The sequence below is a fragment of the Salvelinus fontinalis genome, unplaced genomic scaffold (genome assembly GCF_029448725.1).
Source record: "Salvelinus fontinalis isolate EN_2023a unplaced genomic scaffold, ASM2944872v1 scaffold_0064, whole genome shotgun sequence".
In the NCBI taxonomy this organism is placed as follows: domain Eukaryota; kingdom Metazoa; phylum Chordata; class Actinopteri; order Salmoniformes; family Salmonidae; genus Salvelinus; species Salvelinus fontinalis.
The window spans coordinates 109,728-253,906 of record NW_026600273.1 but is presented as its reverse complement, the minus strand read 5'-3'; the positions used below and the strand labels follow the sequence as shown (position 1 = coordinate 253,906).

At 44.4% G+C, this 144,179-nt stretch overlaps 5 protein-coding genes and 1 pseudogene across 10 annotated transcripts in view; all 6 read right to left on the bottom strand.

Moving 5' to 3' along the window:
• LOC129842747 (zinc finger protein 660-like) overlaps positions 1 to 5,019 on the bottom strand; it is a 35,010-nt gene extending 29,991 nt beyond the window's left edge. Inside the window, exon 1 of one of the 2 annotated variants that reach the window (XM_055911377.1) lies at positions 4,269 to 5,019. In XM_055911377.1, the coding sequence (XP_055767352.1) occupies positions 4,269 to 4,614 (346 nt within the window). In that variant the 5' untranslated portion in view covers positions 4,615 to 5,019. The remainder of the gene's footprint in view (positions 1 to 4,268) is intronic. The other variant, XM_055911378.1, reaches the window with a different exon arrangement.
• Positions 5,020 to 8,022: 3,003 nt separating this feature from the next.
• Positions 8,023 to 25,325, bottom strand: LOC129842753 (zinc finger protein ZFP2-like). The gene is made up of 2 exons (XM_055911386.1): positions 24,870 to 25,325; positions 8,023 to 11,767 (listed from the first exon to the last, which is right to left on the bottom strand). Exon 2 carries the CDS (start codon positions 11,448 to 11,450, stop codon positions 10,386 to 10,388), a length of 1,065 nt encoding a protein of 354 aa, XP_055767361.1. The 5' UTR covers positions 11,451 to 11,767; positions 24,870 to 25,325; the 3' UTR covers positions 8,023 to 10,385.
• A 32,384-nt stretch (positions 25,326 to 57,709) lies between these two features.
• Positions 57,710 to 68,927, bottom strand: LOC129842745 (zinc finger protein ZFP2-like; annotated as a pseudogene).
• A 330-nt stretch (positions 68,928 to 69,257) lies between these two features.
• Positions 69,258 to 123,614, bottom strand: LOC129842755 (zinc finger protein 239-like). 4 transcript variants are annotated; one of them, XM_055911393.1, is made up of 3 exons: positions 73,986 to 75,149; positions 72,991 to 73,090; positions 69,258 to 71,790 (listed from the first exon to the last, which is right to left on the bottom strand). In XM_055911393.1, exons 1-3 carry the CDS (start codon positions 74,302 to 74,304, stop codon positions 71,718 to 71,720), a joined length of 492 nt encoding a protein of 163 aa, XP_055767368.1. In that variant the 5' UTR covers positions 74,305 to 75,149; the 3' UTR covers positions 69,258 to 71,717. The 4 variants fall into 4 exon arrangements, with proteins under 4 accessions (XP_055767368.1, XP_055767367.1, XP_055767366.1 ...); XM_055911392.1 differs by lacking the exons at positions 72,991 to 73,090; positions 73,986 to 75,149 and adding exons at positions 71,991 to 72,157; positions 122,165 to 123,614 and having other exon boundaries at positions 69,262 to 71,790; XM_055911391.1 differs by lacking the exon at positions 69,258 to 71,790 and having other exon boundaries at positions 72,164 to 73,090; positions 73,986 to 75,141.
• LOC129842750 (zinc finger protein 239-like) lies at positions 91,116 to 114,411 on the bottom strand. 2 transcript variants are annotated; one of them, XM_055911384.1, is made up of 2 exons: positions 113,864 to 114,410; positions 91,116 to 91,235 (listed from the first exon to the last, which is right to left on the bottom strand). In XM_055911384.1, exons 1-2 carry the CDS (start codon positions 114,162 to 114,164, stop codon positions 91,222 to 91,224), a joined length of 315 nt encoding a protein of 104 aa, XP_055767359.1. In that variant the 5' UTR covers positions 114,165 to 114,410; the 3' UTR covers positions 91,116 to 91,221. The 2 variants fall into 2 exon arrangements, with proteins under 2 accessions (XP_055767359.1, XP_055767358.1); XM_055911383.1 differs by lacking the exon at positions 91,116 to 91,235 and adding an exon at positions 101,042 to 102,713 and having other exon boundaries at positions 113,864 to 114,411.
• Positions 123,615 to 141,221: 17,607 nt separating the features above from the next.
• LOC129842758 (cilia- and flagella-associated protein 251-like) lies at positions 141,222 to 143,609 on the bottom strand. The gene is made up of 2 exons (XM_055911398.1): positions 142,867 to 143,609; positions 141,222 to 141,568 (listed from the first exon to the last, which is right to left on the bottom strand). The coding sequence occupies exons 1-2, from the start codon at positions 143,330 to 143,332 to the stop codon at positions 141,429 to 141,431; spliced, it is 606 nt and encodes a 201-aa protein (XP_055767373.1). The 5' UTR covers positions 143,333 to 143,609; the 3' UTR covers positions 141,222 to 141,428.
• Between the last annotated feature and the right edge of the window lie 570 nt (positions 143,610 to 144,179).

The window sequence follows — 144,179 nt, the reverse complement described above, 5'->3', positions numbered from 1 at the left end:
TGCAGCTACCATCACAGCTACCGTCGGAAATAGCACCGAAGCAGCCAGAGTAATTACAGACACCAACGTCAAATACCTAAATACTCATCATAAAACATTTCTGAAAAATATATGGTGTACAGCAAATGAAAGACCGGCATCTTGTGATTCCAGCCAATATTTCCGATTTATTAATTGTTTTACAGCGAAAACACAATATAGCATTATATTAGCTTACCACAATAGCCAGAAACACAAGCCATTCCCCAGGAGCGAAAGTTAGCGATCGTAACAAACCAGCAAAAGATATATAATTTGACTAACCTTGATAAGCTTCATCAGATGACAGTCCTATAACATCAGGTTATACATACACTTATGTTTTGTTCGAAAATGTGCATATTTAGAGCTGAAATCAGTGGTTACACATTGTGCTAACGTAGCATATTTTTCCCAGAACGTCCGGATATTTTTCTGACTCTCACATATTCTGACCAAATAACTATTTATAAACATGACTAAAAAATACATGTTGTATAGGAAATGATAGATACACTAGTTCTTAATGCAATCGCAGTGTTAGAATTCTAAAAATAACTTCATTATGACATAAGGCTTACGTTATGGCGAGACAGTGCCCAAAACCTGGGCGCAAAACGAATAGTACACAGTTCGACAGATATATGAAATAGCATCATAAAATGGGTCCTACTTTTGATGAGCTTCCATCAGAATGTTGTACAAGAGGTCCTTTGTCAAGAACAATCGTTGTTTGGATTTAGAACGTCCTTTTTCCCTCTTGAACTAGCAAGCACACTAGCCAAGCGGCGCGAATCTCTCCATGTCAACAAACGGAAGAGAACGGAACACGGCAAAACTCCCGAAAAAAAATCAATAATCTAATAAAACTATATTGAAAAAACATACTTCACGATGATATTGTGACATGTATCAAATAAAATCAAAGCCGGAGATAGTAGTCGCCTATAACGACAGCTTTCAAGAAGACAATTCCAGGTCCATCCTCTCGCTTTCCAGAAAACAGGAAATGGGTCACACGTCATTCCAAGAGGATTTATTCCACCTCAGACCAAGATAATCACCCCATTTCTTCTCTCACTGCCTCTTGACATCTAGTGGAAGGTGTATGACGTGCATGTATACTAATACGTATCATGCCCATTTATAGGCAGGACCTAGAACAGAGACCTCGATTTCAGAAATCTCACTTCCTGACAGGAAGTGTGCTGCAGAATGAGTTCTGTTTCACTCAGAGAAATAATTCAAATGGTTTTAGAAACTAGAGTGTTTTCTATCCATAGTAATAATAATATGCATATTGTACGAGCAAGAATTGAGTACGAGGCCGTTTGAAATGGGCACCTTTATCCAAGTTACTCAATACTGCCCCTGCAGCCATGAAGTTAATACCGCTCTTCACCGACCCAGGAAGGGGTGGGGCCAATCAGGTGTTGTACCTCGTTTCCCTCCTTCAAGAAACAGTAATTATAGTCAAAGTTACACTTCCTTTCAGTCGGTCAACTTTGGTACAACATACTATGGAGAAATAGATTCATTTCCCATGCCGACCCAAACGGATACTAAATTAAACGACCCCTGGCAGACCACCCAGACCTGACCCTGCAAGATGCGTCAGTTGTCAATTTATTCATTTTTTTTGTTTGAAACACTCCTGTCAATGTTGAGTAAGGACGCACACCTGATTACACATATAGATGTAGGACTAGTTTACCTGGCCTGAGTGCAAATGAAGGCCTATAAATGTGCCCATTTGGGGATGTCTGATAGTATTTCTGATTGTCTTAACGCTGCACCACTAATGAGTTGTGGAGCTTCTCCAACTAATTTTTTCTTCACCTCAAACAGCAGGTAAACAAAGTCTTATTAGAATCCACTACAAATGACAATAGTTGCTCAAAGTATTTGTAAATTATTTCCAGCTCTCGCCCTTTCGATAACCACCCAGCATTAAAGGGTAAAATGTAATGCTCTGATCCAGTGGAAATGTTATAAAATACCTGATTACTTCTTATTCTTTGCACAAATAGACGACAGCTGTGTCTGTCCAGAACTCACTGGCGCGGGAAACTGAGGGCCCAGAATATTTTGTACAATGTTGCAAGTTTTGGAGGACCCAGTTGATAGTTGATAGAATGTTTCAAGTTCGTTGTTGACAGGCCATGTGCAGCCAATGGGATTTATAGGATATTTATTTTTAAAATCGGGATATTTTCTACCTGCAGGCTGCAAATGTTTTTGTTTGTTGGTTTCATGTAGGCTATTTTTACATAGTTGGCAATGGCAATAAAAGTTACTTTTAGATTTGTATAATTTTCATTTAGATAGAATGTAGATTAATCACAGATAATGATGTTGAGATAAAGACTATTATAATTATTATTACTATTATAAATTAAATGAAACTGTTCCAGTAAAATGTGAATATGAAAATCCTAACTGGCACCAGATCAGTAGAAATGGTCAGATAAATTGGCACTCCAAATGGAAAAGGTTGCTGACTGCTGGTGTAGCCTATTACCAGAAACTATAGGAGCATAACGACTGCTGGTGTAGCCTATTACCAGAAAATATAGGAGCATAACATCAGAATTTACGAAGGCAAGCAGCAGCGGGAGGAGTAGGCTAAGGAAGAGGTTTTTCTGATGGTTATCTTGTTTCAGAGGGGTGTCATCAATAGCCCATAATGACAAAGTGAAAACAGGTCAAAAACAGAAATAACTTATTTACATAAGTATTCAGACCCTTTGCTATGAGACTCAAAATTGCTTTCAGGTGCATCTTGTTTCCATTAATCATCCTTGAGATGTATCTACAACTTGTTCAGAGTCCACCCGTGGTAAATTAAATTGATTGGATATGATTTGAAAGGCACACACCTGTCTATATAAGGTCCCACAGTTGACAGTGCGTGTCAGAGAAAAAACCAAGCAATGAGGTCTAAGGAATTGTCCGTAGAGCTCCAAGACAGGATTATGTCGAGACAGAGATCTGGGGAAGGGTACCACAAAAATTCTGCAGCATTGAAGGTCCCCAAGAACACAGTGACCTCCATCATTTTTAAATGGAATACGCTTCCTAGAGCTCGTCACCTGGCCAAACTGAGCGATTGGGGGAGAAGGGCCTTGGTCACTGAGCGATTGGGGGAGAAGGGCCTTGGTCAGGGAGGTGACCAAAAACCTGATGGTCACTCTGACAGCGCTCTAGAGTTCCTCTGTGGAGATGGGAGAACTTTTCAGAAGGACAACCATCTCTGCAGCACTCCAACAATCAGGCCTTTATGGTAGATTGGCCAGACGGAAACCACTCCTCAGGAAAAGACACATGACAGCATGCTTGTAGTTTGACAAAAGGAACCCAAAGTATGGATGGAATGGAAAAGGTTGCCGACTGCTGGTGTAGCTTATTACCAGAAACTATAGGAGCATAACATCAGAATTTACGAAGGCCAGCAGCAGCGGGAGGAGGAAGAGTTTCTTTCTGATGGTTAGGCTATCTTGATCTCTGGCTCCCGAGTCATTTGTGTGTCTTAATTATTTAATCAAACATCGTGCTTAAAGCATCAGACCAGTTCAGTACATATAGTTGTGTCTATATATGGAAAAATACACGTTATAACATTTCTACCAATCGGTTGGTAGAAAGAAAAGACGACTCTTGGTTGACCCAAGATTTTTTTAGTTGGGGTCCTAGTGCATTCATTAAGTTCAGACCGCTTCCCTTTTAGACATTTTGTTAAGTTACTTATTATAACTTAGATTTTTTTTAAAGAATTAAATGAGAATGTTAAATGTTTTAGAAATTCTTGAGACTGAATTAAATCAATAAATCATGTTGAGGATATAGTGTTAGTTTATATTTACTGATAAACATCGGAATAAAAAAATGCTTATATTTTGGGTTCTGATGGGGTACGACAGTTGAACTAAGCTCATGAGACATTTGTAAGTGATTTCTTCAAGAAACAATGGGTACATATCATTAATGTATAAGTCCCAAAATGGATGTAACAACTGCTGATTGCCCCTTTAAGACTACATATTGGGCTAATCTAATAGGAGATATTGAGGACTACAGTATTTCAGGCATTGTCATTGGATGCATTTGATCAATTGTTAACGTTTTGTTGATGGTCCACTCTTGATGTTCTACACGTTACAGTGTAGCTTCAGCCATTCCTACAGAACAACATTACAGTGTAGAACCCCTTTACTGCATATTGTTTCAACGACTACAGAGACGGTACTTACTGGGGTTAAACGGATCTCCAACCTCCTCTTCTTCCTCCAATGTGACAGTAATCTCCTCCTCCTCTTTCACACCAAAAACTACATCCTCCTCTTTCACATCCATCTCATCTTCTTTTACTGTAACATCCTCCTCCTCTTTCACTCTGAACGCGTCTTCCTCCTCTTTCACTGAAACGTCTTTCTCTTCTTCTTTCACTGTAACACCCTCATCCTCTACTTCTTGTTTTACTGTGATATCCTTCTCTTCCTTCTCCTCTTTCACGACAATGTTCAGCCCCAGAGCTTCTTTCTCCGTCCAGCAGACCACCTCTTCTTTAACAAGAGTGGAGTAGTTTAGGGAGCACATGGTCGGGGGTGTTAGCTAGCTAGCTATCATTAGCGACTAGGCTAGTGCTAACTTAACCAGCGAACTACTATAGCTGACTAATACAAAATAACGTAATATTCAATTAAATAGGTTAACAAGTAGATACGACCTAAGTGTGTCGAAAACACAGTAGCTAATATACACCGAAAGCGTATAAATAGCTTGAATCTTTCGGCTATCTTGGCTAGCTAACTACCGAGGTGGTTGACGAGCTGTTTATGAAGAACCGTCCCCTAGATTATACGTCACGCTGGCAGCGTCGCCTGAAAGACGCACATCGCCGTCTGCTGACTGGAGGGGAAACGCAGTTGAGGATCATATTTTATTTTCAGACAAAGATTATTTTAAATGGATTTAATTAAATAATACCATTATATTGAGACATACAAAGACTGCTCCTACATGGTGTAATAATAAATCATGTAGACATAGCTATTATATTGAGACATACAAATACAGGAATGTGTTGATATATTAGTGCGAATAAAAAATGGTTACTACAGCACATTTAAGGCAGTTTCGTTAAGTTATACTAAATCTAAATAATTAGCTAGCTACTTTAGGTCTATACTGCTCCTACATGGTGTAACAATACATCGTGTAGATGTATATAATGAACAGACTAGGTCTATACTGCTCCTACATGGTGCAACAATACATCATGTAGATGTATATAATGAACAGACTAGGTCTATACTGCTCCTACATGGTGTAACAATACATCATATAGATGTATATAATGAACAGACTAGGTCTATACTGCTCCTACATGGTGTAACAATACATCATGTAGATGTATATAATGAACAGACTATGTCTATACTGCTGCTACATTTTTGTATTATTATGTGTTATTTATTTCTCCTTTATTTAACCAGGTCGGCCAGTTGAGAACAAGTTCTCATTTTACAACTGCAACCTGGCCAAGATAAAACAAAGCAGTTCGACACATACAACAACACAAAGTTACACATGGAGTAAAACAAACATACAGTCAATAATACAGTAGAAAAATAAGTCTATATACAATGTGAGCAAGTGAGGTGAGATAAGGGAGGTAAAGGCAAATAAAAGGCCATGGTGGCGAATATAAATACAATATAGCAAGTAAAACACTGGAATGGTAGATTTGCAGTGGAAGAATGTGCAAAGTAGAGATAGAAATAATGGAGTGCAAAGGAGCTAAATAAATAAATAAATACAGTAGGGAAAGAGATAGTTGTTTGGGCTAAATTATAGATGGGCTATGTACAGGTGCAGTAATCTGTGAGCTGCTCTGACAGCTGGTGCTTAAAGCTAGTGAGGGAGATAAGTGTTTCCAGTTTCAGAGATTTTTGTAGCTCGTTCGTATTAATGCAGATATTATGGACATTTTATTTAAAACATGTAATTAAACTATAATTGTAGCTCCTTTAATTTAGACCCAAAATGTATTTGCTATGTGTGCTATTGCCCGGCTATTAAAAGTAACAGGCAACTTTTTGAGACTCAGCCTCAGAAATGTTTTGGTCACATGGAGTCAAGTGGTCACTAGATGTCTACGGTGCCAAAGAGAATTATAGTTGAATTATAGTTAACACTGCATCACAGTGTTAGAGGTGTCACTATAGACCCGAGTGGTGCAGCAGTCTAAGGTACTGCATGGCAGTGTTAGAGGTGTCACTATAGACCCGAGTGGTGCAGCAGTCTAAGGTACTGCATCGCAGTGTTAGAGGCGTTACTATAGACCCGAGTGGTGCAGCAGTCTAAGGTACTAGATCACAGTGTTAGAGGCGTCACTATAGACCCGAGTGGTGCAGCGGTCTAAGGTACTGCATGGCAGTGCTAGAGGCGTCACTAGAGGCGTCACCCGGGTTCGATCCCGGGCTGTACCACAACCTGCCGTGATCGGGAGTTCCATAGGGCGGCACACAATTGGCCAAGCGTCGCCCGGTGTTTCCAACTACACATTGGTGCAGCTGGCTTCCGGGTTAAGCGGGCGGGTGTTAAGAAGCGCGGTTTGACGGGTCATGTTTCAGAGGACGCATGACTCAACCTTCGCCTCCTGAGCCCATTGGGGAGTTGCAGCGATGAGACAAGATCCACATTGGGGAGTTGCAGCGATGAGACAAGATCCACATTGGGGAGAAAAAACGGGGGTAAAATGATAAAAAATGTTTAAAAAATGACAACAAACAAAGGTTGCATTCCAACGTGGCAATAAACAGCAGGCAAAGTGACCAGGACAAAATGAACTCAAACGTTTTACCATTTTACCCTCCATTTACAACAACGTCACCGAGCACCATCACTGTCTTTCCTTCGTGGATCTCCTGCATGTTTACATATCTGGCATTACTCATCTCATATGTATATACTGTATTCTATCCTATTCTACTGTATCTTAGTCTATGCATTACTCATCTCATATGTATATACTGTATTCTATCCTATTCTACTGTATCTTAGTCTATGCCCCTCTGACATCACTCGTCCATATTTTTATATATTCTTATTCCTTTACTTAGATTTGTGTGTATTAGGTATTTGTTGTGAGCTAGGAACACAAGCATTGAGTTAGATATTACTGCACTGTTGGAGCTAGAAACACAAGCATTAATTTAGATATTACTGCACTGTTGGAGCTAGGAACACAAGCATTAAGTTAGATACTACAGCACTGTTGGAGCTATGAACACAAGCATTTAGTTAGATATTACTGCACTGTCAGAACTAGAAACACAAGTATTTGGTTAGATATTACTGCACTGTTGGAGCTATGAACACAAACATTTAGTTAGATATTACTGCACTGTCAGAACTAGAAACACAAGTATTTGGTTAGATATTACTGCACTGTTGGAGCTATGAACACAAACATTTAGTTAGATATAACTGTTGGAAACACCCCATCTCTTTACATTTACTCTCTCTACATTGCTTATTTATATTCAGTGGCCTGACTGCATCCAGACTATGTCAAAGGCCCATCCTGGTAGATCTGAACCTAATGCAGCTTGGAGTGATCAGATGACAGAAGTCACATTTAGGTGCCAGGTGTAACTGAGGCCATAGATGCTCCATATCCATTGCTTTGAGTGTTTTATATAATATGACTAAATATGTTAATTTCTGTGTTGCAGGGGCAGTCAAGAAATGGAACGGCAAGGCCACAGAACATGACCACTCCACCATCAGAGCTGTGGGAGAACACCTCCAGCCCCTGGTAGAGCCGGGGGTAGTGTTTACCACTCCACCATAAGAGCTGTGGGAGACCACCTCAAGCCCCTGGTAGAGCCGGGGGTAGTGTCTACCACTCCACCACAGCTTCAGCAGGCTGGAAAAGTGATACTGTTTTTCATACTAAGATGGACCATCAGTCTGTTGATTGGTCAGTCATTGGATTCATTTGTTGAAATCAAATCAAGCTTTATTTATACAGCACATTTCAGACATGCAACACAATGGCTTCTCAGGAGAAAACAATGAAAATAAACAGGAATATTTAGTACACAAACATAACAGGATAAAAAACAATAATACCAACTTAAAGACTAATGAGCATCCTAAGGAAATGCTATTGATTAAAATATTAAAATATCCAATCCCAAAATATAAGGTTGTTTTTTAGGATGGGCTCTGAAAGTCACTATGGGGGTGTCCACTGAAAGTTGACTAGTAACAACAACTGGGACCTAAAAGACACCCACCATAAGACCCACTAAATCTGCCCAAGAAGAGGCAAACAAAAGAAAAACCCACACCAAACTTAAAGACAGGAAGCAAACCAAAAAGGTGGAGCAACTAAAGGTGTTGACTCTCCACATCTATCAAGACAACTGGAGCACTGGGCCAGACACTCTTAAATAGAACCTGGACCAGCTCAGGTGAAACACCTTCCCACTAACGAGATGGACAAGCCAGCACAGGTGTAACACATACTGACTAACGAGGTGACACCAATCAGTGCGTCCTACGAGCTAATGAGCTATACGTGCTGAAATCCAACCTCAAAACATAAATGGAAAACCAAAGACTGTAACACCTTAAGAGAAAAAATATATCCTATATTTTTGTTGGACAACAGAAAACAATTTCCATTTCACATTATCAACTACAATGCTTCATGAGCCCAAACAAAACTCATCTCCAATACGGAAAAACGTGCAGTCAAAATAAATTGTGATCCATGGCAACGCACTGGCTAAACGCAAAACACAAATCTTTTTAACTCTTGAGACAATCAGCAACCAAGTTGTCCTTACAACAGACATGTCTGATTTCAAGAGGAAACTCCTGCAATATCCGTAGTAACTTTCCACCTCACTGCGAAGCTTCTCTCTCTTTACAGGGATCACTCGATAGGCATGTTGTTGGATCGGGGTCCAGTCCCCAATGTCATGCTCTAGTACATTTGGTTTGGCACATCTGAGAATGAACCCTGATATTCTAAAAGAAGGGCAACAATGTCAATATATTTATACCCGAAAATTGTCAGTTGATTGCATAAATAATTATGATTACTAAAAGTTACATGAATGTACACCCCTTTGATAATATGTATTGTCAATAATTCACTTAATGGTAAGGCATGGTATAATAAAACATAAAATAAAAATGTGTTGTTGATTGCAGTCTTATTTTCAATGTCTTTTCAATTACATTTTGCTAGGTGGGATAGCCTCAATGTCAAAACACAGTTTTAACGTGTCCAAATCAATAACCAATATGCAGAAACAGTTTGGGATAAATTGAAAACCTAAACATAACATGTGCTATTTACACAAACATCTGCCACAATAATCATATTTCTTGTATTTTTTTAAACAAGCTCCTTATAAAAACTGCACAAGCACCAAAAACGCTGTTTTGACAAGTAGCAATAAATCACTGATATCGATTAGGGGGGAAATCAGGTTGTACGTGATGTTGGAATGCATTTAAATGTAGGGGTCGCTAAACAAAGGAACGCAACACTTATTTGTCATAACTCATCGATATCATGCTAAAATCATTTATGCGACAGGAGGGAGATGAGGTTGCACGTCCTGTTAAAACTAGCAGCTCAAACACCCACACGGAATCTGGGAATAATGTGTACTTACTAAATCACATAAATAGTACTCTTCCAATTCAGAGCCTGGATTTTCCCCCTGAGGCTAATATCCATATCATGTTGAAATCAATAGAACAGGGGACAAACATTTAGGGTTCTACATTGTGACATCATTAAAATACTCCTACTACAATGTTAAAACATTCTACATTGTGACATTATTAAAATAATCCCACTACAATTTGGGGCGGCAGCGTAGCCTAGTAGTGGTTAGAGCGTTGGACTAGTAACCGGAAGGTTGCAAGTTCAAATCCCCGAGCTGACAAGGTACAAATCTGTCGTTCTGCCCCTGAACAGGCAGTTAACCCACTGTTCCTAGCCCGTCATTCAAAATAAGAATTTGTTCTTAACTGACTTGCCTAGTTAAATAAAGATTAAAAAAAATGTTAAAACATTCTACATTGTGACATCATTAAAATATTCCTACTACAATGTTAAAACATTCTACATTGTGACAATATTAAAATACTCCTACTACAATGTTAAATTAATTGATATCATGAAACAACTGCTTCATGTATTTTCTGATGTTTAGTCAAAGATCTTTTATCAGCTTACCTCTGGTCACAGCTAAGTGGTTTCTCTCCTGTGTGTGTTCTCTGGTGTTGTTTGACTGAGTAAAACTCTTCCCACATTGATCACAGCTATAAGATTTCTATTGTGTGTGTTTTCTCTGGTGTACATTCAGCTGCCCAGATGTAACAAACCTCTGCACACATATATTACAGCTATAAGGTTTCTCTCCTGTGTGTGTTCTCTGGTGTATAGTCAGATAGCTAGATGTAACAAAACTCTTCCCACATTGATTACAGCTATACGGTTTCTCTCCTGTGTGTGTTCTCTGGTGCACTGTCAGTTCACTAGATTGACAAAAACTCTTCCTACATTGACCACAGCTATAAGGTTTCTCTCCTGTGTGTGTTCTCTGGTGTAAAGTCAGAGAGCCAGATGTAGTAAAACTCTTCCCACATTGATCACAGCTATACGATTTCTCTCCTGTGTGTGTTCTCTGGTGCACTGTCAGATCACTAGATTGACAAAAACTCTTCCCACATTGACCACAGCTATAAGGTTTATCTCCTGTGTGTCTTCTCTGGTGCACTGTCAGATAGCCAGAAGTAGTAAAACTCTTCCCACATTCATCACAGCTATACAATTTCTCTCCTGTGTGTGTTCTGTGGTGTATAGTCAGATGTCGAGATGTAACAAAACTCTTCCCACATTGATCACAGCTATAAGGTTTCTCTCCTGTGTGTGTTCTCTGGTGTGTAGTCAGATTGCTAGATGCAGTAAAACTCTTCCCACATTGAACACAGCAATAAGGTTTATCTCCTGTGTGTAGTATCTGATGTACTGTCAGATAGCTGGATGTGGTAAAACTCTTCCCACATTGATCACAGCTATAAGGTTTCTCTCCTGTGTGTGTTCTCTGGTGTGTAGTCAGATTGCTGGATGCAGTAAAACTCTTCCCACATTGATCACAGCTATAAGATTTCTCTCCTGTGTGTATTTTCTGGTGTACTGTCAGAGAGTCAAATGTAGTAAAACTCTTCCCACATTGATCACAGCTATAAGGTTTCTCTCCTGTGTGTGTTCTCTGGTGTAGAGTCAGATTGATAGATGTAGTAAAACTCTTCCCACATTGAACACAGCTATAAGGTTTCTCTCCTGTGTGTATTCTCTGGTGTGTAGTCAGATTGCTAGATGCAGTAAAACTCATCCCACATTGAACACAGCTATAAGGTTTCTCTCCTGTGTGTATTTTCTGGTGTACTGTCAGAGAGTCAAATGTAGTAAAACTCTTCCCACATTGATCACAGCTATAAGGTTTCTCTCCTGTGTGGGTCCTTTGATGAATTTTAATGCCTGATGAGGTGAATCTCTTCCCACAGTCAGAGCAGCAGTGAGTTCTCTTCCCTGTGGATCTCTGCAGGTGTTTATTGAGGTGTTCTGATCTGGAGAGACTCTTCTCTGCCTCTACAGCATCATGAGGTTGTTGAGGCTCCCCAAAGGATCCACGATAGTCCCGTATCTCTCCTGTGTGAACAACAAAGTCAGATGATTAAAGGCCCACAACAGTGGAAATCCACTGTAAAAGGTGATGCCAACAGTGTAGCCATGATGTTGTACAACAATTGATGTCTGTAATGAATGTTAAAATTATTTGACAATTGTCTTAAAATGAGCAAGAATAGTCATATTTTAGTAGTAACATCGATGATTGTAGACTTGAAATAAGTTATTCATGTTGTTGAAACTCTAAGCAGTGTGCCAGACGACTTTTGGTCTCCAATATAGGCCCCTTTCTGAGTTTAATAAAATTGCAGCACGAGGGCGATGCACATGCAATTTGGTTGTAGAAACTCCTCCCTGCTAATGAGGAAACCACTAGTTATGGATGTAGTATATCTGGTAATGAGGAAACCACTAGTTATGGATGTAGTATATCTGGTAATGAGGAAACCACTAGTTATGGATGTAGTATATCTGGTAATGAGGAAACCACTAGTTATGGATGTAGTATATCTGGTAATGAGGAAACCACTAGTTAAGGATGTAGTATATCTGGTAATGAGGAAACCACTAGTTATGGATGTAGTATATCTGGTAATGAGGAAACCACTAGTTATGGATGTAGTATATCTGGTAATGAGGAAACCACTAGTTATGGATGTAGTATATCTGGTAATGAGGAAACCACTAGTTATGGATGTAGTATATCTGGTAATGAGGAAACCACTAGTTATGGATGTAGTATATCTGGTAATGAGGAAACCACTAGTTATGGATATAGTATATCTGGTAATGAGGAAACCACTAGTTATGGATGTAGTGTATCTGGTAATGAGGAAACCACTAGTTATGGATGTAGTATATCTGCTAATGAGGAAACCGATAGTTATGGATGTAGTATATCTGGTAATGAGGAAACCACTAGTTATGGATGTAGTACACTGCTCAAAAAAATAAAGGGAACACTTAAACAACACAATGTAACTCCAAATCAATCACACTTCTGTGAAATCAAACTGTCCACTTAGGAAGCAACACTGATTGACAATACATTTCACATGCTGTTGTGCAAATGGAATAGACAAAAGGTGGAAATTATAGGCAATTAGCCAGACACTCAATAAAGGAGTGATTCTGCAGGTGGTGACCACAGACCACTTCTCAGTTCCTATGCTTCCTGGCTGATGTTTTGGTCACTTTTGAATGCTGCCGGTGCTCTCACTCTAGTGGTAGCATGAGACGGAGTCTACAACCCACACAAGTGGCTCAGGTAGTGCAGCTCATCCAGGATGGCACATCAATGCGAGCTGTGGCAAGAAGGTTTGCTGTGTCTGTCAGCGTAGTGTCCAGTGCATGGAGGCGCTACCAGGAGACAGGCCAGTACATCAGGAGACGTGGAGGAGGCCGTAGGAGGGCAACAACCCAGCAGCAGGACCGCTACCTCCGCCTTTGTGCAAGGAGTAGCACTGCCAGAGCCCTGCAAAATGACCTCCAGCAGGCCACAAATGTGCATGGGGGAAAACTCAGGGGAGTAACCTCCATTTCCAGGTTGCTTATGAGTACATTTCACACTACTTTGGATTATAATTGTAAGGCTCGTTTGAACGTCCTGCTTAATATAATGTTTGTGTCATCACAAATCAACCGCTTTGTATTTAAAAAACACTTCAACCAGTAAAATGCTCTTTGTCTAGCTTTTCCATCAACCTGACAATGTGGGTTTGTACACCGTTTGCCAAATTGTCCCATAACTTCACCTAACAACAAATATACCTGTAATGAACGAAGAAGCACTTTGGTTGTTGTTGCATGACATACATAGTGTACTCTAGGACCCATAACAACAACATAGACCTACTGTAGGACCCATAACATTACCTAACAACAACAACATAGACCTACTGTAGGACCCAGAACTTCACCTAACAACAACATAGACCTACTGTAGGACCCATAACTTCACCTAACAACTTCACCTAACAACATAGACCTACTGTAGGACCCATAACATTACCTAACAACAACAACATAGACCTACTGTAGGACCCAGAACTTCACCTAACAACATAGACCCACTGTAGGACCCATAACTTTACCTAACAATAACATAGACCTACTGTAGGACACATAACTTCACCTAACAACATAGACCTACTGTAGGACCCAAAACTTCACCTAACATAGACCTACTGTAGGACCCATAACTTCACCTAACAACAACATAGACCTACTCTAGGACCCATAACAACAACATAGACCTACTGTAGGACCCATAACTTCACCTAACAACAACATAGACCTACTCTAGGACCCATAACAACAACATAGACCTACTGTAGGACCCATAACTTCACCTAACAACATAGACCTACTGTAGGACCCATAACAACAACATAGACCTACTTTAGGACCCATAACAATAACATAGACCTACTCTAGGACCCATAACAATAACATAGACCTACTGTAGGACCCATAACTTCACCTAACAACAACATAGACCTACTGTAGGACCCATAACTTCACCTAACAATAACATAGACCTACTGTAGGACCCATAACTTCACCTAACAACAACATAGACCTACTGTAGGACCCATAACTTCACCTAACAATAACATAGACCTACTGTAGGACCTAAAACTTCACCTAACATAGACCTACTGTAGGACCCATAACTTCACCTAACAACAACATAGACCTACTGTAGGACCCATAACTTCACCTAATAACAACATAGACCTACTGTAGGACCCATAACTTCACCTAACAACATAGACCTACTGTAGGACCCATAACTTCACCTAACAATAACATAGACCTACTGTAGGACCCATAACTTCACCTAACAACAACATATACCTACTGTAGGACCCATAACTTCACCTAACAATAACATAGACCTACTGTAGGACCTAAAACTTCACCTAACAACATAGACCTACTGTAGGACCTAAAACTTCACCTAACAACATAGACCTACTGTAGGACCCAAAACAATAACAGACCTACTGTAGAACCCATAACTTCACCTAACAATAACATAGACCTACTGTAGGACCCATAACTATAACATAGACCTACTGTAGGACCCATAACAATAACAGAGACCTACTGTAGGACCCATAACAATAACATAGACCTACTGTAGGACCCATAACAATAACAGACCTACTGTAGGACCCATAACAACAACATAGACCTACTGTAGGACCCAAAACTTCCCCTAACAATATAGACCTACTGTAGAACCCATAACTATAACATAGACCTACTGTAGGACCCATAACAATAGCATAGACCTACTGTAGGACCCATAACAATAACATAGACCTACTGTAGGACCCATAACAATAACATAGACCTACTGTAGGACCCATAACAATAACATAGACCTACTGTAGGACCATAACAATAACAGACCTACTGTAGGACCCATAACAACAACATAGACCTACTGTAGGACCCAAAACTTCACCTAACAATATAGACCTACTGTAGAACCCATAACAATAACATAGACCTACTGTAGGACCCATAACAATAACATAGACCTACTGTAGGACCCATAACAACAACATAGACCTACTGTAGGACCCATAACTTCACCTAACAACAACATAGACCTACTAGGACCCATAACAACAACATAGACCTACTGTAGGACCCATAACTTCACCTAACAACATAGACCTACTGTAGGACCCATATCTTCACCTAACAACATAGACCTACTGTAGGACCCATAACTATAACATAGACCTACTGTAGGACCCATAACAATAACAGACCTACTGTAGGACCCATAACAACAACATAGACCTACTGTAGGACCCATAACTTCACCTAACAACAACATAGACCTACTAGGACCCATAACAACAACATAGACCTACTGTAGGACCCATAACTTCACCTAACAACATAGACCTACTGTAGGACCCATAACTTCACCTAACAACAACATAGACCTACTGTAAGACCCAAAACTTCACCTAACAATATAGACCTACTGTAGGACCCATAACTTCACCTAACAACAACATAGACCTACTAGGACCCATAACAACAACATAGACCTACTGTAGGACCCATAACAACAACATAGACCTACTGTAGGACCCATAACTTCACCTAACAACATAGACCTACTGTAGGACCCATAACTTCACCTAACAACATAGACCTACTGTAGGACCCATAACTATAACAGACCTACTGTAGGACCCATAACAACAACATAGACCTACTGTAGGACCCAAAACTTCACCTAACAATATAGACCTACTGTAGGACCCAAAACTTCACCTAACAATAACATAGACCTACTGTAGGACCCATAACTTCACCTAACAATAACATAGACCTACTGTAGGACCCATAACTTCACCTAACAACAACATAGACCTACTGTAGGACCCAAAACTTCACCTAACAACATAGACCTACTGTAGGACCCATAACTTCACCTAACAATAACATAGACCTACTGTAGGACCCATAACTTCACCTAACAACAACATAGACCTACTGTAGGACCCATAACTTCACCTAACAACAAATCAAGGAAAATAGCTCTGTGTGTTGTATAATAGCCTATCCATCAAGGAACAGTTCTCTACACATTATGAGCCAAGTATCTCTGTGTCCAAACAGACTAACGAGGCCCTACAGTAAATCAAGCAGACAATAACACATTATAAACATCAATTTGTTAGGGATGTTAGATCCAACGTGGAGCATGGCATAACTGTCTTTACCAGAGTAATGAATGAAGAAGCACTTTGGTTGTTGTTGCATGTCGTGATGTTTGTCATGTGACTGTCATTCAGAAAATGATTTCCTGGATCAGCTGATGATCGATGAACATGTGACTGTAACTAAACAGCTACAGTATTAAGAATGATGTGTAATTACTGAAGAACCACGTTAATGACAGTATCCATTTGGGTGTTGTCAATAAAGTTACGATTATTATTAAAAAAAAATATTTTTACCTTTATAATGTTTATACTTTACTGTATTTATATATCACTTTTCAACAGGAAAAGTTAAAATCACCGGAGGACATCATGAACAATTCCTAAATTTTTTATTTTTCAACTTTATTTAACCAGGTCGGCCAGTTGAGAACAAGTTCTCATTTACAACTGCGACCTGACCAAGAAAAATCAAAGCAGTGCGACAAAAACAACACAGAGTTACATGTGGGATAAACAAACGTACAGTCAATAACACAATAGAAAAATCTATATACAGTGTGTGCAAATGGAGGACGGAGTTAAGGCAATAAATAGGCCAAAGTAGCGAAGTAATTACAATTTAGCAAATTAACACTGGATGTGCAGATGATGATGTGCAAGTAGAAATACTGGTGTGTGCAAAAGAGCAAAAAAAGTAAATAAAAACATGGGGATGAGGTAGGCAGTTGGATGAGCTATTTACAGATGGGCTGTGTACAGCTGCAGCGATCGGTAAGCTGCTCAGATAGCTGATACTTAAAGTTAGTGAGGGAGATATATGTCTCCAACTTCAGCGATTTTTGCAATTCGATCCGGTCATTGGCAGCAGAGAATTGGAAGGAAAGGCGGCAAAAGGAGGAATTGGCTTTGGGGGTGACCAGTGAGATATACCTCCTGGAGCGCGTGCTACGGGTGGGTGTTGCTATGGTGACCAGTGAGCTGAGATAAGGTGGAGCTTTACCTAGCAAAGACTTATAGATGACCTGGAGCCAATTGTTTTGGCATTGAATATTTAGCGAGGGCCAGCCAACAAGAGCATACAGGTCGCAGTGGTGGGTGGTATATAGGGCTTTAGTGACAAAACGGATGGCACTGTGATAGACTGCTGGAGGCTATTTTGTAAATGACATCGCCGATCCGTTTTACGAGGGTGTGGTGCAGCATGAGTGAAGGAGGCTTTGTTGCGAAATAGGAAACCAATTCTAGATTAAATTTAGGATTGGGGATGCTTACTGTGAGTCTGGAAGGAGAGTTTACAGTCTAGCCAGACACCTAGGTATTTGTAGTTGTTCACATATTCTAAGTCACAACCGTCCAGAGTAGTGATGCTAGTCGGGTGGGCGGGTGCGGGCAGCGATCGGTTGAAGAGCATGCATTTAGTTTTACTTGCTTTTAAGAGCAGTTGGAGGCCACAGAAGGAGTGTTGTATGGCATTGAAGCTCGTTTGGAGGTTTGTTAGTTTGTTAGTTGGTGAACCAGGCGAGTCAGTCTTTTGAGAAACCAAGGCTGTTGAGTATGCCGATAAGATTACGGTGATTGACAGAGTCGAAAGCCTTGGCCAGGTCGATGAAGACGGCTGCACAGTACATAACTGGCGGTTATGATATCTTTTAGTACCTTGAGCATGGCTGAGGTGCACCCATGACCAGCTCTGAAACCAGATTGCATAGCGGAGAAGGTACGGTGGGATTCGAAATGGTCGGTAATCTGTTTATTAATTTGGCTTTCGAAGACCTTAGAAAGGCAGGGTAGAATAGATATAGGTCTGTAGCAGTTTGGGTCAGGAGTGTCTCCCCCCTTGAAGAGGGGGATGACCGCGGCAGCTTTCCAATCTTTGGGAATCTCAGACGATACGAAAGAGAGGTTGAACAGACTAGTAATAGGCGTTGGAACAATTTCGGCAGATAATTTTAGAAAGAAAGGGTCCAGATTGTCTAGCCCGGCTGATTCGTAGGGGTCCAGATGTTGCAGCTCTTTCAGAACATCAGCTATCTAGATTTGGGTGAAGGAGAAGCTGGGGAGGCTTGGGCAAGTAGCTGCAGGGGGTGCGGAGCTGTTGGCAGGGGTTGGGGTAGCCAGGAGGAAAGCATGGCCAGCCGTAGAGAAATGCTTATTGAAACTCGATTATCGTGGCCTCAGTGCAGTGGGCAGCTGGGATGAGGTGCTCTTATTCTCCATGGACTTTACAGTGTCCCAAAACGTTTTGGAGTTAGAGCTACAGGATGCAAATTTCTTTCTGAAAAAGCTAGCCTTTGCTTTCTTAACTGACTGTGTGTATTGGTTCCTGACTTCTCTGAAAAGTTGCATATCGCGGGGACTATTCGATGCTAGTGCAGTACGCCACAGGATGTTTTTGTGCTGGTCGAGGGCACTCAGGTCTGGAGTGAACCAACGGCAATATCTGTTTACATTTAAGTCATTTAGCAGACGCTCTTATCCAGAGCGACTTACAAATTGGAAAGTTCATACATATTCATCCTGGTCCCCCAGTGGGAATTGAACCCACAACCCTGGCGTTGCAAGCGCCATGCTCTACCAACTGAGCCACACGGGACCGTGTGTTCTTAGTTACACATTTTTTGAAAGGGGCATGCTCATTTAAGGTGGTGAGGAAGTTACTTTTAAAGAACAACCAGATATCCTCAACTGACGGGATGAGGTCAATATCCTTCCAGGATACCCGGGCCAGGTCGATTAGAAAGGCCTGCATGCAGAAGTGTTTGAGGGAGAGTTTGACAGTGATGAGGGGTGTTCGATGAAACGAAGCTTCAGACGTCAGCGGACCCATAACGGATGCAGGCAATGATCGCTGAGATCCTGATTGAAAACAGCAGAGGTTTATTTGGAGGGCAAGTTGGTCAGGATAATATCTATGAGGATGCCCATGTTTACGGATTTAGGGTTGAACCTGGTGGGTTCCTTGATAGTTTGTGTGAGATTGAGGGCATCTAGCTTGGATTGTAGGACGGCCGGGGTGTTAAGCATATCTCAGTTTAGGTCACCTAATAGAACGGACTCTGAAGAATGATGGGGGAGGGGCAATCAATTCACATATGGTGTCCAGGGCACAGCTGGGAGCTGAGGGGGGTCTATAACAGGTGGCAACAGTGAGAGACATATTTCTGGAAAGATTCCTTTTTAAAATTAGAAGCTCGAACTGTTTGGGCATGGACTGTAAAGAATGACAGAACTCTTTGCAGGCCATCTCTGCAGTATATTGCAACTCCCTTTTTGACAGTTCTATCTTGACGGAAAATGTTGTAGTTGGGGATGGAAATTTCAGAATTTTTGGTGGCCTTCCTAAGCCAGGATTCAGACATGGCAAGGACATTAAAGTTGGCGGAGTGTGCAAAAGCAGTGAGTAAAACAAACTTAGGGAGGAGGCTTCTGATGTTAACCTCTTGAGAATATAGGGGGTGCTGTTTTGACTTAGCGGAAATTCGTCTCAAAATTAAACTGCCTAGTACTCAATTCTTGCTCGTACAATATGCATGTTATTGTTATTATTGGATAGAAAACACTCTCTAGTTTCTAAAACCGTTGGAATTATGTCTCTGAGTGAAACAGAACTCATTCTACAGCACTTTTCCTGCGGGTGAGTGAGATTTCAGAAATCTTGGCCTCTGGTCCCAGTTCAGTTTTTAAGACCCTGTGAATCCTATGGGGCTACAAACACTGCCTACGCCTTCCTCTAGATGTCAGTAAGTGGTGACAATTTGAATGGAGTCGATTGCGCAATCAGGGCCTGTATAAAAGGCCAAAGACCGGAAGGACTTTTCTTTTCTTCAATGCGCTTGACGCACGATGGACGTCGGACTGGCCTCCTTCCAAGCTTTGGTTTAGCCAGTAATATATCGCCGGTCAAGTTTTTACTCGTTATAGGTGTTAAAAACATCATAAGGTAGTTAATTTAAACCGTTTTATAGCAATTTATGTCAGTTTATTGCGATTTTCTGGCATTTCTTTGTGACGCACTTTGAAGAGTTGGGCACTTTTCCTGTACATACCGAACGTTAGTGGCCATTTCGTCATGACAAGAGGACATCTTTCGACCAAAAGACGATTAGACCGGAGAAAGGATACATTGCCCAAGATTCTGATGGAAGATCAGCTCATAGTAAGAACTATTTATGATGATAAATCGTTGTTCTGTAGAAAAATGTTAAACGCATATATCGCCATTTTGTTTTGTGTAGCTTCGCTTTGGCGCACCCTGTATTGCACAGTAAGGATAATTTTAGAAATGTAATTCAGCGATTGCATTAAGAACTAAATTTGTCTTTCAATTGCTGTCCAACTTGTATTTTTTTAGTCAAGTTTATGAATAGTTTTCGATAAAAATCGGTGTCTTTCCAAGATGGCGCGGGGCAGATTGCTTGAGTAGTTGGACACTATTTCCATTATGTAAGCACGATTTGTGCCGCTAAATATGCACATTTTCGATCAAACTCTATATGGATTGTGTAATATGATGTTACAGGAGTGTCATCGGAAGAATTCTGAGAAGGTTAGTGAAAAAATTAATATATTTTGGTGATGATAACGCTATCGCTCTTTTTGCCTTGAATCAATGCTCGGGTAACGTTTGCACATGTGGTATGCTAATATAACGATTTATTGTGTTTTCGCTGTAAAACACTTAGAAAATCTGAAATATTGTCTGAATTCACAAGATCTGTGTCTTTCATTTTCATTTGCTGTGCGCTGTGTATTTTTAAGAAATGTTTTATGATGAGTAAATTGGTAATACACGATGGTCTCTGTAGTAATTCTAGTCGCTTTGGGGAGATTTGTGATGGTGGCTGCAATGGCAAACTATGATTTATACCTGAAATATGCACATTTTTCTAACAAAACCTATGCTATACAATAAATATGTTATCAGACTGTCATCTGATGAGGTTTTTTTCTTGGTTAGTGGCTATCAATATCTTTATTTGGTCGAATTGGTGATAGCTACTGATGGAGAGAAAATGGTGGACAAAGAAAAATGGTGTCTTTTGCTAACGTGGTTAGCTAATAGATTTACATATTGTGTCTTCCCTGTAAAACATTTTAAAAATCAGAAATGATTGCTGGATTCACAAGAAGTGTATCTTTCATCTGGTGTCTTGGACTTGTGATTGAATGATATTTAGATGCTAGTATTTACTTGTGACACTATGCTAGCTATGTTAGTCAGCTTTTTTACTGGTGGGGGGGGTGGGGGGTGCTCCCGGATCTGGGTTTCTGAGGCAGTAAAAGTTAACATGCATGAAACCAAGGCTTTTTCGATTACAGAAGTCAACAAATGAGTGCCTGGGGACACACAGGGCCTGGATTAACCTCTACATCACCCGAGGAACAGAGGAGTAGGATGAGAGTACGGCTAAAGGCTATCAGAACTGGTCGTCTAGTGCGTTGTGAACAGAGAATAAAGGGAGCAGATTTCTGGGCGTGGTAAGATAGATTCGAGGCATAATGTACAGACAGGGGTATGGTAGTGTGCGGGTACAGTGGAGGTAAACCTAGGCATTGAGTGACGATAAGAGAGGTTGCATCTCTGGGGTTATGCTAGGTGAGGTCACCGCAAGTGCGGAAGTGGGACAAAAGAGCTCTCTGATGCATGTTGAGTGGGACTAGGGGCTCCGCAGTAAAATAAAACAATGATACCTAAACAACAGTATACAAGGCATATTGACATTAGAGAGACATAAAGCGAGGCATAAAGCAATCACAGGTGTTGATTGGGAGAGCTAGCTAAGACAACAACGGGTAAGAAACAGTTAATCAGCTAAGACAACAACAGGTAAAATGGCAATGAATGGGCAGAGAGGGTCAGTTAAATACACACTGGGCCTGAGTTCGAGGCTGGGGCTGACAGATAAACAAAATGGAGAACCGTGATAAATGAACAGTCCAGCAGGCATCAGCTATGTAGCCAAGTGATCAAAGGGTCCAGTGAACAGCAATATATGAACCAGGGAAGCCGTTAGGTAGTCGTTACTATGCTAGCCGGGAGCCGGCCCTGGGTCGAGGCTAACTAGTGCTAGCTTCGAGACAAGGGTGTCACCGACGTCTGGCAAAGGCCGGTTGAGGGCACATCTGACGGAATTGAGTCGGCAGACCAGTCGTGATGGATCGGCGGGGCTCTGTGTCGACAAAGGGTCCAGGCCAATTGGCAAAATAGGTATTGTAGCTGGAGTTATTTGTTTGCTAGCCGGGAGATGCACCTGGATCGAGGCTAACTGGTGCTAGCTTCGGGACAAGGGCGTTAGCCACTATAGCCAATCCGGTGCAAAGGTCCAGAGCTTACGGCAGGAATCCGGTGATGTAGTGGCTTCTAGTCGTCTTAGTGAAGAGTCTGGGAGACGTCAGCTGTGTAGCCGAGTGATCATAGGGTCCACTGAGCAGGCTGGGAGATGGGCCTGGCTCAAGGCTAGCTTCGGGGCTGGGCCACTCGGTAGCAGCTAGCCAGCTGCGATTATCCGGTGTAATGGTCCAGAGCTTACGGCAGGAATACGGTGATGTAGTGGAGAAAAACAGTCCGATATGCTCAGGGTTGATATCGCGCTGTGCAGACTGGCAGGTATTACAATACAACAATATTTTCTATGTAGGCTATTTTTTTTTACATAGTTGGCAATGGCAATAAAAGTTACTCTTAGATTTGTATCATTTTCATTTAGATTTAGATAGAATGTAGATTAATCACAGACAATAATTTTGAGATACTATTATAAATTAAATGAAACTGTTCCACGAAAATGTGCATATGAAAATCATAACTGGCACACAGATTGGTAGAAATCACACAGCAGAGGGGGGCTCCCTCTGGTCGGGTAGTGTTGACGACCGGCTCCCTCTGGTCGGGTTGTGTTGACGACCGGCTCCCTCTGGTCGGGTTGTGTTGACGACCGGCTCCCTCTGGTCGGGTTGTGTTGACGACCGGCTCCCTCTGGTCGGGTTGTGTTGACGACCGGCTCCCTCTGGTCGGGTTGTGTTGACGACCGGCTCCCTCTGGTCGGGTTGTGTTGACGACCGGCTCCCTCTGGTCGGGTTGTGTTGACGACCGGCTCCCTCTGGTCGGGTTGTGTTGACGACCGGCTCCCTCTGGTCGGGTTGTGTTGACGACCGGCTCCCTCTCGTCATTTGTGTCTTATTTATTTAATCAAACAGCGTGCTTAAAGCATCAGACAAGTTCAGTACATACAGATTTTATAAAAACACATGGGGAGATTGGTAGAAAGAACAGATGACTCTTGGTTGACCAAGATGTATTTTAGTTGGGGACAGCACTAGAACATGATTTTATGGCTCCCGAGTGGCGCAGCGGACACTGCATCTCAGTGCTTGAGGCGTCACTAAAGAAACCCTGGATCAAATCCGGGCTGTATCACAACCGGACAAAGGTTACATTTAAATAAATAAAGGTTACATTTAAATAAATAAGTGTTTCATGACAAACCATTTTTTACAAATCCGACAAGGCACCAAATTGAGAAGGGTTTATGGTTTCAAACCAATTCATGAATGTAATTGAATCTAGGTATGTCTTGCCTTTAATGGTTAAACTATCACTATGACATCATGGATGAATTCTAGAATATACTATATATCCTAGAAACCTGGTTACACTATCATTATGACATCATGGATTAATTCTAGAATATACTATATATCCTAGAAACCTGGTTAAACTATTATTATGACATCATGGATGGCCAGTCCTTGTATTCATAGTGTAGTGAATTCAGGGGGTAGCCCTGAGCTGGACTCAAACCTGGGTCCAGCGACTCTCAAGCCAACACCTTATAACTGTTACGCCAAGATGTCTGAAATTCTTGACTAGGTCCCTAGGTGTTGGGTTACGGTTGCTACAATAGCTTTCTCTATGAATTTGAGAGTGGTTACATTTCTCCAGCCCCATCCCTCAACTGTTTACCAAACCAAGTCTCTTGCCAGCCATTTTGTTGCTGTTTAAATACTAGGTTGTCCCTTTAAAAAAGCCACACATCAATCAACCAATCTGCAGTTCAACCAATAACAAAACTGTAATTCCACCACTGTTTTGGTAATAAGATGATGGGGCTGGAGAAATGCAACTACTCTCAAATTCATAGACAGACCTATGGATGCAAGGACTGACCATCCATGATATCAACATGATAGTTTTAACCATGTTGAGGCTGTTGATTTACATTGTTTCTAAACATTGGAGTAAAAAAAGCTTATTTTGGGATCTGATGGGGTACAACAGTTGAACTAAGCTCATGAGGCATGTGTTATATTCTTCAAGAATCAATGGCTATAAATAAATAATTTAAAAGTCAAAATATGGATGTAGCAATTGTCGATTTCCCCTTTAACACCAAACATCAGTTCAACAACTGCAGAGTTTGTACCTCTGTAACGTCTCCCTCTTCTTTCACTGTAACGTCTTTATCTTCTTCTTTCAGGGTTACAACCTCATCCTCTACTTGTTTTTGTATTGTAACATCCTTCTCTTCCTCCTCCTCTTTGATGAGAGCTTCTTTCTCCGTCCAGCAGACCGTCTCTTCTTCAGCAGGAAGAGAGTAATTTAGTGAACTCATGGTCGGAGATGTTAGCTAGCTAGGCTAATGCTAACTTAACCAGCCCGCCAGCTGAATAATAACAACACCGTAAATATGAAATGAAATAGGATAACTAACTAACTAGACGACAGACGAGGGTTTAAAATACAGTGGCTAATATACACTAAAGCGTCTAAAGAGCTTTATGGGTTCGGCTATTTAGGCTAGCAAGCTACCGAGGTGGCGGACTAACTATTGCTGCTGCTGAAAGAAGCGTTCCGTCCACTAGATTATACGTCACACTAACAGCATTGCGTTCCGTCCACTAGATTATACGTCACACTAACAGCATTGCCTTAAAATCGCACACCGCCATCTGCTGACTGGAGTGGGTAACGCTCAGTCTGAACCTCTGACTGCGATGGAGATGTGCAACTTTAAGACAATGACGCTAGTGTGACGTAAAATATATATTATAATGTTCAGACCAAAAGTTAGTGTAGGAAGAATGAGTTTTTACTCACCAGTGTAACAATACAGTGTGGTTAAAGACTTAGTAACTTAGTTGTGTTCACGATCTGGTTCCCTACAAGCACAACCAGTTATGTTTTTTGAATGATCACATATGTATTCATTTATTTCGGGATTCTGGGTAATCCACAGCAGATTTATGGAGAATTGCTGTGGGTGAGTTCAAAATTGAATAGTCCCGGGATAGAAATATATAAAGTTGACATTACATCATAAAATCCACCTTTTAAATCATACATTAGCAATTTATGTTTTAGTAACTACTGTTGTTGGTTTGGCGTCAAATAAGCCTCTCTTTATATGTTATTTGCCAAATCTCAGTTTTCCATGTGGGTTTTATGCTTAAGTTCCCTCTTTCAAGTTGGTATCTAACTGGAAAATGCATCTTCTTTAGGAGTGCTATTTTTACCCTGTCGACTACTGATCATTCATCCACACCGTGTGTCTCATCAATGCAGGTCATTTATGACAAATGTATAGAGTATATGTTTTTTAAATTCATGAACACCAGCCAGTTTATCAGCCCGGTTTTGTTAGTTTAGGTGTATTATACTTCTTCGCCACCAGAGGGGGACATTGAGTAAATCTTCAGGTTAATTTGATATATTTTGATAGTAAAATGGATGACAGTTTATTCTGATGTAGTGAATATGAGACACATGGAAACAATGTATATATTTATTTTAGTAAATTAGGAATTAGTAGGAATTGTTAAATCCACTATACGATCACAATGACTTTGATTGACATTTCAATAGTTTTTTTGTTAGTATATTATAGGGCAGATTAATGTAGACTTGCTGTGGGAGTGCTATTTATATCCCGTCACTACTGATCATTCATCCATACTGTGTGTGTGTCCCATCATTGCAGCTTTGGAAATAAATGAACTATCCATCCATTGCTCCTTCCTGTGTTGACTCACTGACTTGAGAGACCAGGAAGGTCACACCAGCTCGATAGGTTGATATCTAGCTCAAGCTTCACCTCATGCTTTTCATTAACTGTGTGGTTGTGTTATCTAGTGGGAACCTGTTAGCACGGTGGGCTCTGGTGACTTCTTGCCGTGGGCTCAAAATGACAGAGGAAATCAACCTGCTTGCTCCTTTTTGTATTGTCAACTTTTCGGTGGGGATGTTATGTTTGAAACCGGAGGTACGAGGCCTTGAAAGCATTAAACTTCAAAGCAGTGTGCTGATGGCTGTATCACTTTATCAGCAGCACGTCATCAATGACGTCTGAAGCTTCGTTTCATCGAACAACCACCTGATTGGTTTGGTTTGGTTCGACACTGCAGCCGACAGCCAACTGACTGCTCTACAAATCACCTTACATCATAAATAACTACTCATTATTATTTAAGCAGTGTGTCACTTTATCAGCATTGATCAATGACTTCTGAAGGTTAATTTCCTCCCATCATTCTGTTTGTCTCTGATCTTTTGATCTGCAAACACGTTTAGGTTTTGTTAGTTTGGTTCTAAATGGTCTCGGTGCTGGTTGGCTACACTGGTTAGGCTAATAGCTAGTTGGCTAAATAGCTAACGTTAGCTGGTTGGCTACGCTGGTTAGGCTAATAGCTAGTTAGCTAAATAGCTAACGTTAGCTGGTTGGCTACGCTGGTTAGGCTAATAGCTAGTCGGCTAAATAGCTAACATTAGCTGGTTGGCTACGCTGGTTAGGCTAATAGCTAGTTGGCTAAATAGTTAACGTTAGCTGGTTGGCTACGCTGGTTAGGCTAATAGCTAGTTGGCTAAATAGCTAACGTTAGCTGGCCGGCTAAGATTACTGCATATAGCTAACGTTAGCTGGCCGGCTAAGATAACTGCATATAGTTAACGTTAGCTGGCTGGCTAAGATAACTGCATTTAGCTAATGTTAGCTGGCTGGCTAAGATAACATACTTTGATATTTGGTTAGATGGCGTTTTGTATTTCCAAAACGTTGGTTTACTTTAAATCACTCAAGTCATGAGTGCAAACGATTGGCTTAATTTGAAGTTCTACATTTTGTTAGGATTTATGTTTATGCACTATAGCCTGTTGGCATATTGAATCAAGGGGAGACACAAGACGGAGCTACTCTACCCAGCAACCAGATGTGGACAAAGAAAAGCGCCAAGGGGCTTGGACAAGTTCGGGTGCCCCCAAAAGCGGAGCAAGAGTATTAACCATGCTAAGCCTCTACTATGATAGGCCAACGGGAAGAGTTGGAACTAAAACTGTCATAGTATAAAAACTACTATTTGAGTACATTCCACAGTTCTCTGATCTACCCTGCGTGGTGATACAGTGAACCCGTATATACGAGAATTGCATTTACCGTTTGAGTTTAATTAAAATACTTAAAATATTTTCGGTGACTCTGAATCACATTTTTGTCCTGATGCCAGAAATCTCTATACATTTGAAGTTATTTCTGTTGTAGTTTACATCATAGGGAATAGGCTGGTCCTCCATTTTACTTTACACCTAACTTTGGCATTCTTCTAAATTCTGATTGGTTTAATGTAATAAGTCCAAAAATAGAACAGTGAGGTGTAACTTTGCATTGGGAAAAATATTTCATTTTATCTTTTTATAAACAATACAAAAACATACAAACGACAACATCATACAAACATTAACTACATCACACCTGTCCAGACCCACTAGAACACACCTCCATCTCCATTAACTACATCACACCTGCCCAGACCCACTAGAACACACCTCCATCTCCATTAACTACATCACACCTGCCCAGACCCACTAGAACACACCTCCATCTTCATTAACTACTTCACACCTGCCCAGACCCACTAGAACACTCCTCCATCTCCATTAACTACATCACACCTGCCCAGACCCACTAGAACACACCCCCATCTCCATTAACTACATCACACCTGCCCAGACCCACTAGAACACACCTCCATTAACTACATCACACCTGCCCAGACCCACTAGAACACACCTCCATCTCCATTAACTACATCACACCTTCCCAGACCCACTAGAACACACCTCCATCTCCATTAACTACATCACACCTTCCCAGACCCACTAGAACACTCCTCCATCTCCATTAACTACATCACACCTGCCCAGACCCACTAGAACACACCCCATCTCCATTAACTACATCACACCTGCCCAGACCCACTAGAACACACCTCCATTAACTACATCACACCTGCCCAGACCCACTAGAACACACCTCCATCTCCATTAACTACATCACACCTTCCCAGACCCACTAGAACACACCTCCATCTCCATTAACTACATCACACCTGCCCAGACCCACTAGAACACACCTCCACATCTCCATTAACTTCATTCCATCACCTTTTTTCTGTCAGATGCCAACTCACTTTCAACTTTTGGATAATAAAGCATTTGACCTTTCTATTGAATTAACAACAGAGGATTGGTTGATTTCCAGGTTTAATTAAGTATAATATTTAAGATGATTTATGAGAAAAGTATCGTCCAACTCTGGGGTATCTCACTGCACCCTCAAATGTCCTGTTTTGAAATATACAGACAGACGGATTAAAAGTAATTTTACATTGTATAACTGTACTTCTGACAGCCAACTTTCTAACTCCTCCCATAACTTTATGACATCATAACATTCCCAGAAGGATTATTGAGTCATTGTTAGTTTTACACTGAAGACATGACTCTGCCGTTGTGCTGTAGAATTTGTGAATTTTGTCTCTTGTATAATAAGGGACTATCATTTGTCCCAACATCACAGGCCACAGACTTTGATGCAGTTAAAGACTTCCAAAATGTTTTCTGCAGTTTAAGATCAACTGAGTTTTTTAAATGAGGTTTCTCCCTGTTCACCTGCCAATGTTAATCTTTTGAACGAGACAAGTTACCAGACAGGACATATTGCTAATGTTCTTCCCATTAATAACCTGAATGACAATTAACTTGTGGGCGGTTGTGGTGATGACGGGCCTATTGGATGACGTCGTCCATCGGGATTCCCCCAAAAAAGAAGGCGCTTTGGATTGATCACTGGAGTCAGATGTGAAGGAGGAGGTTGATCATCAGGAGTCAGATGTGAAGGAGGAGGTTGAGCATCAGGAGTCAGATGTGGAGGAGGAGGTTGATCATCAGGAGTCAGATGTGAAGGAGGAGGTTGATCATCAGGAGTCAGATGTGAAGGAGGAGGTTGATCATCAGGAGTCAGATGTGAATGAGGAGGTTGATCATCAGGAGTCAGATGTGAAGGAGGAGGTTGATCATCAGTGAACCTCTAGGATTGTGGCTGGGCTGGCGTTTCCACTTCCAGCTTGGTCATATATTTTGATACATTGAATGTTGATATTGTGAATCTATGTTATATATTTGTATCTCCTGTTTCATGAAGTGATATCACTAAGTACTGCCCCTATATATACAATGCATTCGGAAAGCATTCAGACCCCTTCACTTTTTCCACATTTTGTTACGTTACAGCCTTATTCTAAAATTGATTCAATCATTTTTTTTCCATTTTTCCCCCTCATCAATCTACACAATACCCAATAATGAAATCACAATACCCCATAATGACATCACAATACCCCACAATGACAAAGCAAAAACAGGTAAATAAATGAAAAAATTAGATTTTCTTTCAAAAACAAGGACATTTCTAAGTGACCCCAAACTTTTGAATGGTAGTGTACATCTACATGATGTATTATTACACCATGTAGGAGCAGTATAGACCTAGTCTGTTCATTATATACATCTATATAATGTATTGTTGCACCATGTTGGAGCAGTATAGACCTAGTCTGTTCATTATATACATCTACATGATGTATTGTTACACCATGTAGGAGCAGTATAGACCTAGTCTGTTCATTATATACATCTACATGATGTATTGTTACACCATGTAGGAGCATTATAGACCTAGTCTGTTCATTATATATATCTGCATGATGTATTGTTACACCATGTAGGAGCAGTATGGACCTAGTCTGTTCATTGTGTACATCTACATGATGTATTGTTACACCGGTGGTTCTAATGACCTGGTGGTTCTAATGACCTGGTGGTTATAATGACCTGGTGGTTCTAATGACCTGGTGGTTCTAATGACCTGGTGGTTCTAATGACCTGGTGGTAATAATGACCTGGTGGTGATAATGACCTGGTGGTAATAATGACCTGGTGGTTATAATGACCTGGTGGTTATAATGACCTGGTGGTTATAATGACCTGGTGGTAATAATGACCTGGTGGTAATAATGACCTGGTGGTAATAATGACCTGGTGGTAATAATGACCTGGTGGTTCTAATGACCTGGTGGTTCTAATGACCTGGTGGTTCTAATGACCTGGTGGTTCTAATGACCTGGTGGTAATAATGACCTGGTGGTAATAATGACCTGGTGGTTCTAATGACCTGGTGGTTCTAATGACCTGGTGGTAATAATGACCTGGTGGTTATAATGACCTGGTGGTTATAATGACCTGGTGGTTATAATGACCTGGTGGTTGGCATAACACAAGCAGAACCCGAGAACAGGATGGCCTCCACCATCACAGCCTGATGACACTGCACCAGTCTCCCAGTCTGCTCCAGCCCAGGTCAGAATACCAGCCTCTCAGTCTGCTCCAACCCAGGTCAGAATACCAGCCTCCCAGTCTGCTCCAGCCCAGGTCAGCCAACCAGCCTCCCAGTCTGCTCCAGCCCAGGTCAGAATACCAGCCTCTCAGTCTGCTCCAGCACAGGTCAGAATACCAGCCTCCCAGTCTGCTCCAACACAGTGTGCTCCAGCCCAGGTCAGAAAACCAGCCTCCCAGTCTGCTCCAGCCCAGGTCAGAATACCAGCCTCCCAGTCTGCTCCAGCCCAGGTCAGAATACCAGCCTCTCAGTCTGCTCCAGCACAGGTCAGAATACCAGCCTCCCAGTCTGCTCCAACACAGTGTGCTCCAGCCCAGGTCAGAAAACCAGCCTCCCAGTCTGCTCCAGCCCAGGTCAGAATACCAGCCTCCCAGTCTGCTCCAACACAGGTCAGAATACCAGCCTCCCAGTCTGCTCCAGCCGAGGTCAGAATACCAGCCTCCCAGTCTGTCCAGCACAGGTCAGAATACCAGCCTCTCAGTCTGCTCCAGCACAGGTCAGAATACCAGCCTCCCAGTCTGCTCCAGCACAGGTCAGAATACCAGCCTCCCAGTCTGCTCCAACACAGGTCAGAATACCAGTCTCCCAGTCTGCTCCAACACAGGTCAGAATACCAGTCTCCCAGTCTGCTCCAACACAGGTCAGAATACCAGCCTCCCAGTCTGCTCCAGCACAGGTCAGAATACCAGTCTCCCAGTCTGCTCCAACACAGTGTGCTCCAGCCCAGTTCAGAATACCAGCCTCCCAGTCTGCTCCAGCACAGGTCAGAATACCAGCCTCTCAGTCTGCTCCAGCCCAGGTCAGAATACCAGCCTCCCAGTCTGCTCCACCCAGATAGTCACCCACAACTGCAATCCTTATTGATTCAAATGGGAAGTTCTTAGAAAGGGAGAGGGAGTGAAAAGGTAGAGAGGCGGAGAGAGGGAGTGAAAAGGGAGAGAGGCGGAGAGAGGGAGTGAAAAGGGAGAGAGGCGGAGAGAGGGGAGTGAAAAGGGAGAGAGAGGGAGTGAAAAGGGAGAGAGGCGGAGAGGGGGAGTGAAAAGGGAGAGAGGCGGAGAGGGGGAGTGAAAAGGGAGAGAGGCGGAGAGAGAGGGAGTGAAAAGGGAGAGAGAGGGAGTGAAAAGGGAGAGAGAGGCGGAGAGAGGGAGTGAAAAGGGAGAGAGGCGGAGAGAGGGAGTGAAAAGGGAGAGAGGCGGAGAGAGGGGGTGAAAAGGGAGAGAGGCGGAGAGAGGGAGTGAAAAGGGAGAGAGGCGGAGAGGGGGAGTGAAAAGGGAGAGAGGCGGAGAGGGGGAGTGAAAAGTGAGAGAGAGGCGGAGAGAGGGAGTGAAAAGGGAGAGAGAGGCGGAGAGAGGGGAGTGAAAAGGGAGAGAGAGGCGGAGAGAGGGAGTGAAAAGGGAGAGAGGCGGAGAGAGGGAGTGAAAAGGGAGAGAGGCGGAGAGAGGGAGTGAAAAGGGAGAGAGGCGGAGAGGGGGAGTGAAAAGGGAGAGAGGCGGAGAGGGGGAGTGAAAAGGGAGAGAGAGGCGGAGAGAGGGAGTGAAAAGGGAGAGAGAGGCGGAGAGAGGGAGTGAAAAGGGAGAGAGGCGGAGAGAGGGAGTGAAAAGGGAGAGAGGCGGAGAGGGGGAGTGAAAAGGGAGAGAGGCGGAGAGGGGGAGTGAAAAGGGAGAGAGGCGGAGAGGGGGAGTGAAAAGGGAGAGAGAGGCGGAGAGAGGGAGTGAAAAGGGAGAGAGGCGGAGAGAGGGAGTGAAAAGGGAGAGAGGCGGAGAGAGGGAGTGAAAAGGGAGAGAGGCGGAGAGAGGGGGTGAAAAGGGAGAGAGGCGGAGAGAGGGGGTGAAAAGGGAGAGAGGTGGAGAGAGGGGGTGAAAAGGGAGAGAGGTGGAGAGAGGGAGTGAAAAGGGAGAGAGGGAGTGAAAAGGGAGAGAGGCGGAGGGGAGTGAAAAGGGAGAGAGGCGGAGAGAGGGAGTGAAAAGGGAGAGAGGCGGAGAGAGGGAGTGAAAAGGGAGAGAGGCGGAGAGAGGGGAGTGAAAAGGGAGAGAGGCGGAGAGAGGGGAGTGAAAAGGGAAAGGGGAGGAGAGAGGGAGTGAAAAGGGAGAGAGGCGGAGAAAGGGCAGAATACCTGACCACTGTGACTGACCCAAACTTAAGGAAAGCTTTGACTATGTACAGACTCAGTGAGCATAAAGGTCAAATGTGTGATTTCATGAACTGGTACATACAAGAAAACCAGGTTTTAAAGTTCTGTTCAATTACCATCCCATCATTACAAAACATTTGAAAGGCTAAGTCTATCATCTCCTGAGAAGTGGTAACTATTCACATGAACTTTTCAAAGAGGTTTGGTGCCCCCTGGTGGCTGAACCCGAGATCAATGAGAGATCTTGTCAGAAACAATGACACAGTCCCACTTCTCAGCTATCTTTATTTACATCAAACTAAACTAACTGCTATCTTGAATTGTTGAAAAAGTGTTTTTAAATAGCTCAGGCTGATACCCTACCTGAGCGACAAGGTGAGTCTTTTCTCCCTGACCTGGTGGTTCTAATGACCTGGTGGTTCTAATGACCTGGTGGTTCTAATGACCTGGTGGTTCTAATGACCTGGTGGTAATAATGACCTGGTGGTTATAATGACCTGGTGGTTATAATGACCTGGTGGTTGGCATAACACAAGCAGAACCCGAGAACAGGATGGCCTCCACCACACAGCCTGATGACACTGCACCAGCCTACCAGTCTGCTCCAGCCCAGGTCAGAATACCAGCCTCTCAGTCTGCTCCGGCACAGGTCAGAATACCAGTCTCCCAGTCTTATCCAGCACAGTGTGCTCCAGCCCAGGTCAGAATACCAGCCTCCCAGTCTGCTCCAGCCCAGGTCAGAATACCAGTCTCCCAGTCTGCTCCAGCCAAGGTCAGAACACCAGTCTCCCAGTCTGCTCCAGCCCAGGTCAGAATACCAGCCTCCTAGTCTGCTCCAGCCCAGGTCAGAATACCAGCCTCCCAGTCTGCTCCAGCACAGTGTGCTCCAGCCCAGGTCAGAATACCAGCCTCCCAGTCTGCTCCAGCCCAGGTCAGAATACCAGCCTCTCAGTCTGCTCCAGCCCAGGTCAGAATACCAGCCTCCCAGTCTGCTCCACCCAGATAGTCACCCACAACTGCAATCCTTATTGATTCAAATGGGAAGTTCTTAGAGAGGGAGAGGGAGTGAAAAGGTAGAGAGGCAGAGAAAGGGGAGTAAAAAGGGAGAGAGGCGGAGAGAGGGGAGTGAAAAGGGAGAGAGGCGGAGAAAGGGGAGTGAAAAGGGAGAGAGGCGGAGAGAGGGGAGTGAAAAGGGAGAGAGGCGGAGAGAGGGAGTGAAAAGGGAGAGAGGCGGAGAGAGGGGAGTGAAAAGGGAGAGAGGCGGAGAAAGGGGAGTGAAAAGGGAGAGAGGCGGAGAGAGGGAGTGAAAAGGGAGAGAGGCGGAGAGAGGGGAGTGAAAAGGGAGAGACGGGAGTGAAAAGGGAGAGAGGCGGAGAAAGGGGAGTGAAAATGGAGAGAGGCGGAGAGAGGGAGTGAAAAGGGAGAGAGGCGGAGAGAGGGAGCGAAAAGGGAGAAAGGCGGAGAGAGGGAGTGAAAAGGGAGAGAGGCGGAGGGGAGTGAAAAGGGAGAGAGGCGGAGAGAGGGAGTGAAAAGGGAGAGAGGCGGAGAGAGGGAGTGAAAAGGGAGAGAGGCGGAGAGAGGGGAGTGATAAGGGAAAGAGGCGGAGAGAGGGAGTGAAAAGGGAGAGAGGCGGAGAAAGGGCAGAATACCTGACCACTGTGACTGACCCAAACTTAACCTGTCTAGGATCAGCGTGGCGCTAGCGGCACACCCCCCCCCCCCCACTGAAAAACCAGTGCCGCGAAATTCAAAAAAAATATTTTTTTAAAATATTTAACTTTCACACATTAAAGTCCAATACAGCTAATGAAAGACACAGATCTTATGAATCCAGTCAACATATCCGCTTTTTAAAATGTTTTACAGGGAAGACACAATATGTAAAGATGTACATCTATTACCTAAAAACACATTAGCATAATCCACCATCTTTTATTTGTCCACCAACACCAGTAGCCATCACCAATTCGGCTAAACTAAGATATTTATAGCCCCTAACCAACAAAAAAACTCATTAGATGACAGTCTGATAACATATTTATGGTATGGGATAGGTTTTGTTAGAAAAAAGTGTATATTTCAGGTATATGGCATAGTTTACAATTGCACCCACCATCACAAATGGACTAGAATAATTACAATGAGCAACGTGTTTACCTAACTACTAATCATCAAACATTTCGTAAAAATACACAGCATACACGAATCGAAAGACACAGATCCTGTGAATACAGACAATATTTCAGATTTTCTAAGTGTCTTACAGCGAAAACACAATAAATCATTATATTAGCTTAGCACATAGCAATTAGCAGCCCAGCATTGATTCTAGCCAAAGTGAGCGATAAAAGTCAACATCGCCAAAAGATATTAATTTTTTCACTAACCTTCTCAGAATTCTTCCGATGACACTCCTGTAACATCACATTACAACATGCATATACAGTTTGATCGAAAATGTTTATATTTAGCCACCAAAATCATGGTTAGACAATGTGAAATGTAGCTCAGCTGGTCAGAAAATGTCCTTGCGCCACTTAGACAGTGATCTACTCTTATACATAAATACTCATAAACGTGACTAAAAAATATAGGGTGGACAGGGATTGATAGACAATTTAATTCTTAATACAATTGCGTTATTACATTTTTTAATTTATCCTTACTTTTCAATACAGTTTGCGCCAAGCGAAGCTACGTCAAAAAACATGGCGTCCTAAGCCACTAAAATGTTTCGACAGAAACACGATTTATCATAATAAAAATGTCCTACCTTGAGCTGTTTTTCCATCAGTATCTTGGGCAAAGGATCCTTTCTTGGGAGAAATCGTCTTTTGGTGGAAAGCTGTCCTCTTGCCATGTGGAAATGTCAACTGCGTTCGGGATGAACTGAAAAGCGTGCCCAACTTTTCACATCGTTGCAAAAATAAATGTCCCAAAATCGCACTAAACGGATATAAATTGCTATAAAACGCTTTAAATTAACTACTTTATGATGTTTGTAACTCCTATAACGAGTGAAAAGATGACCGGAGAAATATAACAGGCTAAACTAACGCTTGGAACAGGAGAGGGTCGGTGTCTTCCACGCGCGTTACGCAGCTCCCAAAGAATGACTAGCTTCAGTGTTCTCATTTGTAGGGCCTGTGAACGCGCAATCGAGCCCGTTGGAATCGTCATCACGTAAAGGCATCCAGGGGAAGACGTAAGAAGTGTCCGTATAGTCATAGCAACGACAGTGCCCTTTTAACTGACTTCAGAAAAGTGGCCAACATTTCTCAAATCTGACTCCATGTCAGGGAAATTGCTGTAGAATGGGCTCTGTTCCACTTAGAGACAAAATTTCAACTCCTATAGAAACTATAGACTGTTTTCTATCCAATAATAATAATAATATGCATATTGTACGATCAAGGATTTTGTGGGAAGCCGTTTAAAAAATTAGCCACATTAGCATAAATAGTCTAAACAGCGCCCCCATCCCCAACAGGTTTTAAGGAAAGCTTTGACTATGTACAGACTCAGTGAGCGTAAAGGTCAAATGTGTGATTTCATGAACTGGTACATACAAGAAAACCAGGTTTTAAAGTTCTGTTCAATAGCCATCCCATCATTACAAAACATTTGAAAGGCTAAGTCTATCATCTCCTGAGAAGTGGTAACTATTCACATGAACTTTTCAAAGAGGTTTGGTGCCCCCTGGTGGCTGAACCCGAGATCAATGAGAGATCTTGTCAGAAACAATGACACAGTCCCACTTCTCAGCTATCTTTATTTACATCTAACTAAACTAACTGCTATCTTGAAATGTTGAAAACGTGTTTTTAAATAGCTCAGGCTGATACCCTACCTGAGCGACAAGGTGAGTCTTTTCTCCCTGACCTGGTGGATCTAATGACCTGGTGGTTCTAATGACCTGGTGGTTCTAATGACCTGGTGGTAATAATGACCTGGTGGTAATAATGACCTGGTGGTAATAATGACCTGGTGGTAATAATGACCTGGTGGTTATAATGACCTGGTGGTAATAATGACCTGGTGGTTCTAATGACCTGGTGGTTCTAATGACCTGGTGGTTCTAATGACCTGGTGGTTCTAATGACCTGGTGGTTCTAATGACCTGGTGGTAATAATGACCTGGTGGTAATAATGACCTGGTGGTAATAATGACCTGGTGGTAATAATGACCTGGTGGTTATAATGACCTGGTGGTAATAATAACCTGGTGGTTATAATGACCTGGTGGTAATAATGACCTGGTGGTAATAATGACCTGGTGGTTATAATGACCTGGTGGTAATAATGACCTGGTGGTAATAATGACCTGGTGGTAATAATGACCTGGTGGTTATAATGACCTGGTGGTTATAATGACCTGGTGGTTATAATGACCTGGTGGTTATAATGACCTGGTGGTAATAATGACCTGGTGGTTGGCATAACACAAGCAGAACCCGAGAACAGGATGGCCTCCACCACACAGCCTGATTACACTGCACCAGCCTACCAGTCTGCTCCAGCCCAGGTCAGAATACCAGTCTCCCAGTCTGCTCCAGCCCAGGTCAGAATACCAGTCTCCCAGTCTGCTCCAGCACAGTGTGCTCCAGCCCAGGTCAGAATACCAGCCTCCCAGTCTGCTCCAGCCCAGGTCAGAATACCAGTCTCCCAGTCTGCTCCAGCCCAGGTCAGAATACCAGCCTCCCAGTCTGCTCCACCCAGATAGTCACCCACAACTGCAATCCTTATTGATTCAAATGGGAAGTTCTTAGAGAGGGAGAGGGAGTGAAAAGGGAGAGAGGCGGAGAGAGGGGAGTGAAAAGGTAGAAAGGCGGAGAGAGGGAGTGAAAAGGGAGAGAGGCGGAGAGATTGAGTGAAAAGGGAGAGAGGCGGAGAGATTGAGTGAAAAGGGAGAGAGGCGGAGAGAGGGGAGTGAAAAGGGAGAGAGTCGGAAAGAGGGGAGTGAAAAGGGAGAGAGGCGGAGAGAGGGGAGTGAAAAGGGAGAGAGGCGGAGAGAGGGAGTGAAAAGGGAGAGAGAGGGAGTGAAAAGGGAGAGAGAGGGAGTGAAAAGGGAGAGAGGCGGAGAGGGAGGGAGTGAAAAGGGAGAGAGGCGGAGAGAGGGAGTGAAAAGGGAGAGAGGCGGAGAGAGGGAGTGAAAAGGGAGAGAGGCGGAGAGAGGGAGTGAAAAGGGAGAGAGGCGGAGAGAGGGAGTGAAAAGGGAGAGAGGCGGAGAGAGGGAGTGAAAAGGGAGAGAGGCGGAGAGAGGGAGTGAAAAGGGAGAGAGGGGAGTGAAAAGGGAGAGAGGGGAGTGAAAAGGGAGAGAGGCGGAGAGAGGTTGACAGTTTATGACAAATAGTTAAACAATTTTGCATGTAATGGCTTATGCAAGGAACTAATGCCTAGATGTTTTGAGGGGTAAGACTATTCAACAGAGAACCATCTACTATATTTTGATCAACATGACGTGAGCAATTGATAATGTGGAAAAAAGCTGACACTTGTACATTATCAATTGCAATTTGTTCAAAGGAATAAGAAATTGCTTTAATGATGTGCACAAGTGACTAGATGATTTGGAATTTGTACAAGTCATATCAAGAATTGCACTTTTGATCTAAGAAATGCACCAAAGCGACTGAGGAAAACTGTAATCACTTTCCCAGTGGAATACAACCTAACAGACAAGAAGCCATTCTTTACAAAACAGTATGAATACAAACAATGGCAGGGCTGATTGGTGATGGGGAGGGTATGGGGCATTAAGTGAGCTAGATCCTTTGATTGCCTTTGGGAGCCTGTCAGATATGGTCAAAATATCTGTAAGATAATTTGTGATACTGTGGCAAACCTCTTCAAGATTATGAGCATTTGTCACAAATTAAGTGGGAAACTGTCACCAAATTACCCCAGAATGAGAGTTCTTTCGAACAGGACAGTACCTGTGTGTTTGTCTCTCCGTCCTGGTCCACCCAGGTCGTAGGCAAGGTCAAGGATAGCAGGGTTCGGTACACGAATCGGGTTCTCAGTAGGTCCAGGTCCAAACGCCAACAGGTAAGTCCAAAACAGTCCAGCTCATACACAGTAAATCCAGCCAATATCTATTGTCTCTTTCTCTATGGTTCACAGATCCTTCCAGCCCTCACTTCCTCTTCCTGGTTTTCCTTGACCCTTTATCTGTGTGTCGGCTCCACCTTCTGTGGGTTCCCCTTGCTTCTGGGACTTGTAGTTTTGGCAGTCGGCCATTTTGTGATCTGTAGTTCTGATCGGGGTGGCCATTTTAGTGATCGGGCAGAGCCCATTTATTAGTTCTGCTCTCACATATCTGCCATTTATCACTCGACCCCCTTCTTTGCCACAATACAAACATGTTCTATTTGGAGATGCTTTTTTTACCATTCAGGGATCTCATTCCCTTTTGTACTTTAACCATTTGTACATTGTTACAACACTGTATATTTATATATTATGACATTTGTAATGTCTTTATTGTTTTGAAACTTCTGCATGTGTAATGTTTACTGTTCATTTTTATTGTTTATTTCACTGTTGTATATTATCTACCTCACTCGCTTTGGTAATGTAAACACATGTTTCCCATGCCAATAAAGCCCCTTGAATTGAATTGAATTGAGAGAGAGAGAGAGAGAGAGAGAGAGAGAGAGAGAAGCCCCTTGAATTGAATAAAGCCCCTTGAATTGAATTGAATTGAGAGAGAGAATCTATTTCCTAAAGTTATCCAAAAGAGAGAAAGAGATAGGGAGAGACTTTACATTCTAATCGTAGAGAAAGAGAGAGAGAGAGAATGTGAGAGAGATACAGACAGACAGACAGACAGACAGACAGACAGACAGAGACACAGACAGAGACCGACAGACACAGACAGAGACAGACAGACAGACAGACAGACAGACAGCTCTGGGTCCGTCTTGTTGTCACTGTGGCTGCGCTCAGACCGAGTGAGCTACGGTCAAGCGGGGCATCTCGTTGAACTCGGCACGGCCTGGAGATAATAGTAATGCCATTGCAGGCTTTGTGTGTCTTTAAGCATCGTACTTTTTCACTCCATCCCTGCTGTGTGTGTGTGTGAGAGCTTTTCTTTGACATCTGTTGGGAGAAATGACTGACTTACAGTTCACGAGGGTTGTCTAATCACATATATGAAGTTTTGAAAAGTTCTGACCTTTTACCCCTTCAAAACAGCATCTATGACACCATCTTAAGGCACTTCTGGTTGTCACAGTAAACACATATCTTGAATGGAGTATGCTGTTACAGAATCCTGAGTTTTAAGTCTGTATATTAAAAATTGACTGATCTACACAGGTTTGAATGCAGTGATTGTCACAATTGCAGGCTATGTAAATCAAAACTTCATTCCTTCATGAGTGAGGGTCAATTTCACCTGCACGATTCATCAGTTTACGTTTTTGTACAAAAGGTCTTATAGAAATGTGTAAAACTATGCTTGACAGTTTATGACAAATAGTTCAACAATTTTGCATGTAATGGCTTATGCAAGGAACTAATGCCTAGATGTTTTGAGGGGTAAGACTATTCAACAGAGAACCATATACTATATTTTGATCAACATGACGTGAGCAATTGATAATGTGGAAAAAAGCTGACACTTGTACATTATCAATTGCAATTTGTTCAAAGGAATAAGAAATTGCTTTAATGATGTGCACAAGTGACTAGATGATTTGGAATTTGTACAAGTCGTATCAAGAATTGCACTTTTGATCTAAGAAATGCACCAAAGCGACTGAGGAAAACTGTAATCACTTTCCCAGTGGAAGACAACCTAACAGACAAGAAGCCATTCTTTACAAAACAGTATGAATACAAACAATGGCAGGGCTGATTGGTGATGGGGAGGGTATGGGCCATTAACAAAGCCATCCCCTACAGAGAGATGAACCTGGAGAAGAGTCCCCTAAGCAAGCTGGTCATTGTGCTCTGTTCACAAACATAAACACACCCCACAGAGCCCCTGGACAACAGCACAATTAGACCCAACCAAATCCTGAGAAACCAAAAAGATAATTACTTGACACATTGGAAAGAATTAACAAAAAAACAGAGAAAACTAGAATGCTATTTGGCCCTAAACAGAGAGTACACAGTGGCAGAATACCTGACCACTCTCCCAGTCTGCTCCAGCACAGGTCAGAATACCAGCCTCCCAGTCTGCTCCAGCACAGGTCAGAATACCAGCCTCCTAGTCTGCTCCAGCCCAGGTCAGAATACCAGCCTCCCAGTCTGCTCCAGCCCAGGTCAGAATACCAGCCTCCCAGTCTGCTCCAGCCCAGGTCAGAATACCAGTCTCCCAGTCTGCTCCAGCCCATGTCAGAATACCAGCCTCCCAGTCTGCTCCAGCAAAGGTCAGAATACCAGCCTCCCAGTGTGCTCCAGCCCAGGTCAGAATACCAGCCTCCCAGTCTGCTCCAGCCCAGGTCAGAATACCAGTCTCCCAGTCTGCTCCAGCCCAGGTCAGAATACCAGTCTCCCAGTCTGCTCCTGCACAGGTCAGAATACCAGTCTCCCAGTGGGCTCCAGCCCAGGTCAGCCAACCAGCCTCTCAGTCTGCTCCAACACAGTGTGCTCCAGCCCAGGTCAGAATACCAGTCTCCCAGTCTGCTCCAGCACAGGTCAGAATACCAGGCTCCCAGTCTGCTCCAGCACAGTGTGCTCCAGCCCAGGTCAGAATACCAGTCTCCCAGTCTGCTCCAGCACAGTGTGCTCCAGCCCAGGTCAGAATACCAGCCTCCCAGTCTGCTCCAGCCCAGGTCAGAATACCAGCCTCCCAGTCTGCTCCACACAGATAGTCACCCACAACTGCAATCCTTATTGATTCAAATGGGAAGTTCTTAGAGAGGGAGAGGGAGTGAAAAGGTAGAGAGGCGGAGAGAGGGGAGTAAAAAGAAGGAGAGAGGCGGAGAGAAGGGAGTAAAAAGGGAGAGAAGCGGAGAGAGGGGAGTGAAAAGGGAGAGAGGCGGAGAGAGGGGAGGGAAAAGGGTGAGAGGCGGAGAGAGGGGAGTGAAAATGGAAAGAGGCGGAGAGAGGGAGTGAAAAGGGAGAGAGGCGGAGAAAGGGGAGTGAAAAGGGAGAGAGGGGAGTGAAAAGGGAGAGAGGCGGAGAGAGGGAGTGAAAAGGGAGAGAGGCGGGGAGAAGGGAGTGAAAAGGGAGAGAGGCGAGAGAGGGGAGTGAAAAGGGAGAGAGGCGGAGAGAGGGGAGTGAAAAGGGAGAGAGGCGGAGAGAGGGAGTGAAAAGGGAGAGAGGCGGAGAGAGGGTGTGAAAAGGGAGAGAGAGAGTGAAAAGGGAGAGAGAGGGAGTGAAAAGGGAAGAGAGGGAGTGAAAAAGGAGAGAGGCGGAGAGAGGGAGTGAAAAGGGAGAGAGGCGGAGAGAGGGAGTGAAAAGGGAGAGAGGCGGAGAGAGGGAGTGAAAAGGGAGAGAGGCGGAGAGAGGGAGTGAAAAGGGAGAGAGGCGGAGAGAGGGAGTGAAAAGGGAGAGAAGCGGAGAGAGGAGTGAAAAAGGGAGAGAGGCGGAGAGAGGGGAGTGAAAAGGGAGAGAGGGGAGTGAAAAGGGAGAGAGGGGAGTGAAAAGGGAGAGAGGCGGAGAGAGGGGAGTGAAAAGGGAGAGAGGCGGAGAGAGGGGAGTGAAAAGGGAGAGAGGCGGAGAGAGGGAGTGAAAATGGAGAGAGGAGGAGAGAGGGAGTGAAAAGGGAGAGAGGGGAGTGAAAAGGGAGAGAGGGGAGTGAAAAGGGAGAGAGGGGAGTGAAAAGGGAGAGAGGCGGAGAGAGGTTGACAGTTTATGACAAATAGTTAAACAATTTTGCATGTAATGGCTTATGCAAGGAACTAATGCCTAGATGTTTTGAGGGGTAAGACTATTCAACAGAGAACCATCTACTATATTTTTATCAACATGACGTGAGCAATTGATAATGTGGAAAAAAGCTGACACTTGTACATTATCAATTGCAATTTGTTCAAAGGAATAAGAAATTGCTTTAATGATGTGCACAAGTGACTAGATGATTTGGAATTTGTACAAGTCGTATTAAGAATTGCACTTTTGATCTAAGAAATGCACCAAAGCGACTGAGGAAAACTGTAATCACTTTCCCAGTGGAATACAACCTAACAGACAAGAAGACATTCTTTACAAAACAGTATGAATACAAACAATGGCAGGGCTGATTGGTGATGGGGAGGGTATGGGGCATTAAGTGAGCTAGATCCTTTGATTGCCTTTGGGAGCCTGTCAGATATGGTCAAAATATCTGTAAGATAATTTGTGATACAAACATATTCTATTTGGAGATGTTTTTTTACCATTCAGGGATCTCATTCCCTTTTGTACTTTAACCATTTGTACATTGTTACAACACTGTATATATATATAATATGACATTTGTAATGTCTTTATTGTTTTGAAACTTCTGCATGTGTAATGTTTACTGTTCATTTTTATTGTTTATTTCACTGTTGTATATTATCTACCTCACTCGCTTGGTAATGTAAACACATGTTTCCCATGCCAATAAAGCCCCTTGAATTGAATTGAATTGAATTGAGAGAGAGAGAGAGAAGCCCCTTGAATTGAATAAAGCCCCTTGAATTGAATTGAATTGAGAGAGACTCTATTTCCTAAAGTTATCCAAAAGAGAGAGAGAGATAGGGAGAGACTTTACATTCTAATCGTAGAGAAAGAGAGAGAGAGAGAATGTGAGAGAGATACAGACAGACAGACAGACAGACAGACAGACAGACACAGACAGAGACCGACAGACACAGACAGAGACAGACAGACAGACAGACAGACAGACAAACAGACAGACAGACAGACAGACAGACAGAGACAGACAGAGACAGACAGAGACAGACAGAGACAGACAGAGACAGACAGACAGACAGACAGCTCTGGGTCCGTCTTGTTGTCACTGTGGCTGCGCTCAGACCGAGTGAGCTACGGTCAAGCGGGGCATCTCGTTGAACTCGGCACGGCCTGGAGATAATAGTAATGCCATTGCAGGCTTTGTGTGTCTTTAAGCATCGCACTTTTTCACTCCATCCCTGCTGTGTGTGTGTGTGAGAGCTTTTCTTTGACATCTGTTGGGAGAAATGACTGATTTACAGTTCACGAGGGTTGTCTAATCACATATATGAAGTTTTGAAAAGTTCTGACCTTTTACCCCTTCAAAACAGCATCTATGACACCATCTTAAGGCACTTCTGGTTGTCACAGTAAACACATATCTTGAATGGAGTATGCTGTTACAGAATCCTGAGTTTTAAGTCTGTATATTAAAAATTGACTGATCTACACAGGTTTGAATGCAGTGATTGTCACAATTGCAGGCTATGTAAATCAAAACTTCATTCCTTCATGAGTGAGGGTCAATTTCACCTGCACGATTCATCAGTTTACGTTTTTGTACAAAAGGTCTTATAGAAATGTGTAAAACTATGCTTGACAGTTTATGACAAATAGTTAAACAATTTTGCATGTAATGGCTTATGCAAGGAACTAATGCCTAGATGTTTTGAGGGGTAAGACTATTCAACAGAGAACCATCTACTATATTTTGATCAACATGACGTGAGCAATTGATAATGTGGAAAAAAGCTGACACTTGTACATTATCAATTGCAATTTGTTCAAAGGAATAAGAAATTGCTTTAATGATGTGCACAAGTGACTAGATGATTTGGAATTTGTACAAGTCGTATCAAGAATTGCACTTTTGATCTAAGAAATGCACCAAAGCGACTGAGGAAAACTGTAATCACTTTCCCAGTGGAATACAACCTAACAGACAAGAAGCCATTCTTTACAAAACAGTATGAATACAAACAATGGCAGGGCTGATTGCTGATGGGGAGGGTATGGGGCATTAAGTGAGCTAGATCCTTTGATTGCCTTTGGGAGCCTGTCAGATATGGTCAAAATATCTGTAAGATATATCTGTAAGATAATTTGTGATACAAACATATTCTATTTGGAGATGCTTTTTTTACCATTCAGGGATCTCATTCCCTTTTGTACTTTAACCATTTGTACATCGTTACAACACTGTATATATATATATATAATATGACATTTGTAATGTCTTTATTGTTTTGAAACTTCTGCATGTGTAATGTTTACTGTTCATTTTTATTGTTTATTTCACTGTTGTATATTATCTACCTCAGTTGCTTTGGCAATGTAAACACATGTTTCCCATGCCAATAAAGACCCTTGAATTGAATTTAACTTAATTGAGAGAGAGAGAAAGAGAGAGAGAGAGTATCTATTTCATAAAGTTATCCAAAAGAGATAGGGAGAGACTTTACATTCTAATCGTAGAGAAAGAGAGAGAGAGAGAATGTGAGAGAGAGAGATAGAGAGACAGACAGAGACAGACAGACAGACAGACAGACAGACAGACAGCTCTGGGTCCGTCTTGTTGTCACTGTGGCTGCGCTCAGACCGAGTGAGCTACGGTCAAGCGGGGCATCTCGTTGAACTCGGCACGGCTTGTAGATAATAGTAATGCCATTGCAGGCTTTGTGTGTCTTTAAGCACCGTACCTTTTCACTCCATCCCTGCAGTGTGTGTGTGTGAGAGCTTTTCTTTGACATCTGTTGGGAGAAATGACTGATTTACAGTTCACGAGGGTTGTCTAATCACATATATGAAGTTTTGAAAAGTTCTGACCTTTTACCCCTTCAAAACAGCATCTATGACACCATCTTAAGGCACTTCTGGTTGTCACAGTAAACACATATCTTGAATGGAGTATGCTGTTACAGAATCCTGAGTTTTAAGTCTGTATATTAAAAATTGACTGATCTACACAGGTTTGAATGCAGTGATTGTCACAATTGCAGGCTATGTAAATCAAAACTTCATTCCTTCATGAGTGAGGGTCAATTTCACCTGCACGATTCATCAGTTTACGTTTTTGTACAAAAGGTCTTATAGAAATGTGTAAAACTATGCTTGACAGTTTGTGACAAATAGTTCAACAATTTTGCATGTAATGGCTTATGCAAGGAACTAATGCCTAAATGTTTTGAGGGGTAAGACTATTCAACAGAGAACCATCTACTATATTTTGATCAACATGACGTGAGCAATTGATAATGTGGAAAAAAGCTGACACTTGTACATTATCAATTGCAATTTGTTCAAAGGAATAAGAAATTGCTTTAATGATGTGCACAAGTGACTAGATGATTTGGAATTTGTACAAGTCGTATCAAGAATTGCACTTTTGATCTAAGAAATGCACCAAAGCGACTGAGGAAAACTGTAATCACTTTCCCAGTGGAATACAACCTAACAGACAAGAAGCCATTCTTTACAAAACAGTATGAATACAAACAATGGCAGGGCTGATTGCTGATGGGGAGGGTATGGGGCATTAAGTGAGCTAGATCCTTTGATTGCCTTTGGGAGCCTGTCAGATATGGTCAAAATATCTGTAAGATAAGCTGTAAGATAATTTGTAAAACAAACATATTCTATTTGGAGATGCTTTTTTTACCATTCAGGGATCTCATTCCCTTTTGTACTTTAACCATTTGTACATTGTTACAACACTGTATAAATATATAATATGACATTTGTAATGTCTTTATTGTTTTGAAACTTCTGCATGTGTAATGTTTACTGTTCATTTTTATTGTTTATTTCACTGTTGTATATTATCTACCTCACTTGCTTTGGCAATGTAAACACATGTTTCCCATGCCAATAAAGCCCCTTGAATTGAATTTAATTTAATTGAGAGAGAGAGAAAGAGAGAGAGAGAGTATCTATTTCATCATGTTATTCAAAAGAGATAGGGAGAGACTTTACATTCTAATCGTAGAGAAAGAGAGAGAGAATGTGAGAGAGAGAGATAGAGAGAGACAGACAGACAGACAGACAGCTCTGGGTCCATCTTGTTGTCACTGTGGCTGCGCTCAGACCGAGTGAGCTACGGTCAAGCGGGGCATCTTGTTGAACTCGGCACGGCTTGGAGATAATAGTAATGCCATTGCAGGCTTTGTGTGTCTTTAAGCACCGTACTTTTTCACTCCATCCCTGCTGTGTGTGTGTGTGAGAGCTTTTCTTTGACATCTGTTGGGAGAAATTACTGATTTACAGTTCACGAGGGTTGTCTAATCACATATATGAAGTTTTGAAAAGTTCTGACCTTTTACCCCTTCAAAACAGCATCTATGACACCATCTTAAGGCACTTCTGGTTGTCACAGTAAACACATATCTTGAATGGAGTATGCTGTTACAGAATCCTGAGTTTTAAGTCTGTATATTAAAAATTGACTGATCTACACAGGTTTGAATGCAGTGATTGTCACAATTGCAGGCTATGTAAATCAAAACTTCATTCCTTCATGAGTGAGGGTCAATTTCACCTGCACGATTCATCAGTTTACGTTTTTGTACAAAAGGTCTTATAGAAATGTGTAAAACTATGCTTGACAGTTTATGACAAATAGTTAAACAATTTTGCATGTAATGGCTTATGCAAGGAACTAATGCCTAGATGTTTTGAGGGGTAAGACTATTCAACAGAGAACCATATACTATATTTTGATCAACATGACGTGAGCAATTGATAATGTGGAAAAAAGCTGACACTTGTACATTATCAATTGCAATTTGTTCAAAGGAATAAGAAATTGCTTTAATGATGTGCACAAGTGACTAGATGATTTGGAATTTGTACAAGTCGTATCAAGAATTGCACTTTTGATCTAAGAAATGCACCAAAGCGACTGAGGAAAACTGTAATCACTTTCCCAGTGGAATACAACCTAACAGACAAGAAGCCATTCTTTACAAAACAGTATGAATACAAACAATGGCAGGGCTGATTGCTGATGGGGAGGGTATGGGCCATTAAGTGAGCTAGATCCTTTGATTGCCTTTGGGAGCCTGTCAGATATGGTCAAAATATCTGTAAGATAAGCTGTAAGATAATTTGTAAAACAAACATATTCTATTTGGAGATGCTTTTTTTACCATTCAGGGATCTCATTCCCTTTTGTACTTTAACCATTTGTACATTGTTACAACACTGTATAAATATATAATATGACATTTGTAATGTCTTTATTGTTTTGAAACTTCTGCATGTGTAATGTTTACTGTTCATTTTTATTGTTTATTTCACTGTTGTATATTATCTACCTCACTTGCTTTGGCAATGTAAACACATGTTTCCCATGCCAATAAAGCCCCTTGAATTGAATTTAATTTAATTGAGAGAGAGAGAAAGAGAGAGAGAGAGTATCTATTTCATCATGTTATTCAAAAGAGATAGGGAGAGACTTTACATTCTAATCGTAGAGAAAGAGAGAGAGAATGTGAGAGAGAGAGATAGAGAGAGACAGACAGACAGACAGACAGCTCTGGGTCCATCTTGTTGTCACTGTGGCTGCGCTCAGACCGAGTGAGCTACGGTCAAGCGGGGCATCGCGTTGAACTCGGCACGGCCTGGAGATAATAGTAATGCCATTGCAGGCTTTGTGTGTCTTTAAGCACCGTACTTTTTCACTCCATCCCTGCTGTGTGTGTGTGTGAGAGCTTTTCTTTGACATCTGTTGGGAGAAATTACTGATTTACAGTTCACGAGGGTTGTCTAATCACATATATGAAGTTTTGAAAAGTTCTGACCTTTTACCCCTTCAAAACAGCATCTATGACACCATCTTAAGGCACTTCTGGTTGTCACAGTAAACACATATCTTGAATGGAGTATGCTGTTACAGAATCCTGAGTTTTAAGTCTGTATATTAAAAATTGACTGATCTACACAGGTTTGAATGCAGTGATTGTCACAATTGCAGGCTATGTAAATCAAAACTTCATTCCTTCATGAGTGAGGGTCAATTTCACCTGCACGATTCATCAGTTCACGTTTTTGTACAAAAGGTCTTATAGAAATGTGTAAAACTATGCTTGACAGTTTATGACAAATAGTTAAACAATTTTGCATGTAATGGCTTATGCAAGGAACTAATGCCTAGATGTTTTGAGGGGTAAGACTATTCAACAGAGAACCATATACTATATTTTGATCAACATGACGTGAGCAATTGATAACGTGGAAAAAAGCTGACACTTGTACATTATCAATTGCAATTTGTTCAAAGGAAAAAGAAATTGCTTTAATGATGTGCACAAGTGACTAGATGATTTGGAATTTGTACAAGTCGTATCAAGAATTGCACTTTTGATCTAAGAAATGCACCAAAGCGACTGAGGAAAACTGTAATCACTTTCCCAGTGGAATACAACCTAACAGACAAGAAGCCATTCTTTACAAAACAGTATGAATACAAACAATGACAGGGCTGATTGGTGATGGGGAGGGTATGGGCCATTAACAAAGCCATCACCTACAGAGAGATGAACGTGGAGAAGAGTCCCCTAAGCAAGCTGGTCATTGTGCTCTGTTCACAAACATAAACACACCCCACAGAGCCCCTGGACAACAGCACAATTAGACCCAACCAAATCATGAGAAAACAAAAAGATAATTACTTGACACATTGGAAAGAATTAACAAAAAACAGAGAAAACTAGAATGCTATTTGGCCCTAAACAGAGAGTACACAGTGGCAGAATACCTGACCACTGTGAATGACCCAAACTTAAGGAAAGCTTTGACTATGTACAGACTCAGTGAGCATAAATGTCAAATGTGTGATTTACCAGTCTCCCAGTCTGATCCAGCCCAGGTCAGAATACCAGTCTCCCGGTCTGCTCCAGCACAGGTCAGAATACCAGCCTCCCAGTCTGCTCCAGCACAGTGTGCTCCAGCACAGGTCAGAATACCAGCCTCCCAGTCTGCTCCAGCCCAGGTCAGAATACCAGCCTCCCAGTCTGCTCCAGCCCAGGTCAGAATACCAGCCTCCCAGTCTGCTCCAGCACAGTGTGCTCCAGCACAGGTCAGAATACCAGTCTCCCAGTCTGCTCCAGCCCAGGTCAGAATACCAGTCTCCCAGTCTGCTCCAGCCCAGGTCAGAATACCAGCCTCTCAGTCTGCTCCAGCCCAGGTCAGCCAACCAGCCTCTCAGTCTGCTCCAACACAGTGTGCTCCAGCCCAGGTCAGAATACCAGCCTCCCAGTCTGCTCCAGCCCAGGTCAGAATACCAGCCTCTCAGTCTGCTCCAGCCCAGGTCAGCCAACCAGCCTCTCAGTCTGCTCCAACACAGTGTGCTCCAGCCGAGGTCAGAATACCAGCCTCCCAGTCTGCTCCAGCCCAGGTCAGAATACCAGCCTCCCAGTCTGCTCCAGCCGAGGTCAGAATACCAGCCTCCCAGTCTGCTCCAGCACAGGTCAGAATACCAGCCTCTCAGTCTGCTCCAGCCCAGGTCAGAATACCAGCCTCTCAGTCTGCTCCAGCACAGGTCAACTTACCAGCCTCTCAGTCTGCTCCAGCACAGTGAGCTCCAGCCCATGTCAGAATACCAGCCTCCCAGTCTGCTCCAGCCCAGGTCAGAATACCAGCCTCCCAGTCTGCTCCAGCCCAGGTCAGAATACCAGCCTCCCAGTCTGCTCCAGCCAGATAGTCACCCACAACTGCAATCCTTATTGATTCAAATGAGAAGTTCTTAGGGAGGGAGAGGGAGTGAAAAGGGAGAGAGGCGGAGAGAGGGGAGTGAAAAGGGAGAGAGGAGGAGAGAGGGGAGTGAAAAGGGAGAGAGGCGGAGTGAAAAGGGAGAGAGAGGGAGTGAAAAGGGAGAGAGAGGGAGTGAAAAGGGAGAGAGGCGGAGAGAGGGAGTGAAAAGGGAGAGAGGCGGAGAGGGAGAGAAAAGGGAGAGAGGCGGAGAGAGGGAGTGAAAAGGGAGAGAGGCGGAGAGAGGGAGTGAAAAGGGAGAGAGGCGGAGAGAGGGAGTGAAAAGGGAGAGAGGCGGAGAGAGGGAGTGAAAAGGGAGAGAGGCGGAGAGAGGGAGTGAAAAGGGAGAGAGGCGGAGAGAGGGAGTGAAAAGGGAGAGAGGCGGAGAGAGGGGAGTGAAAAGGGAGAGAGGGAGTGAAAAGGGAGAGAGGCGGAGAGAGGGAGTGAAAAGGGAGAGAGGCGGAGAGAGGGAGTGAAAAGGGATAGAGGCGGAGGGGAGTGAAAAGGGAGAGAGGCGGAGAGAGGGAGTGAAAAGGGAGAGAGGCGGAGAAAGGGCAGAATACCTGACCACTGTGACTGACCCAAACTTAAGGAAAGCTTTGACTATGTACAGACTCAGTGAGCATACATGTCAAATGTGTGATTTCATGAACTGGTACATACAAGAAAACCAGGTTTTAAAGTTCTGTTCAATAGCCATCCCATCATTACAAAACATTTGAAAGGCTAAGTCTATCATCTCCTGAGAAGTGGTAACTATTCACATGAACTTTTCAAAGAGGTTTGGTGCCCCCTGGTGGCTGAACCCGAGATCAATGAGAGATCTTGTCAGAAACAATGACACAGTCCCACTTCTCAGCTATCTTTATTTACATCAAACTAAACTAACTGCTATCTTGAAATGTTGAAAAAGTGTTTTTAAATAGCTCAGGCTGATACCCTACCTGAGCGACAAGGTGAGTCTTTTCTCCCTGACCTGGTGGTTCTAATGACCTGGTGGTAAAAATGACCTGGTGGTTCTAATGACCTGGTGGTTCTAATGACCTGGTGGTTCTAATGACCCGGTGGTTCTAATGACCCGGTGGTTCTAATGACCCGGTGGTTCTAATGACCTGGTGGTAATAATGACCTGGTGGTTCTAATGACCTGGTGGTAATAATGACCTGGTGGTTCTAATGACCTGGTGGTTCTAATGACCTGGTGGTTCTAATGACCTGGTGGTAATAATGACCTGGTGGTTGGCATAACACAAGCAGAACCCGAGAACAGGATGGCCTCCACCACACAGCCTGATGACACTGCACCAGCCTACCAGTCTGCTCCAGCCCAGGTCAGAATACCAGTCTCCCAGTCTGCTCCAGCCCAGGTCAGAATACCAGTCTGCTCCAACACAGTGTGCTCCAGCCCAGGTCAGAATACCAGCATCACAGTCTGCTCCAACACAGGTCAGAATACCAGCCTCCCAGTCTGCTCCAGCACAGTGTGCTCCAGCCCAGGTCAGAATACCAGTCTCCCAGTCTGCTCCAGCCCAGGTCAGAATACCAGTCTCCCAGTCTGCTCCAGCACAGGTCAGAATACCAGTCTCCCAGTCTGCTCCAGCAAAGTCTGCTCTAGCCCGGGTCAGAATACCAGCCTCCCAGTCTGCTCCAGCCCAGGTCAGAATACCAGTCTCCCATTCTGCTCCAGCCTACCAGTCTGCTCCAGCCCAGGTCAGAATACCAGCCTCCCAGTCTGCTCCAGCACAGTGTGCTCCAGCCCAGGTCAGAATACCAGCCTCCCAGTCTGCTCCAGCCCAGGTCAGAATACCAGTCTCCCAGTCTGCTCCAGCCCAGGTCAGAATACCAGTCTCCCAGTCTGCTCCAGCCCAGGTCAGAATACCAGTCTCCCAGTCTGCTCCAGCACAGTGTGCTCCAGCCCAGGTCAGAATACCAGCCTCCCAGTCTGCTCCAGCCCAGGTCAGCCAACCAGCCTCTCAGTCTGCTCCAGCACAGTGTGCTCCAGCCCAGGTCAGAATACCAGCCTCCCAGTCTGCTCCAGCCCAGGTCAGAATACCAGTCTCCCTGTCTGCTCCAGCCCAGGTCAGAATACCAGTCTCCCAGTCTGCTCCAGCCAGATAGTCACCCACAACTGCAATCCTTATTGATTCAAATGGGAAGTTCTTAGAGAAGGAGAGGGAGTGAAAAGGGAGAGAGGTGGAGAGAGGGGAGTGAAAAGGGAGAGAGGCGGAGAGATGGGGGTGAAAAGGGAGAGAGGCGGAGTGAAAAGGGAGAGAGAGGGAGTGAAAAGGGAGAGAGGCGGAGAGGGGGAGTGAAAAGGGAGAGAGGCGGAGAGGGGGAGTGAAAAGGGAGAGAGGCGGAGAGAGAGAGTGAAAAGGGAGAGAGGTGGAGAGAGGGAGTGAAAAGGGAGAGAGGCGGAGAGAGGGAGTGAAAAGGGAGAGAGGCGGAGAGAGGGAGTGAAAAGGGAGAGAGGCGGAAAGAGGGAGTGAAAAGGGAGAGAGGCGGAGAGAGGGAGTGAAAAGGGAGAGAGGCGGAGAGAGGGAGTGAAAAGGGAGAGAGTCGGAGAGAGGGAGTGAATAGGGAGAGAGGCGGAGAGAGGGAGTGAAAAGGGAGAGATGCAGAGAGAGGGAGTGAAAAGGGAGAGAGGCGGAGAGAGGGAGTGAAAAGGGAGAGAGGCGGAGAGAGGGAGTGAAAAGGGAGAGAGGGGAGTAAAAAGGGAGAGAGGCGGAGAAAGGGCAGAATACCTGACCACTGTGACTGACCCAAACTTAAGGAAAGCTTTGACAGAGAGGCAGAGAGGGAGTGAAAAGAGAGAGAGGCGGAGAGGGGGAGTGAAAAGGGAGAGAGGCGGAGAGAGGGAGTGAAAAGGGAGAGAGGCGGAGAGAGGGATTGAAAAGGGAGAGACAGACTCAGTGAGCATAAATGTCAAATGTGTGATTTCATGAACTGGTACATACAAGAAAACCAGGTTTTAAAGTTCTGTTCAATAGCCATCCCATCATTACAAAACAATTGAAAGGCTAAGTCTGTCATCTCCTGAGAAGTGGTAACTATTCACATGAACTTTTCAAAGAGGTTTGGTGCCCCCTGGTGGCTGAACCCGAGATCAATGAGAGATCTTGTCAGAAACAATGACAGAGTCCCACTTCGCAGCTATCTTTATTTACATCAAACTAAACTAACTGCTATCTTGAAATGTTGAAAACGTGTTTTTAAATAGCTCAGGCTGATACCCTGAGCGACAAGGTGAGTCTTTTCTCCCTGACCTGGTGGTTCTAATGACCTGGTGGTAATAATGACCTGGTGGTTCGAATGACCTGGTGGTAAAAATGACCTGGTGGTTCTAATGACCTGGTGGTTCTAATGACCTGGTGGTTCTAATGACCTGGTGGTTCTAATGACCTGGTGGTTCTAATGACCTGGTGGTAATAATGACCTGGTGGTTGGCATAACAAAAGCAGAACCCGAGAACAGGATGGCCTCCACCACACAGCCTGATGACACTGCACCAGCCTACCAGTCTGCTCCAGCCCAGGTCAGAATACCAGTCTCCCAGTCTGCTCCAGCCCAGGTCAGAATACCAGTCTGCTCCAACACAGTGTGCTCCAGCCCAGGTCAGAATACCAGCATCCCAGTCTGCTCCAACACAGGTCAGAATACCAGCCTCCCAGTCTGCTCCAGCACAGTGTGCTCCAGCCCAGGTCAGAATACCAGTCTCCCAGTCTGCTCCAGCCCAGGTCAGAATACCAGTCTCCCAGTCTGCTCCAGCACAGGTCAGAATACCAGTCTCCCAGTCTGCTCCAGCAAAGTCTGCTCTAGCCCGGGTCAGAATACCAGCCTCCCAGTCTGCTCCAGCCCAGGTCAGAATACCAGTCTCCCATTCTGCTCCAGCCTACCAGTCTGCTCCAGCCCAGGTCAGAATACCAGCCTCCCAGTCTGCTCCAGCACAGTGTGCTCCAGCCCAGGTCAGAATACCAGCCTCCCAGTCTGCTCCAGCACAGGTCAGAATACCAGTCTCCCAGTCTGCTCCAGCCCAGGTCAGAATACCAGTCTCCCAGTCTGCTCCAGCCCAGGTTAAAATACCAGTCTCCCAGTCTGCTCCAGCACAGTGTGCTCCAGCCCAGGTCAGAATACCAGCCTCCCAGTCTGCTCCAGCCCAGGTCAGCCAACCAGCCTCTCAGTCTGCTCCAGCACAGTGTGCTCCAGCCCAGGTCAGAATACCAGCCTCCCAGTCTGCTCCAGCCCAGGTCAGAATACCAGTCTCCCTGTCTGCTCCAGCCCAGGTCAGAATACCAGTCTCCCAGTCTGCTCCAGCCAGATAGTCACCCACAACTGCAATCCTTATTGATTCAAATGGGAAGTTCTTAGAGAAGGAGAGGGAGTGAAAAGGGAGAGAGGTGGAGAGAGGGGAGTGAAAAGGGAGAGAGGCGGAGAGATGGGGGTGAAAAGGGAGAGAGGCGGAGTGAAAAGGGAGAGAGAGGGAGTGAAAAGGGAGAGAGGCGGAGAGGGGGAGTGAAAAGGGAGAGAGGCGGAGAGAGAGAGTGAAAAGGGAGAGAGGTGGAGAGAGGGAGTGAAAAGGGAGAGAGGCGGAGAGAGGGAGTGAAAAGGGAGAGAGGCGGAGAGAGGGAGTGAAAAGGGAGAGAGGCGGAAAGAGGGAGTGAAAAGGGAGAGAGGAAGAGAGAGGGAGTGAAAAGGGAGAGAGGCGGAGAGAGGGAGAGAAAAGGGAGAGAGGCGGAGAGAGGGAGAGAAAAGGGAGAGAGGCGGAGAGAGGGAGTGAAAAGGGAGAGAGGCGGAGAGAGGGAGTGAAAAGGGAGAGAGGGGAGTGAAAAGGGAGAGAGGCAGAGAGAGGGAGTGAAAAGGGAGAGAGGTGGAGAGAGGGAGTGAAAAGGGAGAGAGGCGGAGAGAGGGAGTGAAAAGGGAGAGAGGCGGAGAGAGGGAGTGAAAAGGGAGAGAGGGGAGTGAAAAGGGAGAGAGGCGGAGAGAGGGAGTGAAAAGGGAGAGAGGGGAGTGAAAAGGGAGAGAGGCGGAGAAAGGGCAGAATACCTGACCACTGTGACTGACCCAAACTTAAGGAAAGCTTTGACAGAGAGGCAGAGAGGGAGTGAAAAGAGAGAGAGGCGGAGAGGGGGAGTGAAAAGGGAGAGAGGCGGAGAGAGGGAGTGAAAAGGGAGAGAGGCGGAGAGAGGGAGTGAAAAGGGAGAGAGGCGGAGAGAGGGATTGAAAAGGGAGAGACAGACTCAGTGAGCATAAATGTCAAATGTGTGATTTCATGAACTGGTACATACAAGAAAACCAGGTTTTAAAGTTCTGTTCAATAGCCATCCCATCATTACAAAACAATTGAAAGGCTAAGTCTGTCATCTCCTGAGAAGTGGTAACTATTCACATGAACTTTTCAAAGAGGTTTGGTGCCCCCTGGTGGCTGAACCCGAGATCAATGAGAGATCTTGTCAGAAACAATGACAGAGTCCCACTTCGCAGCTATCTTTATTTACATCAAACTAAACTAACTGCTATCTTGAAATGTTGAAAACGCGTTTTTAAATAGCTCAGGCTGATACCCTGAGCGACAAGGTGAGTCTTTTCTCCCTGACCTGCTAAACGTGCTAACGAGCTATACGTGCTAAATGTGCTAACGAGCTATACGTGCTAAACGTGCTAACGAGCTATACGTGCTAAATGTGCTAACGAGCTAGACGTGCTAAATGTGCTAACGAGCTATACGTGCTAACGAGCTAGACGTGCTAAATGTGCTAACGAGCTATACGTGCTAAACGTGCTAAATGTGCTAACGAGCTATACGTGCTAAACGTGCTAAATGTGCTAACGAGCTAGAAGTGCTAAACGTGCTAAATGTGCTAACGAGCTATACGTGATAAAGTCCAACCTCAAAACATAAATGGAAAAACCAAAGCCTGTAACACTTTTCCCCTTAAGAAAACAAATATATATTATGTTTTTGTTGGACAAGTTTGCTCACCACTAACAGAAAACAACTTCCATTTCACATTATAATCAACTACAATGCTTCACCAATATAAACATGCAGTCTACTGGCTGTCAACAATTAAAAACACATCCTTCTAAATAATAATATAGAATGTATAATAATATCGTATCTTTTCTCCTTTTTCTTTCTATAGATTCCTAAACTATTATTTTTTCCCTTCTAGAACTCTCGTCTTCCTAAAACTCACTAGCTTCTAGAACTCTCGTCTTCCTAAAACTCACAAGCTTCTAGAACTCTCGTCTTCCCAAAACTCACTAGCTTCTAGAACTCTCGTCCCCTTGGAACGAGCCCAAACAAAACTCATCTCCAATACGGAAAAACGTGCAGTCAAAATAAATTGTGATCCATGGCAATGCACTGGCTAAACGCAAAACACAAATCTTTTTGACTGCCCACCTTTGAGAAAATCAGCAACCAAGTTGTCCTTACCACGGACATGTCTGATTTCAAGAGGAAACTCCTGCAATATCAGTAGTAACTTTCCACCTCACTGCAGAGCTTCTCCTTCTTTTCAGGGTTCACTAGATAGGCATGTTGTTGGATCGGGGCCCAGTCCCCAATGTCATGCTCTAGTACATTTGGGTTGGCACATCTGAGAATTAACCCTGCTATTCTAAAAGAAGGGCAACAATGTCAATATATTTATACCCGAAAATTGTCAGTTGATTGCATAAATAATTATGATTACTAAAAGTTACATGAATTGTAAACATGAATTACCAAAACCAAATGTACACCCCTTTGATCATATGTATTGTCAATAATTCACTTAATGGTAAGGCATGGTATAATAAAAAATGTTTAAAAAAATATTTGATTGCATACTCTTATTTTCAACGACTTTTCAATTACATTTTGCTAGGTGGGATAGCCTGGGATGTCCAAATCAATAACCAATATGTAGAAACAGTTTGGGATAAATTGAAAACCTAAACATAACATGTGCTATTTACACAAACATCTGCCACAATAATCATATTACTTGTATTTAAAAAAAAAATGACTTTTTAATCTGCACAAGCACCAGAAACAGTGTTGTTTTGACAAGTAGCAATAAATCACTGATATCGATTAGGGGGGAAATTAGGTTGTACGTGATGTTGGAATGCATTTAAATGTAGGGGTCGCTAAACAAAGGAACGCAACACTTATTTGTCATAACTAATCAATTTCATGCTAAAATCATTTGTGCGACAGGAGGGAGATGAGGTTGCACGTCCTGTTAAAACTAGCAGCTCAAAAACCACACTGAATCTGGGAATAATGTGTACTTACTAAATCTCATAAATAGTACTCTTCCAATTCAGAGCCTGGATTTCCCCCTGAGGCTAATATCCATATCATGTTGAAATCAATAGAACAGGGGACAAACATTTAGGGTTCTACATTGTGACATCACTAAAATACTCCTACTACAATGTTAAAACATTCTACATTGTGACATCATTAAAATACTCCTACTACAATGTTTAAACATTCTACATTGTGACATCATTAAAATACTCCTACTACAATGTTTAAACATTCTACATTGTGACATCATTTCATTGATATCATGAAACAACTGCTTCATGTATTTTCTGATGATTAGTCAGAGATCTTTTATCAGATTATCTCTGGTCACAGCTATAAGGTTAATCTCCTGTGTGTGTTCTCTTGTGCACTGTCAGATAACTAGATTGAACAAAACTCTTCCCACATTGATCACAGCTATAAGGTTTCTCTCCTGTGTGTGTTCTCTGGTGCACTGTCAGTTCACTAGATTGACAAAAACTCTTCCCACATTGACCACAGCTATAAGGTTTCTCTCCTGTGTGTGTTCTCTGGTGTAAAGTCAGAGAGCCAGATGTAGTAAAACTCTTCCCACATTGATCACAGCTATAAGGTTTCTCTCCTGTGTGTGTTCTCTGGTGCACTGTCAGATCACTAGATTGACAAAAACTCTTCCCACATTGACCACAGCTATAAGGTTTATCTCCTGTGTGTCTTCTCTGGTGCACTGTCAGATAGCCAGAAGTAGTAAAACTCTTCCCACATTCATCACAGATAAATAGTTTCTCTCCTGTGTGTGTTCTCTGGTGTACTGTCAGCTGGCTAGCTTGACCAAAACTCTTCCCACATTGACCACAGCTATAAGATTTCTCTCCTGTGTGTGTTCTCTGGTGTGTAGTCAGATTGCTAGATGCAGTAAAACTCTTCCCACATTGAACACAGCTATAAGGTTTCTCTCCTGTGTGTAGTCTCTGGTGTACTGTCAGATAGCTAGATGTAGTAAAACTCTTCCCACATTGATCACAGCTATAAGATTTCTCTCCTGTGTGTGTTCTCTGGTGTGTAGTCAGATTGCTAGATGCAGTAAAACTCTTCCCACATTGAACACAGCTATAAGGTTTCTCTCCTGTGTGTATTTTCTGGTGTACTGTCAGAGAGTCAAATGTAGTAAAACTCTTCCCACATTGATTACAGCTATAAGGTTTCTCTCCTGTGTGTGTTCTCTGGTGTGTAGTCAGATTGCTAGATGCTTTAAAACTCATCCCACATTGAACACATCTATAAGGTTTCTCTCCTTTGTGTATTTTCTGGTGTACTGTCAGAGAGTCAAATGTAGTAAAACTCTATAATGTTTCTCTCCTGTGTGGGTCCTTTGATGAATTTTAATGCCTGATGAGGTGAATCTCTTCCCACAGTCAGAGCAGCAGTGAGTTCTCTTCCCTGTGGATCTCTGCAGGTGTTTATTGAGGTGTTCTGATCTGGAGAGACTCTTCTCTGCCTCGTCAGCATCATGAGGTTGTTGAGCCTCCCCAAAGGATCCACGATAGTCCCGTATCTCTCCTGTGTGAACAACAAAGTTAAATGGTTCAAGGCCCACAACAGTGGAAATTCACTGTAAAAGGTGATGCCAACAGCGTAGCCATGATGTTGTACAACAATTGACATCTGTAATGAATGTTAAAATTATTTGACAATTGTCTTAAAAAAGCAAGAATAGTCATATTTTAGTAGTAAGATCGATGATTGTAGACTAGAAATAAGTTATTCGTGTTGTTGAAACTCTAAGCAGTGTGTCAGACAACTTTTGGTCTCCAATATTGGCCCCTTTCTGTGTTTAATAAAATTGGCAATGCGCACACAATTTGATTGCAGAAACACCTCCCTGCTAATGAGGAAAACGATAGTAATGGATGTAGTATATCTGCTAATGAGGAAACCACAAGTTATGGATGTAGTATATCTGCCTGGAGCAAAAATGGTGAGCAAAGCTTTTAGTTTTTCACAATGTATTCTGAATGTGAATGGGGGAAAACTCCGGGGAGTAACCTCTATTTCCAGGTTGATTATGAGTACATTTCACACTTCTTTGGATTATAATTGTAAGGCTCGTTTGAATGTCCTGTTTAATATGTTTGAAGAATTATAAGTAATTATTGAAGAACCACGTTAATGACAGTATCCATTTGGGTGTTGTCAATAAAGTAAAGATTTTATTTGTATATTTCTCATATATATAGCAAAGCAGACCGACAAAAAAACAACAGAGTTACATACACTTGGGATAAACAAAAGTACAGTCAATAACACAATAGAAAAATCTATATACAGTGTGCGCAAATGGAGTAAGGAGGTAAGGCAATAAATAGGCCATAGTAGTGAAGTAATTACAATTTAGCAAATTAACACTGGAGTGATAGATGTGCAGATGATGATGTGCAAGTAGAATTACTGGTGTGCAAAAGAGCAAAAAAAGTAAATGAAAACATGGGGATGAGGTAGGCAGTTGTATGAGCTGTTTACAGATGGGCTGTGTACAGCTGCAACGATCGGTAAGCTGCTCAGATAGCTGATGCTTAAAGTTAGTGAGGGAGATATAAGTCTCCTACTTCAGCGAATTTTGCAATTCGTTCCAGTTATTGGCAGCAGAGAACTGTAAGGAAGGGCGGCCAAAGTAGATGTTGGCTTTGGGGGTGACCAGTGAGATATACTTCCTGGAGCGCGTGCTATGGGTGGGTGTTGCTATGGTGACCAGTGTGCTGAGTGAAGACTTATAGATGACCTGGAGCCAGTGGGTTTGGCGACGAATATGTAGTGAGGGCCAGCCGACGAGAGCATACAGGTCGCAGTGGTGGGTTGTATATGGGGTTTGGTGACAAAACAAATGGCACTGTGATAGACTGCATCCAGTTTGCTGAGTAGAGTGTTGGAGGCTATTTTGTAAATAAGTGTTTGGCAGCGTGAGTGAAGGACGCTTTGTTGCAAAATAGGAAGCCGATTCTAGATTTAATTTTGGATTGAGATGCTTAATGTGAGTCTGGAAGGAGAGTTTACAGTCTAGCCAGACACATAGGTATTTATAGTTATCCACATATTCTAAGTCAGAATCGTAGTGATGCTGGACGGGGGGAGCCAGCGATAGGTTGAAGAGCATACATTTAGTTTTACTAGCTTTTAAGAGCAGTTGGAGGCCACGGATGGAGTGTTGTATGGCATTGAAGCACGTTTGGAGGTTTGTTAACACAGTGTCCAAAGAAGGGCCAGATGTATACAGAATGGTGTCGTCTGCGTAGAGGTGGATCAAGGAATCACCCGCAGCAAGAGCAATATCGTTGGTATTTACAGAGAAAGGAGTCGGTCCGAGAATTGAACCCTGTGGTACCCCCATAGAGACTGCCAGAGGTACAGACAACAGGTCCTCCGATTTGACACACTGAACTCTGTCTGAGAAGTAGTTGGTGAACCAGGCGAGTCAGTCATTTTAGAAACCAAGGCTATTGAGGCTGCCGATAAGAATACGGTGATTGACAGAGTCGAAAGCCTTGGCCAGGTCAATGAAGACGGCTGCACAGTACTGCCTTTTATCAATGGCGGTTATGATATCGTTTAGTAACTTGAGCGAGGCTGAGGTGCACCCGTGACCAGCTCGGAAACTGGATTGCACAGCGGAGAAGGTACAGTGGGATTCAAAATGGTCAATGATCTGTTTGTTAACTTGACTTTCGAAGACTTTAGAATGGCAGGGCAGGATGGATATAGGTCTGTAATAGTTTGGGTCTAGAGTGTCACCCCCTTTGAAGAGGGGGATGACAGCGGCAGCTTTCCAATCTTTAGGAATCTTGTTCTCCATGGACTTTACAGTGTCCCAAAACTTTTTGGAGTTAGAGCTACAGGATGCAAATTTCTGTTTGAAAAAGCTAGCCTTTGCTTTCCTAACTGACTGTGTGTATTGGTTCCTGACTTCTCTGAAAAGTTGCATATCGCGGGGGCTATTCGATGTTAGTGCAGTACGCCACAGGATGTTTTTGTGCTGGTCGAGGGCAGTCAGGTCTGGAGTGAACCAAGGGCTATATCTGTTCTTAGTTCTACATTTTTTGAAGGGGCATGCTTATTTAAGGTGGTGAAGAAATTACAATTAAAAAACAACCAGGCATCTCCTACTGACTGGATGAGGTCAATATCCTTCCAGGATATCCGGGCCAGGTCGATTAGAAATGCCTGCTTGCACAAGTGTTTTAGGGAGCGTTTGACAGTGATGAGGGCTGGTCGTTTGACCGCGGACCCATAACGGATGCAGGCAATGAGTCGGTGATCGCTGAGATCCTGATTGAAAACAGCAGAGGTGTATTTGGAGGGCAAGTTGGTCAGGATAATATCTATGAGGGTGCCCATGTTAACGGATTTAGGGTTGTACCTGGTGGGTTCCTTTATCATTTGTGTGAGATTGAGGGCATCTAGCTTGGATTGTAGGACGGCGGGGGTGTTAACCTCACTAGGGTAGGGGGCACTATTTTCACCTCCGGATGAAAAGCGTGCCCAAAGTAAACTTGGTAGATTTAGATAGAAAACACTCTAAAGTTTCCAAAACTGTTAAAATAATGTCTGTGAGTATAACAGAACTGATATGACAGACGAAAACCTGAGAAACATCCATCCAGGAAGTGGGATTTTTATATTTTTGTAGTTTTCCCATTGACTGCCTATACAGATTCCATTGACTTAGGACTCAAATTGCTTCCACTAGATGTCAACGGTCTTTAAAAATTGTTTCAGGCTTGTATTCTGAAAATTGAGAGAGTAAGACCACTCCGAATGAGTGAACCATTCAGTGTCCCAGAATGCGCCGTTCTTGTTTACCTTTGAAATGTTATCTATTATTTAGGCTAAAAACAACCTGAGGATTGATTATAAACATCGTTTGACATGTTTCTACAAACTTTACTGATACTATTCGGATTTTGTGTCTGGATGTTGTGATTGCCTTTGAGCCTGTGGATTACTGAACAAAACTGAGGTTTTTGGATATAAAGAGAGACTTTATCGAACAAAACTAACATTTATTGAGTAAATGGGAGTCTTGTGAGTGGAACGATATGAAGATCATCAAAGGTAAGTGATTAGTTTTATTGCTATTTCTGACTTGTGTAACTCCTCTACTTGGCTGGTAACTGTTAATCTTTAAACTGATGTATAACACTTGTATGTTTTATGAATTTTTATAATGAGTATTTCTGTTTTTGAATTTGGCGCTCTGCAATTTCACTGGATGTTGGCCAGGTGGGACGGTAGCGTCCCTCACCTCCTAGAGAGGTTAAGCATATCCCAGTTTAGGTCACCTAACAGAACAAACTGAAGATAGATGGGGCCAACCAATTCACATATGGTGTCCAGGGCACAGCTGGGAACTGAGGGGGGTCTATAACAGGCGGCAACATTGAGAGACTTATTTATGGAGAGATTCGTTTTTAAAATTAGAAGCTCGAACTGTTTGGGTTTAGACCTGGAAAGGTTTCTAGGATATATAGTATATTCTAGAATTCATCCATGATGTCATAATGATAGTTTAACCAGGTTTCTAGGATATATAGTATATTCTAGAATTCATCCATGATGTCATAATGATAGTTTAACCAGGTTTCTAGGATATATAGTATATTCTAGAATTCATCCATGATGTCATAATGATAGTTGAACCGGGTTTAGACCTGGAAAGGTTTCTAGGATATATAGTATATTCTAGAATTCATCCATGACGTCATAATGATAGTTTAACCAGGTTTCTAGGATATATAGTATATTCTAGAATTCATCCATGATGTCATAATGATAGTTGAACCGGGTTTAGACCTGGAAAGCATAATACAACTTTGCATCTCTGCAGTAGATTGCAACTCCTCCCCCTTTGGCAGTTCTATCTTGACGGAAAATGTTGTAGATGGGGCTGGAAATTTCTGAATTTTTGGTGGCCTTCCAAAGCCAGGATTCAGACACGGCAAGGACATCAAGGTTGGAGTGTGCTAAAGCAGTGAGTAAAACAAACTTAGGGAGGAAGCTTCTGATGTTAACATGCATGAAACCAAGGCTTTTATGGTCACAGAAAGTCAACAAATGAAAGTGCCTGGGGACACACAGGGCCTGGGTTCACCTCTACATGACCCGAGGAACAGAGGAGTAGGATGAGGGTACGGCTAAAGGCTATCAGTACTGGTCGTCTAGTGCTTTGGGAACAGAGAATAAAAGGAGCAGATTTCTGGGTGTGGTAGGATAGATTCAAGGCATAATGTACAGACAGGGGTATGGTAGTGTGCGGGTACAGTAGAGGTAAACCTAGGCACTGAGTGACGATAAGAGGTTGCATCTCTGGAGGCACAAGTTATGCTAGGTGAGGTCACCGCATGTGTGGGAAGTGGGACAAAGTAGTTCTCTGAGGCAAAATGAGTGGGACTAGGGGCTCCGCAGTAAAATAAAACAATGATAACTACCCTAAACAACAGTATACAAGGCATATTGACATTAGAGGGACATAAAGCGAGGCATAAATCAATCACAGGTGTTGATTGGGAGAGCTAGATAAGACAACAACGGGTAAGACAACAGTTAATCAGCTAAGACAACAAAAACACGTAAAATGGCGATGAATGGGCTGAGAGGGTCAGTTAACTACACACAGGGCCTGAGTTCGAGGCTGGGGCCAACAGAAACAAAATAAACAAAATGGAGAACCGTGATAAATGAACAGTCCAGCAGGCATCAGCTATGTAGCCAAGTGATCATAGGGTCCAGTGGACAGCAATATATGAACCAGGGAAGCCGCTAGGTAGTCATTACTACGCTAGCCGGGAGATGCGCCTGGCTCGAGGCTAACTGGTGCTAGCTTCGGGACAAGGGCGTCACCGACGTCTGGCAAAGGCCGGTTGAGGGCACATCGGACGGAATTGCGTCGGCAGACCAGTCGTGATGGATCGGCTGTGCTCCGTGTCGACAAAGGGTCCAGGCCAACTGGCAAAAGAGGTATTGTAGCTGGAGTAATTTTGTTTGCTAGCCGGAGGATGCACCTGGCTCGAGGCTAACTGCTGCTAGCTTCGGGACAAGGGCGTTAGCCACTGTAGCCAATCCGGTGCAAAGGTACAGAGCTTACGGCAGGAATCCGTTGATGTAGTGGCTTCTAGTCGTCTTAGTGAAGAGTCTGGGAGGCATCAGCTGTGTAGCCGAGTGATCATAGGGTCCACTGAGCAGGCCGGGAGATGGGCCTGGCTCAAGGCTAGCTTCGGGGCTGGGCCACTCGGTAGCAGCTAGCCAGCTGTGATTATCTGGTGTAATGGTCCAGAGCTTACGGCAGGAATACAGTGATGTAATGGAGAAAAACAGTCCGATATGCTCAGGGTTGATATCGCGTTGTGCAGACTGGCAGGTATTATCCAGGCTAAAAGCGGCTGGTGTCTGAGCTAAAAAGGTAAAGGCCGCTAGCAGTGGCTAACAATGACTCAATAGCTAGTAGCTAATTAGCTGGTTAGCTTCTATAGGCTAGCTTCTGATGGAGGTTCTAGCTATAAGGTCTATAAAAAAAAAACAGATCCGTATCACATTGGGTGAGGCGGGTTGCCGGGAGGTGTATATAATAAAAAAATGGAAAAAGATATTGCAATATATTTCAATATATACAAAAAAAGGTAACATTTTCAACAAACGTCTTACTGCTACGCCATCTGATTACAAGATGACTCTCAGTTAAAAAGCAAACTCTGAAATTATTTAGTGTTTCTGTTCCACAATCTGTTTTCCTAGCGTAACATAAGGAGCCACTAAATGATAAGTGGGTGGAGTGCATTTCAGAATACAAAAAAATTGTCCGACAGCAAGATCCTGTATTTAAGTTGAAGTTCATCATATCACAACCGTAACGTTATGACTATAACTACTGTTCTCTGAAGGAGGGAAACTAGGTAAAACGTACTATTAAATTCACGCCTCGCTGGAAGCTCCGCCTTCCACTGTTGATTAGTGTGAGGCTCGGATTTATTCCTTAAATTTAACACCACTCTTCACCGACCCAGGAAGGGGTGTGGCCAAACAGGCGTTGCCCCTCGTTTCCCTTCTTCAGGGAAAACTAGGTATAGTGTTAGGTTCTAATTTTTCAGAATAAATAACTCACGGACACTAGAGAAGTTTAACCAAGTTTAATTATTCCCAAAGAGTTGTTACAGCTATAATTCAAACAAAAACATGTTCTCACCATCACAAGTATATATACCCCACTTTTTTAACTACTGTTCCCTGAAGGTCGGGTTGTGTTGACGACCGGCTCCCTCCGGTCGGGTTGTGTTGACGACCGGCTCCCTCCTGTCGGGTTGTGTTGACGACCGGCTCCCTCTGGTCGGGTTGTGTTGACGACCGGCTCCCTCCTGTCGGGTTGTGTTGACGACCGGCTCCCTCCGGTCGGGTTGTGTTGACGACCGGCTCCCTCCGGTCGGGTTGTGTTGACGACCGGCTCCCTCTGGTCAGGTTGTGTTGACGAGCGGCTCCCTCTGGTCGGGTTGTGTTGACGAGCGGCTCCCTCTGGTCGGGTTATGTTGACGAGCGGCTCCCTCTGGTCGGGTTATGTTGACGAGCGGCTCCCTCTAGTTATGACTTTGAGTCATTTGTATGTCTTGATTGATTTTATAAAAACACATGGGGCGATTGGTAGAAAGAACAGATGACTCTTGGTTGACCAAGATGTATTTTAGTTGGGGACAGCACTAGAACATGATTTTGGGGCTCCCGAGTGGTGCAGCGGACACTGCATCTCAGTGCTTGAGGCGCCACTACAGACACCCTGGATCAAATCCAGACTGTATCACAACCGGCCGTGATTGGGAGTCCCATAGGGCGGCGCACAATTGGCCCAGCATCGTCCGGTGTAGGCAGTCATTGTAAATAAGAATTTGTTCTTAACTAACTTAACTGAAATAAGGGTTACATTTAAATAAATTTAAAAAACAGTGTTTCATGATAAACCATTTTTTACAAATCCATCAAGGCACCAACTTTAAGAAGGGGTTAAAACAAAGGTTTCAAACCAATTCATGAATGTAATTGCTTCTAGGTATGTCTTGCCTTTAATGTAAAGGCATGACAAAAAATTGGCTGAATATTATACAATGACTTATCAACAGCTCTAATAATTTGCCTTCACAGGAATTCCTCACTGGCAATTCTAGAATGTACAATATAGCCTAGAAACCTGGTTAAACTATCACTATGACATCATGGATGAATTCTAGAATATAATATATAGCCTAGAAATCTGGTTAAACTATCATTATGACATCATGGATGAATTCTAGAATATACTATATAGCCTAGAAACCTGGTTAAACTACCACTATGACATCATGGATGAATTCTAGAATATACTATATATCCTAGAAACCTGGTTAAACTATCATTATGACATCATGGATGGCCAGTCCTTGTATTCATAGTGTATTGAATTCAGGGGGTCGCCCTGAGCTGAACTCAAACCTGGGTCCAGTGACTCTCAAGTTAACACCTTATAACTGTTACACCAAGATGTCTGAACTTCTTGACGAGGTCCCTAGGTTTTGGGTTAAGGTTGATACAATAGCTTTCTCTATGAATTTGAGAGTGGTTATATTTCTCCAACCCCCATCCCTCAGCTGTTAACCAAACCAAGTCTCTGGGCAGCCATTTTGTTTCTGTTTAAATCCTAGGTTGTCTCTTTAAAAATGCCACACAACAAACAACCAATCTGCAGTTGAAACAATAACAAAGCTGTAATTCTACTACTGTTTTGCTAATAAGATGATGATGGGGTTGGAGAAATGTAACTACTCTCAAATTCATAGACAGACCAATGGATGCAAGGACTGACCATCCATGATATCAACATTATAGTTTTAACCATGTTGAGGCTATACAGTGTTGATTTACATTGTTTCTAAACATTGGAGTAAAAAAAGCTTATTTGGGGTTCTGATGGGGTACAACAGTTGAACTAAGCTCATGAGGCATGTGTTATATTCTTCAAGAATCAATGGCTATAAATAAATAATACACAGTCCATACTGCTATAACCCATAGTACCACATTGGATAACATTCACAACATGGAACAACAGTCCATACTGATTTCCCCAGTTCAACAACTGCAGAGTTTGTGCCTCTGTTTTTAAGACAGTACTTACGAGTGTTAATCAGGGAACGGTTTCTCAAAACCATCTTATGGCTAAGTTCACCGTTAGAACCATCGGACACCTTAAGATGCGTTTGGGAAACCGGGACCAGATATCCAGTTTCCTCCTCCTCTTCTTCCTCCTCCGTTTTCAATGTAACAGTCATCTCTTCCTCCTCCTCTTTCACTCCATAAACTGCATCCTCATCCTCTTTCACTCTGAACGCTTCTTCCCCTTCTTTCACAGTAACGGCCTCATCCTCTACTTCTTGTTTTACTGTGATACCCGCTTCTTCTATAGCAGGGGAGTAGCTTAGTGACCGCATGGTCGGGGATGTTAGCTAGCTAGGCTAATGCTAACTTAACCAGCCCGCTAACGGAATAATAACAACACCGTAAATATGAAATTAAAACGGATAACTAACTAGGCGACAGAAGTGGGTTTAAAATACAGTGGCTAATATACACTAATACGTCTAAAGAGCTTTATTGGTTCGTCTATTTTGGCTAGCAAGCTACCGAAGTGACTGACGAACTGTTGCTGCTGCTGAAAGAAGCGTTCCGTCCACTAGATTATACGTCACAGTAGCATCATTGCCTTAAAGTCGCAGACCGCAATCTGCTGACTGGAGTGGGTAACGCAGTTGAGTAAAATGTAAATACAAATTTCAGACAAAAGGTAGGTAGGAATCAGGAACATAGCTAGTCCTAAAATATTAATTAGCCCCTCCCTAAATAATTTAATATCAATATCAATATATTTTCTCTGTGATTTCTGTTAGTGAAACGTTTACTGTTGACAGGAGAACAAGAGGAGACAATAGGACGAGGTGATTATTGTATAATAAGGCAGATTTATTCAAGTGTAAAGATATTAGGCAAAGCGTGCGGCACGGCTCTTTCTGTCTGATTTGTATAAAATCGTCCGGAACGAGAAAGTTTCAAGACTCGTACAGTATTATACATACAACAAGCAAAGTAGGTAGATCTGCGAGCCTGGCCTTCCGATTGGTCGATCTGGGTCTTGGGTAGTCCTGAACAGGCCTGGTGTCCACGTTCCATTGGTTCCTGAGACAGTTCTTTGTCCTGAGCTCCAAGCATGTGTTGTGTGTGTTCTGTGGTTATCATGGGGGAGGGGAATTATGTGTGTCTGTAGTCGGTGTCTTAATAAGTCCAGCATATGTCCAAGAGAAATGAGGAGTATGTGTATTTTTGTATAAAATATGGCTTATGTTGAAATGTAGTTATTGCTAGTTTCCAGTCTCTATTACAATTTCTTACATTACTTATTTTCGTCAACCGTTCCATCGCATCTTAAACTTCTTACCGGGCCGGCACTAGGACCGGGGGAGGCTGCTGCTGCACTAGTGATAGTTAGACTTTCTTCAACATAGATGGCGGACAGAAATACTAGGAGAGAGGGGTAACCCTACACAGAACTGAACTGAATCAAAGATGGCAGACAGAAATACTAGAAGAGAGGGGTACCCCTACACAGAACTGAACTGAATCAAAGATGTCGGACAGAAATACTTGGAGAGAGGGGTACCCCTACACAGAACTGAACTCAATCAAAGATGGCGGACAGAAATACTAGAAGAGAGGGATAGAAATACTAGGATGGAAGCAAATGTAAGGGATTATAACGTAATAACTAATCATGCAAAAAACATGTACAGTTGACAGGAATGTTAGTTCATGTATAGACAAACGATTATGCATTTTTTTAACATAAAATTATTTTACGAAAATCGCGATTTAGCCAGCTAGCTGGCTAGCTTTATGGGTGTTGTGACATGAGTATGACATTGAACCAGTAGAGAATGTGAAACGCTTTATTGAAAAGCTCAATTTCCAAGTGTTATAAATACAAGTTCAATCTGTACTTCAATGCACATCTGTTGTGCATTATAAAAACAGAGGAAGAAAGAGGAGGTGGAGAGAGAGGTGTAAAAGACAGAAAGGGAAAGAGGTAAGCACATAGGAGCAGGGAAGGCAGCACATGATTAATGAATCACAGTGCTACCTAAATATTCTCTCAGTTCATCACAATTACATAACAGTGTCTCTAGTCGGCCTAAAGGTTATCTTAAAAGAAGGTGAGATGGTGATGATGGGACTGGGGGTTGGCATCCTCGCACATCAAAACATATCTGCGATGAGAGACAGATGGAGAGAGAGAGAGCATGTTTAAGCCTTGTGTTTTTATTTTTTATTCTAACATTGTTAGTCATCAATCAGGAGGTGAAATGCAAAACTGACCTGGGATCATTAACTCTGGGACTACTGCATCTCTCTGTATTTCAATGTTAAGCATCTCTTTAATAATACTTCCTGTATAATATAAACTGACCTGGGATCATTAACTCTGGGACTACTGCATCTCTCTGTATTTCAATGTTAAGCATCTCTTTAATAATACTTCCTGTATAATATAAACTGACCTGGGATCATTAACTCTGGGACTACTGCATCTCTCTGTATTTCAATGGAAAGCATATCTTTAATAATACTTCCTGTATAATATAAACTGACCTGGGATCATTAACTCTGAAGAACAGTACCCTCTTAAAAGAGCCTTTGGTTGTGCATAGTGTAGTATATGGTGTTTCCAGGGAACAGCACCCTCTTAAAAGAGCCTTTGGTTGTGCATAGTGTAGTCTATGGTGTTGCCAGGGAACAGCACCCTCTTAAAAGAACCTTTGGTTGTGCATAGTGTAGTCTATGGTGTTGCCAGGGAACAGCACCCTCTTAAAAGAGCCTTTGGTTGTGCATAGTGTAGTCTATGGTGTTGCCAGGGAACAGCACCCTCTTAAAAGAGCCTTTGGTTGAGCATAGTGTAGTCTATGGTGTTGCCAGGGAACAGTACCCTCTTAAAAGAGCCTTTGGTTGTGCATAGTGTAGTCCATGGTGTTGCCAGGGAACAGCACCCTCTTTGAAGAGCCTTTGGTTGTGCATAGTGTAGTCTATGGTGTTGCCAGGGAACAGCACCCTCTTAAAAGAGCCTTTGGTTGTGCATAGTGTAGTCCATGGTGTTGCCAGGGAACAGCACCCTCTTTGAAGAGCATTTGGTTGTGCATAGTGTAGTCTATGGTGTTGCCAGGGAACAGCATCCTCTTTGAAGAAGTAGGAGGTGAAGATCTCCTGCACACGGATTGCCTCTCTTGCTGCGTTGTTGGACCCCGTCCTTGAAACATCCTGCAGAGCAGCAGACTCCTCCTCTGGGACACGGCGGCGAGCTGCAGATCCCCTCCTGGTCCTCGTGTCCATCCTCATGAAGTTACGCAGGACACAGGTAGCCTTCACACATCTGAATTCCTCCAGGAGGCAGTCCCAGATGACCCTGGTCACCCAACCTTGCAGTGCCCTACACGGCTACTGTAGGCAATCGTTTTGAAGGAATCTCCAGTTACAAGGTATCTGTAGGAATATGGAAGACAATGTAATTATTAGACTTTTACATCAACAGGTCATTGTGGATTACTAAAGTATAATATTCCTGATAACAAATCATGATAACATTGGATTGATAGATGCATGGGCACACATATGTACATGTGTAGCATGTGACAATAACAGGATCATATCAAGGATGGCATCACAAATGAATACATAAATACCACTTGAAGCTTGATAATGAGTTGATCATTTGAATCAGCTGTGCAGTGCTGAGGCAAAAACAACAATGTGCCTCTGAGTCCCCAGGACTGAGAACCACTGCTCTTCATTGGGATCTCTTCATATGTAGACTGGCTTTCATAGCGCTCTTTATCTGAGGACAGAAAACCTCACAAGAAACACACTTCATTATAGTCAAATTACACCACACTGTATATTATGTTACTATTATCTCCGTCCTCACTTCTAGGGACAGGAACTACACAAAAGTACCTGCCCTATCCAGAATAGCCTCCTCTCTCACTGACAGTTGGGGCTGCTATCCTTTCACCCTCCTCCATGGCTGGTAGCTAGCTACCTACAAATGCATTTGGAGTTAGTTTTTTACAGTGATAAATACATCAAGATAGCTAATATGAAGTTAGGTAGCTGGTGATATTTAATTCACTTAGCTATCTATCTATACAGACTGGTTACCTATTTAGATGTGATATGAAAGTATTGTGTGAAATTATTTTGATGTGATATGAAAGTATTGTGTGAAATAATTGTTATGTGATATGAAAGTATTATGTGAAATTATTTTGAGGAGTAACGGGGGCAGAGAATCAGGAGTAGAAACAATAACAAAGCGTACTCCCTGCCCGTTGAGAATCGATTCACATTTAGATGGAATATTTGACTATTTTAGCTGCCAGAGCCAGTCTACCTCTGAAAATAACATACAGTCCTTGGACCTTGAGGAGTAACGGGGACAGCAATCAGCAGTAGAAACAATAACAAAGCGTACTCCCTGCCCGTTTCGGTAAAAAGCTGAGGGATGGGGCTGGAGAAATGCAACCATCCATGATACCAACATTATAGTTTTAACCATGTTTTGAGGATATACAGTGTTCGTTTATATTTACTGATAAACATTGGAGATAATATAAGCTTATATTTTGGGTTCTGATGGGGGTACCTGTGTGTTTTCTCTCATGTGTTTTCAGACTCCCTGACCACCTAAAACTCTTTCCACAGTGGGAGCAGTGGTGTTGGTTAGGCGTCTCTGGGTCTGTTTCCTCTGAGGAACTCTTCCCGCTGTCAGAGTCTGGTCTCTCTCCTGCCAAAAGACAAACAGATTATTTACTTAAACAGAGAGACCTGAATGAAGCCTGTATTAAATAAAATTGTCTTCCTATGAGGTTTAATCTAGACTAGATCCCTCAATAACCTGAGATCAGTCTTCACAACATTACATCATTAAAAATATACTTCGTGATGGTGAGATTTAAAAACAAATGATGTAGAGCTCCAAATCTAATCTCTCAGGGAATGTCATGATGTCATAATAAGAGCTCTATAATAATAGATAATGTCATGGTTACAGGCTGAGCAGAGCTCTATAATAATAGATAATGTCATGGTTACAGGCTGAGCAGAGCTCTATAATAATAGATAATGTCATGGTTACAGGCTGAGCAGAACTCTATAATAATAGATAATGTCATGGTTACAGGCTGAGCAGAGCTCTATAATAATAGATAATGTCATGGTTATAGGCTGAACAGAGATGGTTGTTTGCCATTGTGTGGGACAATTAAGTTGTGATTTTGTGGGGGGGGGGGGGGGGGGGGGGGCTCTGATGGTATACACGTTACAGTTAAGCAATACGACCCGAGGAAGTGTGGTATATGGCCAATATAGCATGGTTAAAGACTGTCCTTAAGCACGACGCAACGCAGAGTGCCTGGATACAGCCCTTAGCCGTGGTATATTGGCCATATATCACAAACCCCTGGGGTGGATTATTGCATATTATAAACTGGTTACCAACGTAATTAGAGCAGTAAAAATACCAATCAGCATTCAGGGCTTTAACATTATATTATCACATTAATTCCTATAGTACAGAACAACATTTTCAAGTATAGAATTTCAGTAGCATGCTGATTAAAAAGCACACATTCATTCAAAACCTTTAGAGAGTTAGAGCCCGTTTTTAAGACAGTACTTACTGGTGGTAATCAGATCTCCTGACTCCTCTGTCAATATGACCGTTATCTCTCCCTCTTTCTCCTTCTTCACTCCAAAAACTGCATCCTCCTCTTTCTCTTCCTCCTCCTCTTCTTTGACTGTAACATCCTCCTCCTCTTTCACTCTGAACGCGTCTTCCTCTTCTTTCACTGTAACAGCCCCATTCTCTACTTCTTGTTTTACTGTAACATCCTCCTCTTCCTCCTCCTCTTTCACGACAATGTTCAACCCCAGAGCTTCTTTCTCCGTCCAGCAGACCTCATCTTCTTTAACAAGAGTGGAGAAGTTTAGGGAGCTCATGGTCGGAGATGTTAGCTAGCTAGTTAGCATTAGCGACTAGGCTAGCGCTAGGCAAATTTAAGACGTCTGCCTGACTAAGCAACAGAGTCTCACATTCAATTCGCGCATATATGTACAAAATGTATTTCAGCAGATTTCGTGCGTTTTTGTGCATTTTTGGGGTGTTTTGGGGTGGTTCAATTCGTTTGAAAATACACGAATTTCTGTGCTACTTAATTCGTGCGAAAAGACACAAATTTAACCAGTAGGCGACACACAAGCCGTTGCAACAACCATGTAGACGCGATAATTTGTATTTCATTTTTGTTCTTCTTAATGGCTAATTCAACGTCATGAATATACAGAAATGTTGTCTTTGTTTAACCATGTTTTAAAATGTGTCGTTGTATGCCTATATGTACTGTTTTAGACTTGCTGAATAGAATTTTTGAGAAAAGACGCACATTTACCTGTGACTTAATTTGTGGGAAATATTGTTTTATTAATGCCAATGCTGTTTTCTGTGCTTGATTTCGCTTAATACTTTGGATACTGGTGCACTTGTAATCAGAACGCCTTTTTGTCATGTAGGCAACCATACACGATCTTCTTCATAACCCATTTCATATTTCGTGGAGCCTAAATTACACCATTTTCTTCATAATGCATGTATTACATGTTAATGTAAAATAATGAATTATGTTGGCTTACACTTATGGCCTTTCCAAGGCCTTTCCATACCTTAAGGGAACATTTTAGCACTCGCCATATGGTTTGTGAGAAACGCCACATTGCAAATGTAAGGTCCCTTACTAGACGTCCTGCAACGTTTCTAAAATTCGCGGACGGCGTCGGGCCGTGCGCGGGGGAGAGATCTTTCAGGAAGTCAAACTAAATCTCTCGGACGTTCGGTTTCCGTTTTATAAAAATAACACATTTTGGTCATTTTTCCGCAGTCTAGGAAATTCCCACCAGAGGGAAAATAAATAATATTGCAAATGCACAAGCACATTGCAAATGCATGTGGCCTTTTCTCCTAAACGGAAAATATTTCGAAGACGTAATGGACAGTTGGCCCCGAACAAGATGGCGTCGAGGCCTCAACGCTTTTTGAGTTATGGCCATTTTTCTGGGATTAAAGGTCAAAAACGTAAAGTAGGGTGCTAATTTGATCGCTTCACGTCAAAGTACATAAGCATACGGTGTCAGGAAAAAAAGAACCAGCCATTTATCTATCGTAATTTAAGAGAAATCGTACATTGACAAATTGGTCATGTTCACAAAAAGGAGTAAAAAAAATAAAAAATTACAGATCCAGTTGCAGTGTCTTCAGACGAACATTTTTTAAGTGGGTCTCGAAGCTCTGCCACTGCATCACAGTGCTAGCTGCGCCACCAGAGTCTCTGGGTTCGCGCCCAGGCTCTGCCGCAGCCGGCCGCGACCGGGAGGTCCGTTGGCCTAGCGTCGTCCGGGTTAGGGAGGGTTTGGCCGGTAGGGATATCCTTGTCTCATCGCGCTCCAGCGACTCCTGTGGCGGGCCGGGGGCAGTGCGCGCTAGCCAAGGGGGCCATGTGCACGGTGTTTCCTCCGACACATTGGTGCGGCTGGCTTCCGGGTTGGAGGCGCGCTGTGTTAAGAAGCAGTGCGGCTTGGTTGGGTTGTGCTTCGGAGGACGCGTGGCTTTCGACCTTCGTCTCTCCTGAGCCCATACAGGAGTTGTAGCGATGAGACAAGATAGTAATTACTAGCGATTGGATACCACGAAGAAAAGGGGATAAAAGGATGGAGTGAAAAAGTACGGTGCTTAAAGACACACAAAGCCTGCAATGGCATTGCCATTATCTCCAGGCCGTGCCGAGTTCAACGAGATGCCCTGCTTGACCGTAGCTAGCTCGGTCTGAGTGCAGCGACAGGGACAAGAAGAAGGACCCAAATGACCATTTGACCTCAATTTCATAGTTTTTTGCTTTTGGGAGACAGAGAGAGAACCGTTAAGGTTACAAGCACAATTTGACCTCAGGAACGTTCCTAAGGTCCTCCCGATCTGTGCAAGCCTAACATTGACCATGTGGCATTAACCCTTAATAGTTAAAAGAAGGTGTTTACATCAAACAGTTTACAATGACATGTCTCCCCATAGGAATACATTGCCTGCTCCCCTAAATTCAACCTGAAGCCTATGTGGGTTAATAATGCCTTATGAACCTGTCTTCGATGGCAATCCATCAGGCCACTATGAGATCTACCTGTGTCGATTCTAAGCTCCCTGGAGCAACCGGAAGTGGTTAAATCACCCTAAAAGTGTTTGCCATACCCAACCTGTAGTTTGAGAGAAATAGTGCATTCAACCCTATGTAAATCAGTGAGTTCTTAACGTATAGACTTAAAACTCGGGATTCTGTAAAAGCCCACTCCAATGAGGATATGTGTTTACTTTCAGCTTCCTGTGCCAACCGGACGTGCCATAATTGGTGTCAAAAGGGCTGTTTCGAAGGGTTAAAAAAGTCAAATCTTTCCAAAACTTAATATATGTGAATAGGCAACCCTCATGAACTGTAAATCAGTCATTCATCCCATCAGATTTCAAGGAAAAATGTACACACCCGCACAGAAAGGATGGAGTGACACACTGAGGGGCTTAGAGGCAGACAGTGCCTGCAATAGTTACTTTTGTTTGAACTTTTAAAGAACCGTCAGACCTAGAGTTCTGAAACTTTACAAACCTGTTCTAGAGCTCAGGTCGATTAAGCATGGTGAGTTATATGGCTCTAGAAGGTTCTCGGACCGATAAAAAGCCTCGGTGCATTTGCATTGACTTCAATTCATTTTGAGCATTACAAAATGGTGACATTTAGAAAAGTCTCAGAGTTGCAAGACTAGGTGCATTGAAACCGGCTCGGCCCATAGAGACGGACCCCGACATTTCTGTTCGATAGCTCATTCAAGGACCCCGTAGCAAGGCATGGAAAAAAGTGGAATTTCAGCACCAATTAAGGTTTTGCTCGGGCACCGAATGACCTATCGAGCCGAAACTTGGGATTCGAGGTCGCCTCACATAGGGCTAAACATAATGTGAAAACTGGACCCGCAGCTAGAACATAACTACGTATTATTTGTTTTATTATGGTTTAAATGGAAGGCGCTGTGAATTTTGGGCCTGCTCTGAAATATGTGATAGTTGGCTTCTAAACGAGTTGGAAAAAGTGAGTTTGGAGTCAGATGGTATCAGCTTGGTGTCTGAAAATATCTAATTGGCTGATGGACACTGACTTGCTAGTTGACTTTAGTGCATTTGCAATATGTTTCAACAGTGAAAAACCACCAAAATAGCATTCTGAAATCACCACTAAAAATGACATCACCATAGCCGTGCCGAGTTCAACGAGATGCCCCGCTTGACCGTAGCTTGCTCGGTCTGAGCGCAGCGACAGTGACAAGAAGATGACCCTTGACCTACATTGGTGGTAATAATGACCTGGTGGTTATAATGACCTGGTGGTAATAATGACCTGGTGGTAATAATGACCTGGTGGTAATAATGACCTGGTGGTAATAATGACCTGGTGGTTCTAATGACCTGGTGGTTCTAATGGCCTGGTGGTTCTAATGACCTGGTGGTTCTAATGACCTGGTGGTTCTAATGGCCTGGTGGTAATAATGACCTGGTGGTAATAATGACCTGGTGGTTCTAATGACCTGGTGGTTCTAATGACCTGGTGGTTCTAATGGCCTGGTGGTTCTAATGACCTGGTGGTTCTAATGACCTGGTGGTTCTAATGACCTGGTGGTTCTAATGGCCTGGTGGTAATAATGACCTGGTGGTAATAATGACCTGGTGGTAATAATGACCTGGTGGTTATAATGACCTGGTGGTTATAATGACCTGGTGGTTCTAATGACCTGGTGGTTCTAATGACCTGGTGGTAATAATGACCTGGTGGTTCTAATGACCTGGTGGTTATAATGACCTGGTGGTTCTAATGACCTGGTGGTAATAATGACCTGGTGGTTCTAATGACATGGTGGTAATAATGACCTGGTGGTTCTAATGACCTGGTGGTTCTAATGACCTGGTGGTTCTAATGACCTGGTGGTTATAATGACCTGGTGGTTATAATGACCTGGTGGTTATAATGACCTGGTGGTTATAATGACCTGGTGGTTATAATGACCTGGTGGTAATAATGACCTGGTGGTTATAATGACCTGGTGGTAATAATGACCTGGTGGTTCTAATGACCTGGTGGATCTAATGACCTGGTGGTTCTAATGACCTGGTGGTAATAATGACCTGGTGGTTCTAATGACCTGGTGGTTCTAATGACCTGGTGGTTCTAATGACCTGGTGGTTCTAATGACCTGGTGGTTCTTATGACCTGGTGGTTATAATGACCTGGTGGTAATAATGACCTGGTGGTTGGCATAACACAAGCAGAACCCGAGAACAGGATGGCCTCCACCACACAGCCTGATGACACTGCACCAGCCTACCAGTCTGCTCCAGCCCAGGTCAGAATACCAGTCTCCCAGTCTGCTCCAGCCCAGGTCAGAATACCAGTCTCCCAGTGTGCTCCAGCCCAGGTCAGAATACCAGTCTCCCAGTCTGCTCCAGCACAGGTCAGAATACCAGTCTCCCGGGCTGCTCCAGCACAGGTCAGAATACCAGTCTCCCAGTCTGCTCCAGCACAGGTCAGAATACCAGCCTCCCAGTCTGCTCCAGCACAGTGTGCTCCAGCCCAGGTCAGAATACCAGCCTCTCAGTCTGCTCCATCACAGTGTGCTCCAGCCCATGTCAGAATACCAGTCTCCCAGTCTGCTCCAGCCCAGGTCAGCCAACCAGCCTCTCAGTCTGCTCCAGCCCAGGTCAGAATACCAGCCTCTCAGTCTGCTCCAGCCCAGGTCAGCCAACCAGCCTCTCAGTCTGCTCCAACACAGTGTGCTCCAGCCCAGGTCAGAATACCAGCCTCCCAGTCTGCTCCAGCCCAGGTCAGAATACCAGCCTCCCAGTCTGCTCCAGCCCAGGTCAGAATACCAGCCTCTCAGTCTGCTCCAGCCCAGGTCAGCCAACCAGCCTCTCAGTCTGCTCCAACACAGTGTGCTCCAGCCCAGGTCAGAATACCAGCCTCCCAGTCTGCTCCAGCCCAGGTCAGAATACCAGCCTCCCAGTCTGCTCCAGCCCAGGTCAGAATACCAGCCTCCCAGTCTGCTCCAGCACAGGTCAGAATACCAGCCTCTCAGTCTGCTCCAGCACAGTGTGCTCCAGCCGAGGTCAGAATACCAGCCTCCCAGTCTGCTCCAGCACAAGTCAGAATACCAGCCTCTGAGTCTGCTCCAGCCTAGGTCAGAATACCAGCCTCTCAGTCTGCTCCAGCCCAGGTCAACTTACCAGCCTCTCAGTCTGCTCCAGCACAGTGTGCTCCAGCCCAGGACAGAATACCAGCCTCCCAGTCTGCTCCAGCCCATGTCAGAATACCAGCCTCCCAGTCTGCTCCAGCCCAGGTCAGAATACCAGCCTCCCAGTCTGCTCCAGCCCAGGTCAGAATACCAGCCTCCCAGTCTGCTCCAGCACAGGTCAGAATACCAGCCTCTCAGTCTGCTCCAGCACAGTGTGCTCCAGCCGAGGTCAACTTACCAGCCTCTCAGTCTGCTCCAGCACAGTGTGCTCCAGCCCAGGACAGAATACCAGCCTCCCAGTCTGCTCCAGCCCATGTCAGAATACCAGCCTCCCAGTCTGCTCCAGCCCAGGTCAGAATACCAGCCTCCCAGTCTGCTCCAGCCCAGGTCAGAATACCAGCCTCCCAGTCTGCTCCAGCACAGGTCAGAATACCAGCCTCTCAGTCTGCTCCAGCACAGTGTGCTCCAGCCGAGGTCAGAATACCAGCCTCCCAGTCTGCTCCAGCACAAGTCAGAATACCAGCCTCTGAGTCTGCTCCAGCCTAGGTCAGAATACCAGCCTCTCAGTCTGCTCCAGCCCAGGTCAACTTACCAGCCTCTCAGTCTGCTCCAGCACAGTGTGCTCCAGCCCAGGACAGAATACCAGCCTCCCAGTCTGCTCCAGCCCATGTCAGAATACCAGCCTCCCAGTCTGCTCCAGCCCATGTCAGAATACCAGCCTCCCAGTCTGCTCCACCCAGATAGTCACCCACAACTGCAATCCTTATTGATTCAAATGGGAAGTTCTTAGGGAGGGAGAGGGAGTGAAAAGGTAGAGAGGCGGAGAGAGGGAGTGAAAAGGGAGAGAGGCGGAGAGAGGGGAGTGAAAAGGGAGAGAGGCGGAGTGAAAAGGGAGAGAGGCGGAGAGGGGGCGTGAAAAGGGAGAGAGGCGGAGAGAGGGCGTGAAAAGGGAGAGAGGCGGGGAGAGGGAGTGAAAAGGGAGAGAGGCGGAGAGAGGGAGTGAAAAGGGAGAGAGGCGGAGAGAGGGAGTGAAAATGGAGAGAGGCGGAGAGAGGGAGTGAAAAGGGAGAGAGGCGGAGAGAGGGAGTGAAAAGGGAGAGAGGCGGAGAGAGGGGAGTGAAAAGGGAGAGAGGGAGTGAAAAGGGAGAGAGGCGGAGAGAGGGAGTGAAAAGGGAGAGAGGCGGAGAGAGGGAGTGAAAAGGGAGAGAGGCGGAGGGGAGTGAAAAGGGAGAGAGGCGGAGAGGGGGAGTGAAAAAGGAGAGAGGGAGAGAGAGGGAGTGAAAAGGGAGAGAGGCGGAGAGTTGGAGTGAAAAGGGAGAGAGGCGGAGAGAGGGAGTGAAAAGGGAGAGAGGCGGAGAGAGGGAGTGAAAAGGGAGAAGGCGGAGAGAGGGAGTGAAAAGGGAGAGAGGCGGAGAGAGGGAGTGAAAAGGGAGAGAGGCGGAGAGAGGGAGTGAAAAGGGAGAGAGGCGGAGAGAGGGAGTGAAAAGGGAGAGAGGCGGAGAGAGGGAGTGAAAAGGGAGAGAGGCGGAGAGGGGGAGTGAAAAGGGAGAGAGGCGGAGAGGGGGAGTGAAAAGGGAGAGAGGGAGAGAGAGGGAGTGAAAAGGGAGAGAGGCGGAGAGTTGGAGTGAAAAGGGAGAGAGGCGGAGAGAGGGAGTGAAAAGGGAGAGAGGCGGAGAGAGGCAGTGAAAAGGGAGAGGCGGGGAGAGGGAGTGAAAAGGGAGAGAGGCGGGGAGAGGGAGTGAAAAGGGAGAGAGGCGGAGAGAGGGAGTGAAAAGGGAGAGAGGCGGAGAGAGGGAGTGAAAAGGGAGAGAGGCGGAGAGAGGGGGTGAAAAGGGAGAGAGGCGGAGAGAGGGGGTGAAAAGGGAGAGGCGGAGAGAGGGAATAAAAAGAGAGAGAGGCGGAGAGAGGGAGTGAAAAGGGAGAGAGGCGGAGAGAGGGAGTGAAAAGGGAGAGAGGCGGAGAGAGGGAGTGAAAAGGGAGAAGGCGGAGAGAGGGAGTGAAAAGGGAGAGAGGCGGAGAGAGGGAGTGAAAAGGGAGAGAGGCGGAGAGAGGGAGTGAAAAGGGAGAGAGGCGGAGAGAGGGAGTGAAAAGGGAGAGAGGCGGAGAGAGGGAGTGAAAAGGGAGAGAGGCGGAGAGAGGGAGTGAAAAGGGAGAGAGGCGGAGAGAGGAGTGAAAAAGGGAGAGAGGCGGAGAGAGGGGAGTGAAAAGGGAGAGAGGGGAGTGAAAAGGGAGAGAGGCGGAGAGAGGAGTGAAAAATTGAGAGAGGCGGAGAGAGGAGTGAAAAGGGAGAGAGGCGGAGAGAGGGGAGTGAAAAGGGAGAGAGGCGGAGAGAGGGGAGTGAAAAGGGAGAGAGGCGGAGAGAGGGAGTGAAAAGGGAGAGAGGCGGAGAGAGGGGAGTGAAAAGGGAGAGACGGGAGTGAAAAGGGAGAGAGGCGGAGAGAGGGAGTGAAAAGGGAGAGAGGGGAGTGAAAAGGGAGAGAGGCGGAGAGAGGGGAGTGAAAAGGGAGAGAGGCGGAGAGAGGGGAGTGAAAAGGGAGAGAGGCGGAGAGAGGGAGTGAAAAGGGAGAGAGGCGGAGAGAGGGAGTGAAAAGGGAGAGAGGCGGAGAGAGGGAGTGAAAAGGGAGAGAGGCGGAGAGAGGGAGTGAAAAGGGAGAGAGGCGGAGAGAGGGGAGTGAAAAGGGAGAGAGGCGGAGAGAGGGAGTGAAAAGGGAGAGAGGCGGAGAGAGGGGAGTGAAAAGGGAGAGAGGCGGAGAGAGGGAGTGAAAAGGGAGAGAGGCGGAGAGAGGAAGTGAAAAGGGAGAGAGGCGGAGAGAGGGAGTGAAAGGGAGAGAGGCGGAGAGAGGGAGTGAAAAGGGAGACAGGCGGAGAGAGGGAGTGAAAAGGGAGAGAGGCGGAGAGTGGGAGTGAAAAGGGAGAGAGGCGGAGAGAGGGAGTGAAAAGGGAGAGAGGCGGAGAGAGGGAGTGAAAAGGGAGAGAGGCGGAGAGAGGGAGTGAAAAGGGAGAGAGGGAGTGAAAAGGGAGAGAGGGGAGTGAAAGGGAGAGATGCGGAGAGAGGGAGTGAAAAGGGAGAGAGGCGGAGAGAGGGAGTGAAAAGGGAGAGAGGCGGAGAGAGGAGTGAAAAAGGGAGAGAGGCGGAGAGAGGGGAGTGAAAAGGGAGAGAGGGGAGTGAAAGGGAGAGAGGCGGAGAGAGGAGTGAAAAAGGGAGAGAGGCGGAGAGAGGGGAGTGAAAAGGGAGAGAGGGGAGTGAAAAGGGAGAGAGGGGAGTGAAAAGGGAGAGAGGGGAGTGAAAAGGGAGAGAGGGGAGTGAAAAGGGAGAGAGGCGGAGAGAGGGAGTGAAAAGGGAGAGAGGCGGAGAGGGAGTGAAAAGGGAGAGAGGCGGAGAGAGGGAGTGAAAAGGGAGAGAGGCGGAGAGAGGGAGTGAAAAGGGAGAGAGGCGGAGAGAGGGAGTGAAAAGGTAGAGAGGCGGAGAGAGGGGAGTGAAAAGGGAGAGAGGCGGAGAGAGGGGAGTGAAAAGGGAGAGAGGCGGAGAGAGGGGAGTGAAAAGGGAGAGAGGGAGTGAAAAGGGAGAGAGGCGGAGAAAGGGGAGTGAAAATGGAGAGAGGCGGAGAGAGGGAGCGAAAAGGGAGAGAGGCGGAGAGAGGGAGCGAAAAGGGAGAGAGGCGGAGAGAGGGAGTGAAAAGGGAGAGAGGCGGAGGGGAGTGAAAAGGGAGAGAGGCGGAGAGAGGGAGTGAAAAGGGAGAGAGGCGGAGAGAGGGGAGTGAAAAGGGAGAGAGGCGGAGAAAGGGCAGAATACCTGACCACTGTGACTGACCCAAACTTAAGGAAAGCTTTGACTATGTACAGACTCAGTGAGCATAAAGGTCAAATGTGTGATTTCATGAACTGGTACATACAAGAAAACCAGGTTTTAAAGTTCTGTTCAATAGCCATCCCATCATTACAAAACATTTGAAAGGCTAAGTCTATCATCTCCTGAGAAGTGGCAACTATTCACATGAACTTTTCAAAGAGGTTTGGTGCCCCCTGGTGGCTGAACCCGAGATCAATGAGAGATCTTGTCAGAAACAATGACAGTCCCACTTCTCAGCTATCTTTATTTACATCAAACTAAACTAACTGCTATCTTGAAATGTTGAAAAAGTGTTTTTAAATAGCTCAGGCTGAGACCCTACCTGAGCGACAAGGTGAGTCTTTTCTCCCTGACCTGGTGGTTCTAATGACCTGGTGGTTCTAATGACCTGGTGGTTATAATGACCTGGTGGTAATAATGACCTGGTGGTTATAATGACCTGGTGGTAATAATGACCTGGTGGTTATAATGACCTGGTGGTAATAATGACCTGGTGGTTATAATGACCTGGTGGTAATAATGACCTGGTGGTTCTAATGACCTGGTGGTAATAATGACCTGGTGGTTATAATGACCTGGTGGTTATAATGACCTGGTGGTAATAATGACCTGGTGGTAATAATGACCTGGTGGTTATAATGACCTGGTGGTTGGCATAACACAAGCAGAACCCGAGAACAGGATGGCCTCCACCACAGAGCCTGATGACACTGCACCAGCCTACCAGTCTGCTCCAGCCCAGGTCAGAATACCAGCCTACCAGTCTGCTCCAGCCCAGGTCAGAATACCAGCCTCCCAGTCTGCTCCAGCCCAGGTCAGAAAACCAGTCTCCCAGTCTGCTCCAGCCCAGGTCAGAATACCAGTCCCCCAGTCTGCTCCAGCAGAGGTCAGAATACCAGTCTCCCAGTCTGCTCCAGCCCAGGTCAGAAAACCAGTCTCCCAGTCTGCTCCAGCCCAGGTCAGAATACCAGTCCCCCAGTCTGCTCCAGCAGAGGTCAGAATACCAGTCTCCCAGTCTGCTCCAGCACAGTGTGCTCCAGTCCAGGTCAGAATACCAGTCTCCCAGTCTGCTCCAGCACAGTGTGCTCCAGTCCAGGTCAGAATACCAGTCTCCCAGTCTGCTCCAGCCCAGGTCAGAATACCAGTCTCCCAGTCTGCTCCAGCCCAGGTCAGAATACCAGCCTACCAGTCTGCTCCACCCAGATAGTCACCCACAACTGCAATCCTTATTGATTCAAATGGGAAGTTCTTAGGGAGGGAGAGGGAGTGAAAAGGTAGAGAGGCGGAGAGAGGGAGTGAAAAGGGAGAGAGGCGGAGAGAGGGAGTGAAAAGGGAGAGAGGCGGAAAGAGGGGAGTGAAAAGGGAGAGAGGCGGAGAGAGGGGAGTGAAAAGGGAGAGAGGCGGAGTGAAAAGGGAGAGAGAGGGAGTGAAAAGGGAGAGAGAGGGAGTGAAAAGGGAGAGAGGCGGAGAGAGGGAGTGAAAAGGGAGAGAGGCGGAGAGAGGGAGTGAAAAGGGAGAGAGGCGGAGAGAGGGGAGTGAAAAGGGAGAGAGGCGGAGAGAGGGGAGTGAAAAGGGAGAGAGGCGGAGAGAGGGGAGTGAAAAGGGAGAGAGGCGGAGAGAGGGGAGTGAAAAGGGAGAGAGGCGGAGAGAAGGAGTGAAAAGGGAGAGAGGCGGAGAGAGGGGAGTGAAAAGGGAGAGAGGCGGAGAGAGGGAGTGAAAAGGGAGAGAGGCGGAGAGAGGGAGTGAAAAGGGAGAGAGGCGGAGAGAGGGAGTGAAAAGGGAGAGAGGCGGAGAGAGGGAGTGAAAAGGGAGAGAGGCGGAGAGAGGGAGTGAAAAGGGAGAGAGGCGGAGAGAGGGAGTGAAAAGGGAGAGAGGCGGAGAGAGGGAGTGAAAAGGGAGAGAGGCGGAGAGAGGGAGTGAAAAGGGAGAGAGGCGTAGAGAGGGAGTGAAAAGGGAGAGAGGCGGAGAGAGGGAGTGAAAAGGGAGCGAGGCGGAGAGAGGGAGTGAAAAAAACTCAGGATTCTGTAACAGCATCACTCCCTCTCTCCGCCTCTCTCCCTTTTCACTCCCTCTCTCCGCCTCTCTCCCTTTTCACTCCCTCTCTCCGCCTCTCTCCCTTTTCACTCCCCCTCTCCGCCTCTCTCCCTTTTCACTCCCTCTCTCTCCCTTTTCACTCCCTCTCTCTCCCTTTTCACTCCGCCTCTCTCCCTTTTCACTCCCTCTCTCCGCCTCTCTCCCTTTTCACTCCCTCTCTCCGCCTCTCTCCCTTTTCACTCCCCCTCTCCGCCTCTCTCCCTTTTCACTCCCTCTCTCTCCCTTTTCTCTCCCTCTCTCTCCCTTTTCACTCCGCCTCTCTCCCTTTTCACTCCCCTCACTCCGCCTCTCTCCCTTTTCACTCCCCTCTCTCCGCCTCTCTCCCTTTTCACTCCCTCTCTCTGCCTCTCTACCTTTTCACTCCCTCTCTCCGCCTCTCTTCCTTTTCACCCCCTCTCTCCGCCTCTCTCCCTTTTCACTCCCTCTCTTCGCCTCTCTCCCTTTTCACACCCTCTCTCTCACAATTTAAATCTCTCTCTCCCGTTTCACTCCCTCTCTCCGCCTCTCTCCCTTTTCACTCCCCTCTCTCCGCCTCTCTCCCTTTTCACTCCCTCTCTCTCCCTTTTCTCTCCCTCTCTCTCCCTTTTCACTCCCCTCTCTCCGCCTCTCTCCCGTTTCACTCCCTCTCTCCGCCTCTCTCCCTTTTCACTCCCCTCTCTCCGCCTCTCTCCCTTTTCACTCCCTCTCTCTCCCTTTTCACCCCCTCTCTCCGCCTCTCTCCCTTTTCACTCCCTCTCTTCGCCTCTCTCCCTTTTCACACCCTCTCTCTCACAATTTAAATCTCTCTCTCCCGTTTCACTCCCTCTCTCCGCCTCTCTCCCTTTTCACTCCCTCTCTCCGCCTCTCTTCCTTTTCACCCCCTCTCTCCGCCTCTCTCCCTTTTCACTCCCTCTCTTCGCCTCTCTCCCTTTTCACACCCTCTCTCTCACAATTTAAATCTCTCTCTCCCGTTTCACTCCCTCTCTCCGCCTCTCTCCCTTTTCACTCCCTCTCTCCGCCTCTCTACCTTTTCACTCCCTCTCCCTCCCTAAGAACTTCCCATTTGAATCAATAAGGATTGCAGTTGTGGGTGACTATCTGGGTGGAGCAGACTGGGAGGCTGGTATTCTGACCTGTGCTGGAGCAGACTGAGAGGCTGGTATTCTGACCTGGGCTGGAGCAGACTGGGAGGCTGGTATTCTGACCTGTGCTGGAGCAGACTGGGAGGCTGGTATTCTGACATGGGCTGGAGCACACTGTGCTGGAGCAGACTGAGAGGCTGGTAAGTTGACCTGTGCTGGAGCAGACTGAGAGGCTGGTAAGTTGACCTGTGCTGGAGCAGACTGAGAGGCTGGTATTCTGACCTGGGCTGGAGAAGACTGGGAGGCTGGTATTCTGACCTGGGCTGGAGCAGACTGAGAGGCTGGTATTCTGACCTGTGCTGGAGCAGACTGGGAGGCTGGTATTCTGACCTGTGCTGGAGCAGACTGAGAGGCTGGTATTCTGACCTGTGCTGGAGCAGACTGGGAGGCTGGTATTCTGACATGGGCTGGAGCACACTGTGCTGGAGCAGACTGAGAGGCTGGTAAGTTGACCTGTGCTGGAGCAGACTGAGAGGCTGGTAAGTTGACCTGTGCTGGAGCAGACTGAGAGGCTGGTATTCTGACCTGGGCTGGAGAAGACTGGGAGGTTGGTATTCTGACCTGGGCTGGAGCAGACTGGGAGGCTGGTATTCTGACCTCGGCTGGAGCAGACTGAGAGGCTGGTTGGCTGACCTGGGCTGGAGCACACTGAGAGAATGTTATTCTGGCCTGGGCTGGAGCAGACTGGGAGGCTGGTATTCTGACCTGGGCTGGAGCAGACTGGGAGGCTGGTATTCTGACCTGGGCTGGAGCACACTGTGTTGGAGCAGACTGAGAGGCTGGTTGGCTGACCTGGGCTGGAGCAGACTGAGAGGCTGGTATTCTGACCTGGGCTGGAGCACACTGTGCTGGAGCAGACTGGGAGACTGGTATTCTGACCTGTGCTGGAGCAGACTGGGAGACTGGTATTCTGACCTGGGCTGGAGCACACTGTGTTGGAGCAGACTGAGAGGCTGGTATTCTGACCTGGGCTGGAGTCTCTGGGTTCGCGCCCAGGCTCTGCCGCAGCCGGCCGCGACCGGGAGGTCCGTTGGCCTAGCGTCGTCCGGGTTAGGGAGGGTTTGGCCGGTAGGGATATCCTTGTCTCATCGCGCTCCAGCGACTCCTGTGGCGGGCCGGGGGCAGTGCGCGCTAGCCAAGGGGGCCATGTGCACGGTGTTTCCTCCGACACATTGGTGCGGCTGGCTTCCGGGTTGGAGGCGCGCTGTGTTAAGAAGCAGTGCGGCTTGGTTGGGTTGTGCTTCGGAGGACGCGTGGCTTTCGACCTTCGTCTCTCCTGAGCCCATACAGGAGTTGTAGCGATGAGACAAGATAGTAATTACTAGCGATTGGATACCACGAAGAAAAGGGGATAAAAGGATGGAGTGAAAAAGTACGGTGCTTAAAGACACACAAAGCCTGCAATGGCATTGCCATTATCTCCAGGCCGTGCCGAGTTCAACGAGATGCCCTGCTTGACCGTAGCTAGCTCGGTCTGAGTGCAGCGACAGGGACAAGAAGAAGGACCCAAATGACCATTTGACCTCAATTTCATAGTTTTTTGCTTTTGGGAGACAGAGAGAGAACCGTTAAGGTTACAAGCACAATTTGACCTCAGGAACGTTCCTAAGGTCCTCCCGATCTGTGCAAGCCTAACATTGACCATGTGGCATTAACCCTTAATAGTTAAAAGAAGGTGTTTACATCAAACAGTTTACAATGACATGTCTCCCCATAGGAATACATTGCCTGCTCCCCTAAATTCAACCTGAAGCCTATGTGGGTTAATAATGCCTTATGAACCTGTCTTCGATGGCAATCCATCAGGCCACTATGAGATCTACCTGTGTCGATTCTAAGCTCCCTGGAGCAACCGGAAGTGGTTAAATCACCCTAAAAGTGTTTGCCATACCCAACCTGTAGTTTGAGAGAAATAGTGCATTCAACCCTATGTAAATCAGTGAGTTCTTAACGTATAGACTTAAAACTCGGGATTCTGTAAAAGCCCACTCCAATGAGGATATGTGTTTACTTTCAGCTTCCTGTGCCAACCGGAAGTGCCATAATTGGTGTCAAAAGGGCTGTTTCGAAGGGTTAAAAAAGTCAAATCTTTCCAAAACTTAATATATGTGAATAGGCAACCCTCATGAACTGTAAATCAGTCATTCATCCCATCAGATTTCAAGGAAAAATGTACACACCCGCACAGAAAGGATGGAGTGACACACTGAGGGGCTTAGAGGCAGACAGTGCCTGCAATAGTTACTTTTGTTTGAACTTTTAAAGAACCGTCAGACCTAGAGTTCTGAAACTTTACAAACCTGTTCTAGAGCTCAGGTCGATTAAGCATGGTGAGTTATATGGCTCTAGAAGGTTCTCGGACCGATAAAAAGCCTCGGTGCATTTGCATTGACTTCAATTCATTTTGAGCATTACAAAATGGTGACATTTAGAAAAGTCTCAGAGTTGCAAGACTAGGTGCATTGAAACCGGCTCGGCCCATAGAGACGGACCCCGACATTTCTGTTCGATAGCTCATTCAAGGACCCCGTAGCAAGGCATGGAAAAAAGTGGAATTTCAGCACCAATTAAGGTTTTGCTCGGGCACCGAATGACCTATCGAGCCGAAACTTGGGATTCGAGGTCGCCTCACATAGGGCTAAACATAATGTGAAAACTGGACCCGCAGCTAGAACATAACTACGTATTATTTGTTTTATTATGGTTTAAATGGAAGGCGCTGTGAATTTTGGGCCTGCTCTGAAATATGTGATAGTTGGCTTCTAAACGAGTTGGAAAAAGTGAGTTTGGAGTCAGATGGTATCAGCTTGGTGTCTGAAAATATCTAATTAGCTGATGGACACTGACTTGCTAGTTGACTTTAGTGCATTTGCAATATGTTTCAACAGTGAAAAACCACCAAAATAGCATTCTGAAATCACCACTAAAAATGACATCACCATAGCCGTGCCGAGTTCAACGAGATGCCCCGCTTGACCGTAGCTTGCTCGGTCTGAGCGCAGCGACAGTGACAAGAAGATGACCCTTGACCTACATTGGTGGTAATAATGACCTGGTGGTTATAATGACCTGGTGGTTATAATGACCTGGTGGTAATAATGACCTGGTGGTTATAATGACCTGGTGGTAATAATGACCTGGTGGTTCTAATGACCTGGTGGATCTAATGACCTGGTGGTTCTAATGACCTGGTGGTAATAATGACCTGGTGGTTCTAATGACCTGGTGGTTCTAATGACCTGGTGGTTCTAATGACCTGGTGGTTCTAATGACCTGGTGGTTCTTATGACCTGGTGGTTATAATGACCTGGTGGTAATAATGACCTGGTGGTTGGCATAACACAAGCAGAACCCGAGAACAGGATGGCCTCCACCACACAGCCTGATGACACTGCACCAGCCTACCAGTCTGCTCCAGCCCAGGTCAGAATACCAGTCTCCCAGTCTGCTCCAGCCCAGGTCAGAATACCAGTCTCCCAGTGTGCTCCAGCCCAGGTCAGAATACCAGTCTCCCAGTCTGCTCCAGCACAGGTCAGAATACCAGTCTCCCGGGCTGCTCCAGCACAGGTCAGAATACCAGTCTCCCAGTCTGCTCCAGCACAGGTCAGAATACCAGCCTCCCAGTCTGCTCCAGCACAGTGTGCTCCAGCCCAGGTCAGAATACCAGCCTCTCAGTCTGCTCCATCACAGTGTGCTCCAGCCCATGTCAGAATACCAGTCTCCCAGTCTGCTCCAGCCCAGGTCAGCCAACCAGCCTCTCAGTCTGCTCCAGCCCAGGTCAGAATACCAGCCTCTCAGTCTGCTCCAGCCCAGGTCAGCCAACCAGCCTCTCAGTCTGCTCCAACACAGTGTGCTCCAGCCCAGGTCAGAATACCAGCCTCCCAGTCTGCTCCAGCCCAGGTCAGAATACCAGCCTCCCAGTCTGCTCCAGCCCAGGTCAGAATACCAGCCTCTCAGTCTGCTCCAGCCCAGGTCAGCCAACCAGCCTCTCAGTCTGCTCCAACACAGTGTGCTCCAGCCCAGGTCAGAATACCAGCCTCCCAGTCTGCTCCAGCCCAGGTCAGAATACCAGCCTCCCAGTCTGCTCCAGCCCAGGTCAGAATACCAGCCTCCCAGTCTGCTCCAGCACAGGTCAGAATACCAGCCTCTCAGTCTGCTCCAGCACAGTGTGCTCCAGCCGAGGTCAGAATACCAGCCTCCCAGTCTGCTCCAGCACAAGTCAGAATACCAGCCTCTGAGTCTGCTCCAGCCTAGGTCAGAATACCAGCCTCTCAGTCTGCTCCAGCCCAGGTCAACTTACCAGCCTCTCAGTCTGCTCCAGCACAGTGTGCTCCAGCCCAGGACAGAATACCAGCCTCCCAGTCTGCTCCAGCCCATGTCAGAATACCAGCCTCCCAGTCTGCTCCAGCCCATGTCAGAATACCAGCCTCCCAGTCTGCTCCACCCAGATAGTCACCCACAACTGCAATCCTTATTGATTCAAATGGGAAGTTCTTAGGGAGGGAGAGGGAGTGAAAAGGTAGAGAGGCGGAGAGAGGGAGTGAAAAGGGAGAGAGGCGGAGAGAGGGGAGTGAAAAGGGAGAGAGGCGGAGTGAAAAGGGAGAGAGGCGGAGAGGGGGCGTGAAAAGGGAGAGAGGCGGAGAGAGGGCGTGAAAAGGGAGAGAGGCGGGGAGAGGGAGTGAAAAGGGAGAGAGGCGGAGAGAGGGAGTGAAAAGGGAGAGAGGCGGAGAGAGGGAGTGAAAATGGAGAGAGGCGGAGAGAGGGAGTGAAAAGGGAGAGAGGCGGAGAGAGGGAGTGAAAAGGGAGAGAGGCGGAGAGAGGGGAGTGAAAAGGGAGAGAGGGAGTGAAAAGGGAGAGAGGCGGAGAGAGGGAGTGAAAAGGGAGAGAGGCGGAGAGAGGGAGTGAAAAGGGAGAGAGGCGGAGGGGAGTGAAAAGGGAGAGAGGCGGAGAGGGGGAGTGAAAAAGGAGAGAGGGAGAGAGAGGGAGTGAAAAGGGAGAGAGGCGGAGAGTTGGAGTGAAAAGGGAGAGAGGCGGAGAGAGGGAGTGAAAAGGGAGAGAGGCGGAGAGAGGGAGTGAAAAGGGAGAAGGCGGAGAGAGGGAGTGAAAAGGGAGAGAGGCGGAGAGAGGGAGTGAAAAGGGAGAGAGGCGGAGAGAGGGAGTGAAAAGGGAGAGAGGCGGAGAGAGGGAGTGAAAAGGGAGAGAGGCGGAGAGAGGGAGTGAAAAGGGAGAGAGGCGGAGAGGGGGAGTGAAAAGGGAGAGAGGCGGAGAGGGGGAGTGAAAAGGGAGAGAGGGAGAGAGAGGGAGTGAAAAGGGAGAGAGGCGGAGAGTTGGAGTGAAAAGGGAGAGAGGCGGAGAGAGGGAGTGAAAAGGGAGAGAGGCGGAGAGAGGCAGTGAAAAGGGAGAGAGGCGGGGAGAGGGAGTGAAAAGGGAGAGAGGCGGGGAGAGGGAGTGAAAAGGGAGAGAGGCGGAGAGAGGGAGTGAAAAGGGAGAGAGGCGGAGAGAGGGAGTGAAAAGGGAGAGAGGCGGAGAGAGGGGGTGAAAAGGGAGAGAGGCGGAGAGAGGGGGTGAAAAGGGAGAGGCGGAGAGAGGGAATAAAAAGAGAGAGAGGCGGAGAGAGGGAGTGAAAAGGGAGAGAGGCGGAGAGAGGGAGTGAAAAGGGAGAGAGGCGGAGAGAGGGAGTGAAAAGGGAGAAGGCGGAGAGAGGGAGTGAAAAGGGAGAGAGGCGGAGAGAGGGAGTGAAAAGGGAGAGAGGCGGAGAGAGGGAGTGAAAAGGGAGAGAGGCGGAGAGAGGGAGTGAAAAGGGAGAGAGGCGGAGAGAGGGAGTGAAAAGGGAGAGAGGCGGAGAGAGGGAGTGAAAAGGGAGAGAGGCGGAGAGAGGAGTGAAAAAGGGAGAGAGGCGGAGAGAGGGGAGTGAAAAGGGAGAGAGGGGAGTGAAAAGGGAGAGAGGCGGAGAGAGGAGTGAAAAATTGAGAGAGGCGGAGAGAGGAGTGAAAAGGGAGAGAGGCGGAGAGAGGGGAGTGAAAAGGGAGAGAGGCGGAGAGAGGGGAGTGAAAAGGGAGAGAGGCGGAGAGAGGGAGTGAAAAGGGAGAGAGGCGGAGAGAGGGGAGTGAAAAGGGAGAGACGGGAGTGAACAGGGAGAGAGGCGGAGAGAGGGAGTGAAAAGGGAGAGAGGGGAGTGAAAAGGGAGAGAGGCGGAGAGAGGGGAGTGAAAAGGGAGAGAGGCGGAGAGAGGGGAGTGAAAAGGGAGAGAGGCGGAGAGAGGGAGTGAAAAGGGAGAGAGGCGGAGAGAGGGAGTGAAAAGGGAGAGAGGCGGAGAGAGGGAGTGAAAAGGGAGAGAGGCGGAGAGAGGGAGTGAAAAGGGAGAGAGGCGGAGAGAGGGGAGTGAAAAGGGAGAGAGGCGGAGAGAGGGAGTGAAAAGGGAGAGAGGCGGAGAGAGGGGAGTGAAAAGGGAGAGAGGCGGAGAGAGGGAGTGAAAAGGGAGAGAGGCGGAGAGAGGAAGTGAAAAGGGAGAGAGGCGGAGAGAGGGAGTGAAAGGGAGAGAGGCGGAGAGAGGGAGTGAAAAGGGAGAGAGGCGGAGAGAGGGAGTGAAAAGGGAGAGAGGCGGAGAGTGGGAGTGAAAAGGGAGAGAGGCGGAGAGAGGGAGTGAAAAGGGAGAGAGGCGGAGAGAGGGAGTGAAAAGGGAGAGAGGCGGAGAGAGGGAGTGAAAAGGGAGAGAGGGAGTGAAAAGGGAGAGAGGGGAGTGAAAGGGAGAGAGGCGGAGAGAGGGAGTGAAAAGGGAGAGAGGCGGAGAGAGGGAGTGAAAAGGGAGAGAGGCGGAGAGAGGGAGTGAAAAGGGAGAGAGGCGGAGAGAGGGGAGTGAAAAGGGAGAGAGGGGAGTGAAAGGGAGAGAGGCGGAGAGAGGAGTGAAAAAGGGAGATAGGCGGAGAGAGGGGAGTGAAAAGGGAGAGAGGGGAGTGAAAAGGGAGAGAGGGGAGTGAAAAGGGAGAGAGGGGAGTGAAAAGGGAGAGAGGGGAGTGAAAAGGGAGAGAGGCGGAGAGAGGGAGTGAAAAGGGAGAGAGGCGGAGAGAGGGAGTGAAAAGGGAGAGAGGCGGAGAGAGGGAGTGAAAAGGGAGAGAGGCGGAGAGAGGGAGTGAAAAGGGAGAGAGGCGGAGAGAGGGAGTGAAAAGGTAGAGAGGCGGAGAGAGGGGAGTGAAAAGGGAGAGAGGCGGAGAGAGGGGAGTGAAAAGGGAGAGAGGCGGAGAGAGGGGAGTGAAAAGGGAGAGAGGGAGTGAAAAGGGAGAGAGGCGGAGAAAGGGGAGTGAAAATGGAGAGAGGCGGAGAGAGGGAGCGAAAAGGGAGAGAGGCGGAGAGAGGGAGTGAAAAGGGAGAGAGGCGGAGAGAGGGAGTGAAAAGGGAGAGAGGCGGAGGGGAGTGAAAAGGGAGAGAGGCGGAGAGAGGGAGTGAAAAGGGAGAGAGGCGGAGAGAGGGGAGTGAAAAGGGAAAGAGGCGGAGAGAGGGAGTGAAAAGGGAGAGAGGCGGAGAGAGGGAGTGAAAAGGGAGAGAGGCGGAGAAAGGGCAGAATACCTGACCACTGTGACTGACCCAAACTTAAGGAAAGCTTTGACTATGTACAGACTCAGTGAGCATAAAGGTCAAATGTGTGATTTCATGAACTGGTACATACAAGAAAACCAGGTTTTAAAGTTCTGTTCCATAGCCATCCCATCATTACAAAACATTTGAAAGGCTAAGTCTATCATCTCCTGAGAAGTGGTAACTATTCACATGAACTTTTCAAAGAGGTTTGGTGCCCCCTGGTGGCTGAACCCGAGATCAATGAGAGATCTTGTCAGAAACAATGACAGAGTCCCACTTCTCAGCTATCTTTATTTACATCAAACTAAACTAACTGCTATCTTGAAATGTTGAAAAAGTGTTTTTAAATAGCTCAGGCTGATACCCTACCTGAGCGACAAGGTGAGTCTTTTCTCCCTGACCTGGTGGTTCTAATGACCTGGTGGTTATAATGACCTGGTGGTTATAATGACCTGGTGGTAATAATGACCTGGTGGTTATAATGACCTGGTGGTAATAATGACCTGGTGGTAATAATGACCTGGTGGTAATAATGACCTGGTGGTTGGCATAACACAAGCAGAATCCGAGAACAGGATGGCCTCCACCACACAGCCTGATGACACTGCACCAGCCTACCAGTCTGCTCCAACACAGTGTGCTCCAGCCCAGGTCAGAATACCAGCCTCCCAGTCTGCTCCAGCCCAGGTCAGAATACCAGCCTCCCAGTCTGCTCCAGCCGAGGTCAGAATACCAGCCTCCCAGTCTGCTCCAGCCGAGGTCAGAATACCAGCCTCTCAGTCTGCTCCAGCACAGGTCAGAATACCAGCCTCCCAGTCTGCTCCAGCCCAGGTCAGAATACCAGCCTCCCAGTCTGCTCCAGCCCAGGTCAGCCAACCAGCCTCTCAATCACTTAACGACCCTCCTGTCAGTCTGGGTTCAAGGACAGGAGCCACACCCCACTATCCTCCAAAAACTACTAACTAACTGGCCCTGGTCTTCGTGCAGTCACATGTGGTGGGGTTTTATGCACACAAAACCAGTGGAGTGGAAAAGACAACCAGAAACTGGCAGCCCTCCCATAACCACGGAGGTGCTCCCGAGCCGATGTAGGGGAAAAGGGAAAGGGATGCTCTACCCACGTTCACTGCCACCTAAAACAAAAACACCACAAGCCTCCTATTGACACTTGCTGATATGCCTGAACAGGAGAGGACTCCCACCTGAACAAAACCCAGAAAAACACAGTGAATTGCTTAGCTACCAAGCTAACTGAACCAAAAGAACACATGGCTCTCAACTCTCTCTTCAACAAAATTGGCCCAACCAAAACTTACCCTCAAACAAAAAAAATTGTCAATCTGAACTAAACTAACCCAAGTTAACTACTATCCCGGACGAGCCCCCACTTGTCACAAGCCGGCTCATAGCCTGTAACAAATGAGAGGACACGAACAACAGGTATAGGCCAATTTAAAAGTATTCTTTATTATTAAGCAAACTATTAACTTAAACTAAGAAATAGGAATGAGGTGTGGATGTATCATAATGTAAGGTGTATGTAAAGTGCAGGGATGCGTGAATATGTGTGTGTGAACATGACTGAGTGGAAACTATGCAAAACTAAAAAGGAACAAACAAATCATGAGCATACCTGGAGGAGCAGAGAGAGAGAGATGATTAGTAAGCAGTTTTATACCCTGAGCCCAGGTGGCTCCAATCACTTAACGACCCTCCTCTGCCTGCAGGAGGAACCGCCCCCTGCACTGCAGAGGAGGAGCCGTGACAGGTCAGAGGTCAATATTTATGTCCCCTTAGTGGTTCATCACGTAAACTAAAGGAATATGTTCCATCGTCCATGTTTATTTACATTGTAAATAAATTGTTCACTGATATTGGTGTAATTTCTCACCCCCTTTGGCTGTATGAAAGTTAATTTCTCCTCAGACACACACATTTGTTCTTTGATATTATGGTCATTTGTCAAATGTTCTTGTTTTGCAATATTTTCAAATCAAATCAAGCTTTATTTATACAGCACATGTCAGACATGGATGCAACACAATGGTTTCACAGGAAAAACTATGAAAATTAAACAGAAATTTTTTAGTTCATGTAACAGTACAACTTTAGTCCGATGACTCATAGTGAAGACTGGGTTCGTGCAGATAACCAACAATTTACGACGTTTGGAATGAGTAACGTGAGGTAAAATAAATAAATCATTAATCAGAAGACTATTGATCAGATATGAAAATATCTGCCCCAAATTCCTAGTTAATTAGTTACGTTATAATTTAGTTGATCGCGTAATAACTAATTACAGAGAATCTTTGATAAAAACTATAAGTCTTCAATTTCATGACAGTAAAGACGCGACAACAGGAAAAAACTATGAAAATTAAACTATATATTTAGTACATGTAACAGTGTAACTGTAGTCCGTCCCCTCGCGCGAACCAGGGACCCTCTGCACTCATCAACAACAGTCACCCATGAAGCATCGTTACCCATCGCTCCACAAAAGCCGCGGCCCTTGCAGAGCAAGGGGAACCACTACTTCAAGGTCTCAAAGCGAGTGACATCACCAATTGAAACGCTATTAGCGCGCACCACCGCTAACTAGCTAGCCATTTCACATCAGTTACATACACAACATACATAAGAGGATAAAAACAGAAGAAAAACAACTGAAAGACTAATGGAAATTGTAAGGAAATGCCATTGATTAAAATATAAACAATATGATCCTATATCCACCCAACCCAAAATATAAGCTTGTTTTTCAGAACTAACAGAGTCTTTTAGCTCCATCTGGTTGATGACTGCTAGCTAGTCTTTTAGCTCCATCTGGTTGATGACTGCTAGCTAGCCTTTTTGCTCCCTCTGGTTGATAACTGCTAGCTAGTCTTTTAGCTCCATCTGGTTGATGACTGCTAGCTAGTCTTTTAGCTCCCTCTGGTTGATGACTGCTAGCTAGTATTTTAGCTCCTCTGGTTGATGACTGCTAGCTAGCTAGCCTTTTAGCTCCCTCTGGTTGATGACTGCTAGCTAGTCTTTTAGCTCCTCTGGTTGATGACTGCTAGCTAGCTAGCCTTTTAGCTCCCTCTGGTTGATGACTGCTAGCTTGCCTTTTAGCTCCCTCTGGTTGATAACTGCTAGCTAGCCTTTTAGCTCCGCTCTGGTTGATGACTGCTAGCTAGTCTTTTAGCTCCTCTGGTTGATGACTGCTAGCTAGCTTGCCTTTTAGCTCCTCTGGTTGATGACTGCTAGCTAGCTAGCTAGTCTTTTAGCTCCCTCTGGTTGATGACTGCTAGCTAGTCTTTTAGCTCCCTCTGGTTGATGACTGCTAGCTAGCTAGCTAGTATTTTAGCTCCTCTGGTTGATGACTGCTAGCTAGTCTTTTAGCTCCCTCTGGTTGATGACTGCTAGCTAGTATTTTAGCTCCTCTGGTTGATGACTGCTAGCTAGCTAGCCTTTTAGCTCCCTCTGGTTGATGACTGCTAGCTAGTCTTTTAGCTCCTCTGGTTGATGACTGCTAGCTAGCTAGCCTTTTAGCTCCCTCTGGTTGATGACTGCTAGCTTGCCTTTTAGCTCCCTCTGGTTGATAACTGCTAGCTAGCCTTTTAGCTCCGCTCTGGTTGATGACTGCTAGCTAGTCTTTTAGCTCCTCTGGTTGATGACTGCTAGCTAGCTTGCCTTTTAGCTCCTCTGGTTGATGACTGCTAGCTAGCTAGCTAGTCTTTTAGCTCCCTCTGGTTGATGACTGCTAGCTAGTCTTTTAGCTCCATCTGGTTGATGACTGCTAGCTAGCCTTTTTGCTCCCTCTGGTTGATAACTGCTAGCTAGTCTTTTAGCTCCATCTGGTTGATGACTGCTAGCTAGTCTTTTAGCTCCCTCTGGTTGATGACTGCTAGCTAGCTTGCCTTTTTGCTCCCTCTGGTTGATGACTACTAGCTAGTCTTTTAGCTCCCTCTGGTTGATGACTGCTAGCTAGTCTTTTAGCTCCCTCTGGTTGATGACTGCTAGCTAGTCTTTTAGCTCCCTCTGGTTGATGACTGCTAGCTAGTATTTTAGCTCCCTCTGGTTGATGACTGCTAGCTAGCTTGCCTTTTAGCTCCTCTGGTTGATGACTGCTAGCTAGCTAGCCTTTTAGCTCCCTCTGGTTGATGACTGCTAGCTAGTCTTTTAGCTCCTCTGATTGATGACTGCTAGCTAGCTTGCCTTTTTGCTCCCTCTGGTTGATGACTGCTAGCTGGTCTTTTAGCTCCCTCTGGTTGATGACTGCTAGCTAGTCTTTTAGCTCCTCTGGTTGATGACTGCTAGCTAGCTTGCCTTTTTGCTCCCTCTGGTTGATGACTGCTAGCTAGTCTTTTAGCTCCTCTGGTTGATGACTGCTAGCTGGTCTTTTAGCTCCCTCTGGTTGATGACTGCTAGCTAGTCTTTTAGCTCCTCTGGTTGATGACTGCTAGCTAGCTTGCCTTTTTGCTCCCTCTGGTTGATGACTGCTAGCTAGTCTTTTAGCTCCTCTGGTTGATGACTGCTAGCTAGCTTGCCTTTTTTCTCCCTCTGGTTGATGACTACTAGCTAGTCTTTTAGCTCCCTCTGGTTGATGACTGCTAGCTAGTCTTTTAGCTCCCTCTGGTTGATGACTGCTAGCTAGTATTTTAGCTCCCTCTGGTTGATGACTGCTAGCTAGCTTGCCTTTTAGCTCCCTCTGGTTGATGACTGCTAGCTAGTCTTTTAGCTCCTCTGGTTGATGACTGCTAGCTAGCTAGCCTTTTAGCTCCCTCTGGTTGATGACTGCTAGCTAGCCTTTTAGCTCCCTCTGGTTGATAACTGCTAGCTAGCCTTTTAGCTCCGCTCTGGTTGATGACTGCTAGCTAGTCTTTTAGCTCCCTCTGGTTGATGACTGCTAGCTAGTCTTTTAGCTCCATCTTGTTGATGACTGCTAGCTAGTCTTTTAGCTCCATCTGGTTGATGACTGCTAGCTAGCCTTTTTGCTCCCTCTGGTTGATAACTGCTAGCTAGTCTTTTAGCTCCATCTGGTTGATGACTGCTAGCTAGTCTTTTAGCTCCCTCTGGTTGATGACTGCTAGCTAGTATTTTAGCTCCTCTGGTTGATGACTGCTAGCTAGCTAGCCTTTTAGCTCCCTCTGGTTGATGACTGCTAGCTAGTCTTTTAGCTCCTCTGGTTGATGACTGCTAGCTAGCTAGCCTTTTAGCTCCCTCTGGTTGATGACTGCTAGCTTGCCTTTTAGCTCCCTCTGGTTGATAACTGCTAGCTAGCCTTTTAGCTCCGCTCTGGTTGATGACTGCTAACTAGTCTTTTAGCTCCTCTGGTTGATGACTGCTAGCTAGCTTGCCTTTTAGTTCCTCTGGTTGATGACTGCTAGCTAGCTAGCTAGTCTTTTAGCTCCCTCTGGTTGATGACTGCTAGCTAGTCTTTTAGCTCCTCTGGTTGATGACTGCTAGCTAGCTTGCCTTTTTGCTCCCTCTGGTTGATGACTGCTAGCTGGTCTTTTAGCTCCCTCTGGTTGATGACTGCTAGCTAGTCTTTTAGCTCCTCTGGTTGATGACTGCTAGCTAGCTTGCCTTTTTGCTCCCTCTGGTTGATGACTGCTAGCTTGCCTTTTAGCTCCCTCTGGTTGATAACTGCTAGCTAGCCTTTTAGCTCCGCTCTGGTTGATGACTGCTAGCTAGTCTTTTTGCTCCCTCTGGTTGATAACTGCTAGCTAGTCTTTTAGCTCCATCTGGTTGATGACTGCTAGCTAGTCTTTTAGCTCCCTCTGGTTGATGACTGCTAGCTAGTATTTTAGCTCCCTCTGGTTGATGACTGCTAGCTAGTCTTTTAGCTCCATCTGGTTGATGACTGCTAGCTAGTCTTTTAGCTCCATCTGGTTGATGACTGCTAGCTAGCCTTTTTGCTCCCTCTGGTTGATAACTGCTAGCTAGTCTTTTAGCTCCATCTGGTTGATGACTGCTAGCTAGTCTTTTAGCTCCCTCTGGTTGATGACTGCTAGCTAGTATTTTAGCTCCTCTGGTTGATGACTGCTAGCTAGCTAGCCTTTTAGCTCCCTCTGGTTGATGACTGCTAGCTAGCTAGCCTTTTAGCTCCCTCTGGTTGATGACTGCTAGCTTGCCTTTTAGCTCCCTCTGGTTGATAACTGCTAGCTAGCCTTTTAGCTCCGCTCTGGTTGATGACTGCTAGCTAGTATTTTAGCTCCTCTGGTTGATGACTGCTAGCTAGCTAGCCTTTTAGCTCCCTCTGGTTGATAACTGCTAGCTAGTCTTTTAGCTCCATCTGGTTGATGACTGCTAGCTAGTCTTTTAGCTCCCTCTTGGTTGATGACTGCTAGCTAGTCTTTTAGCTCCTCTGGTTGATGACTGCTAGCTAGTCTTTTAGCTCCCTCTGGTTGATGACTGCTAGCTAGCTAGCCTTTTAGCTCCCTCTGGTTGATGACTTCTAGCTTGCCTTGGCAGTAGCTAATAGGGATCCATAGTAAATACAAATACACTTGGTTTTTCTGTTTGGATTTAGCCGTTTTCTTATGCACAATAAAGAGTACCATAATGACAGTCACTTCATCCTTGTGTTGTTTAATATATTTTTAGAAGGCTAGACCCTCAAGACAATTACTTAACCTTTCTGGCTGTGGTAACTAGTGACATCCTTGTTGTTGTTGTGAAGAAGCGTCATGTCCACCAGACTATACGTCACACTGGCATTGCCTGAAAGACCGGGTAACGCACTTGAAGAAAATATTTTATTTATTGTTCATTTCATTTGAAACATATGTTAATTTATTCGTTTTTTAATTCATTTAAAACAAACTTTACATCTACTACACAATCAATCAAACAAACAGTTATTCAAATGCTATTCAAATGAGCCACTAGCTATATACAGTGGGGAGAACAAGTATTTGACACACTGCCGATTATGCAGGTTTTCCTACTTACAAAGCATGTAGAGGTCTGTAATTTTTATCATAGGTACACTTCAACTGTGAGAGACGGAATCTAATACAAGAATCCAGAAAATCACATTGTATGATTTTTAAGTAATTAATTTGCATTTTATTGCATGACATAAGTATTTGATACATCAGAAAAGCAGAACTTAATATTTGGTACAGAAACCTTTGTTTGCAATTACAGAGATCATACGTTTCCTGTAGTTCTTGACCAGGTTTGCCACCCTGATCAGTGCCTGCCAACATGTGATCGTCCTCCCTTCACTCAATACATTCCAAACTTAACTGAATCCACCATATACATTCCTCCTACACATAACCATTCACTTCTGTTGTAGAAACCAGACTATGGCACCCCTTATGTCTCTAGTATAACTGATGATTAACACTATTTAACGTTTAGAAATCCAAACCTATCAGTGGGTTCAAAAACAAAAAAAACGAATTCTCAGTCAAAGGCAATGAGAACAGTGGAAGGTCTTCTTCTCCTGTGTGTGTTATAGTACAGTTATGCATTATATAGACAGGTTTAATCATAAACAATATGATTTAATGTGGCATGAACAAAAACACAAATTCTCAGTCAAAAGCACAAGTCAGAACACAGCCTCTCTATTCTCTCATGTGCTTTCAGGTCCTCTGACTGGGAAAATGTCTTTCCACACAGTGAGCAGCGGTATGTCTTCTCCTCCTGTGTATGTATTCTTTCATGCTTATTCAGATGTCTTAACCGGTTAAAACTCTTTTCACACAGGGAGCAGTGGTACGTCTTATCCCCTCCTGTGTGTGTCCTCTCATGCCGATTCAGGGCCCCTAACTTGATAAAACTCTTTCCACACAGGGAGCATTGGTAGGGTTTTTCTTGTCTGTGTCTCCTCTCATGGTCTTTAAGGCTCCCTGAATGGCTAAAACTCTTTCCACACTGGGAGCATTGGTAGGGCTTTTCTCCTGTGTGTGTCCTTTTATGCTGTTTTAGGTTCCCTAACGTGATAAAACTCTTTCCACACAGGGAGCATTGGTAGGGTTTTTCTTGTCTGTGTCTCCTCTCATGGTCTTTAAGGCTCCCTGAATGGCTAAAACTCTTTCCACACTGGGAACATTGGTAGGGCTTTTCTCCTGTGTGTGTCCTCTCATGCGCCTTCAGGTCACCTAACTTCCTAAAACTCTTTCCACAGTGGGAGCAGTGGTAAGGCTTCTCTCCAGAGTGTATTCTCTTATGCCCCCATAGGCTTCCTGCCCAGGTAAAAGTCATTCCACATTGAGAACAGCGATAAGGCTTCTCTCCAGAGTGTTTTTTCTTATGCTGCTTCAGGGCCCTTAACCAGGGAAAACTCTTTCCACAGTGGGAGCATTGATGTCGTCTCGTTGGTTTGGGTGTCGCCGGGTCTGGTTTCCCTGAAGAACTCTTCCCGCTGTCATCGTGAGAGTCTGGTGTCTCTCCTGTCAAAGACAAACAGATTATTTAGTTTAACAGAGACCTGAATGAAACCTCCACATGATACAACTGTCTTCCTATGAGGTTTAATCGGGACTAGATCACTCAATAAAAGAGCATGTTAACCAGCAGCATCCTACTGCTGACTTGCCTCTGAAGCTAAGCAGGGTTGGTCCTGCTCGGTCCCTGGATGGGAGACCAAATGCTGCTGGAAGTGGTGTTGGTGCGCCAGTAGGAGGCAGTCTTTCCTCTGAAGCTAAGCAGGGTTGGTCCTGCTCAGTCCCTGGATGGGAGACCAAATGCTGCTGGAAGTGGTGTTGGTGCGCCAGTAGGAGGCAGTCTTTCCTCTGAAGCTAAGCAGGGTTGGTCCTGCTCGGTCCCTGGATGGGAGACCAAATGCTGCTGGAAGTGGTGTTGGTGCGCCAGTAGGAGGCAGTCTTTCCTCTGAAGCTAAGCAGGGTTGGTCCTGCTCGGTCCCTGGATGGGAGACCAAATGCTGCTGGAAGTGGTGTTGGTGCGCCAGTAGGAGGCAGTCTTTCCTCTGAAGCTAAGCAGGGTTGGTCCTGCTCGGTCCCTGGATGGGAGACCAAATGCTGCTGGAAGTGGTGTTGGTGCGCCAGTAGGAGGCAGTCTTTCCTCTGAAGCTAAGCAGGGTTGGTCCTGCTCGGTCCCTGGATGGGAGACCAAATGCTGCTGGAAGTGGTGTTGGTGCGCCAGTAGGAGGCAGTCTTTCCTCTGAAGCTAAGCAGGGTTGGTCCTGCTCGGTCCCTGGATGGGAGACCAAATGCTGCTGGAAGTGGTGTTGGTGCGCCAGTAGGAGGCAGTCTTGCCTCTGAAGCTAAGCAGGGTTGGTCCTGCTCGGTCCCTGGATGGGAGACCAAATGCTGCTGGAAGTGGTGTTGGTGCGCCAGTAGGAGGCAGTCTTGCCTCTGAAGCTAAGCAGGGTTGGTCCTGCTCGGTCCCTGGATGGGAGACCAAATGCTGCTGGAAGTGGTGTTGGTGCGCCAGTAGGAGGCAGTCTTTCCTCTGAAGCTAAGCAGGGTTGGTCCTGCTCGGTCCCTGGATGGGAGACCAAATGCTGCTGGAAGTGGTGTTGGTGCGCCAGTAGGAGGCAGTCTTTCCTCTGAAGCTAAGCAGGGTTGGTCCTGCTCGGTCCCTGGATGGGAGACCAAATGCTGCTGGAAGTGGTGTTGGTGCGCCAGTAGGAGGCAGTCTTGCCTCTGAAGCTAAGCAGGGTTGGTCCTGCTCAGTCCCTGGATGGGAGACCAAATGCTGCTGGAAGTGGTGTTGGTGCGCCAGTAGGAGGCAGTCTTTCCTCTGAAGCTAAGCAGGGTTGGTCTTGCTCGGTCCCTGGATGGGAGACCAAATGCTGCTGGAAGTGGTGTTGGTGCGCCAGTAGGAGGCAGTCTTGCCTCTGAAGCTAAGCAGGGTTGGTCCTGCTCGGTCCCTGGATGGGAGACCAAATGCTGCTGGAAGTGGTGTTGGTGCGCCAGTAGGAGGCAGTCTTGCCTCTGAAGCTAAGCAGGGTTGGTCCTGCTCGGTCCCTGGATGGGAGACCAAATGCTGCTGGAAGTGGTGTTGGTGCGCCAGTAGGAGGCAGTCTTTCCTCTGAAGCTAAGCAGGGTTGGTCCTGCTCAGTCCCTGGATGGGAGACCAAATGCTGCTGGAAGTGGTGTTGGTGCGCCAGTAGGAGGCAGTCTTGCCTCTGAAGCTAAGCAGGGTTGGTCCTGCTCGGTCCCTGGATGGGAGACCAAATGCTGCTGGAAGTGGTGTTGGTGCGCCAGTAGGAGGCAGTCTTTCCTCTGAAGCTAAGCAGGGTTGGTCCTGCTCGGTCCCTGGATGGGAGACCAAATGCTGCTGGAAGTGGTGTTGGTGCGCCAGTAGGAGGCAGTCTTTCCTCTGAAGCTAAGCAGGGTTGGTCCTGCTCGGTCCCTGGATGGGAGACCAAATGCTGCTGGAAGTGGTGTTGGTGCGCCAGTAGGAGGCAGTCTTTCCTCTGAAGCTAAGCAGGGTTGGTCCTGCTCGGTCCCTGGATGGGAGACCAAATGCTGCTGGAAGTGGTGTTGGTGCGCAAGTAGGAGGCAGTCTTTCCTCTGAAGCTAAGCAGGGTTGCTCCTGCTCGGTCCCTGGATGGGAGACCAAATGCTGCTGGAAGTGGTGTTGGTGCGCCAGTAGGAGGCAGTCTTTCCTCTGAAGCTAAGCAGGGTTGGTCCTGCTCGGTCCCTGGATGGGAGACCAAATGCTGCTGGAAGTGGTGTTGGTGCGCCAGTAGGAGGCAGTCTTTCCTCTGAAGCTAAGCAGGGTTGGTCCTGCTCGGTCCCTGGATGGGAGACCAAATGCTGCTGGAAGTGGTGTTGGTGCGCCAGTAGGAGGCAGTCTTTCCTCTGAAGCTAAGCAGGGTTGGTCCTGCTCGGTCCCTGGATGGGAGACCAAATGCTGCTGGAAGTGGTGTTGGTGCGCCAGTAGGAGGCAGTCTTTCCTCTGAAGCTAAGCAGGGTTGGTCCTGCTCGGTCCCTGGATGGGAGACCAAATGCTGCTGGAAGTGGTGTTGGTGCGCCAGTAGGAGGCAGTCTTTCCTCTGAAGCTAAGCAGGGTTGGTCCTGCTCGGTCCCTGGATGGGAGACCAAATGCTGCTGGAAGTGGTGTTGGTGCGCCAGTAGGAGGCAGTCTTTCCTCTGAAGCTAAGCAGGGTTGGTCTTGCTCGGTCCCTGGATGGGAGACCAAATGCTGCTGGAAGTGGTGTTGGTGCGCCAGTAGGAGGCAGTCTTGCCTCTGAAGCTAAGCAGGGTTGGTCCTGCTCGGTCCCTGGATGGGAGACCAAATGCTGCTGGAAGTGGTGTTGGTGCGCCAGTAGGAGGCAGTCTTTCCTCTGGTCTAAAAAAAATATCCCAAAGCCCCAGGGCAGTGATTAGGGACATTGCCCTGTGTAGGGTGCAGGATGGGACGTCCTGACTCTTTGTGGTCACTAAAGATCCCATTGCACTTATCTAAAGAGTAAGGGTGTTAACCCCGCTGTCCTGGCTAAACTACCAAATTGGCCTTCATACCATCATGGCCACCGAATCATCCCCAACTTCCAATTGGCTCATTCTTTTCCCCTGTAAATATTCCCTAGGTCGTTGCTGTAAATGAGAATGTGTTCTCATTAAACATACCTGGTAAAATAAGGGATACAAATAAATCCCAGTGGCTGTGGTGCCAGGACAACAACCTCTCCCTCAGCGTGATCAAGACAAAGGAGATGATTGTAGATTACAGGAAATAGAGGAGCAGGTTGAGAGCTTCAAGTTCCTTGGTGTCCACATCACCAACAAACTAACATGGTCCAAGCACACCATGACAGTTGTGAAGCGGGCACGACAAAACCTATTCCCCCTCAGGAGACTGAAAACATTTAGTATGGGTCCTCAGATCCTCAAAAGGTTCTACATCGAGAGCATCCTGACTGGTTGCATCACTACCTGGTACGGCAACTGCTCGGCCTCCGACCGCAGGGCACTACAGAGGGTAAGGCGAACGGCCCAGTACTTCACCGGGGCCAAGCTTCCTGCCATCCAGGACCTCTATACCAGGCGGTGTCAGAGGAAGGCCCTAAAAAATGTCAAAGACTCCAGCCACCCTAGTCATAGACTGTTCTCTCTGCTACCACACGGCAAGCGGTACCGGAACGCCAAGTCTAGGTCCAAGAGGCTTCTAAACAACTTCTACCACCAAGCCATAAGACTCCTGAACATCTAGTCAAACGGCTACCCAGACTATTCACATTGCCCCACCACACCACTGCCACTCTCTGTTGTCATCTATGCATAGTCACTTTAATTAACTCTACCTACATGTACATATTACCTCAACTAACCGGTGCCCCCGCACATTGACTCTGTACCGGCACCCCCCCCTGTATATATTGTTATTTTTTACTTGTTACTTTTATCTCTTATACTTATCCATATTTTTTGAAACTGCACTGTCGGTTAGAGGCTCGTAAGTAAGCATTTTACTAAATGTGAATAATAAAATTTGATTTGATTTGTAGTGCCAAGTCATCACAGAGTGGCTGTAATGCTTCAAGGCCAATGTTTCCCAAACTCGGGACCCCGAGGGGTGCACATTTTGTTTTTTTCCCCCCATGACACTATACAGCTGATTCAAATAATCAAAGCTTGGGGTCCAGAGGACCGAGTTTGGGAAACCACGCTGTAGTCTAACAAAAAACCCTATTAAACTTGACTGTTGTTATGCATTTATTAGGCCTTTACTGGATACATAGCCCAGACAGTATAGGATAGATATTACATTACAAAAGAGGAAGAAGCAATACTCCAAGCCGCAGCTATGAGACAGTCTCAAAGAACGAGTGTCAGACATGGAACTAGTGTCAGACATGACCAGTAGAGTAGTAGAATGGAACTAGTGTCAGACATGACCAGTAGAGTAGTAGAATGGAACTAGTGTCAGACATGACCAGTAGAGTAGTAGAATGGAACTAGTGTCAGACATGACCAGTAGAGTAACAGAATGGAACTAGTGTCAGACATGACCAGTAGAGTAACAGAATGGAACTAGTGTCAGACATGACCAGTAGAGTAACAGAATGGAACTAGTGTCAGACATGACCAGTAGAGTAACAGAATGGAACTAGTGTCAGACATGACCAGTAGAGTAACAGAATGGAACTAGTGTCAGACATGACCAGTAGAGTAGTAGAATGGAACTAGTGTCAGACATGACCAGTAGAGTAGTAGAATGGAACTAGTGTCAGACATGACCAGTAGAGTAGTAGAATGGAACTAGTGTCAGACAAGAACAGTAGAGTAGTAGAATGGAACTAGTGTCAGACATGACCAGTAGAGTAACAGAATGGAACTAGTGTCAGACATGACCAGTAGAGTAACAGAATGGAACTAGTGTCAGACATGACCAGTAGAGTAGTAGAATGGAACTAGTGTCAGACAAGAACAGTAGAGTAACAGAATGGAACTAGTGTCAGACATGACCAGTAGAGGAGCAGAATGGAACTAGTGTCAGACATGACCAGTAGAGTAACAGAATGGAACTAGTGTCAGACATGACCAGTAGAGTAACAGAATGGAACTAGTGTCAGACATGACCAGTAGAGTAGTAGAATGGAACTAGTGTCAGACATGACCAGTAGAGTAGTAGAATGGAACTAGTGTCAGACATGACCAGTAGAGTAGTAGAATGTAACTAGTGTCAGACATGACCAGTAGAGTAGTAGAATGGAACTAGTGTCAGACATGACCAGTAGAGGAACAGAATGGAACTAGTGTCAGACATGACCAGTAGAGTAGTAGAATGGAACTAGTGTCAGACATGACCAGTAGAGTAGTAGAATGGAACTAGTGTCAGACATGACCAGTAGAGTAACAGAATGGAACTAGTGTCAGACATGACCAGTAGAGTAGTAGAATGGAACTAGTGTCAGACATGACCAGTAGAGTAGTAGAATGGAACTAGTGTCAGACATGACCAGTAGAGTAACAGAATGGAACTAGTGTCAGACATGACCAGTAGAGGAACAGAATGGAACTAGTGTCAGACATGACCAGTAGAGTAGTAGAATGGAACTAGTGTCAGACATGACCAGTAGAGTAGTAGAATGGAACTAGTGTCAGACATGAACAGTAGAGGAACAGAATGGAACTAGTGTCAGACATGACCAGTAGAGTAGTAGAATGGAACTAGTGTCAGACATGAACAGTAGAGGAACAGAATGGAACTAGTGTCAGACATGACCAGTAGAGTAGTTGAATGGAACTAGTGTCAGACATGACCAGTAGAGTAACAGAATGGAACTAGTGTCAGACATGAACAGTAGAGTAGTAGAATGGAACTAGTGTCAGACATGACCAGTAGAGTAACAGAATGGAACTAGTGTCAGACATGAACAGTAGAGTAACAGAATGGAACTAGTGTCAGACATGACCAGTAGAGTAGTAGAATGGAACTAGTGTCAGACATGACCAGTAGAGTAGTAGAATGGAACTAGTGTCAGACATGACCAGTAGAGTAACAGAATGGAACTAGTGTCAGACATGACCAGTAGAGTAACAGAATGGAACTAGTGTCAGACATGACCAGTAGAGTAACAGAATGGAACTAGTGTCAGACATGACCAGTAGAGTAACAGAATGGAACTAGTGTCAGACATGACCAGTAGAGTAACAGAAAGGAACTAGTGTCAGACATGACCAGTAGAGTAACAGAATGGAACTAGTGTCAGACATGACCAGTAGAGTAACAGAAAGGAACTAGTGTCAGACATGACCAGTAGAGTAACAGAATGGAACTAGTGTCAGACATGACCAGTAGAGGAACAGAATGGAACTAGTGTCAGACATGACCAGTAGAGTAGTTGAATGGAACTAGTGTCAGACATGACCAGTAGAGTAGTAGAATGGAACTAGTGTCAGACATGACCAGTAGAGTAGTAGAATGGAACTAGTGTCAGACATGACCAGTAGAGTAACAGAATGGAACTAGTGTCAGACATGACCAGTAGAGTAACAGAATGGAACTAGTGTCAGACATGACCAGTAGAGTAGTAGAATGGAACTAGTGTCAGACATGACCAGTAGAGTAGTAGAATGGAACTAGTGTCAGACATGACCAGTAGAGTAGTAGAATGGAACTAGTGTCAGACATGACCAGTAGAGTAGTAGAATGGAACTAGTGTCAGACATGACCAGTAGAGTAACAGAATGGAACTAGTGTCAGACATGACCAGTAGAGTAGTAGAATGGAACTAGTGTCAGACATGACCAGTAGAGTAGTAGAATGGAACAAGTCTATTCCTGCAAATGTGTAGGCCATGAAATACTTTAAACTGTAGTATTAAACGTGTCTACCTGAAGAAGTGTGTCTGGTGTATACTGTGAATCTGCAGGTACCTGAAGAAGTGTGTCTGGGGTATACTGTGAATCTGTTGGTACATTAAGAAGTGTGTCTGGGGTATACTGTGAATCCGTTGGTACATTAAGAAGTGTGTCTGGTGTATACTGTGAATCTGTTGGTACCTGAAGAAGTGTGTCTGGGGTATACTGTGAATCTGTTGGTACCTGAAGAAGTGTGTCTGGGGTATACTGTGAATCTGTTGGTACATTAGGAAGTGTGTCTGGGGTATACTGTGAATCTGTTGGTACCTGAAGAAGTGTGTCTGGGGTATACTGTGAATCTGTTGGTACATGAAGAAGTGTGTCTGGGGTATACTGTGAATCTGCAGGTACAATGAGAAGTGTGTCTGGGGTATACTGTGAATCTGCAGGTACCTGAAGAAGTGTGTCTGGGGTATACTGTGAATCTGTTGGTACCTGAAGAAGTGTGTCTGGGGTACACTGTGAATCTGTTGGTACCTGAAGAAGTGTGTCTGGGGTATACTGTGAATCTGTTGGTACATTAAGAAGTGTGTCTGGGGTATACTGTGAATCTGTTGGTACATGAAGAAGTGTGTCTGGGGTACACTGTGAATCTGCAGGTACCTGAAGAAGTGTTTCTGGGGTACACTGTGAATCTGTTGGTACCTGAAGAAGTGTGTCTGGGGTATACTGTGAATCTGTTGGTACATTAGGAAGTGTGTCTGGGGTATACTGTGCTCTCTAACTAGATGTTCAAAGGAGGTAAATATACTTTCATGGAAAAGGTATTTTCCACTCTTCAGTCCTTTCTGAAAACATAGCTGGAAGGCTGTGTCTATGAGGAAGGGCGTGAAGAGTGGGTTGGAAATAAAAGGCATGGATGAGATAGCTTGTCTGTGTCCGACGTGGATCCCAAACTGAGACCTAAGTGAACTTTTCACAATAGGGTTGATTGAGTGGTATTGTTTACTCAATGGTAGGGGGACAGACTAAGGAGACGAGGGGTGGAAGGGGCACAGACTAAGGAGACCAGGGATGGAGTGGAGTGGAGCACAGACTAAGGAGACCAGGGATGGAGTGGAGTGGAGCACAGACTAAGGAGACCAGGGATGGTAGTGGAGCACAGACTAAGGAGACCAGGGATGGTAGTGGAGCACAGACTAAGGAGACCAGGGATGGTAGGGGCACAGACTAAGGAGACCAGGGATGGTAGTGGAGCACAGACTAAGGAGACCAGGGATGGTAGTGGAGCACAGACTAAGGAGACCAGGGATGGAGGGGCACAGACTAAGGAGACCAGGGATGGTAGTGGAGCACAGACTAAGGAGACCAGGGATGGTAGTGGAGCACAGACTAAGGAGACCAGGGATGGTAGTGGAGCACAGACTAAGGAGACCAGGGATGGTAGGGCCACAGACTAAGGAGACCAGGGATGGTAGTGGAGCACAGACTAAGGAGACCAGGGATGGTAGTGGAGCACAGACTAAGGAGACCAGGGATGGTAGTGGAGCACAGACTAAGGAGACCAGGGATGGTAGTGGAGCACAGACTAAGGAGACCAGGGATGGTAGTGGAGCACAGACTAAGGAGACCAGGGATGGAGGGGCACAGACTAAGGAGACCAGGGATGGTAGTGGAGCACAGACTAAGGAGACCAGGGATGGTAGTGGAGCACAGACTAAGGAGACCAGGGATGGTAGTGGAGCACAGACTAAGGAGACCAGGGATGGTAGGGCCACAGACTAAGGAGACCAGGGATGGTAGTGGAGCACAGACTAAGGAGACCAGGGATGGTAGTGGAGCACAGACTAAGGAGACCAGGGATGGTAGTGGAGCACAGACTAAGGAGACCAGGGATGGTAGTGGAGCACAGACTAAGGAGACCAGGGATGGTAGTGGAGCACAGACTAAGGAGACCAGGGATGGTAGTGGAGCACAGACTAAGGAGACCAGGGATGGTAGTGGAGCACAGACTAAGGAGAGCAGGGAGGGTAGGGCCACAGACTAAGGAGACCAGGGATGGTAGTGGAGCACAGACTAAGGAGACCAGGGATGGAGGGGCACAGACTAAGGAGACCAGGGATGGTAGTGGAGCACAGACTAAGGAGACCAGGGATGGTAGTGGAGCACAGACTAAGGAGACCAGGGATGGTAGTGGAGCACAGACTAAGGAGACCAGGGATGGTAGTGGAGCACAGACTAAGGAGACCAGGGATGGTGTTTGACATTAGTTATTTTCCATAAAGGAACACACCGGTCCTTCCTCCTCTATGAATGTTCCTAGGCCGTCATTGTCTGAAATATATATATATTTATTTTTTAGTGTAAAAACCCAAAAGGTTGTGAATATTAGCAGTCCAGTAGTAATGGAGGACAAGGGTCCCCCTCTCCTTTCTGTCTCTCCAAAAACACAACCGTGGGACCTTTTTATTCCAGATTTAAGTCGATAGATAGTAACTGTCTATTAAAAACATATATACTGGTTGTTGGATTCCTAATGTCTACTCAAAAGGTAGGAAGAAGTTTGGTCCAAATTGGATGTTGGACACTATATTTATAGAATATTATGTGAATCCTTATAAATCAAAAGTGCTAATCAATTAGCTTCATTTCCTCGGAGATCAGTTGCTGAAATGACATGGAATGCCTCAGCTGTTTTTCCTACGTCTGTAGCAGCAGTTGGAATTTACAGTTATCCATCCCTGTGATTGGGTAGGGTAACTCCTACTCTTACAGGTTAGTAAAGAGGTCAGGTAATATGGGAGTTGGACTGTGCCTAAGAACAGCCCTTAGCCGTGGTATATTGGCCATATACCACAAACCCCCGGGGTGCCTTATTGCTATTATAAACAGGTTACCAAGGTAATTAGAGTAGTAAAAATAAATGTTTTGACATACCTGTGGTATACGGGCCTAATTGCTTAAATAAACGATATATACTCCCCTATGTATTTATTCAGACAGGGAAGATAACAGTTTAATGTGACTCTGTACTCCAGAATTTTAGATATGAGATCAAATGCTTCATATGAGACGGCACAGAACGTCACCTTTTATTTGAGGTTATTTTCAGGGTATCTGTTCTACCATTTAGAAATAAAATGACTTCATGTATCTAGTCTCTCACATTTGAATGCGTCATAAGTATTTGGCCAAAATTCACTTCTATGTGTATTGAAGTAGTCATAAGTGTAGTATTTGGTCTCACATTCCTACAACATAATAACTACATCAAGCTTGTGACTCTACAAACATGTTGGATGCATTTGCAGTTTGTTTTGGTTGCGTTTCAGATGATGTTGTACCCAACAGAAATGAACGGTAAATAATGTATCGTGTCATACGAGTCACACAAGAATAGAATATGTTTCTGAACACTTGTATATTAATGTGGATGCTAACACGATTAGGGATAATCATGAATGGATCATGAATAATAATGAGTGAGAAAGGTAGAGCCATACCCCTCATACCTCTAAAAAATGTGAACCTCCCCTGTTATTGGTCATTAAACGCTTCAGTGTCCTAATAAAAAGATAGGGGAGTGTAGCCGAGGGGAGAGGAGAAGGCGGAAACTTTTCAGTTCCTCGGCGTACACATCACAGACAAACTGAAATGGTCAGACAGTGTAGTGAAGAAGGTGCAACAGCGTCTCTTCAACCTCAGGAGGCCGAAGAAATAAAATGTCATTTCATTAACGTCTGCTTACCATGTGTATGTGACCAATAACACTTGATTTGGTACTTAAACGTTTTATATCTCCACTGTCCTCATGAACAGATAGGGGAGAGTAGCGGAGGGCTTGAAGGAATGGAACAACTCTAATTCAGTCTCCACTGTCCTAATGAACAGATAGGGGAGAGTAGCGGAGGGCTTGAAGGAATGGAACAACTCTAATTCAGTCTCCACTGTCCTAATGAACAGATAGGGGAGAGTAGCGGAGGGCTTGAAGGAATGGAACAACTAATTCAGTCTCCACTGTCCTAATGAACAGATAGGGGAGAGTAGCGGAGGGTTTGAAGGAATGGAACAACTCTAATTCATAGACAGAGCTGTGGATGCAAGGACCGACCATGAGATCAAAATGATCGTTTTAAATACGTTTTGCGTCAAATACAGTGTTTGTTTACATTTGCATTGTTTACACACAACGGAGCTTTACGAGCTTATATTTGGGGTTCTGGTGAGGAGCACATTTCAGTGCAATGCCCCTTTGGCTTTAAAACCACACATTAGTTCAACAACTGCAGAGTTTCTGGCTGTGTTTTTAAGACAGTACTCACTGGTGTTAATCAGATCTTCAGTCTCCTCTTCCTCTCCCTCTTCATCTCTCCAAACGTCTTCCTCCTCCTCTTTTATTGAGATAGCCTCCTCTCCCACTCCAAAAGGTTCTTCCTCTTCTTTAAACGTGATACTGATAGCCTCCTCTTCCTCCTCTTTCATTCTGAAAGCATCTTCCTCTCCTTTTACGGAAACATCCTCCTCTTCCCCCTCTTCTTTCACGACAACGTTCAGCCACAGGCCCTCTTTCTCCGTCCAGCAGACCTCTTCTTTAGCAGGAGGAGAGTAGCTTGGAGAGCTCATGGTGGGCTAGCTAGCATTGACGATTAGCTTAGGTTCAGTATAATCAACAAATGTGTAAATTGAGCAAACAAGTTACGTTTAAGTTAAATAGTAGATACGTAAAGAGGATTGTGTTAAAAACACCGAAATCAAAAATGGTCCAAAGAGCTTCAATGTTTTCGGTTGTATGTTGGATACCAGGCTACGGAGGTGGTTGAATGAGTCAGCATCCGTGTTGTTGAAACAGCTTCCGGTGTCGTGTAGTCCACTAGATATGACGTCACCATCTGAAGACGCATATCGCCGTCAGCTGACTGGAATGAGTAACGCAGTTTAGAAAAATATTCACTACATTGTTTATTAATTTAAAGATGAGCAAATATGTTTTGTCTGACTTCTTACAGCCAATACTTTCGTCTATGCAGACCTGTAGCTACATGTGAATATGTACATTATGAATATATAATGCTAGAATAGTTCTGTGTCGCACAGTTGGTAAAGCATGGCGCACGCAACGCCAGGGTTGTTGGTTTGATATGAGTCTGCTTAATTAATAATATTTTAATAAATTAATACCTAGTTAAGGATTTAACTCCAATCCTGACAATATAATGTCCGTTGTCAGTTGTGGCTGCTTTGCCTGATGTATTGTTGTCTCTACCTTCTTCCTCTTTGTGCTGTTGTCTGTGGCCAATAATGTTTGTACAATGCTTTGTGCTGCTACCATGTTGTTGTCATGTTGTGCTGCTACCATGTTGTTGTCATGTTGTGCTGCTACCATGTTGTTGTCATGTTGTTGTCATGTTGTGCTGCTACCATGTTGTTGTCATGTTGTTGTCATGTTGTTGTCATGTTGTGCTGCTACCATGTTGTTGTCATGTTGTGCTGCTACCATGTTGTTGTCATGTTGTTGTCATGTTGTGTTGCTACCATGTTGTTGTCATGTTGTGTTGCTACCATGTTGTTGTCATGTTGTGTTGCTACCATGTTGTTGTCATGTTGTGCTGCTACCATGTTGTTGTCATGTTGTGTTGCTACCATGTTGTTGTCATGTTGTGCTGCTACCATGTTGTTGTCATGTTGTGCTGCTACCATGTTGTTGTCATGTTGTTGTCATGTTGTGCTGCTACCATGTTGTTGTCATGTTGTGCTGCTACCATGTTGTTGTCATGTTGTTGTCATGTTGTGTTGCTACCATGTTGTTGTCATGTTGTGTTGCTACCATGTTGTTGTCATGTTGTGTTGCTACCATGTTGTTGTCATGTTGTGCTGCTACCATGTTGTTGTCATGTTGTGTTGCTACCATGTTGTTGTCATGTTGTGCTGCTACCATGTTGTTGTCATGTTGTGTTGCTACCATGTTGTTGTCATGTTGTGCTGCTACCGTGTTGTTGTCATGTTGTTGCCATGTTGTGCTGCTACCATGTTGTTGTCATGTTGTTGCCATGTTGTGCTGCTACCATGTTGTTGTCATGTTGTGCTGCTACCATGTTGTTGTCATGTTGTGCTGCTACCATGTTGTTGTCATGTTGTGCTGCTACCATGTTGTTGTCATGTTGTGCTGCTACCATGTTGTTGTCATGTTGTGCTGCTACCATGTTGTTGTCATGTTGTGCTGCTACCATGTTGTTGTCATGTTGTTGTCATGTTGTGCTGCTACCATGTTGTTGTCATGTTGTGCTGCTACCATGTTGTTGTCATGTTGTGCTGCTACCATGTTGTTGTCATGTTGTGCTGCTACCATGTTGTTGTCATGTTGTGCTGCTACCATGTTGTTGTCATGTTGTGCTGCTACCATGTTGTTGTCATGTTGTGCTGCTACCATGTTGTTGTCATGTTGTGCTGCTACCATGTTGTTGTCATGTTGATCTGCTACCATGTTGTTGTCATGTTGTGCTGCTACCATGTTGTTGTCATGTTGTTGTCATGTTGTGCTGCTACCATGTTGTTGTCATGTTGTGCTGCTACCATGTTGTTGTCATGTTGTGCTGCTACCATGTTGTTGTCATGCTGTTACCATGTTGTTGTCATGTTGTGCTGCTACCATGTTGTTGTCATGTTGTTGTCATGTTGTTGTCATGTTGTGCTGCTACCATGTTGTTGACATGTTGTGCTGCTACCATGTTGTTGTCATGTTGTTGTCATGTTGTGCTGCACATTAAAAACACCAGCATGTTGGACATTAAAAACACCAGCATTATTCCCATGCATAATAGAGTGTGTTTTTTAACCTTTATTTAACTAGGCAAGTCAGTTAAGAACAAATTCTTATTTACAATGAAGGCCCACCAGAAGGCAAAAGCCCTCCTGCGGGGACGGGGACTAGGATTAAAAATGAATAAAAATATAGGATAAAACACACATCACGACAAGAGAGACACCACACTACATAAAGAGACCTAAGACAACAACATAGCAAGGCAGCAACACATGACAACACAACATGGCAGCAGCACAACATGGTAGCAGCACAAAACATGGTACAAACATTATTGGGCACAGACAACAGCACAAAGGTAGAGACAGCAATACATCACACGAAGCAGCCTCAACTGTCAGTAAGAGTGTCCATGATTGAGTCTTTGAATGAAGAAATAAAACTGTCCAGTTTTACTGTTTTCTGCAGCTCGTTCCAGTCGCTAGACATTGAATTGACGTCTGTGTCTCTGTTGAAGGTTGTAGGTCTTCCAGCAGGACAACAACCCTGAACTCAAATCAAATCTGGAGTGTTCTGTTCTGGAGTGTTCTGTTCTGGAGTCTTCTGTTCTGGAGTGTTCTGTTCTGGAGTGTTCTGTTCTGGAGTCTTCTGTTCTGGAGTGTTCTGTTCTGGAGTCTTCTGTTCTGGAGTCTTCTGTTCTGGAGTCTTCTGTTCTGGAGTGGCCAGCGAAGAGTCCTGGAGCCTCATGTATCAATATTGTGTAGAAACTGTTATATATATTATATATATATATATATATATTCTAAATACTACTTTCGAATGGAATTTAGAATGTTTGTAGGCATAGAAAAGGTGTGATTTGCCAAACAACCCTACGAGTGTCACAGCACACTGGTAGGAGATAACCATTAATAAAATACAAATTGTTCTGAGCTTCAGTGCTACTGCACCACCTTGGCTATTTGCATTTCGAAATGCCCCTAATTAACCATATATGGTCAAAATCATCCCTTTGATAAAGCCCACGGGGGAAATATACAACACCGTACCATGAAATATGACACAATCAACAACGAAAAAAGCGATGAAAAAATAAAACTTTTCAGAGACTGAAATAGAGGTGCTCGTGTCAAAGTTTGAGTACAGCTTTAATTTGTCTCCGTTGTGGCTTAAGAACACAGAGAGATTAACCAATAAGAACACAGAGAGATTAACCAATAAGAACACAGAGAGATTAACCAATAAGAACACAGAGAGATTAACCAATAAGAACACAGAGAGAGGACTATTATAACTCAAGTTGCTTTAGCAAGAAGGTAAATATACGTTGAATGAGTAGACAACACTCCCCAATAAGCCATCCACCCTCAACAGCTTCCTCCTGTAAGGGTATAGGCAACACACTGCTGTTCTGCAGAACTGAATGAGTCGTGAGTCGTGGCCACACATTCAGCAGCATCTTCTGCTCATATTTGGGAACCCATTGATGACATCATGTCAAAGAAACCCCTCTTTGACTTCAACCTGTTGTGTGATGGCGTCTATGGCAGTGTGGCAAAATGTTCCAACAGAGCAGATCAGACATCTCTCCTTCCATTTCAAAATGTATTATCTCTTAGTCTTTTAACAGTATTTACAGAATGGATTACCTTTCACACGTGCCTCTAATGTAACAAATTACTGGACTTTATACAGATTGTAATCGTTAGAAATGCATTGATGCGGTCAAATTATATATAGCCTGTCAAGATATGGAAATACAATGAAAACTAAAAATATTTTCCTTATTACTCTCACACTGTCAGACAGACGTTCTGGATCATACAAGACAAGGCTCCTGTTTCTATGAGCTGTTCTGGAAGGCTACTTACTTATATAATAATTTACATTTTGCAAATAATATAATGAACAACATCATAGGGTTGACATTTTGCATCCAATCAATCGAGGCTCATAAGAAAAATAATATACATATTTTAAAATATTTTATCTGATTTTAGACATGATCAGGTCTCCAGATAAAAAAACAAAAGCAAAAGTAAAGTTTTTTTTTTAATGATTTCATATAAACAATACGATTTCATTTGGCATGAACAAAAACACTAATTCTCAGTCAAAAACATAAGTCAGAACACAGCCTCTCTATTCTCTCATGTGATTTCAGGTCGTCTGACTGGGAAAATGTCTTTCCACAATGAGAGCAGTGGTATGTCTTCTCCTCCTGTGTATGTATCCTCTGATGAGATTTCAGGTTCCCCAACTGAGTAAAACTCTTTCCACAGTGGGAGCATTGGTAGGGCTTTTCTCCTGTGTGTGTCCTCTCATGCTTTGTCAGGCCTTCTAACCACCTAAAACTCTTTCCACAGTGGGAACAGTGGTAGGACTTTTCTTCTGTGTGTATTCTCTCATGGGACTTCAGGCTTCCTAACCAGGTAAAAGTAATTCCACAGTGGGAGCAGCGGTAAGGCTTATCTCCAGAGTGTATTCTCTTATGTATTTTCAGGCTCCCTAACTGACTAAAACTCCTTCCACACTGGGAACATTGGAAAGGCTTTTCTCCTGTGTGTGTCCTCTCATGCTCTTTTAGGTTTCGTAACTTAGTAAAACTCTTTCCGCAGTGGGAGCAGTGATGTCCTTTGGCTGGTTTGGGCATCTCTGGGTCTGGTTCCCCTGAAGGACTCTTCCTGCTGTCAGAGGGAGAGTCTGGTCTCTCTCCTGCCAAAGACAAACATATTATTTAGTTAAACAGAGGCCTGAATGAAACCTCCACATGATAAAACTGTCTTCCTATGAGGTTTAATCTAGACTAGACCCCCCCCCCCCTACATTCCTCAATAACACAAGGTCAGTTTTCACAACATTACATCATTAAACGTAAACTTGGTGAGATAAAAAAAAAAAAAATGATGTAGAGCTCCAAATCTAATCTTGTTCTCATGGGTGTCATGTTTAGGTCGAAAAGTGTACTAAATGGTCATAAAATTTACATTTCGACCTCCAAGTTGAACCACAAAGATGGTTGGAGGTCCACACATCAGAGAATGTTGAACTTGAATGGGAATATCAGCTGTTTTAAATTATACTGTCAATCCTCCATAAGAAACCTGTTGGAAATCATAAAAATTAAACAGAATAGAGAGGGACCATTCAAGTTGACATTCAACGGTTGGACGGACCGGCGGCCATCTTTGTGGTAGTAATTAGAAGTTAAAATGTAAATTTCATTACAATTTCAATGATGTTGTCACGACTTCTACCGAAGGTAACTCCTCTCCCTGTTCGGGCGGCGCTCTGCGGTCGGCGTCGCCGGTTTACTAGCCGCCACCGATCCCTTTTTCCTTTTCTGGTTGTTTTGTCTGTGATCCTTTTCACACCTGGTTTCATTTGCGTTTATTTCTGTGTGTATATAGGGCACCTGTTGCCTGCCTTAGTTTGTGCGGGATTAAGCTTGTGTGTATTTGCGCTCGATTATATGTGATGTTTTCACTATTACGCACGTGTATGTAAAGTGTCGGAACTGTGTTTGTTCCTCCGTGCGTTTGAGTTTCTGAATATCGAGAGCGTAGTTTTTTGGATTTTCGTCTGTGCCATTTTTGTATTGGTGGACTATATGATTAAACACGCTTCTCAGATATCCCTGCTCTCCTGCGCCTGACTCCTACACCTCTCACCGAGACGCACCTTATCACAGATGTACTGCAGTGGTCTGAAGCAGAGGTGCAAAGTACTTAAGTAAAGATACTTTAAAGTACTACCTAAGTACTTTTCCTTGACATCCAAAAGTACTCGTTACATTTTTAATGCTTAGCAGGACAGCAAAATGGTCAAATTCACACACTTTTCAAGAGAACATCCCTGATCATCCTTACTGTCCTGGAGTGGCCTAGCCAGTCTCCAGACCTGAAGCCAATATGAAATCTTTGGAGGGAGCTGAAAGTCCGTATTGCCCAGCGACAGCCCCAAAACCTGAAGGATCTGGAGAAGGTCTGTATGGAGGAGGAGTGGGCCAAAATCCCTGCTGCAGTGTGTGCAAACCTGGTCAAGAACTACAGGAAACGTATGATCTCTGTAATTGCAAACAAAGGTTTCTGTACCAAATATTAAGTTCTGCTTTTCTGATGTATCAAATACTTATGTCATGCAATAAAATGCAAATTAATTACTTAAAAATCATACAATGTGATTTTCTGGATTTTTGTAAGTAGGAAAACCTGCAAAATCGTCAGTGTATCAAATACTTCTTCTCCCCACTGTATAGTGTTTTTTGATAAACCGTTTTTTACAAATCCGTCAAGACACCAACTTAGACTTTACAGTGAAATTCTTTACTTACAAGCCCTTAACCAACAGTGCAGTTCAAGAAGAAGAAAACATTTACCAAGTAGACTAAAATAAAAAGTAATAATAAAAAGTAACACAATGAGAATAATGAGGCTATATACAGGGGGCACCGGTACCGAGTCAGTGTGGAGGTTATATACAGGGGGCACCGGTACCGAGTCAGTGTGGAGGTTATATACAGGGGGCACCGGTACCGAGTCAGTGTGGAGGCTATATACAGGGGGCACCGGTACTGAGTCAGTGTGGAGGTTATATACAGGGGGCACCGGTACCGCGTCAGTGTGGAGGCTATATACAGGGGGCACCGGTACTGAGTCAGTGTGGAGGTTATATACAGGGGGCACCGGTACCGAGTCAGTGTGGAGGCTATATACAGAGGGCACCGGTACAGAGTCAGTGTGGAGGCTATATACAGGGGGCACCGGTACTGAGTCAGTGTGGAGGCTATATACAGGGGGCACTGGTACCGAGTCAGTGTGGAGGCTATATACAGGGGGCACCGGTACTGAGTCAGTGTGGAGGCTATATACAGGGGGCACCGGTACCGAGTCAGTGTGGAGGTTATATACAGGTGGCACCGGTACAGAGTCAGTGTGGAGGTTATATACAGGGGGCACCGGTACTGAGTCAGTGTGGAGGCTATATACAGGGGGCACCGGTACCGAGTCAGTGTGGAGGCTATATACAGGGGGCACCGGTACCGAGTCAGTGTGTAGTCAGTGTGGAGGTTATATACAGGGGGCACCGGTACCGAGTCAGTGTGGAGGCTATATACAGGGGCACCGGTACCGAGTCAGTGTGGAGGTTATATACAGGGGGCACCGGTACCGAGTCACTACCCTCTGTAGCGCCTTACGGTCAGATGCCGAGCAGTTGCCATACCAGGTGGTGATGCAACCGGTCAATATTTGACTATTTTACCTGCCAGAGCCAGTCTACCTCTGAAAATAACATACACTCATTGGACCTTGAGGAGTAACGGGGACAGCAATCAGCAGTAGAAACAATAACAAAGCGTACTCCCTGCCTGTTTCGGTAAAAAGCTGAGGGATGGGGCTGGAGAAATGCAACCATCCAGGATATCAACATTCTAGTTAACCATGTTTTGGGGATATACCGTGTTTGTTTATATTTACTGACAAACATTGGAGTAAAAAAAGCTCATATTTTGGGTTCTGATGGGGTACGACAGTTGAACTAAAATCATGAGGCATTTATAAGTGAATTCTTCAAGAAACAATGGGTACATATCATTAATGTATAAGCCCCAAAATGGATGTAACAACTATTGATTGCCCCTTTAAGACTACATATTGGGCTAATCTAATAGGAGATATTGAGGACTACAGTATTTCAGGCATTGTCATTAGATGCATTTGATCAATTGTTAATGTTTTGTTGATGGTCCACTCTTGATGTTCTACACGTTACAGTGTAGCTTCAGCCATTCCTACAGAACAACATTAAAGTGTAGAACCCCTTTACTGCATATTGGTTCAACGACTGCAGAGACGGTACTTACTGGTGTTAAACAGATCTCCAACCTCCTCTTCTTCCTCCTTCTCCTCTTTCAATGTGACAGTCATCTCCCCCGCCTCCTCTTTCACTCCAAAAACTGCTCTCTCCTCTTTCTCTTCCTCATCTTCTTTTATTGTAACATCATCCTCCTCTTTCAATCTGAACGCGTCTTCCTCTTCTTTCACTGTAACGTCTTTCTCTTCTTCTTTCACGGTAACAGCCTCACCCTCTACTTGTTTTTGTATTGTAACATCTTTCTCTTCCTCTTTAACGAGAGCTTCTTTCTCCATCCAGCAGACCTCTTCTTTAGTAGGAGGAGAGTAGCTTAGTGAACTCATGGTCGGAGATGTTAGCTAGCTAGCATTAGCGACTTGCTTAGTTCTAAGCTAACTTAGCAAACCAGCTAGCTGACAAACAACGTAAATATATAATTAAATTGGCCAACAAGTACATAAGACAGAAGTGTGTTTAATACACAGCGACTAATATACACCAAAACAGTGTAAAGCGGGTGAATGTTGTAGCTGTGTTTGCTAGAAAGCTACCGAGGTGTCTGACTAGCTGTTGTTGTTGAAGGAGCGTCCCGTCCACTAGATTGTACGTCACACTGGCAGCATCGCCTGAACCTAAAAGACGCACATCGCCATCTGCTGACTGGAGTGGGAAACGCAGTTGAGGAACCAAATGTTAATTTTTCATTTATTTCATAAAAGTTTAATATTATATTAAGTCGTTTAAAGAGAAGCATGTGTTGATTGATTCGTGTTTAATGAGTGAGAGTTTAAAACAAACTTTACACCCACTACATATTTTCATTGAACCATACTTCTGACATGGATCATTTTGACCCCAGAGGCATATCTTTTATCATAGCCAAAATGTGGTTTATTCAATTCTTCCAATTTTGCATGACTTTGTCAAGCAACTTGTTCTTAATAAATCTAAATCATGGATTAGAGTTTCTGTATCAATATGGACTTTTAACAAATTCAAATCCTTTGGAGTAATTTTGACCCAAGCCAACAGCATCTTCGATAAATAGGACATTTATTTAAAATCAAAATCACATTTTATTGGTCACATACACGTGTTTAGCAGATGTTTTTCTGTAGCCGATTGATCTGCTGTGGTGAAGCTGTTATCTGACTATCTGGCTGGTAGGGCGTATTCAAAGAAGGATTGAATGTAGCTGATATAGACTTTCAGCAGTGTCTGACACAAATAAAAAAATAAAAATAAACAGAAATATTATGATGGGATGGCTATTGAACAGAACTTTAAAACCTGGTTTTCTTGTATGTACCAGTTCATGAAATCACACATTTGACATTTATGCTCACTGAGTCTGTACATAGTCAAAGCTTTCCTTAAGTTTGGGTCAGTCACAGTGGTCAGGTATTCTGCCCTTTCTCCGCCTCTCTCCCTTTTCACTCCCTCTCTCCGCCTCTCTCCCTTTTCACTCCCTCTCTCCATTTTCACTCCCCTCTCTCCGCCTCTCCCTTTTCACTCCCCTCTCTCCGCCTCTCTCCCTTTTCACTCCCTCTCTCCGCCTCTCTCCCTTTTCACTCCCTCTCTCCGCCTCTCTCCCTTTTCACTCCCTCTCTCCACCTCTCTCCCTTTTCACTCCCTCTCTCCCTTTTCACTCCCCTCTCTCCGCCTCTCTCCCTTTTCACTCCCCTCTCTCTGCCTCTCTCCCTTTTCACTCCCTCACTCCGCCTCTCTCCCTTTTCACTCCCTCACTCCGCCTCTCTCCCTTTTCACTCCCTCTCTACGCCTCTCTCCCTTTTCACTCCCTCTCTCCGCCTCTTTCCCTTTTCGCTCCCTCTCTCCGCCTCTCTCCCTTTTCACTCCCTCTCTCCGCCTCTCTCCATTTTCACTCCCCTCTCTCCGCCTCTCTCCCTTTTCACTCCCCTCTCTCCGCCTCTCTCCCTTTTCACTCCCTCTCTCCGCCTCTCTCCCTTTTCACTCCCTCTCTCCGCCTCTCTCCCTTTTCACTCCCTCTCTCCGCCTCTCTCCCTTTTCACTCCCTCTCTCCACCTCTCTCCCTTTTCACTCCCTCTCTCCCTTTTCACTCCCCTCTCTCCGCCTCTCTCCCTTTTCACTCCCCTCTCTCCGCCTCTCTCCCTTTTCACTCCCTCACTCCGCCTCTCTCCCTTTTCACTCCCTCACTCCGCCTCTCTCCCTTTTCACTCCCTCTCTCCGCCTCTCTCCCTTTTCACTCCCCTCTCTCCGCCTCTCTCCCTTTTCACTCCCTCTTTCCGCCTCTCTCCCTTTTCACTCCCTCTCTCCGCCTCTCTCCCTTTTCACTCCCTCTCTCCGCCTCTCTCCCTTTTCACTCCCTCTCTCCGTCTCTCTCCCTTTTCACTCCCCCTCTCCGCCTCTCTCCCTTTTCACTCCCTCTCTCCGCCATCCTGTTCTCGGGTTCTGCTTGTGTTATGCCAACCACCAGGTCATTATAACATCCAGGTCAGGGAGAAGAGACTCACCTTGTCACCTAGTGAGATCTCTCTCTCTCTCTCTCTAGTTTGTGCAATGACAGAGAAGTGGGACTCTGTCATTGTTTCTGACAAGATCTCTCATTGATCTCGGGTTCAGCCACCAGGGGGCACCAAACCTCTTTGAAAAGTTCATGTGAATAGTTACCACTTCTCAGGAGATGATAGACTTAGCCTTTCAAATGTTTTGTAATGATGGGATGGCTATTGAACAGAACTTTAAAACCTGGTTTTCTTGTATGTACCAGTTCATGAAATCACAAATTTGACATTTATGCTCACTGAGTCTGTACATAGTCAAAGCTTTCCTTAAGTTTGGGTCAGTCACAGTGGTCAGGTATTCTGCCACTGTGTACTCTCTGTTTAGGGCCAAATAGCATTCTAGTTTTCTCAGTTTTTTTGTTAATTCTTTCCAATGTGTCAAGTAATTATCTTTTTGTTTTCTCATGATTTTGTTGGGTCTAATTGTGCTGTTGTCCAGGGGCTCTGTGGGGTGTGTTTATGTTTGTGAACAGAGCACAATGACCAGCTTGCTTAGGGGACTCTACTCCAGGTTCATCTCTCTGTAGGTGATGGCTTTGTTAATGCCCCATACCCTCCCCATCACCAATCAGCCCTGCCATTGTTTGTATTCATACTGTTTTGTAAAGAATGGCTTCTTGTCTGTTAGGTTGTATTCCACTGGGAAAGTGATTACAGTTTTCCTCAGTCGCTTTGGTGCATTTCTTAGATCAAAAGTGCAATTCTTGGTACTACTTGTACAAATTCCAAATCATCTAGTCACTTGTGCACATCATTAAAGCAATTTCTTATTCCTTTGAACAAATTGCAATTGATAATGTACAAGTGTCAGCTTTTTTCCACATTATCAATTGCTCACGTCATATTGATCAAAATATAGTAGATGGTTCTCTGTTGAATAGTCTTACCCCTCAAAACATCTAGGCATTAGTTCCTTGCATAAGCCATTACATGAAAAATTATTTAACTATTTGTCATAAACTGTCAACCTCTCTCCGCCTCTCTCCCTTTTCACTCCCCTCTCTCCGCCTCTCTCCCTTTTCACTCCCTCTCTCCGCCTCTCTCCCTTTTCACTCCGCCTCTCTCCCTTTCACTCCCTCTTTCCGCCTCTCTCCCTTTTCACTCCCTCTCTCCGCCTCTTTCCCTTTTCACTCCCTCTCTCCGCCTCTCTCCCTTTTCACTCCCTCTCTCCGCTTCTCTCCCTTTTCACTCCAACTCTCCCTTTTCACTCCCCTCTCTCCCTTTTCACTCCCCCCTCTCCCTTTTCACTCCCCCCTCTCCGCCTCTCTCCCTTTTCACTCCCCTCTCTCCGCCTCTCTCCCTTTTCACTCCCTCTCTCCGCCTCTCTCCCTCTCTCCTCCTCTATCCCTTTTCACTCCCTCTCTCCGCCTCTCTCCCTTTTCACTCGCTCTCTCCGCCTCTCTCCCTATTCACTCCCCTCTCTCCCTTTTCACTCCCCTCTCTCCCTTTTCACTCCCCTCTCTCCCTTTTCACTCCATCTCTCTCCGCCTCTCTCCCTTTTCACTCCCTCTCTCCGCCTCTCTCCCTTTTCACTCCCTCTCTCCTCCTCTATCCCTTTTCACTCCCTCTCTCCGCCTCTCTCCCTTTTCACTCCCTCTCTCCGCCTCTCTCCCTATTCACTCCCCTCTCTCCCTTTTCACTCCCTCTCTCCTCCTCTCTCCCTTTTCACTCCCTCTCTCCGCCTCTCTCCCTTTTCACTCCCTCTCTCCGCCTCTCTCCCTTTTCACTCCCTCTCTCCCTTTTCACTCCCCTCTCTCCCTTTTCACTCCCCTCTCTCCCTTTTCACTCCCTCTCTCCCTTTTCACTCCCTCTCTCCCTTTTCACTCCCTCTTTCCGCCTCTCTCCCTCTTCACTCCCTCTCTCCCTTTTCACTCCCTCTCTCCCCCTCTCTCCCTTTTCACTCCCCTCTCTCCGCCTCTCTCCCTTTTCACTCCCTCTCTCCGCCTCTCTCCCTTTTCACTCCCCTCTCTCCGCCTCTCTCCCTTTTCACTCCCTCTCTCTGCCTCTCTCCTTTTTCACTCCCCTCTCTCCGCCTCTCTCCCTTTTCACTCCCCTCTCTCCCTTTTCACTCCCTCCCTCTCCGCCTCTCTCCCTTTTCACTCCCTCTCTCCCTTTTCACTCCCTCTCTCTCCCTTTTCACTCTCTCTCTCTCCCTTTTCACTCTCTCTCTCCCTTTTCACTCTCTCTCTCCCTTTTCACTTCCTCTCTCCCTTTTCACTCCCCTCCTCTCTCCCTTTTCACTCCCTCTCTCCGCCTCTCTCCCTTTTCACTCCCCTCTCTCCGCCTCTCTCCCTTTTCACTCCCTCTCTCCACCTCTCTCCCTTTTCACTCCCTCTCTCCGCCTCTCTCCCTTTTCACTCCCTCTCTACCTTTTCACCAGTCTACCTGGTTACACATATAGAAGTAGGACTAGTCTACCTGGTTACACATATAGAAGTAGGACTAGTCTACCTGGTTACACATATGGAAGTAGGACTAGTCTACCTGGTTACACATATAGAAGTAGGACTAGTCTACCTGGTTACACATATAGAGGTAGGACTAGTCTACCTGGTTACACATATAGAAGTAGGACTAGTCTACCTGGTTACACATATAGAAGTAGGACTAGTCTACCTGACTACACATATAGAGGTAGGACTAGTCTACCTGGTTACACATATAGAAGTAGAACCAGTCTACCTGGTTACACATATAGAAGTAGGACTAGTCTACCTGGTTACACATATAGAAGTAGAACCAGTCTACCCGACAACACATATAGAGGTAGGACTAGTCTACCTGGATACACATATAGAAGTAGAACCAGTCTACCTGGTTACACATCTAGAAGTAGGACTAGTCTACCTGGTTACACATATAGAAGTAGGACTAGTCTACCTGACTACACATATAGAGGTAGGACTAGTCTACCTGGTTACACATATAGAAGTAGAACCAGTCTACCTGGTTACACATATAGAAGTAGGACTAGTCTACCTGGTTACACATATAGAAGTAGAACCAGTCTACCCGACAACACATATAGAGGTAGGACTAGTCTACCTGGATACACATATAGAAGTAGAACCAGTCTACCCGACAACACATATAGAAGTAGGACTAGTCTACCCGACAACACATATAGAAGTAGGACTAGTCTACCTGGTTACACATATAGAAGTAGCACCAGTCTACCCGACAACACATATAGAAGTAGGACTAGTCTACCTGGATACACATATAGAAGTAGGACTAGTCTACCTGGTTACACATATAGAGGTAGGACTAGTCTACCTGGTTACACATATAGAAGTAGGACTAGTCTAAATAACAACACATATAGAAGTAGGACTAGTCTAAATAACAACACATATAGAAGTAGGACTAGTCTACCTGGTTACACATATAGAAGTAGGACTAGTCTACCTGGTTACACACATAGAAGTAGAACTAGTCTACCTGGTTACACATATAGAGGTAGGACTAGTCTAAATAACAACACATATAGAAGTAGGACTAGTCTAAATAACAACACATATAGAAGTAGGACTAGTCTACCTGGTTACACATATAGAAGTAGGACCAGTCTACCTGGTTACACATATAGAAGTAGAACTAGTCTACCCGACAACACATATAGAGGTAGGACTAGTCTACCTGGTTACACATATAGAGGTAGGACTAGTCTACCTGGTTACACATATAGAGGTAGGACTAGTCTACCTGGTTACACATATAGAGGTAGGACTAGTCTACCTGGTTACACATATAGAGGTAGGACTAGTCTACCTGGTTACACATATAGAAGTAGGACTAGTCTACCTGGTTACGCATATAGAAGTAGGACTAGTCTACCTGGTTAAACATATAGAAGTAGGACTAGTCTACCTGGTTACACATATAGAAGTAGGACTAGTCTAAATAACAACACATATAGAAGTAGGACTAGTCTAAATAACAACACATATAGAAGTAGGAATAGTCTACCTGGTTACACATATAGAAGTAGGACTAGTCTAAATAACAACACATATAGAAGTAGGACTAGTCTACCTGGTTACACATATAGAAGTAGGACTAGTCTAAATAACAACACATATAGAAGTAGGACTAGTCTACCTGGTTACACATATAGAGGTAGGACTAGTCTACCTGGTTACACATATAGAAGTAGGACTAGTCTACCTGGTTACACATATAGAGGTAGGACTAGTCTACCTGGTTACACATATAGAAGTAGGACTAGTCTACCTGGTTACACATATAGAAGTAGGACTAGTCTACCTGGTTACACATATAGAGGTAGGACTAGTCTACCTGGTTACACATATAGAAGTAGGACTAGTCTACCTGGTTACACATATAGAAGTAGGACTAGTCTACCTGGTCACACATATAGAAGTAGGACTAGTCTAAATAACAACACATATAGAAGTAGGACTAGTCTACCTGGTTACACATATAGAAGTAGGACTAGTCTAAATAACAACACATATAGAAGTAGGACTAGTCTACCTGGTTACAAAAATAGAAGTAGGACTAGTCTACCTGGTGACACATATAGAAGTAGGACTAGTCTACCTGGTTACACATATAGAAGTAGGACTAGTCTACCTGGTTACACATATAGAAGTAGGACTAGTCTACCTGGTTACACATGTAGAAGTAGGACTAGTCTAAATAACAACACATATAGAGGTAGGACTAGTCTACCTGGTTACACATATAGAGGTAGGACTAGTCTACCTGGTTAAACATATAGAAGTAGGACTAGTCTACCTGGTTACACATATAGAAGTAGGACTAGTCTACCTGGTTATACATATAGAAGTAGGACTAGTCTACCTGACAACACATATAGAAGTAGGACTAGTCTACCTGGTTACACATATAGAAGTAGGACTAGTCTACCTGACTACACATATAGCAGGGGGACAAGTCTACATGGTTACACATATAGAGGTAGGACTAGTCTACCTGACAACACATATAGAAGTAGGACTAGTCTACCTGGTTACACAATTAGAAGTAGGACTCGTCTACCTGGTTATACATATAGAAGTAGGACTAGTCTACCTGGTTACACAATTAGAAGTAGGACTAGTCTACCTGGTTACACAAATAGAAGTAGGACTAGTCTACCTGGTTACACATATAGAAGTAGGACTAGTCTACCTGGTTACACATATAGAAGTAGGACTAGTCTACCTGACAACACATATAGAAGTAGAACTAGTCTACCTGGTTACACATATAGAAGTAGGACTAGTCTACCTGGTTACACATATAGAAGTAGGACTAGTCTACCTGGTTACACATATAGAGGTAGGACTAGTCTACCTGGTTACACATATAGAAGTAGGACTAGTCTATCTGGTTACGCATATAGAAGTAGGACTAGTCTACCTGGTTAAACATATAGAAGTAGGACTAGTCTACCTGGTTACACATATAGAAGTAGGACTAGTCTACCTGGTTACACATATAGAAGTAGGACTAGTCTACCTGACTACACATATAGCAGGGGGACAAGTCTACATGGTTACACATATAGAGGTAGGACTAGTCTACCTGACAACACATATAGAAGTAGGACTAGTCTACCTGGTTACACAATTAGAAGTAGGACTCGTCTACCTGGTTATACATATAGAAGTAGGACTAGTCTACCTGGTTACACAATTAGAAGTAGGACTAGTCTACCTGGTTACACAAATAGAAGTAGGACTAGTCTACCTGGTTACACATATAGAAGTAGGACTAGTCTACCTGGTTACACATATAGAAGTAGGACTAGTCTACCTGACAACACATATAGAAGTAGAACTAGTCTACCTGGTTACACATATAGAAGTAGGACTAGTCTACCTGGTTACACATATAGAAGTAGGACTAGTCTACCTGGTTACACATATAGAGGTAGGACTAGTCTACCTGGTTACACATATAGAAGTAGGACTAGTCTATCTGGTTACGCATATAGAAGTAGGACTAGTCTACCTGGTTAAGCATATAGAAGTAGGACTAGTCTACCTGGTTACACATATAGAAGTAGGACTAGTCTACCTGGTTACACATATAGAAGTAGGACTAGTCTACCTGGTTACACATATAGAAGTAGAACTAGTCTACCCGACAACACATATAGAAGTAGAACTAGTCTACCCGACAACACATATAGAGGTAGGACTAGTCTACCTGGTTACACATATAGAGGTAGGACTAGTCTACCTGGTTACACATATAGAAGCAGGACTAGTCTACCTGGTTACGCATATAGAAGTAGGACTAGTCTACCTGGTTATACGTATAGAAGGACTAGTCTAAATGACAACACATATAGAAGTAGGACTAGTCTACCTGACTACACATATAGCAGGGGGACAAGTCTACATGGTTACACATATAGAAGTAGGACTAGTCTACCTGACAACACATATAGAAGTAGGACTAGTCTACCTGGTTACACAATTAGAAGTAGGACTCGTCTACCTGGTTATACATATAGAAGTAGGACTAGTCTACCTGGTTACACAATTAGAAGTAGGACTAGTCTACCTGGTTACACAAATAGAAGTAGGACTAGTCTACCTGGTTACACATATAGAAGTAGGACTAGTCTACCTGGTTACACATATAGAAGTAGGACTAGTCTACCTGACAACACATATAGAAGTAGGACTAGTCTACCTGGTTACACATATAGAAGTAGGACTAGTCTACCTGGTTACACATATAGAGGTAGGACTAGTCTACCTGGTTACACATATAGAAGTAGGACTAGTCTACCTGGTTACACATATAGAAGTAGGACTAGTCTATCTGGTTACGCATATAGAAGTAGGACTAGTCTACCTGGTTAAACATATAGAAGTAGGACTAGTCTACCTGGTTACACATATAGAAGTAGGACTAGTCTACCTGGTTACACATATAGCAGGAGGACTAGTCTACCTGGTTACACATATAGAAGTAGGACTAGTCTACCTGACAACACATATAGAAGTAGGACTAGTCTACCTGGTTACACATATAGAAGTAGGACTAGTCTACCTGGTTACACATATAGAAGTAGGACTAGTCTATCTGGTTACACATATAGAAGTAGGCCCAGTCTACCTGGTTACACATATAGAAGTAGGACTAGTCTAAATAACAACACATATAGAAGTAGGACTAGTCTACCTGGTTACACATATAGAAGTAGAACTAGTCTACCTGGTTACACATACAGAGTTAGGACTAGTCTACCTGGTTACACATATTGAAGTAGGACTAGTCTAAATAACAACACATATAGAAGTAGGACTAGTCTACCTGGTTACACATACAGAGTTAGGACTAGTCTACCTGGTTACACATATAGAGGTAGGACTAGTCTAAATAACAACACATGTAGAAGTAGGACTAGTCTACCTGGTTACACATATAGAAATAAGACTAGTCTACCTGGTTACACATATAGAAGTAGAACTAGTCTACCTGGTTACACATATAGAGGTAGGACTAGTCTACCTGGTTACACATATAGAGTTAGGACTAGTCTACCTGGTTACACATACAGAGTTAGGACTAGTCTACCTGGTTACACATATAGAGGTAGGACTAGTCTAAATAACAACTCATATAGAAGTAGGACTAGTCTACCTGGTTACACATATAGAAATAAGACTAGTCTACCTGGTTACACATATAGAAGTAGAACTAGTCTACCTGGTTACACATATAGAAGTAGAACTAGTCTACCTGGTTACACATATAGAGGTAGGACTAGTCTACCTGGTTACACATATAGAAGTAGGACTAGTCTAAATAACAACACATATAGAAGTAGGACTAGTCTACCTGGTTACACATTAAGAAGTAGGACTAGTCTACCTGGTTACACATATAGAAGTAGGACTAGTCTACCTGGTTACACATTAAGAAGTAGGACAAGTCTACCCGACAACACATAGAGAAGTAGGACTAGTCTACCTGACAACACATATAGAAGGACTAGTCTACCTGGTTACACATTAAGAAGTAGGACTAGTCTACCTGGTTACACATATAGAAGTAGGACTAGTCTACCTGGTTACACATATAGAAGTAGGACTAGTCTACCTGGTTACACATATAGAAGTAGAACTAGTCTACCCGACAACACATATAGAGGTAGGACTAGTCTACCTGGTTACACATATAGAGGTAGGACTAGTCTACCTGGTTACACATATAGAGGTAGGACTAGTCTACCTGGTTACACATATAGAAGCAGGACTAGTCTACCTGGTTACGCATATAGAAGTAGGACTAGTCTACCTGGTTAAACATATAGAAGTAGGACTAGTCTACCTGGTTACACATATAGAAGTAGGACTAGTCTAAATAACAACACATATAGAAGTAGGACTAGTCTACCTGGTTACACATATAGAAGTAGGACTAGTCTACCTGACTACACATATAGAAGTAGGACTAGTCTACCCGACAACACACATAGAAGTACGACTAGTGTACCTGGTTACACATATAGAAGTAGGACTAGTGTACCTGGTTACACATATAGAAGTAGGACTAGTCTAAATAACAACACATATAGAAGTAGGACTAGTCTACCTGGTTACACATATAGAAGTAGGACTAGTCTACCTGGTTATACATATAGAAGAAGGACCAGTCTACCTGGTTATACATATAGAAGGACTAGTCTACCTGGTTATACATATAGAAGGACTAGTCTACCTGGTTACACATATAGTAGGACTAGTCTACCTGGTTACACATATAGAAGTAGGACTAGTCTACCTGGTTACACAAATAGAAGTAGTACTAGTCTACCTGGTTACACATATAGAAGTAGGACTAGTCTACCTGGTTACACATATAGAAGTAGGACTAGTCTACCTGGTTACACATATAGAAGTAGGACTAGTCTACCTGGTTACACATATAGAAGTAGGACTAGTCTACCTGGTTACACATATAGAAGTAGGACTAGTCTACCTGGTTACACATATAGCAGGAGGACTAGTCTACCTGGTTACACATATAGAAGTAGGACTAGTCTACCTGACAACACATATAGAAGTAGGACTAGTCTACCTGGTTACACATATAGAAGTAGGACTAGTCTACCTGGTTACACATATAGAAGTAGGACTAGTCTACCTGGTTACACATATAGCAGGAGGACTAGTCTACCTGGTTACACATATAGAAGTAGGACTAGTCTACCTGGTTACACATATAGCAGGAGGACTAGTCTACCTGGTTACACATATAGAAGTAGGACTAGTCTAAATAACAACACATATAGAAGTAGGACCAGTCTACCTGGTTACACATATAGAAGTAGGACTAGTCTACCTGGTTACACATATAGAAGTAGGACTAGTCTACCTGGTTACACATATAGAAGTAGGACTAGTCTACCTGGTTACACATATAGCAGGAGGACTAGTCTACCTGGTTACACATATAGAAGTAGGACTAGTCTACCTGACAACACATATAGAAGTAGGACTAGTCTACCTGGTTACACATATAGAAGTAGGACTAGTCTACCTGGTTACACATATAGAAGTAGGACTAGTCTATCTGGTTACACATATAGAAGTAGGCCCAGTCTACCTGGTTACACATATAGAAGTAGGACTAGTCTAAATAACAACACATATAGAAGTAGGACTAGTCTACCTGGTTACACATATAGAAGTAGAACTAGTCTACCTGGTTACACATACAGAGTTAGGACTAGTCTACCTGGTTACACATATTGAAGTAGGACTAGTCTAAATAACAACACATATAGAAGTAGGACTAGTCTACCTGGTTACACATACAGAGTTAGGACTAGTCTACCTGGTTACACATATAGAGGTAGGACTAGTCTAAATAACAACTCATTTAGAAGTAGGACTAGTCTACCTGGTTACACATATAGAAATAAGACTAGTCTACCTGGTTACACATATAGAAGTAGGACTAGTCTAAATAACAACACATGTAGAAGTAGGACTAGTCTACCTGGTTACACATATAGAAATAAGACTAGTCTACCTGGTTACACATATAGAAGTAGAACTAGTCTACCTGGTTACACATATAGAGGTAGGACTAGTCTACCTGGTTACACATATAGAGTTAGGACTAGTCTACCTGGTTACACATACAGAGTTAGGACTAGTCTACCTGGTTACACATATAGAGGTAGGACTAGTCTAAATAACAACTCATATAGAAGTAGGACTAGTCTACCTGGTTACACATATAGAAATAAGACTAGTCTACCTGGTTACACATATAGAAGTAGAACTAGTCTACCTGGTTACACATATAGAAGTAGAACTAGTCTACCTGGTTACACATATAGAGGTAGGACTAGTCTACCTGGTTACACATATAGAAGTAGGACTAGTCTAAATAACAACACATATAGAAGTAGGACTAGTCTACCTGGTTACACATTAAGAAGTAGGACTAGTCTACCTGGTTACACATATAGAAGTAGGACTAGTCTACCTGGTTACACATTAAGAAGTAGGACAAGTCTACCCGACAACACATAGAGAAGTAGGACTAGTCTACCTGACAACACATATAGAAGGACTAGTCTACCTGGTTACACATTAAGAAGTAGGACTAGTCTACCTGGTTACACATATAGAAGTAGGACTAGTCTACCTGGTTACACATATAGAAGTAGAACTAGTCTACCCGACAACACATATAGAGGTAGGACTAGTCTACCTGGTTACACATATAGAGGTAGGACTAGTCTACCTGGTTACACATATAGAGGTAGGACTAGTCTACCTGGTTACACATATAGAAGCAGGACTAGTCTACCTGGTTACGCATATAGAAGTAGGACTAGTCTACCTGGTTAAACATATAGAAGTAGGACTAGTCTACCTGGTTACACATATAGAAGTAGGACTAGTCTAAATAACAACACATATAGAAGTAGGACTAGTCTACCTGGTTACACATATAGAAGTAGGACTAGTCTACCTGACTACACATATAGAAGTAGGACTAGTCTACCCGACAACACACATAGAAGTACGACTAGTGTACCTGGTTACACATATAGAAGTAGGACTAGTGTACCTGGTTACACATATAGAAGTAGGACTAGTCTAAATAACAACACATATAGAAGTAGGACTAGTCTACCTGGTTACACATATAGAAGTAGGACTAGTCTACCTGGTTACACATATAGAAGTAGGACTAGTCTACCTGGTTACACATATAGAAGTAGGACTAGTCTACCTGGTTACACATATAGAAGTAGGACTAGTCTACCTGATTACACATATAGAGGTAGGACTAGTCTACCCGACAACACAAATAGAAGTAGAACTAGTCTACCTGGTTACACATATAGAAGTAGGACTAGTCTACCTGACAACGCATATAGAAGTAGGACTAGTCTACCTGGTTACACATATAGAAGTAGGACTAGTCTACCTGATTACACATATAGAAGTAGGACTAGTCTACCCGACAACACAAATAGAAGTAGAACTAGTCTACCTGGTTACACATATAGAAGTAGTACTAGTCTACCTGGTTACACATATAGAAGTAGGACTAGTCTACCTGGTTACACACATAGGAGTAGGACTAGTCTAAATAACAACACATATAGAAGTAGGACCAGTCTACCTGGTTACACATATAGAAGTAGGACTAGTCTACCTGGTTACACATATAGAAGTAGGACTAGTCTACCTGGTTACACATATAGAAGTAGGACTAGTCTACCTGGTTACACATATAGCAGGAGGACTAGTCTACCTGGTTACACATATAGAAGTAGGACTAGTCTACCTGACAACACATATAGAAGTAGGACTAGTCTACCTGGTTACACATATAGAAGTAGGACTAGTCTACCTGGTTACACATATAGAAGTAGGACTAGTCTATCTGGTTACACATATAGAAGTAGGCCCAGTCTACCTGGTTACACATATAGAAGTAGGACTAGTCTAAATAACAACACATATAGAAGTAGGACTAGTCTACCTGGTTACACATATAGAAGTAGAACTAGTCTACCTGGTTACACATACAGAGTTAGGACTAGTCTACCTGGTTACACATATAGAAGTAGGACTAGTCTAAATAACAACACATATAGAAGTAGGACTAGTCTACCTGGTTACACATACAGAGTTAGGACTAGTCTACCTGGTTACACATATAGAGGTAGGACTAGTCTAAATAACAACTCATTTAGAAGTAGGACTAGTCTACCTGGTTACACATATAGAAATAAGACTAGTCTACCTGGTTACACATATAGAAGTAGGACTAGTCTAAATAACAACACATATAGAAGTAGGACTAGTCTACCTGGTTACACATATAGAAATAAGACTAGTCTACCTGGTTACACATATAGAAGTAGAACTAGTCTACCTGGTTACACATATAGAGGTAGGACTAGTCTACCTGGTTACACATATAGAGTTAGGACTAGTCTACCTGGTTACACATACAGAGTTAGGACTAGTCTACCTGGTTACACATATAGAGGTAGGACTAGTCTAAATAACAACTCATATAGAAGTAGGACTAGTCTACCTGGTTACACATATAGAAATAAGACTAGTCTACCTGGTTACACATATAGAAGTAGAACTAGTCTACCTGGTTACACATATAGAAGTAGAACTAGTCTACCTGGTTACACATATAGAGGTAGGACTAGTCTACCTGGTTACACATATAGAAGTAGGACTAGTCTAAATAACAACACATATAGAAGTAGGACTAGTCTACCTGGTTACACATTAAGAAGTAGGACTAGTCTACCTGGTTACACATATAGAAGTAGGACCAGTCTACCTGGTTACACATTAAGAAGTAGGACAAGTCTACCCGACAACACATAGAGAAGTAGGACTAGTCTACCTGACAACACATATAGAAGTAGGACTAGTCTACCTGGTTACACATTAAGAAGTAGAACTAGTCTACCTGGTTACACATATAGAAGTAGGACTAGTCTACCTGGTTACACATATAGAAGTAGGACTAGTCTACCTGGTTACACATATAGAGGTAGAACTAGTCTACCCGGTCACACATATAGTAGTAGAACTAGTCTACCCGGTTACACATATAGAAGTAGAACTAGTCTACCCGATTACACATATAGCAGGAGGACTAGTCTACCCGACAACACATATAGAAGTAGGACTAGTCTACCTGGTGACACATATAGAAGTAGGACTAGTCTACCCGGTGACACATATAGAAGTAGGACTAGTCTACCTGGTGACACATATATAAGTAGACCAAGTCTACCTGGTGACACATATAGAAGTAGGACTAGTCTACCCGGTGACACATATAGAAGTAGGACTAGTCTATCTGATTACACATATAGAAGTAGGACTAGTCTACCCGACAACACATATAGAAGGAGGACTAGTCTACCTGATTACACATATAGAAGTAGGACTAGTCTACCTGATTACACATATAGAAGTAGGACTAGTCTACCCGACAACACAAATAGAGGTAGAACTAGTCTACCTGGTTACACATATAGAAGTAGGACTAGTCTACCTGACAACGCATATAGAAGTAGGACTAGTCTACCTGGTTACACATATAGAAGTAGGACTAGTCTACCTGATTACACATATAGAAGTAGGACTAGTCTACCCGACAACACAAATAGAAGTAGAACTAGTCTACCTGGTTACAAATATAGAAGTAGGACTAGTCTACCTGACAACGCATATAGAAGTAGGACAAGTCTACCTGGTTATACATATAGAAGGACTAGTCTACCTGGTTACACATATAGAAGTAGGACTAGTCTAAATAACAACACATATAGAAGTAGGACTAGTCTACCTGGTTACACATATAGAAGTAGAAAAAGTCTACCTGGTTACACACAGAGTTAGGACTAGTCTACCTGGTTACACATATAGAGTTAGGACTAGTCTACCTGGTTACACATATAGAAGTAGGACTAGTCTACCTGGTTACACATATAGAAGTAGAACTAGTCTACCTGGTTACACATATAGAGGTAGGACTAGTCTACCTGGTTACACATATAGAGGTAGGACTAGTCTACCTGGTTACACATATAGAGGTAGGACTAGTCTACCTGGTTACACATATAGAAGTAGGACTAGTCTACCTGGTTACACATATAGAAGTAGGACTAGTCTACCTGGTTACACATATAGAAGTAGGACTAGTCTAAATAACAACACATAGAGGTAGGACTAGTCTACCTGACAACGCATATAGAAGTAGAACTAGTCTAAATAACAACACAGAGGTAGGACTAGTCTACCTGGTTACACATATAGAAGTAGGACTAGTCTAAATAACAACACATAGAGGTAGGACTAGTCTACCTGGTTACACATATAGAAGTAGGACTAGTCTAAATAACAACACATAGAGGTAGGACTAGTCTACCTGGTTACACATATAGAAGTAGAACTAGTCTACCTGGTTATACATATAGAAGAAGGACCAGTCTACCTGGTTATACATATAGAAGGACTAGTCTACCTGGTTACACATATAGAAGTAGGACTAGTCTACCTGGTTATACATATAGAAGAAGGACCAGTCTACCTGGTTATACATATAGAAGGACTAGTCTACCTGGTTATACATATAGAAGGACTAGTCTACCTGGTTAGACATATAGTAGGACTAGTCTACCTGGTTACACATATAGAAGTAGGACTAGTCTACCTGGTTACACAAATAGAAGTAGTACTAGTCTACCTGTTGCACATATAGAAGTAGGACTAGTCTACCTGGTTACACACATAGAAGTAGGACTAGTCTAAATAACAACACATATAGAAGTAGGACCAGTCTACCTGGTTACACATATAGAAGTAGGACTAGTCTACCTGGTTACACATATAGAAGTAGGACTAGTCTACCTGGTTACACATATAGAAGTAGGACTAGTCTACCTGGTTACACATATAGAAGTAGGCCCAGTCTACCTGGTTACACATATAGAAGTAGGACTAGTCTAAATAACAACACATATAGAAGTAGGACTAGTCTACCTGGTTACACATATAGAAGTAGAACTAGTCTACCTGGTTACACATACAGAGTTAGGACTAGTCTACCTGGTTACACATATAGAAGTAGGACTACTCTAAATAACAACACATATAGAAGTAGGACTAGTCTACCTGGTTACACATATAGAAGTAGAACTAGTCTACCTGGTTACACATACAGAGTTAGGACTAGTCTACCTGGTTACACATATAGAGGTAGGACTAGTCTAAATAACAACTCATATAGAAGTAGGACTAGTCTACCTGGTTACACATATAGAAGTAGAACTAGTCTACCTGGTTACACATACAGAGTTAGGACTAGTCTACCTGGTTACACATTAAGAAGTAGGACAAGTCTACCCGACAACACATAGAGAAGTAGGACTAGTCTACCTGACAACACATATAGAAGTAGGACTAGTCTACCTGGTTACACATTAAGAAGTAGGACTAGTCTACCTGGTTACACATATAGAAGTAGGACTAGTCTACCTGGTTACACATATAGAGGTAGAACTAGTCTACCCGGTCACACATATAGTAGTAGAACTAGTCTACCCGGTTACACATATAGAAGTAGAACTAGTCTACCCGATTACACATATAGCAGGAGGACTAGTCTACCCGAATACACATATAGCAGGAGGACTAGTCTACCCGACAACACATATAGAAGTAGGACTAGTCTACCTGGTGACACATATAGAAGTAGGACTAGTCTACCCGGTGACACATATAGAAGTAGGACTAGTCTATCTGATTACACATATAGAAGTAGGACTAGTCTACCCGACAACACATATAGAAGGAGGACTAGGCTACCAGGTTACACATATAGAAGTAGGACTAGTCTACCTGGTTACACATATAGAAGTAGGACTAGTCTACCTAGTTACACATATAGATGTAAAACTAGTCTACCTGGTTACACATATAGAAGTAGGACTAGTCTACCTGGTTACACATATAGATGTAAAACTAGTCTACCTGGTTACACATATAGATGTAAAACTAGTCTACCTGGTTACACATATAGAAGTAGGACTAGTCTACCTGGCCTGCACACAAATGTAGGCCTATAAATGTGCCCATATGGGGATGTCTGATAGTATTTCTGATTGTCTTAATGCACCACCACTGAGTTGTGGAGCGTCTCAAAGCACATTTTTCCCCCCACCTCAAACAGCAAGTAAACAAAGTCTAATCAAAGTCAATTGCAAATGAGAATAACTCCTCAAAGTATTTGTAAAATATTTCCAGCTCTCGCCCTTTCGATAACCACTCAGCACAAAAGGGAAAAACGTAATGCTCTGATCCAGTGGAAATGTCATAAAATACCTGATTACTTCTTATCCCTTTCACAAATTGCCTACAGCTGTGTCGGTCGAGAACTCACAGGCACGGGAAACTGAGGGCCCAGAATATTTTATACAATGTTTCAAGTTTGTTTTAGACAGGCCATGCGATTTATAGGACATTTATTTGCAATGTTTTTATTTGTTGGCTTTATGTAGGCTATTTTTTACATAGTTGGCAATGGCAATAAAAGTTACTTTTAGATTTGTATAACTTTCATTTACATAGAATGTAGATTAATCACAGACAATGATTTTGAGATACTATTATAAATTAAATGAAACTGTTCCAGTAAAATGAACATATGAAAATCATAACTGGCACCAGATCAGTAGAAATGGTAAGATACATTTGCACTCCAAATGTAGGTTGCCGACTGCTTGTGTAGCCGATTACCAGCAACGTCAGAATGTATGAAGGACAGCAAGAGGAGGTGGTTCAGGAAGAGTTTCTTCTCTTCTGGTTGGGCTGCATTGATGTAATGGCATGAAAATAAATTCTGAATATTATACAATGACTTATCAACAGCTCTAACAATTTGACCCCCACAGATTTCCTGTGGGGGTCAAATTGGTAATTCTAGAATATATATATTCTAATTCTACGTTGGTAATTCTAGAATATACTATATAGCCTAGAAACCTGGTTAAACTATCATTATGACATCGTGGATGAATTCTAGAATATACTATATATCCTAGAAACCTGGTTAAACTATCATTATGACATCATGGATGAATTCTGGAATATACTATATATCCTAGAAACCTGGTTAAACTATCATTATGACATCATGGATGAATTCTAGAATATACTATATATCCTAGAAACCTGGTTAAACTATCATTATGACATCATGGATGGCCAGTCCTTGTATTCATAGTGTAGTGAATTCGTGGGGAAGCCCTGAGCTGAACTCAAACCTGGGTCCAGTGACCGTCAAGCCAACACCTTATAACTGTTACGCCAAGATGTCTGAACTTCTTGACGAGGTCCCTAGGTTTTGGGTTAAGGTTGATACAATAGGTTTCTCTATGAATTTGAGAGTGGTTACATTTCTCCAGACCCCATCCCTCAGCTGTTTACCAAACCAAGTCTCTTGGCAGCCATTTTGTTGCTGTTTAAATACTAGGTTGTCCCTTTAAAAAAAACACAACAATCAACCAATCTGAAGTTGAAACAATAACAAAGCAGTCATTCCACAACTGTTTTGCTAATTACATTTACATTTTACATTTATGTCATTTAGCAGACCAGAGCGACTTACACATTGGAAAGTTCATACATATTCATCCTGGTCCCCCCGTGGGAATTGAACCCTGGTCCCCCCATGGGAAATGAACCCACAACCCTGGCGTTGCAAGCGCCATGCTCTACCAATTGAGCCAAGTAAGGCTAATAAGATAAGGCTAATAAGATGATGATGGGCCTGGAGACATTTAACTACTCTCAAATTCATAGACATCCCTATGGATGCAAGGACTGACCATCCATGATATCAACACTATAGTTTTAACCATGTTGAGGCTGTTGATTTACATTGTTTCTAAACATTGGAGTAAAAAAGCTTATTTGGGGTTCTGATGGGGTACAACAGTTTAACTAAGCTCATTAGGCATTTGTTATATTCTCCAAGAAGCAATGGCTATAAATAAATAATTTAAAAGTCAAAATATGGATGTAGCAATTGCAGATTTCCCTTTTAACACCAAACATCCGTTCAACAACTGCAGAGTTTGTGCCTCTGTTTTTAAGACAGTACTTACCAGTGGTAATCACGGCCCGGTTTCTCAAAACCATCTTATGGCTAAGTTCATCTTTAGAACCACTGGATGCCTTAAATTGCGTTTGGGAAATCGGGCCCAGATATCCAGTTTCTTCCTCCTCTTCTTCCGATGAGACCGTATTCTCCCCCTCCTCCGCTTTCACTTCAAAAACTGAATCCTCCTCATCTTTTACTGTAACACCTTCCTCCTCTTTCACTCGGAACCCCTCTTCTTTCACTGTAACGTCTTCCTCTTTCACTCTGAACGCCTCTTCTTTCACTGTAACGTCTTCGTCTTCTTTCACTGAAACGTCTTTCTCTTCTTCTTTCAGGGTAACAACCTCACCCTCTACTTGTTTTTGTATTGTAACATCCTTCTCTTCCTCCTCCTCTTTGATGAGAGCTTCTTTCTCCGTCCAACAGACCGTCTCTTCTTCAGCAGGAAGAGAGTCATTTAGTGAACTCATGGTCGGAGATGTTAGCTAGCTAGGCTAATGCTAACTTAACCAGTCCGCTAGCTGAATAATAACAACAGCACCGTAAATATGAAATTAAATAGGATAACTAACTAACTAGACGACAGACAAGGGTTTAAAATACAGTGGCTAATATACACTAAAGCGTCTAAAGAGCTTTATGGGTTCGGCTATTTTGGCTAGCAAGCTACCGAGGTGGCGGACTAACTGTTGCTGCTGCTGAAAGAAGCGTTCCGTCCACTAGATTATACGTCACACTAACAGCATTGCGTTCCGTCCCCTAGATTATACGTCACACTAACGGCATTGCCTTAAAATCGCACACCGCCATCAGCTGACTGGAGTGGGTAACGCTCAGTCTGAACCTCTGACTGCGATGGAGATGTGCGACTTTAAGACAATGACGCTAGTGTGACGTAAAATATATATTTTAATGTTCAGACAAAAAGTTAGTGTAGGAAGCATGAGTTTTTACTCACCAGTGTAACAATACAGTGTGGTTAAAGATTTAGTAACTTAGTTGTGTTCACGATCTGGTTCCCTATAAGCACAACCAGTTGTGTTTTTGAATGATCACATATGTATTAATTTATTTCGGGAATCTGGGTAATCCACAGCAGATTTATGGAGAATTGCTGTGGGTGAGTTCAAAATGGAATAGTCCCGGGATAGAAATATATAAAGTTGACATTACATCATAAAATCCACCTTTTAAATCATACATTAGCAATTTATGTTTTAGTAACTACTGTTGTTGGTTTGGTGTCAAGTAAGCCTCTCTTTATATGTTATTTGCCAAATCTCAGTTTTCCATGTGGGTTTTATGCTAAAGTTCCCT

Bases quoted from the DNA above. Each gene is read 5' to 3' on its own strand.
- LOC129842753 (XM_055911386.1), bottom strand. From the start codon at position 11,450: ATGAGTTTTACTGCATCTAGCAATCTGACTACACACCAGAGAATACAC.
- LOC129842750 (XM_055911383.1), bottom strand. From the start codon at position 114,164: ATGAGCTCTCCAAGCTACTCTCCTCCTGCTAAAGAAGAGGTCTGCTGG. The intron at 102,714-113,863 runs GTGAGTACTGTC...TGTCTTTGACAG, and splicing joins TGAAGATCTGATTAACACCA to GAGAGACACCAGACTCTCAC.
- LOC129842755 (XM_055911390.1), bottom strand. From the start codon at position 122,498: ATGAGTTCACTAAGCTACTCTCCTCCTACTAAAGAAGAGGTCTGCTGG. The intron at 119,017-122,164 runs GTAAGTACCGTC...TGTCTTTGGCAG, and splicing joins TGGAGATCTGTTTAACACCA to GAGAGAGACCAGACTCTCCC.
- LOC129842758 (XM_055911398.1), bottom strand. From the start codon at position 143,332: ATGAGTTCACTAAATGACTCTCTTCCTGCTGAAGAAGAGACGGTCTGT. The intron at 141,569-142,866 runs GTAAGTACTGTC...ACATCAATGCAG, and splicing joins CCGGGCCGTGATTACCACTG to CCCAACCAGAAGAGAAGAAA.